This window comes from Onychomys torridus, chromosome 10, assembly GCF_903995425.1.
Source record: "Onychomys torridus chromosome 10, mOncTor1.1, whole genome shotgun sequence".
In the NCBI taxonomy this organism is placed as follows: domain Eukaryota; kingdom Metazoa; phylum Chordata; class Mammalia; order Rodentia; family Cricetidae; genus Onychomys; species Onychomys torridus.
Window position 1 is genome coordinate 90,020,188 of NC_050452.1, and position 100,970 is coordinate 90,121,157.

Consider the following 100,970-nt stretch of genomic DNA (forward strand, 5'->3'; position numbering starts at 1 on the left):
GAAGTTACCAGGGTCCTCACCTCTTGACTGGCCCTAAAAATTAGGTCTTTTTTTTTTTTTTTTCCTTAACCAAGGTCCAGCTAAACTAAAACTCAGAATATAAAGATTATTACAAGGGCTACATGTTTGGAAAATACTGGTGATTTAAAAAAAAAAAAAAAAAAATACTAATGAGCCAGGATCATTGAGCTGTAGCACTTTAACCCTAGCCCACATTTGCCTCAACTCTTGCTGTTATTTCAGTGGGTCCCTAAAGAGCAGGCTTGTTTGGAACATAGTCTTGCTATTGTTATTTTTAGGTGAGACTTTGAAAGGTGATTAGGTCAGAGTTGATCAGCCATAGCACCAGTGGTTTCAAAGGTGGAAGTGAACTTGACTTAAAATGATTTTTCTGGCCAGGTTGAGACCCAGGAAGGGGTCCTGCACAATTTTCAGTGCTGTGCATTTGGGCCCCCAATATCCATACCCATGAACAAAATAAATTCTCACTCCTTACATTAAAAAATAAGATTTTTTTTTAAATCCTTAAATGCATTAGAGACTCACTTTGTGGCCCAGGATATGATTGTTTTTATCAACTTGGAACTGATACATTCTGTAGTCATTAGGGGCTATGTGTTGTACGTCAATGATGTCAAGTCTTTTAATACTCTTAAATTTTCTATATCATGTGTTTTTAATAAACTGTAATGTGAATTACCAAAAGAGTTATATTAAAAGTCACCTATTTACTTGCTTTTTTCCTCCCAGAGTGTGTTTCTGTTTCCTATATCTTGAAGCAATGTTAGTAAATTCATGTGTGTTGGTTTGAGTAGGAATGGCCCCATAGGCTCGTACACTTGAATAGCTTACTCACCAGGGAGGGGAACCGTTTGAAAGGATTAGAAGGATTGGCCTTGGAGGAAGTGTGACACTAGGGATGGGCGTTTAAGTTTCCCTGTGTGCGTGTGTGCATGTGTGTGTGTGTGTGTGTGTGTGTGTACATGTGTGTGTGTGCGTGTGTGTACATGCGTGTGTGTGTACATGTGTGTGTGCGCGCGCGCGTGTGTGTGTGTGCGTGCGTGCGTGTGTGTGTGTGTGTACTGTGTGTGTACATGTGTGTGTACATGTGTGTGTGTGTGCGCGTGTGTGTGTACGTGTGTGAGTGTGCGTGTGTGTGAGTGTGTGTGTGTGTGTGTGTGTGTGTGTGTGCCTTCAGATCAGGATGTAGCTCTTAACTACTTACCCAGTGCTGTGCCTGCCCCCGTTCTCCCCACCTGATGATAACAGACTAGACTTCGGAAACTAAGCAAGCCCCGATAAATGCTTCCTTTCGTAAAAGTTGCCTTGGTCAAGGTGTCTCTTCCCAGCAATAGAACAGTGACTGAGGCTGTAAATCCAGCTTTTATATTTTCCTGCTAACTTGTATTTTATCAACGTGAATGATCTCTTTGTGCCTTAAAGTCTTTTATCTTTAGCCACCTCCAGTTTCTTTTTGGTCAGTAATCTCATGGAATAATTTCTTGCGTCCACCCACTTTGAACCTTTATGTGTTCTAAATTTTAGATGTTTGTCTAGTATATACCACAGTTGCTTGGATGTGGTGGTCAGGAGGCATTGACTGATCTTGCCCTGACAGTTGCTCCTCCAGCAGCTCTGATTGTTTGGCAGGCTGTAGTTTTTCTCCGCCCTCCCCAGAACACCTCTCCCCAGCTTCTAGAATGCTCTCACCTTCCCTCTTATAGTAGTGCTTTATGTGGACATTTCCATTTCTCCCAAAATGTGTTACTGATTTTTACGTTCAATTCTTTATTAAAGTCAATCATGGTTTCTGTCTCTTAAAGGTATGCCTTGTTTTGTCTTGACTAGTGTTTTTTACTATATTAAATTCTGTATATTTGCACAAAATGAAACTAACCTTAATCATTACCTTTTGGCAGGCTATATATTCCCCAAACGGCAGTATTTCCAGAACCAGATACTCATGTAGAAGGTTGCCTCTCCCAGCCCTATTTAAGACTACCATGGTTGGGTGAAAGCACCCTTACTGGGTTGCTTTCATTCCATTGCGAAACACACTCTCAGAATCCAGTTTGTAAAAGAAACCAGAGTAGCCCACGTGAACAATGAGGCTATTAACAGCCTCGGGTATCTGACATGTGAGTAAACAAGCTTTTAAAATGATTCTAGGCCTAGAGTTCATGGACCCGGGACTAGTCATTCTTTCCTGTGTTTATCTGCTGAATCCATGAGCATACAGTGGTGAGTTTTAGAGTACTTTATCACACAGGTATCAACTTTGTTTCTCCAACTTATATTTTATCACACATTTCTTTTACATATTTTAGTTCTGTTGTATTTAGTTCTGTTTAGTGTCTGAATTCTATAATAGTCAATGCTTGTGTTTTTATATACCTATATAACTTTCTTTGATCTTTTTCATATCAGCACATTGAAAGTATTGTTCTGGGCTGGAGAGATGGCTCAGCACTTAAGAGCATGGGCTTCTCTTCCAGAGAACCCAAGTTCAAGTCCAAGCACCTATATGGCAGCTCACAATTGTCCGTGACTCTAGTTCTAGGGGACCTAGCACCCTCTCACAGACATACATGCAGACAAAACACCAATGTACATTAAAATAAAGTCTTTTTTTTTTAAGTATAGTTTTTCAATTTTAAACACTGTATTTTCTTAGAGGAATAGTTGACTTAACAGTTTCAGATGTTAAATTAAAGCTCATCAGTCTCTTAGCCTCATTTGGTACATGAGCTAACAATGCTTTGTGTTCATTATCAGATTTCTATAAATATTACTCACTTTATGTCCCAGATGTAAGAATTCCCATTAATACTAACTCTTCATTTAAAAGATAGCCTTCCTTGATTTTGCATATATTCCTACACAGAAATTTAAAATAATCTCAAACTTTATTGTATGTAGTAATTACCTGTGGCATATACTAAAAAGGCAAACCTCAGAAATTCTAAAAGGGAGACTTAGAAGATAGCTCATTAAATTAGTTTACTGGAGCTCCATAACAAATACATGGTTTAAAGCACAAAAAAATATTTTCTCATAGTGTTGATGCTGGAAGACTTTAAATGTCTGGTTGTTCTGTTTTCCCCCATGAGATACTTTTGCCAACATAAATGTCCATTTTCACCTTAGGTCTCATATGGTCTTTGCTCTGTGTCCTAAATTCTCCTTAACATCTTTATAAGATGTTGGAAATAAGAGAATCTTAATCTATTCTAGCCTGCTTGCATTTTTGTTTTTAAGGTGAGAAAAACAAGCTGAATACCCAAATAATTTGAACCACAAATAGGATATAAACCATACCATTTCATTATGAATTACATGATTCTTGAATTTTGTGACCATAAAGTCTCTGAGTTTGAGGCTAGCCTGGTCTACAGAGCAAGTTCCAGGACAACCAAGGCTACACAGAGAAACTGTCTCCAAAAAAAAAGTTTGTTTTCAATGAAAATAAAGAAAGTATGACTGAGATTGTATTTATGATACCTAGTCTGGATGAAGGGTCTGTATTTTTAAAGAAATGAATCACCATAATCAGCATGCATAACATTAAATTTGCAACAGTGGTGTTTATTTTGTCATCCTGTAATGAGCTATGGGGTAGTTTTGAACTAGTAGAAAGATAGTGGCAAGGAAGAACATAAAATCGAGTTGCATTAATTCCATGAACATAATAGCAACATAAGTATTTCTACCAGATGGACATTTCCTAGCTCATTTCATGTCTGTGACCGCCAACTAGATCAATTAAATAACTTACATTTGATTAATTGGTCCAATCAGATTTTACCAAAAACCTAGTTAAGGTTTAGAAAATAAGTAGATTTAGGGGAACTAGATAATCTGCAATGCAAATTGTATATGTGAAATGTATTTCATTGAAGCCAAGGAGGAGCAAAAACCTGGCTTTAGAAAGCAATTTTTTTTCACTTAATATAGAGAATGCATGTATCAAGTTACTCTACAAACAGCTGGTGGTAACCAGTAAATTGGTTTCCTACTGATAAAACAATGAAATTATATGGTACATCGTTTTATTCTTGTGCCCAAACAAGTGACTACGGTCAAGAAAATAGAGATAATGGTCTTTAGAAGAGAAAAATCTTCATTTTGAAAACAATAAATAGCAAGGAGGCAGTTTCCACATTATTTCATGCCTTATGTTGATTTTTCTTAAGCTTCTCATTTCTTTCTTCTATGTTGGGCTCTTGACCTGGAAATTATGGGTGGAAAGTATTGATTAGTTAGTGAAGTGATACTATTAAGACCAAGTTCTTCTCTACTCCCAGCAGGAGTTGATTTCTTGCTTGTTCCCAAAACACTGGTGGTATGTTAGTAGTCTTTATATAATTAGATGTGGCATATCCAGATTTCTTTTAATATTTTTATATCCTCGACCTAAAATGGCATGTATTTTCTTATGCTTTAGCTTAATGTTCTGTATACCTTCCATGCTATATTTTGAAATGACTTTTAAACTGTTAATTTCTGACATTTGGAAAAATAAATTGAGAGAATATCACTTGACTATTATATTTCTATTGCTGCTCTTGCCTCTTGGTATCAAAGAGAAAGCTGGACACTAACATAGGTTAACAAGAGTCAAAGAAAATTCTGGGTTCTTTTCATTATTAAACACATTGACCACATTCCCAGATCTCTGAACCATTAAGTACTCTACAACTCCAATTTCTAGCTCAAGGCAAATTAAACTAAGTGTCCTAGCATCCACAGTGTACCCCAACAAGCAAGTAGATGTCCCAGAAACAATCACCAGGTTCCACAAAGTTTTCTTAAAATTCAGCATTTAGGTATTTGACCATGGATTTTCTCAGGAAGTCCTGTTTTCCTTCTCTTTCTGCTTTTGAAAGTCAAAATATCCTGCTCTGCAGAAGCTTTTCTGGTTGGAAAAGGCTCCCTGGGCCTGTGTAATTCACTTGTTCTCCCTGCCAGTCAAGAACCCCGAAAACAAAGGAGTGCGACCAAGGCTGTTGGGTAGTACTCTTGGTCACAAAGCAAAACAAACCAGTTCAGTCACATAGCGATAATAATCTGCTTGTCTGTCTAAGTCAGCAGCCCATTTTCAGTTATTTTTTTTCTATTGTCTGTTTTTCTTCATTCTTGCTGTCCATAGAAACCAAGAAAATTGTCTCAGAGAACTGAGAGAGTAGGAATTGTTTTTGCATGCTTTTTTCTTTAACTTGTTTGAAGAGACACAGCCCCTAGCTTCCAGGACAGCACTGCTTAAGCTCTCAAGCCACTTGTTTTACCTAGAAGGAAGTGTGGTCCTTAGGATAGCCAGAGCCATCCTAGAGATAAGAACAGGGAAAGACCACCAACTAGTGGTGTATTGGCCATGGCATGGATTCCAGGCTAACCAAAGAGCTCCTCTTGCCAAAGATCCCAGAAGCGGCTCTGTTGTTCCAGATAGAAATCTTCATTTGATATCAAAGTTTTATAAAGATTTCGGTAACATTGAAATAAAAGATGCAGCTAAATGTAAGTAGCAAAGGCAGAAGCATACTTTTGAGTCTGCATTGTATCGGTTGAAGTAGGAGGCCAGGCTCTGGATATATTTTTCTACATGGGAGAAAAATTATTTATATTTTAGGTTTGTTTGTTTTAGAAAGTCTCTCCAACTCTTGTGTGCCTCTCCCTAATTCATGATTTTTGTCTTTAATATTGTTACATGTATATGTGTGTATTTACTGACATATAACTTACTGAGTTCATTTACCTTTGCTAGAATGTACATGTGTCCAAGGCTGAACACTTGGGATTGGACAACATATGTGAAAGCTTCTCCCTGGAGGACACCAATTTTCCCTCTCTCAGTAGTCATTGACCTCCTGTAGCTCTTCATGTCAGGCTCTTACAGAGCTACATGATAAAGACATGGTAATGGTACAAAAATGTGTAGACTGATGGGACAAAGTAGAAGATGCAAACATGAGTGCATAGCTAGAGCCACCTGGTTGTTACTTGACAACAACGCCAAAAACTCAGGTGAGAAGACGGCATCTTCAGTAGATGGCGCTGGGGAAACAGCATCTCCACGTGTCCAAGAATGAAATTAGACATGTATCTATTACCCTGAACAAAAGTCCACTCACATGGACTGCAGACCTCAAAGTAAAACCTGAAACACTGAAACTGCTACAAGGATACAGACATAGTACCCCACACGATACAGGTGCAGGAAAGGACTTGGTGAATAGTATTCCATACTCAGGGAATAAGGCCAACAACTGACAAATGGAGCCTCATAAAACTAAACGGTTTCTATATGGCAAAAGGGCAGCCATGAAAAGGAAGCCCACAGAGTGGGAGAGAACCTTTGCCAGCTAGATATACATAAGAGAGAGGAATAATATGCAGAATATATAAAGAACTTTCCATTGCAAAATGGCCCATGGGTCTGAACAGAAAGTCCTCCAAAGGAAAATAAAAATGGTTAAGAACTATCTCAAAGGGTTTTCAATATTGTTAGCAATTAAGAGTTGCAAATTAGAACTACTTTGAAATTTTGTCTTCTCCAGGTCAGATGGCTAAGATCAACAATTGATAGTAATTGCTGGGGAGGATTGCAAGGGAAGGGGATCCTTCATTCACTATTGGTGAGATTACAAATTAGTTCTGCCACTCTGGAAATCAGTGTATTTGGATTACTCAAAAAGCTAAAACTAAATCTACCACATGACCCAGCTATCCCATTCCACAGATAATTGCTTAGCCATGCCATTGTTGCTCTGATCACTTTAGCTAGGAAACAAACTACATGTTCTTTAGCCGATGAATGGTAGCTGACAATGTGATGCATCAAAGGCTCTAAGAAATAAGCTGCAGTATGGACTGTTGACCTAGCACAAGGTCTTGAGTTGTATAAACCCAAAGCAGCCAAACAAAGGTAACTGACTTGGAGTTTATTCCCACAGCAGTTGGGAGAGCTGCTTCACCCTAGCCAGAATGATTGCCTGCTTGAAACAAGTGCTGCAGAGGCTGGAGAAGGACCCAAAGATTCATGGCAATAACACTCAAAATGCCCAAATGGAACCCCAAACTACTTGGTAAAAAGTTGGAAAATTGACCCGGGTATGGTGGTGCATGCCTTTAATTCCAACACTCAGGAGGCAGGGGCAGGTAGATATTAAGTTCAAGGCCAGCTGGGTCTACAAAGTGAGTTCAAGGACAGTCAGGGCTGTTACACAGAGAAGCCCTGTCTTGAAAGCCCACGAGAAAGAAAAAGCGAGAGAAAGAAAGAAAGTTGGTAATTTTTTGATACACAAAAAGCTAGAGAAATGTAGCTAGCCCTCTTATTCTCCAGGAAAAAAAAAAAAACTAAACTAAACATGCCAATAAGAAAGCAACCAAACAGAATTATCATATGGATTTTAAGGAGCTACATTTGTTTTTAACTTGGGGGAGAGCACTAGAGTTCACATGCAGGGTCTTCCTCTGAGCTATGTTCTCCAGCCTAAGCATAAAGCACCTGCATCGAAGATGGAATAAAAACCATACTGAAACTTAGATGGTAAAGTATTAGAAGTGAAGTCACTTAACAAAAACATAGTATTTCTCATAAGCAAGCACATTTTGGCATATTAGGCAAATCTGACACTTAAAACAATATATTATAATCAAGTAGGTTTAATGTAACATTTAAAACTCTATGTAATTCACCAAATGAACCAACCAAGGAAAAACTATATATAACAGAAAAAGAAGTCACAAATTTTAGCGTCTATCCAAAATATCTGAATAAAATGCTATTCCAACAAGTAGTAATTGCAGCTTCCTTCATTCTGAGATTAGACAAAAAAATGAAGAAATGTACTCTCTTAATTTAGTAAGGAAAGATGGAACTTTTTCCTAAAAAGCTGGGAGCAAAGAAAGGAGGTTTTGGATACTCCAGATAATACAGTAAGGAAAAAATACAGTGTATGCACATTGGGAAACATGAATTAAAGTTAACACTGTCTGTCATATTACTTATCCTATAGAAAAGTCCCAAGAAGCTAGGTGTGGTGGTACATGTCTGTAACACAAGCACCTAGGAGGGGACAACAAGGTCAGCCTCAGTTTCCTATCTCGCTGGAGCCTATGTGATTGACAAAGTGATACTAGAAAAACTGCCCAACTGAATCCAATCCAATTTTCTGCCTCACAGAACAATGAACCGATAAAATGGTTGTTGATTTAACCACTGTGGAGGTGGTTTATTATAGAGTTGAATAGCTAACTGATAGAATTATATCCAGGAATGAGGAGAGTTACAATGGATTTCTACACACTTCAGATTATATTTTAAGAAATCCTAAGAGTTTGGAGAGATGTTATTTTAAGAACTCTTTCTCTCATGGAACCCTAGTAGGTATGTTTTCCTGCATACACACCAGGCAATGCAGTGTGTTGACTATGTGTGTAGTTACATGCCTATGCTTGGGGTCCTGGGTTATGAGAAGTTTTCAGAAGCTAGACAATACACAGAGATAAGAGGAAAGGGGGCTGCAGGAACCAGCAAGTCAAAGAGCAGGTAGAAACACTAAGAGGAAAGGAAATGGTAATTTTTAACAGTATTTCAAAGCCTGAAATCAGATTCATATGGCAGCATATGAAACAGTGTTTCAGACTCAGGGAAGAAGTTTTTAGAACAAGAACCCAGTGGACTGTGCTACTTCAAGAGTCAGTGAACGCCATAAGAGAACTTGCCAAGCAATCTGTGTGACCACATCTTAGAGACACTTTCTCTGCTGAGTGCACAGAGGACCCTACAGAGACTAAGATTGCACTTGATCACTTCCTACAGCTCCTGCAGACTCTGAGCTCTTGTATTGTGTGTGTGTGTGTGTGTGTGTGTGTGTGTGTGTGTGTGTGTGTGTGTGTGTTTGTGTTGTATGTAACATCCAAAGACAAACAGGTATATTTTAAGAACTTAGACTTTTAAACCTGCTGTTGTTTCAATTAGTGAGACCTTGCAGATACACCCCTGGTGCAGGTAGACAAAGTAGTTTTCCTTTATAACATATAGGAAAAGAAACTGTTCTGAATGAAACCCAGACTAGCTGGAGACCCTTAACCTTTTATGTTTAGACTTTTCCCAGTGACCACATGTAGAATGTTGGATAGAACAGGGCAAGATGATCGAGGCTAGCCTGCAGAAACTAGAATGCAAATGGAGTCAATTTAATGAACGTGTGAACTATACTGTTGACATAGGTCTCATTGCTCAGTTTAATGGACTACTACCTACCACTGTCTTAAAGTTCTTCATTTATGGAAAAGGAGGCCACCAATTTTGAAGCTGCCCCAACTACAGTTTTTGTCAGTAATTCCTCATCACCTCCTCACTCCTATGACCTTGCCATCTGACTTCTTTACCTTCAGAGCAGAATAGCATTATATCAAGGTCATTTACTGCTGTGGATATCACTCTGTATAAATAAAATGCTGATTGGCCAGTAGCCAGGCAGGAAGTATAGGCAGGACAAGCAGAGAAGAGAATTCTGGGAACATGTAAAGATACCGGTAAGCCATGAGCCATGTGGCAACTTATAGATGAATAGAAATGGGTTGGTTTAAGATATAAGAACAGTTAGCAAGAAGCCTGCCATGGCCATACAGTTTGTAAATAATATAAGTCTCTGTGTGTTTACTTGGCTGGGTGTGAGCATCTGCAGGACTGGCAGGTGACAGAGATTTGTCCTTACCATGAGCCATGCCGGACCAGGAAAACTCTAGCTACATACCAAGGGGCCAATCCCTACAGCCTTTGCTTACTCTCATGCATTCTACCCAGCCTCAAGCATCTAATACTTTTGTGGGCTCATCCTGTTACATTTCCTATTTGCTACCCACGAGTCTATATCGTTTTGCTTTTCTATTGTCCCTGAACTTGTTTGAGAAAGGCAAATAGAATGGTGGAATGATGTTAATAATCACAATGAATACCTCATAGACTATCTGGAAGGAGATGCTTCTCTCCCCTCCCTGCCTCCAGACTCTGACAAAGATGATTGCCAAATGGGGAGCTTTAAATTTTGAAAGTTTAGTTTGTACCTTGGCATGTGTGGGGTTTTGTTTTGTTTTGTTTGATGTAGCAGTAAAGTGAAGGACATACCAAGATTGTCATCAGTTGAATGTATAAATGGTCTCAAATTCCCTCGAGTCTCCTTCACAAAATAATCAATGACGCTGAAAAGGTTTGGCAGTGCTACCTGTGTAAAGGAAAGTAAGAAATGGTTCAGTGCCTGGCTAAAAACAAATAAGAGATGATCCCCTGCAGTTTAGCAGGGATTGTTGTGTATTTCCTGACCTCCAGACACTCAGGTCAGGTAGGCATCATATTTCAATAACTTGCTGGACAGCCAGGATTTTCTTAGCCATGCCTGTTTTTTTTTCCTCCTTTTTAAGGACTATGTGGCCATTCTTTGGTGAGGAAATGCTCCTTTAGCATTGGGTACAGTCTGATGAACAATATTTAGGTACTTTACCTTCCCACAATTAAAACAGAAAGATGATTCAATTTAAGCTAATTTCTCCCTTCCTGAAATTGGAACTGCAATAGACAAACAAGAAAAAGTGGCAGCTCCATAACTAAATGTTTCCTCCTTCCTAAGATTTGTTAGCCTTCAAAATGTTTATAATAAGAACCTTCTATAATGTAGAAACCCACAGAAATTTCCTAGTAAGAACTTACTCAGGGTCCAATAGTCTGAGCTTGCTTCACCCAGCAGGGCTGCGTAAGGGGATGATTTGACCATGGGTGTAGTTACCTGGTGTTTGGAAGAGTCTACACCTGACTGTGTGTTGTGCTTTGATCTTGCAGGGGAAGGCCTTTTGCCCCTCCCTTTGGCATTGTTAGAAAAAGCACTTTTGAAGAGACAGAAGGGGCTGGTGGATTTTGATCCAGGTCCTCCTGAAGCTCTCCTGTCTCCTCTCTGCTATCTTTCTATCTAAAATGTTTTGTATTCCTCTCTCCTCCTCATAGGAACCCTTCAAAAGAAGAGAGCTGGCCTCCCACAGATGGTGCCAGAACTAAGGACTTAGATGCAGAGGAAGTGAGTGGGGGAGGGAGCACCACAGAAGCAGCTGGACATGTCTGGTTATGGATTATGAAAAGGTTAGGTGGTGGTATTTTATTCCTCAGGAGCAAAAGCTGTATATAGAAAAATTAGGCTTCAGTAAGTATCTCTCTCTGTCTAGGTTTCTTTCTTTCTCTCTCAATTTCTATCTATTAAATTAGGAAAAAATACAAGGCTTAGTTATAGGAGCATTGTGTAAGAAGAAACTTAGAGTAGGAAATAGCAAGCAGATGTTTGAATATTCACTTGTAGAAAAGCAGAACAACAACAAGTACAGAGGGTCTTGGAGTTTGTAGAGGAGCTGTGTCCTTGTTTCTCTGACAATGGCACTCTAGGTGTAGACTTTCCAGGGGAGAATTGGAATTGAAATGCAAAAATATTATAGGGAACATTGGCTGGAAAAAATTTCAGTGAATGCTTTTGGCCTATGGGCATTAATTGGAGACAACTTAGAGCTGAGCCCTGAGTGGCAGGGGGCAGTATTCCCTGAGGTGGACATGGTGGGAACAAAACACTCCACCCCACTGGAACTGCCACTTGATGAGAACACTTGTACAACATCATTCAATCAGGGTTAGTTCTCTCTTGGCCATGAAGGCAAGTTTAAAGAACATAAGTCTTGAGATGAGACAAGGGGGGAAACTAAAGGGCTTGAAAAACTTAGTCATTTCTCTTTCTCAACAACTGGAAGCTCTTCAGGTCTCTCCTTCCCAAGTCTCTCTTCCTTCTATGGGGGCAGAATTAGACACACCTCAGTGGGGGGGGGTCATCTATCAGAATGAAAAAGCTGTCCATAATTGCCCTGGCACAAAAACCTCCCTGAACATGGCAAACCCTTGATGCCAGTGCTGAATCTCCTCTCCAAGCCAGCATTCAGGAGGCAGCTAGCAGAGGGAAAGAGATGCAAGGCTTTCAAATGCTCCCCATAATTGACAGCCAGATGCCGATGGTAACATAATGAAACCACAGTTGTTTCACTCTCATAGTGGCTGGGTTTCCTCCCAGAGCCAGGGCTGCTTGAGAGCCCCCCCTCCACGACTCATAGCAGTGGGAGAAACCTTTAGCCCCTGGGGTGAGAGGCAGTTGAGAGCACTAAGGACTGAGATTGTAGAAGCCTGAACAGAGCTATCAGGTAAAGCCGTGCAGTTTCTGTTTGCTGGCTGTAAGAAAGTCTCTTTTGAAAGGACTTTTCCCCAGCCAGCTAGCAGATTTTGCCTGCCCTACAGCAGGTTTTTGTCTAGGGAAAGCTAACTGAAAATGCCTCTGTGGCTGAGAGTGAAACTTCAGAGCTACTTGTTTGAACTTAGTTGAATTGTTGCATTCAGGGGAACTGCAATGAATTTGGGAAAAGGGACTGCCCCCTGGCTGTTGACTGCTGCTGGGCACACTCACACTGGTTCTGGACTGGCTAGGAGGGGCTGGTGGGGAAGGTGGCTGGGTGTGGGGAAGCATTGTCATCCTGAGTATTCTAGTCCCCTAGCAGCAGCACTCACCAAAACCCCAGCGTCAGAGCGCTGGATACAAAGAATCTAGAGCCACTGACCACTGATGAATTAGGCTCTGATTTCAAACTTTCAGGAGATTTTTTAAGACCATAATTAGAACTGACTTTTCTGAGCTTTTGAAAACTGTTAATTCACTTTAGTTAGTTCTCTCTTGACTAGATCTCATTTAGCTGTTTGCTAAAGTTTGCAAAGTAATCCTATAGAGAGGTTGCTTTTGAATGTAAGTTTGAAAGAATTGTAAATATGTATAGTAATATTCATGCTAGAATTATGTTAATCTGTTGATATTAATGAAACATGGCTTGGTGAAGCTAAGGGAGTCTGTGTTTGATGCAGTTGCATCAGGAATTCATTGATTTATTTGATGTATTTGCAACAAGAGTTTATTGACTTTTAAAAAGGGTTTGGCATAGCTAAAGCTTTTATAGACATCTTAGACCCATTCAAATTGATGTGATGCCTTACTCAGCCTTCATGCAGGGGGGAGAGGCTAGGTCTGGCCCCACCTTGGGATGCCAGCCTGTGTTGACTATCCAAGGTAGGCCTTACCTTCTATGAGGAGGGGATGGGGATGGAATCGGGGTAGGTGGGGGGATCAGGAGACAGGGAGGGAGGAGAAACGGGTTGGTATGTAAAAGGAAAGACAAATTTTTAAATAAAAAATTATTTAAAAAAAGACATTCCATCTTTATCACCCTTTACTACTTTATTGGGGGTTGTAGCAGTCCTATGGACTGCTGTGGTTGTTTGAATTATTTGCAAGCTCTTAGTAGGGATCTGAGTCAGAGCTGAGTTAAGCTCTGTATTTCCCCCTGCCAGAGGCTGGTAGTCAGGGATGGGCAATGTTCTTCTTGCTAGCTTCCAACCTAAGAGAGAGTATACTTGATGGAAAGTATATCTCAAGGATGGATAAGGTTGACTAGGAAAGAAGAATGACCTAAGGCAGGCACAGTCTATCTGAGGTGTCTGAGAGACCCTTTATTATATCAAGAAGGGGGAGCTGTAGAGACTCACAGAAGTTTCTTAGTGAGAACTTACTCAGGGTCCAAGAATCTGAGTTTGTTTTACTCAGCAAGGCTGCATAAGGAAATATGACCACCAGGTGTTTGGAAGAGTCTACACTTGGCTGTGCAGTATGCTTTGATCTAGCAAGGGGGAGATCTTTTGTCCTGCCCCTTGGCATTGTTATAAAAAGCCCTTTTGAAGAGACAGAAGGGGTTGGTGGATCTTAATCCAGGTCCTCCTGAAGCTATCCTGTGTTCTGTCTGTCTCCTCTCTGCTATCTTTCTATCTAAAAGTTTCTTATTCCTCTTTCCTCCTCATAGGAACCCTTGAAAAGTTGGGAGCTGGCCTCCACAGATGGTGCCAGAATTAGGGATTTGGGTACAGAGGAAGTAAATGAGAATAGGAAAATCCTGCAGAAGCAGTTGGACATATCTGGTTATATATTATGCAACCTGGTTGAAGGCTGGGTAACAGAGGAGTCTGAAAGTTGGCAGAACTATCCAGGTTGTCCATTTTCCTTATACTGTGGACTGGAGAGGCTACGCACAAGGAATCCAGGTCTCCATTACAAAGGTGCACTAGGTACATTGTTCCTCACTGAAACCACTTCTGGCCACTTAGTTTTATGGATACTTGTAGTGGATAGCCATCCCAGCTTTGGCCAGGAAGTTCCAACTCCCATTGAGGCTTTGGTAATGGTCACGCCCACAAGGCAGGATGGAGAAGGAAACGGAAGACGGAGGAGGATCGAGAGGAGAGCACATGCTTGGTTCCGGGACCCTGGACGTTGGAGGTAGACCGAGCAGAGTTCTCCAGAGAACACCGCCAGACTGCACTATACCTTTGCCAGACCCTGCAACCTACCCCTTCATTGTAAGTTACCCCACAAAATAACCTCCCTTTTAACTATGTGGAGTGGCCTAAATAATTTCACCATTAGATACTCCTTCAGCAACCTGGTCCTCTGCTTCCTTCAGTAGAACTTTGCTTACAAAACTCAGTTGGAGCCAGGCCTGGTTAGTGCATACCTATTGCCCCAGCACTTGGGGGACAGAGGCAAGAAGATCTGGAGTTTACAATGGGCCAATATACATAGCTGGATCCATAGATGTGCATCTGAGAAGTTCTGGAGACATTCTTGACTGAAGTGAGCTATGTGAATCAGTGTCTCTCTGAGACTTATAGTCAAAACATGAGAAATTCTACCTATACACTGCTATACAATGTGCCTGGAGAGACAAAAGAAGGTAATTTTAAAGAAATACAGGCCACATCACCACATTTTCAAGGGTTGAGACTAGTATAATGCCACTTTACTCCCCTGGATGATAGGCATAACAATATCTACCTCATGGAAATAGAAAAGATTAAATTGCTTATGTAAATTACCTAGTGGTGTGCCAGACACTGTGCTGGAGGATGAGATTACCCATCATTGGCTCCATGATATAATACCTAAGCTTGAAGAGGGGTTGAAGACAAGAAACCAGGCCTTCTGGTACACTGCTGTTAAGAGGGCATTGTTGGACTTCTGCGTGGTAGGTATTAGAGGACAAGACACTCAGATTGCTTCTCTTTAGATAAAGGCTCATTTGAATATTTGTAAATAGAGGACATTATACAGACAACTTCATAAAAACATTTTTCTTTCTCTGAAACAATTATATTGAGTAATCATTTGCAGAGAAAGTAAACAAAACCACTTTTAGATGAAGGTTATCTTCCAGTCAATCTCACTCGACTGTTTTTTAAGGCTCTCACCCTTCCTGTCTTACCTAGAGTTCCTTATCTCCCTTTTACAATCACTGTGTCTGTTCCTGAAGAAGACTTCTGTTTTCCCACTTTTCTCTGGAGTCTATAAAGGTAGGTTTGGAAGGCAACAGGAAAAAGTTTATCAACAACAAAGAGATGGCTACGTACAGGCTTTTCCAGTTCGATGGTGTAGTTCTTTCCAGTGCTCATCACTTTGTAGTGCTTGATTCTTGGCATTCTAAAATGAAATACAGGGTTGACCTCACTTTAATTATACAGTTGAGTCAATGCAAACTTAATGAGTATAGAATGAGCTCTGTGTAGTAAACCTGTACATCTACAACTATAATTTAGGGTGGAGAATCCTGTTTTCTTCATTGGGATTACTATATCTCTTTGAGGCAAGTGGAAAAAATAAGAGGCATATGAAATCTGAGTCACTACACGGGTAAATGAGAAAAGAATAGATAAAAATAAAAACTAAAACTCTCTCAGTCAGTAACCTATAAAGTAGACCTACAAAACATTATGAAAAGGTAGGGATGTAGCCCAGTGGTTCAGCACTTGTCTAACATGTATAAAACTGAAATAAAATAAAATCAACCCAAACCAAAAGAAATGAAAGAAATCTTCTGTGGGGATTTATAAGTTAAATAATGTACCCTCTCTACTAAAAGAAAAGTAAAAAGAACTACTGAAAGCAAATAGCTTTATACTCCACCTCATCACTAATACCACCAAATAGTCCCCTGCAGCTGCCACTGTGCTAGTTCAGATGCTATCCGACATTTCTACTAGCATTGTGGATGTCTTAAAGACAAGAAAGGTGTTGGGTTCTCTGTATCAGGTGAGTGAGAATGCAAATACAGCAAGGGCATCTTCAGGTCTTCCTGTTTAGATGTATAACACACTAAATTGTTACCACCCCAGATGGCAAGATTTTGTTATGAACTGCTTCAGAACAAGAAATCACATTGTGTTCTATCACTGTATTCCACCATTATAAACACAGCACTTATTTATAAAGCCAGATTTAACAAAATTCGGAGTTCTTCTCCTAATGTTATCTGCTGTGATCTAAGAACCCGTGATGAAGACAGAAGTCAATGTCCATGGCAGTTACTTTTGGATAGTAGCATGATTGTCTTGAACTTATTTGGTTCACATGGCAATGGTGTTTAACTCAAACTTTTCCTAATGGTGACAAGTTAACAGCATGTATTATGGTGTCATTTATCAGAATGGCAAACTAATTCAATATTTGCCTCATATTCAAAAGCTAAGGAAAATTATTCATCAGGTTTAACTTGTCTACAGGGCCTTTTCACCTTCCTTTTAGAACCACAACTTTCCCACTTCCACTTTCATATTCCATGAGGGCTAAACCGTATGACAGTTGTCCTCTTCAGTGACTCTCTCATCCATCATTACATCCAAATCTCTGCTCCACTGGATACCACATTGGAAAGCAAATCTGTAATGGCAATGTCCTACTTCAAAATAGTGGATAAACTTTAGCCAAGCTTCTCCCTTCATAAGAAATATTCCCTAACAATTAAAGGTCATGAATTAGTTACAGACTGGCAGGGAAAGAATCTCTGGACAGAGAGTGTCTTACTTGTGCCTGATCAAGATGGTTGGCTCTGACCTTATTGTTACCCTATCAGGAAAAGATCTTTGTAACCAGAAAGTTACTGTTGAAAATGCTCTTCAATTTCAATTAGAATTCTTGTATCCTGACAATAAGTGACTGCTACCCTTTGGGAGATTGATAGGACTGTTGGCTTAAATTCTGTTTCTGTCATATGTGCTCTCTAAATATTCCCCCCACCATGTGTGAGAGTGTGTGTGTATGTGTGAGAGAGAAAAAGAATGTGTGTGTATTTGTGAGTGTATGTTGTGATAGATAGTGTGTGTGTGTGTGTGTGTGTGTGTGTGTGTGTGTGTGAGAGAGAGAGAGCATGTATGTGTTTTCAGTCTACATAATGGAGATGGTAAAGGTTTACCTCTTAGGGCTATTGTGGGCTAATACTCTCAAAGCCCTTAGTACAGTCCTTGACATATTTAAGCACTCACTGATTTATGCTTATTTTATCTGCATTTACAATGTAGATAATATTTATTGTTTTCTGCCAATCTAGTTTATGAAGCATGGAAAATACTATTTGTCTCAATTATTCTTTGTGCCTGTAGGAAATATTTGTAGCACTTAACACAAGGTACAAAAGGGTATCATATAATGGGACAACATTTGTTGGTAGTAGCCATCACAGCATATAATCAATTCATGGGCAAGGTGTGAGATGAAGGCAGACAGAGGTCAGTAGAAGCCCTTGGGACTTTCGAGTAATGGGACTAAGTTTTGAAGTCAAAGGTGATGCAGAAAAACAGTGGCCCTGAAGTCTCATAGGCTTTGTCTCTCTTTGTAGACTGTACTTTTCTTCCAATTTTTGTTTTGTTTTGCTTTGCAAAGTAAAAGACAAAATGGATAAAATTAACTGTGTAAAGCATTCTGGTTGTGATATCAAAAATAGAGTAAGAGATGTGGTGGCTCACACCTGTGATACCAGCACTTAAGGAGCCGCGCCAGAACTACAAGTCAACCTAAGTGAAGACAGGAAAAGGGGAGCTAGTCTTTAAAGGAAAAGAAATGCATTAAGTGAGGTTCTAAATATGTTTTCTTAGTTTCTGATCTCAAGTTTTGCAAAAGAATGAATTTGGGGTAAAAATTTTCTACTTCCTCTTTACTAATAATGACTTACTTGACTATAATGCCAGCATGGCACCTAGGCAGGATAACTTCAAGGGAAAAAAAAAGTGAGGTTTGTTGCAAAAATAACTTTCTGTCTTATGAGTTCACCTGCCACTGAGCTGGTTAAAGACAGATGATGCTCTGCTCTGAGAGGAATCACCTGATGATTTGGCACAGGCAAGCTCTGTTTACTCCCAAGGGCAGCCTTCCTTCCTACAGCTGATCTGTAAGCACATGGGGGGAAATCACTTTCAAGTTCTGCTTTGTAAACCACTTTGTCCTTCCCAGCTTGTGTTTACCAGACTCACTCATCAACTCGCATGGCTGAGCATTTCTCCCGAAACCACCCTGAAAGAAAATGAGCTTGTTTTGTGGGAAACACAGGTGTTTAACAGTCCAGATTCCTGCCAAAAACTTTACATTAAGCTCTACTCTATTAGCAAGGCACAATTCAAATCCTCTCTCAGATAGCTCTCTTTAAAAGTCAAGTGACATATTCAGTAGAAGATATCAACCCCTGAGAGCAGGCTTGAATTTTCTGCTTTGTGTCTCCTATTCAAGGAGCGAGTGCTTTTCCAGGGTTCAGGACTGCCCAAACTTGAGCTGAAAAAAGGCCAACACCATTGTACATTCCAAAGTGTATCAGGGGATAAACCCAGTAGGCCTCAACCACAGAGAGTTATAGGCAACTGAGGAAATCTTTGAGTGGGAGAAGTGGTCTTCCCAAGGGAAGAGCACACCATTTGGTTGTCTTGTGCCAAATGATCAGCCTTGAAAACATACATGAAAGTAACATTATACAGATTGAGCAGATTATATTTAGGAATATATATGTGTATATGCATGCAATAACAATTAGGAACATTTATGGTATATTTATATGTTATATTTAAGAACATATATATTTATATGCATGCAATAACAATTAGTGAAATAAGAGGCTTTGAATATGAAGGAGAATGGAGAAGATTGTATGGGAGGATTTGGAGGGATAAAAGGGAAGGGAGAATGTTGTGATTATTTATATTTCAAAAAAAAAGACCTGTGTTGGCCAAAAATATTCATTGGCAGCTATAACCTGTACTTCTTTTGAGATCCCTGATTAAATTATTAATCAAATAAATTGTAAATTAAAAAATATATAATATTTCATGAATGTGTTGCTAATGTTCAGCTCGTAAAAGCATATGTCGTTATAGTATATTCTATAAGCTAAAAAAAATTCTAGTATATAACAAGTTGGAAACATAAGGAATCCACAAGAAGGTTGACAATTATTCACAGGGGAAAAATACAAAAATACATAGAGATACACATGCATATTTGGGAGCACTAGGATCTAACTTCTCACCTAACATTCTTGTCACCTGGTTATGCCACTCTAGGAAGACAAGGATTTATTTATATTAACTGGCAAGCAAATAAAGCTTTGGGACCATGGCTCCCAATAGTAATTGATTCATACTACCATGATTTTAATTTTTTCTCTAAAATATATTTACTTTTTACTCTGTTTACCTACTGTCAATGTCTTTATATTCAATCTATTTAGAATGACAGCTATTTATGAAATAAATTGGTAGATTTATTGGTAGATGCATTATAGTAAATAAATAGAATATGATCCTAACAAAGAATAGTAAATTCAGAAAAATCAATGTTCCACTTATGTTTTTGATAAGACATAGTCACTTATTAAGTATTTAAATGTAGGACAGAAGTTTCTGTATTTTACATTATATTGTCAGTTGTGGCAGTTATCTAAACCAGAATCTCTGTTAAAAATGCAGAGATTTTTATAGACTTTGAAAGTTGGAATGGCCTTAGAAGGTCCAGCAACTCTAATTATGTATAAAATTATTTTGTGTGTATATATGTGTGTAACTACACATGTTCATGTGTGCACTTACTTGTGGACTCCTGAGATCAACCTTAGATGTACCCTCAACCTTCTTTTTCAGACAAGGTGTCTACCTGGCCTGCAGCTTGCCAAGTAGGTTAGTGAGCCCCAAGGATCTGCCTGTCTCCACCTCCCCACTGCTGGAATTACAAGCATATATCATCATCTTCCTTCCTTCCTTCCTTCTTTCTTTCCTTCCTTCCTTCCTTCCTTCCTTCCTTCCTTCCTTCCTTCCTTCCTTTCTTCCTTTCTTCCTTCCTCCCTCCCTCCACCCTCTCTCCCTCCCTCTGCCACCTCCTCATATATTCTGGAGATTGAACTCTGGTTCTCACACTTGCAAAGTAAGCACTTCCCTGAGTAGCTAGCTCTTCCGCCCTGACTCTTACATCTAAGTAATACTGGCTTTATCAAACATAAACCATTTTACAAATATGTATAAACTTTAGCAGGAGGCTCCTCAGTAGGCCTTTTTATAGGTAAAGTATGCAGGCACTTTCTGTTTCCCAAACAAGAGAAGTGTTCTGCTTCTGGGCATGTCAGTTAACTGAGTTGCTTTTGTGAACACTGTATATTAAACAATAGCAATCTCAGACCTGTTCTCTTTATTATCACTAAGGAGAGAGATTTGCTTATGTCACACTGCTTCTCATGAGTGTGTTTATATTTGAAGCCCTAACAGAGAACATAACAGGTGCTGACTGGAATACCGTACTCTTAACGGTATGATAGCCAGATTAACTGAACATACTCGATCTCCTGCCGGATAGTGATGGAGTAGTTTTTACTGTCACTACCAGGTCTCAGGATCATATTTCCCAAAGAAGGATTCTTCTCCAGCATCTCAGTTGCTTCTTTGCGGGTAACTGCATAAAAACATCTACAAATGTGAGATAAAGAAAGAAGTTCTTTTTTAAGCTGATGAATATCATTACTTGAAAATAATGCTACCTAAACACCTTGAGAGATACAGAGTTATCTTTTAAACAAAGAGATCATGAAAAGCAATCTACTAATCCAGGCATAACCATGATCACCATTGAAAACGTATGACGACTCTTAGCATATCCCCCAGTCTTAATTCACAACAGGGGCTGAGATTAAATTGTTGGTGCTTTGTGGTGGTATGTTGTGTACCCCAATAAAGCTTGCCTGGGGATCAGAGGACAATACCAGCCACTATATTAAACATAGAGGTCAGGCAATGGTAGCACACCCCTTTAATCCTAGTACTAGGAAGGAAGGAAGGAAGGAAGGAAGGAAGGAAGGAAGGAAGGAAGGAAGGAAGGTGGCAGGGCACAAAAAGGTATATAAGGCATAAATAAACAGGAAGTCTCTCTCTGGCTGAAGATTTTGTAGAGTTAAGAATGAGGCTGGCTTGTTCTGTTTCTCTGATCTTTCAGCTTTCACCCCAATATCTGGCTCCAAGTTTTTTCTTTTTTCTTTCTTCCTTCCTTCCTTCCTTCCTTCCTTCCTTCCTTCCTTCCTTCCTTCCCTCCCTCCCTCCCTCCCTCCCTTCCCTCCCTCCCTCCTTCCTTCCTTCCTTCCTTCCTTTCTTTCTTTAATTAATAAGACCATTTAGCAATTCATGTTACAATGCTTTCCTTTCAGGACTCCAAAATGTCCCAAGACTCTCTTTGGGGGTCTATTTTTGTTATTAATCTATTCATTTGTTTTGAGATAGGGCCTTGATTTGTAGCCCTGGATGGCCTGAAACTCACCATATAAACAAACTATTCTATCCTTAACCTCAGAGATCCACCTGCCTTTTTCTCCCAGTGCTGGGATTAAAAGTGTTTGCCACCACAGCCTAGTTAGTGGGGTTCTACTTTAAGACTATATCTGAACTGACTGCATCTGGTATACTTTGTTGTTTGTGGGGTTTTGTTTGTTTGTTCATTTGGCATTTTGAGACAGAGTTTCTCTGTATAGCCTTACAGACCCAGCTGTCCTAGAACTCAGAGACCTGCCTCCACTTGCCTCTTGAGTGCTGTAATTAAAGGCTTCCTACCACTCTTGGTTATAATTTGTGTTACAATGGCACCAGTAGTATTTTTAGACACAAAATTAAGAAAGTAAGCACTTCCTGTTTTTATAATACATTTAGTGAAATATAATAGCCATGTACAAACTTCATAGAGTATCTGATACATCCGAAATGTTAGTGTAAATATCTTAAAGTGTGACAAAACTTAGTTTTAATTGTCTCTTTATTTTTCTGTAATAAACATATTGCTTCTTGTATTGGGGAAAAAGAAAAAGAAGCAGTTTATGTCATTTTTATTCTATGAGTTGCTCACTTGTCTAGTTTGAGCTAGCAGCATTGATTAGCAGGTTCCAGTGGCTTTAGTACAGGTAGATTTAGTACAGCAGCACATCAGAACCTAATGTCAGAGATGGAGTCAGAACACGCTTTAATGACAAGAGCACCAAGATTTCCAGAGGAAAATGCCCGTCACATTTTCAACAATGAAGAAGACACATGTGGGATGCTTCAGAATCCAGATGCTGGACCATTACTATTTTGAGCACTTTACACAAGGCTTTCCTCAGAGGTCAAGTTCAGGGCTCACTGATCAAACAACTGAGTACAATATTCTAAGATTTTAAAAAGATTTGGTATTAATGATGATAAATAATTCAATTATGGGGACACACACACACACACACACACACACACACACACACACACACCTTTTCCTTCCTTCTTCAATTCAGGTTTGAGCTTCGGAAAGATATATATTTAGTCTAGATGTGTGGGTAGAAGGGGATTTCCTCTGTGGTAAGGGTTAGTTCAAATGTGTGTGATGCTGATCTTGACATGGAAAAGGAAATGTGTTAGGTGCTCAGAGACATACGATTTATCCCCAAGATATTTGGTGTCCCTTGTGTAACAAGGTCAAGTGGGTAATGCTACCTGCTAATAAGAAATTTGTCTTAACTAAATGAATAAATGAGGCAATTGTGCACTTACGCTGGCATAGGGTTCGGTGTATCGACGTCATCTTGTACTGGCTCCTTCTCTTTCTCTGTGGGCATAATTGGCAGTGGTTCTGCCTCAAGCCTTCTTTTCTTTTCTCTCTCTAAGACTTCATGTAGTCTAATCACTTGCCCAGGTAGAAGCGACACACGTTGAGGAACCGACAGCTGAAATCAGAACAGCAGACGAACTAAACCCCAGCTAAGGAGTGTACTGGCTTCAGTAAAGATGAGCTTGGTGGCCTTAAGGAGTTTTAGTTACTTGTCAGAAATGAATGGAGAAAAGAGTAAATAAATAGAAGATTTCAATCTAACGTTGACATCCTAGAACTGCCCCTACATCGACTAGAACCAGCAGGCAGTGTAGAGCCTTCTTCTAAGAAGTCTTCTGTTTTGTTTCTTGTTTGTTGTGGTGAGGTCTCTCTGTATAGCCCTGACTGTCCTCGAACTCACTCTGTGCACCAGTTGCACCAGTTTGGTCTCAAACTTACAGAGATCTAGCTACCTCTGTTTCCCAGGTGCTAGGATTAAAGGTGTGCACCACCATCATGACTGGCTGAGGTCTTCTGTTTTGATTTGGTCTCAGGGCAAAGTACACATGCTTTTTACTGCTAGCTAAGTAGCAACCAATCTTTCATTTCTTATTCTGAACTCACTAGCTTAGCAATGCCCAAGATGCTTAGAAGCTCCAAGGAGATACATTATTATCAAACATGGGTTGGAAATAAGCATAAGATCAGCAGGTTTACATTGTTGTTGTTTTTTCTATTAAGAAATTTTCTATTCACTTTACATACCAACCACAGATCTGCCCCTCTTCCCTCTTCCTACCCTCCAGATTCTCCCTCAACCCACCCCCCATCCCCACATTTCCCAAGTCAAGGTCTCCCATGGGGAGTCAGCAGAGCCTGCCTTAGAGTCAGCTGAGGCAGGTCCAAGCCCCTCCCCCCTACTCCAAGGCTGTGCAAGGTGTCACAGCCCAGGGACTAGGCTCCAATCAGCCTGCCCATGAACTAGAGATGGATCTCAATCCCCCTGCCTGTGGCCCCCCTATTTTAGCATTTTGATACTTCTCTACATATTAGTTTTGTTGTTTATCTTTTCTAGAAATGTGTTTTGAATTTAATTATCCATATATAGTCACATTCACATCTCAAATTTAGTTGGGAACAACCTGTGCTTTCTGGGGAAGTATAATGCAGTATTTTTCTAAATGTGACATTAGCTAGACTTTATTTGGGGCAGCCATGTTGGGTTTTAATTTGACCACCAGAGGAGAGTGTATACTTATCAGGAGATAAACAAGACAATCCATGAAAGTGTGAGGAGAAAACAAGAAAAACTTAGCTCTCTCTCTCTCTCCCTCTCCCTCTCCCCCTCTCCCTCCCTCCCCCCTCCCTCTCCCCCCCTCTCCCCCTGTGTGTGTATTTTGTATGCATGAGTAGGGAAGTGGGCTTTCTCATAAATGCATATGAGAAGGCCTAGGTCAGCATTAGATGTCTTTCTGTATTGTACTCCACATAGTAGTAGTAGTATTTGTATAGTTTGACTAGATTAACTGTCCAGCAACCCCAGGGATCCACCTATGTTTTCCTGCTCAGCACTGGAGTTGCAGATGCTGGCTTCTATGCGAGCGCTTAGGTTCTTATGGTTGCAAGCAAGTAGTTTACCCAGTAAGGCTTCACCCCAGTCTCATGCGTAGCTAATATTTCATTAATTCATACTGTTGTTTGTATTTGTGTGTATCTGTACACGTAAAATTTAGATGATTCACTGTTAGGGGTGCACAACCAAAAAGGTTCATATCCCATTATTCTAACAAATAACCAAAGTAAAATAAATAAAACAGTGAGGAGGGACTAGTAAAATAATTACCCCTTATTTTATTTTAATGTTTCTCTTTTAGCTACTTCTCATGAATTTTCAATTGTATGTATCTCAATCACTATACAGATGTTATCAAAAGCACAACAATCCTACAAGGCAGATATTGTTATTTGTGCTTTATAACAACAAAAACAACAACAAAGCTGAAAATATGCTCAGAATGATGGAAGTCCAGAGCACCATTACCAGTCAGGCTATTGTGATTCAGGAATGAGGTCACCTCTCCGTCTCCTGAAGTTCCTGATACTTGTGCACTTCTACTAAAAATATTACATGTTAGTTAGTTTTGTTGGGACTACCTTTTCTAGAAGTGTGTTTTTGATTGAGTCACCCAAATATATCCTACTGAATTGTTTTCATACTCCAGTCTAGTGCCTCATTATGTTCTTGGAGGAATAGTCAGTACAGTGGAATATTTTTACAAATGATTTTTTCACCTACAGTGATTTGATACTATATCCCAAATATTATAGAATATAAAATAAAAGACAAAGTGTCTTAATTTGAAAATTCGTATGAAATGCATTTTATATCATATGTCAATGTTTGAATTAAAAATAATTGCTTTCTATCTTTAATCAAGGAAAAATATAAACGGAATGGCCAAAACTTCAAGTAGCATTAGTGGATCAAGAAGGGGGTGCCAAGACCTATCCAGTGGATTCAGTGTTTATGCCTAGTCACATACCCTTGGAGTACTTACAGACACTCAGAGGCAGCCTGTGGAACCTTTCTGTAACAGAGGTAGAAAGCAGCACAATTCTAACAGTCTCCTTTCCAACCCCATGAGTATGTCCTTCACCTGTTTAACAGTCTCCTTTCAGGCCTCAAAGGGACACCCTGTCTGGCAGTTGACCCTCCACCCATTTTACCTGTAAAAGGGTGATAAGAAGAACAAGCACCCAGTGTCTTGGTAAAGAATCCAGCTTATTTTATGACTGCAAAGACTTTATTCAGAAACTCACTTGGGTAGAACAGGCATTTGAGCCAAACCTGGAAACTTTTCATTTTCTCTAAAAGTTTTAAAGAACATGGTGCTGGTTATCAAAGTATCTCATGTTTTGAAGACAGTTGCTATTGTGGCTTTATTCAAATTAATGGTACTTTATCTTGCCCCAGTAGTTGACTCTAAGCAATGGGTCTGACTCTTCGCCTCTGATAAGATGCGGCCATTGAGCAGATATGCATCCTTTTCTTTTAAGACGAATGCAGTAAGTATTTAAAGGTGAATTTTCATTTGGATGAGTTCTCTCTTCCATGTTGTCTATTTCATTCACAAAAACCAGCGCAGCACAGCATTTTATAAATTTAAGAGAAAGATGTTGGAGATTATTTTTATAATAAAACTATGAAAACAACAAATGTCAGTATATATAAAGCACCTCCATGTTAAAAAGGTAAGACGGTAGGGCTTAGCCATGAAGCCTAAGGCTTATAGCCAAAAAGATAAAATGACAGAAGTAGATCTCCCTCATTCCCGCTCACCTGCATCACTTCAGAACCGTTATGTCAAGATGAAATGGGCTTGTGTGTTTACTCGGTGTCTTTAGCTTCTCAACCCACCTGATAAAAATGTAATGTTCAGAAACAAAAGCATGGATTTCTATCTGCCTTTTGTAGTTTCTATATCCTCAGCCACTTTAATGTCCATAATGGTAGTGATGATCTTGACTATTTGGCAAATAAATGAATCAACAGGGAGGTTGAGACAGGAGCATCATAAGTTTGAGGCCACCTTGGGCTATTGAGACCTTGTTCAAAAAAAGACAGGGATGGCCTTCTTACCTCTGTTACTGTAAGAATGAAGCCCCTCCATTCTTCCCCACTTTCTGTGTTTTCTGTCTAAAGAAGGAAACAAGGCAAAGCAGAAAGTACATAATTAGTGAATGATCTGTACTAACTTTAAGTAACAAGAACTTCACATGATGATAGGACAAGGTAGGTGCACCATGCAAAGCTCACAAGGTTGCAGGCGAAGGAGATGGCTCTTTGGGAGAAGCATCTGTCACCCAAGTGCAAAGACCAGAGTTTGGACCTCTGGAACCCAAGTAAACTGACAAGTAGGCATGGCAGCCCAACTGTAATCTCTATGCTGGGGAAGTAAAGACAGAGGATCTCTAGAGCAAGCTGGCTAGCTGGACTAGGCAAATTGGAAAGCTATGGGTCCATGTGAGAGGTGTTGCCTCAATGCCTAAGATGGAAGTGAATGAGAAAAATACATGCTGTTAAATTCTGGTCACCCCATACATAAATACACACATGCATTTGCACACACACACACACACACACACATACACACACACACATGTATACCCATACACATCCAAATAAACATGCACATATGCCACACACATATAGATGCAAAAAAAAAAAAAAAAGAGCAAAAAACTAGCAAGACTGGTTAAAAAATGCATATTCTTCTGTTCAGGCACTTTGTTAAAAAAGAACATTTAAAAAGTTTAAACTACATAAAATCAGCTGCAAGGAGAAATAATAATTCATTTTCCTTTTGCTTAGAACAATTAACATGTTTATCATAAAATATTTCAGTTCCTTTTTTTTAATTAAACAGAAACAGAAATGATTGGGGGTGGAATGGCTCAATGAATAAAGCACTTGCTACACAAGTGTTAAGACCTGAGTTCAAATCCCCAGAAGTCACATAAAGTCGGCACTGTGAGACACATAAAGTGTGCCTACAGCAAGATAGGAGGTAGAAAGAGGAGAATCTCTAGAAGCTCTCTCCAGCTAACCTGGCATTGCCCAGAACTGGACAACAAAGAGACCCAGTCACAAATACAGCAGAAGATGAAGACCCAAGATTGTCCTTAAACCTCCACATACTCACTGTGCATCACATGCACTATGGCACACATGTACACGCATTTACACACAAAAACCATATGCACACGTGGACAACTTTTTAAACAAAACTGAAATATATACCTTTAAATTATTTGCTTGCTAAACAAGTACAATTGTACAAATTTATGCTTAACTGAAAAAAATTAAATGTTAGTGAAGTCATTTCTTCAAAATGTGACTTAATGCCTACTCTCTCCATGGGCTTGCTTGACATTTGGGGAAACCAATGTAAAAAAAATCCAATTCTTAGCTTCAAAGGCTACTACTTTGATTGCTAATGATAATAATACCAGCCAATTTCTTTTGAGCACTTACAATGCTAGCTACTGTGCTAAATGCTTCACAGGTATTACCTGTTCAATTGAGTCTAAGAAATATCATAGGTGGCCGCCATTGTTTCTAGGTTTCTGCACTGAGGTCCACACTAGAAATAAAAATGGAGCAACCTGTGCTAATTAATGTTCCACACCACTAAAGCAAAACTAAATTGTTATCTGGCCTTCTTGAGAAATCAGGAAAGAAACATAACAACCACATTCCCCATAGAGACCAATTTCAATTTGTTCCCTCTGTTTCTAAAAAAAAGTAACCTGAAGTAATCTAATGACAATCAATTAGTTATTTTTCTATCATTTTATTATATCTATTTCTGCCTACCATGTAAACATTTGAAATGAGCAATTACCTTTATAACTGGTTTTAAATTTATTTTAGCTCTCCCTGTCTGTGAAATTAATTTCTTCTTTTCAGCTGATTGGAATATTGTGTTCTATAGAATAAAACACACACAGTTCTTGAGTAGACTATAAACCTAATTTAAGACCTTTATATGAAGTGGTTTTGTCCTTTGACAGTCTTCAAGGTAATTCAGCAAAATGTATTTTTAATGTCATTTTATGTGTCAGTTCAATGAAAAGATATATGTTGTATATTGTTAAGTGTAGGTATTGGGAACAAGCCAAAGATCCTTGTTCTCATGGAGTATGAAATATAGCAAGGGCTGGGTAATGGTGGTGCATGCCTTTAATTCCGGTACTCGGGAGACAGAGACAGGAAGATCTGTGAGTTTGAGGCCAGCCTGGTCTACATAGTGAGTTCCAGAACAGCCAGGGCTGTTACACAGAGAAAGCCTATCTCAGAAAAAGAAAGAAAGAAAGAAAGAAAGAAAGAAAGAAAGAAAGAAAGAAAGAAAGAAAGAAAGAAAGAAAGAAAGGAAGAAAAAAGAAAGGAAGAAAGAAAGATATAAACATAAAAGAATAAATTTGGATAGCAAGTGTGGAAGAGTAAGACAAACTGATAATGTGCTGAAAGGGCAGCTGTCTTAGTTACTGCTCTATTACTGTAGAGACACCATGACCAGCTCCTATAAAAGAGAAAGCATTTAACCAGGGACTCGCTTACAGGTTAACAGGGTTATGATCATCACGGCAGGAAGAAGACAGATAGAGAATGGGGGAGGGGAGAGGGAGAGAGATTGGGCCTGGCCCTGGTGTGGGCTTTTGAAACTTCAAGGCCCACCCTCAGTGACACACCTCCTCCAACAAGGCTACATCTCCTAACAGTTCTAATCCTTTTTAAGCAGTTCACCAACTGGGGAACCGGCATTCCAACAGGAGCCCATGGAGTGATCCTAAGTCAGACCACAACAGACTGGTAGATGTAGCTGGAGTTTTTCTGGTCCTGCCTGGCTCACAGTCAGGACAAATCTCTCTTACCCACCAGTCCCACAGCCGCTCTGATGTGGATATTGCTCTGTATAAATAAAATGCTGTTTGGCCAGTGGCCAGGCAGGAAGTATAGGCGGGACAAGAGAGAAGAGAATTCTGGGAAGTGGAAGGCTGGGGGAGAGACACTGCCAGCCGCTGCCATGAGAAGCAACATGTAAAGACACCGGTAAGCCATAAGCCATGTGGCAAAGTATAGACTAACAGAAATGGGTTAATTTAAGATAGAAGATGTAGATAACAAGAAGCCTGCCACGGCCATACAGTTTGTAAGCAATATAAGTTTCTATGTGTTTACTTGGTTGGTTCTGAGCGTGTATGGGCCTGGCAGGTGAGAGAGATTTGTCCTGACTGTGGGGCAAGCAGGAAAACTCAAACTACACTGCTCAGACCCAACCAAGTAAACACACAGAGACTTATATTGCTTACAAATTGTATGGCTGTGGCAGGCTTCTTGTTATCTGCTTCTTCTATCTTAAATTAACCCACTTCTGTTAATCTATACTTTGCCACATGGCTCATGGCTTACCAGTACCTTACATCTACCTTGTCATGGTGGCGGCTGTCAGTGTCTCTCTGCCTCAGCCTTCCAATTCCCAGAATTCTCTTCTCTGCTTGTCCCGCCTATACTTCCTGCCTGGCTACTGGCCAATCAGTGTTTTATTTATTAACCAACCAGAGCAACTCATTTGACATACAGAACATCCCACAGCAGGTAGACAAGGTTACAATTTTGATGATGTATTCTAGGTGGGCCACAGTGAAAGCAAAGACTTACTTATTATAATTATTATAATTCAAGAAACAAAAGAGGTTAAGTGACTGGCCTATGACACACAGCTAGTGCATAAAGCAGCAAATGTCTGCCTCAGCAGATGCCTGACTCCTCACTCTGCCCTACTCTCCACCTCTGTGTCCAAGAGCTCTACAGAGAGTTTGCTTAAATGCAGATTCATTCTAAACACTGCAATGCTCAAAGTCAGCCAGCAACTTCTTAGGAACCTCTCCAATATTATCTTTACCAATTCCAAGTTGTTCTCTGTGTTATGAGTGTCATTGTTGGGCAGTTTTTCTTAGCGCACTATGTTGATTCAGGAACGACCTTGACAAACACCAGGTGGGATGCTTGACTTTGTCAGAGGACAGATGTCTAAGGTTTCATTGTGCTTAGATACTAAACAAGTGAATGTGCTCTTCTAAAGTAACTCAGAACACAGTAGTCCTTGGCAAAAGGTAGGCAATATTAGCGAAGTATTAAGACTCGGACCCTCTTGTAATTCCTCTTCATTCCACCCACCGGATGTTAGAAGATAAAGGCTATTAGAAGCTTTACTCTCTACAGATTGCCACTTCTCACTCACCTTCAGTTGCACTTCCTCCTTAGGCAAAACAAGAGTGAATTTTGCACAACTCTTTTCAGGTGAATTTTGGTCAGTAAGGCATACAAGGTCTATTATGTCTAACTTGCCAACATACTGCAAAGATAAAGGAAAACGTTGTCAAATTACTTCCTGGGTAAGATACATTTGTTCTAGCACAAAGGGAAATAATAGTCTTTAAACATATTTGCAAGTTGCATGATAACCTGGTTTCCCCAAAACGTATGTGAAAATGCATTTTGTGGTGGTGTGCTGGACTTGACCCATGCAACATTATTTACATCTTTATTCTGTATGGCATAAATACCATGCAACAATGCTGCTCTGCATTTCTTCATACTCCAGACTATCATTCAACCATGATAGGCTGAATCAGTCATGATAGGAGTGTTTACACTATGGAAATTAGTAAAACATTTAAATATGAATGTATATGTTATTTGTTTGTTGTTTTTCCCAAAGGCAGCCCCTCTAATAATAAATACCCTGGGTATGTATAATTCTCCATTACATATTTTTCTGCTCTTGCTTTTTCTTTATAGATTTTTGAAAATGTAAAAAAAAAAAAAAAAAAAAAGATAAAGTGATTTGTTCAGGGACCATATAAAATCAAGTCATAGGTCAAATTTGCCTCAAGGTCTACTGAGTTTCTGGCCCTCTGTCTAAACTACAGAAAATAAGAGAAAAAAATGTTAATAACCCAGATGAAAAGTCACTAGTTCATTATATCTCAAGTTGTTTCCTTGTACATGGGTGATGGTTGTTGCAAAATACTTTTTTAAAAAAAATGTCTAGTTCATCAAAGGAACTGTTTAACAAAAATCAAGTAAAGCATTGTACTCATACATATAGAATCAAATGTCTATACAGAAAGGAATTGTTATGATAAAAAAGTTATAGTAAACAATATTAAATATTTTTCCAAATGAGTGCTGTACATCTTTGTGCAAGTTATGTTTGCGAGTTTATATATCTATTTTCATATGTAAACTTTATTTTAGAAAGCCAACCTTCATCACATTCATCAAACACCACTGGCCATAAGTACCTATTAAGGAATTTCTGATTTTCAGGTGCAACAAAAACATTATTTTGAGCAGTTGCTCTATATACAACAGGCCAATATTGCCCTCTACTATTAGAAAGACCTCATATAATAGGGGTTTTATGGTTTGTTAGTTGTTTCTTTGACAGATTATCCCATTCTTCACTTCTTTTTCTCTCTTTTTAGTTTTTCTTGGCTGTGCCTAGTATAATACCTTATGTGTATCTTTTAACTTTTCTGGATAATGTAGGGCATAAAAACAGACAAATAGTTTTCCAGAGCGATTTCCTTATTGATGAGGATGAGGCTAAGCTTCGTTTGTTCTACTTATTTTCAAGTAACAAAGAAAAATTAAAAATAGAAGGATAAACACGAGGGTACAAAACAAGAACTTAAACACATCTCTGTATGGTGGACTGTCTAGATCAGACTCAGTGAGTTCTGTTTTAACAGACATTGCCGATACACCAATTGCAGAAAGGGAAGCCATATCTTCTAGTTTTGATTGTAGGCTGTAAAGAGCCTTAAAGGTCATCTGTCTAGCCCAGATGTTTGGGTCTGCTCCCCGTAATGTCCTCAAGCCCACAGTTGAGCATCTGTAAAAACAGTGAACTCACACTTCTGACACAGCCTTGCTAAGTGTTCCTTGTATTGAGCCCCATCTTTTTTCCTAGATACTTCCTGTCCACTGGTCCTGAACTCGTTTCTCCAGAATAACACAATGTTATTCTGACCTATTCACGTGGCTTCCTTTTAGCCTTTTTTTAGATATGTATAAGCAGCTTTAAAGTCATTGCATGCTATGGGCCATACAAACGCCCGAAGTTCTCAGCTTGTCTTCCCACTGTTTCTACTGAGAGTATCCCCCAGAAAACTTCCCCAAGGGTTTTCATCCTTTTTTTAACAAAATTGGTAGATGGACAACCCCACAGTCTTTTGTTATGACCTCTTTGTGACACAGTGCCCTAAAAAGACCACCGGCTCCCGAGCCACACCTGAGTTACCCCCCTTTATTAGCTGTATAATCTTGTGCCATTTCATAAGTGTGCATGTGTGTGTGTGTGTGTGTGTGTGTGTGTGTGTGTGTGTGTGTAAACAATCTGAGTGATTACTGTGTGCAGTCTACTGACTGAAGTCCTTTTATGTCCTGTCTTATTTGATTATTTTTATAGCCTCATTAGATAGATGACTATGAATTTCATCCTAAATACAGAGATTTGAAAAATGGGAGTGTTGGGGAGTTCCTGTGTGCTTCTTTGGTATTTGTTCCCACAGATTCAGTTGTATCCTTTGGTCTCCCAACACTGCACCAGGAGGACATCAGAGTTTGCCATACCTTTTGACTTCATGTTGAGTTGGACCATTGGGCGCCTTCAGCAGGGGGTCAGAGTGAGGATGATGTTTATCACCCTGTCTAGCTGCTCCCTCAATCAGATGTCATGTTTCCCTTAAGTACGAGCTCTCCCCCTCTTTCCTGTCACACCTCATGGGGTGATATAGCTCTATTTTTAGCTTCAGAGCACTGTTTGTGACTTCTTTTTATTCTGCCCACTGCTTTGAATATTTATAAGAACTTCATTAAACGTTCTTTAAACTGCCCAATTTGAGATGTCATCTGTTTTTCTACCATATCTCTTTGTATGCAAGGAGTCACAGAGAGGTTAGGTAATTATCTCGAGATCCCAGTTAACAATGGCAGGGCCAGCATTAAAAAACTAGGCAATCTTTCTGGGCATACCAGGTTCTCAATCACCAAGTTGCACTGCCTCTTGAAGTAATAAATGAACTTGGTTACTATAAATCACACAAGTTTAGGCCAGGGTTTTTTCTTTCCTGGTGCCACTAGAAAGTTGGAATATACACTAAAAAACTTAGTCTCAAAGAATTAATTGAAGAATCACTTCATCATTATTATCATACTATAGCTCTTAGAAGTCTGCTATTAGAGTGAATGTTTTTGTCTAGGAAAATTAAATTGTGACATCATATGTTCTGATGCTATGGGAATCGTCTTGTTCCTTCCAGACAATGATTGCATTCTCTAGTGTGCTCAGATTTGCAAGAAATGGTAGCTATCACTTGCATTAAGCAGTTTATACCCAAGAATCTAAAATTTCTACTTTTAAGGTGAGTTTTTATTATCTAGGTCAGGAAAATAAGAACAAAAAGTAAAAATATGAATTAATACCATCTGAGTTGTTTAGGGAATTGTTAACCTGATCCCATCGTAATTGATAGGCCCCTCAGATTTACTTTTTTTTTTTTTTTTTTTTTTTGGAGCTGAAGATCAAACCCAGGGCCTTGTGCTTGCTAGACAAGTGCTCTACCACTGAGCTAAATCCCCAAGCCCAGATTTACATTTTTAACACCTTTATTTGGGGGTGATAGGAAAAAATGGGTAATAGATTGCATGCCAATGGTCTATTGAAAAGCTGAATCAGGTAAACATGTCAAGCTACTTACTATTGTACTTTTTTTGTCGGTATAAAAGAAGAGTGTGGTTCCTCTCAGCTCTGTCCAATAGTGTTTATACTCCTGTGGGAAAGAAATCATAAACACTACTTCATAAGTGCATATTCAACTTTTTAATTTTCTGTTTTATCTTTTGTAATTGTATAATATATAGTTACTCTTTATCCTTCACATTTTGCCTAATATTAAAAATTATTTATTTTGTGTGTGTGTGTGTGTGTGTGTGTGTGTGTGTGTGTGTGCTCCTGAGAGCACGTGTGTGCAGTGACAAAGGAGGCCAGAAGAGGATGATGAGTCCATGGGAACTAGAGTTATAGGAGGATGTAAACTCTCTGATGTGGGTGCTTGGTACTGAACCTAGGTCCTTTAGAAGGGCAGGAAGTGGTCCTAACCACGGAGCCATTTACACTTACACACACACACACACACACACACACACACACACTTTCTTCCTTTCTTTTCTTTTCTTTCATTTGAGGCAAGATCTACTAAAAAGCTCTGGCTGGACTGGAACTTGCTATATAGACCATGTTGGCCTCGAACTCACAGAGATCTGCCCACCTCTGCCTCCTGAGTGCTGAGATTAAAGGTGTGTGCCACCACACCTGGCTATTCGCTGAATCTTTTGTCCCTACATTCTTTTACATTACCATGCATGTAGTTATGATATGGCATTCTTAAACAAAGTTCATCCACATTTTAATGCTTTATTTTGCAGTTGATTCTTTTTTTTTTTTTTAAATAGATATATACCTTTAATCCCAGCACTCAGGAGGCAGAGGCAGGTGGATCTCTGTGAGTTTGAGGCCAGCCTGGTCTACAGAGTGAGTTCCAGGAAGGCCGCAAAGCTACACAAAGAAACTCTGTCTCAAAAAAACAACCAAAAAAATTAGATACATTTATTTTTATTTTATATGTATGAGCATTTTCACCCCAGCATGTATTTTATTAGCATCATATGTGTGCCTGGCATCCTTGAAGGCCAGAAGAGGGCACTGTACCCCCTGGAAGTTGTCTTACAGACAGTTGTGAACCACACCATATGGGTGCTGGGAATAGAACCAAGTCCTCTGGAAAAGCAGCTAGTGCTCTTAACCACTGAGATATTTCTTCAGCCCTGAAGCTAATTCTTGATTAAATCCTTTTCAAGTTTATTTTAGTATAATGTTTGACTTGTGCTTAAGAAGATGATTTCTGAAATTCTTATCATTAATTTAAGGCTTTTTATTCAATACTAGTGGAAGTTCAAATGAGTGACAGAGTCACTTAAGAGGTCACCTTAGGCTATGGACACACCTGCCATCTAGAGCAGATGAAAGGACTGCATGAGTGAGTAAAAACAGTTAAAGCACTTAGCAGAGAGAGTGACTTTCAGTGTGGGCTTGTGAAGCAGTATTTATTTTTGACATAGATCAAGCAATATAAAAAAGTGATGATAAAAAGGATTTAATGCATTATAGTTGAAGTTTGAAGACAGAATTTCATCCATGAAGTGAATATTTAATTATTAACACATTCAAATTACCATGAGTTCTATATACATAACTTTCTAAATGTAAAAAATTTAAATAACCTAGTCAGAGTCCCATTTCGGCTGGCTGAGGCTTCATTCACTTTTTATTTTTTATTTTTGAGATAACTATGTAGATATGGCTGTCCTGGACCTCACTACACAGACCATGCTGCAGGTTGGCCTTGCACTCACAGAGGTCTACCTGCCTGTCTCCCAGCTATACCCTGCCCAAACTTCATTCATATATTTTCATAAACATTAAGGAAATGGGCTTGAGAGAAGTTCAGTAGTTAAGAATGCTTACTGGCTGGATGGTGGTGCACGCCTTGAATCCTGGCACTCCAGAGACAGAGGCAGGCAGATCTCTGAGTCTGAGGCTAGTCTGGTCTACAGAGTGAGTTCCAGGACAGCCAGGGCCATAACCGAGAAACCCTATCTAGAAACAACAACAAAATGCTTACTGTTCTTCCAGAAGACATGACTCAGTTTCCAGAATTCATGTTGGACATACTCACACATACACATAATTAAAATTAAATCTTAAAAACAAAAACATTCAAAGCATTTTCTATAAGAGAGAGTAAGGCCCAATGTGCAAGCATACTTGTTCATTTTTAAATTGTGTGTGTGTGTGCGCGCGCACGTGCGTGCTTTTACTTCATGTGTTCAGGAGCCCACAGAGGCCAGAAGAGGGTGTGATCTCCTGGATCTGGAGTGAAAAGTGGGTGCTAGGAACCGATCTCAGTTCCTCTGAAAGAGTAGTAAATCCTCTTAACCACTGACTCATCTCTCTATCCTTAGCAAGCATATTATTAATATAAATTTTTGCCTTTGTTATATTTACTTAGGAACATTACATGACACTGGTTAAAATTCAAAGGGTGGAAAATAGATTAACCTTATTTATGGGAAAAAAGATAAAAGTATATCTCAGTGGTATGTTCATATGTTCCAGTTTAAATAAAATGGTAGTATTACTGCAGCAATCTACCCCAAACATAGAGTTGGAACTTGAGATGAGGCACTTTGCCTATGGTAGGTGGTCTTTCCACTCCAGTGAACCCACAACTGAGAGCTGACTGCAACCTGTAATCAGCCTATGGATGCAACTAAGGGGTCAGTCAAAAGATCCTTCCAAAACAGAGGAAGAGGTTCCTAAAGTTTAAATGTCCCATGTGCGCCAATGGTGGACACATCTTAGAGTCAGGTAGATTAGTAAGAAAACAAACCTTAATTCTGATCCCAATCAAAAATGTCTCTCCTCCTGTCCATAGAGGACACCATGGTTCCTGTCATAATAATAGCCCCTTTTTGGCCTTGCCACTTTTTTATGCTCCTCCATTTAGTCATTCACTAATGAATGCTTTCAGAATGACTGATCTCTGATTTGAGTAGGACTGAATATCAAACAGGTGAGGTTGGGAAGCAGGATGCTTAGCTCACCCCTTCTGGTCCTTTCTCAGCCTTAGCACCTTGGAGAGAGTGGGTGTTCTGCTCTGTTTCCTGCCTGGTAGCAAAGGCCCTTTAAGAAGTATAGGCTTGGGCCTTTCAAGCTGAGTCAGTGACTCAAGGTAGCTCACTCTAGGATGGATTGTTAGCTGCTTAAGCCTACTACCAAACCTGCACATTGGTAGACTTCATCAGTAATAAAAGTAAGTAAGATCCTTAGTTATATAATTCCTAGGCCTGTCTGGTTTTAAACTTAGGAGAAGAAAAATCACAGAGGAAGATCATAAACATTTAAAGTTGGGGGAAGAGAGTGGGATGGCTGCTCATGGAACTTCATATAGGGATGATGCAAACCAGCAGAAAGCAGGGTCCTGAATGGCAAGGTGTCAAGAGGGAAGACTGGGCATAAGAAAGGGAATAGATAAGAAGTAAAGAAGACAAAAACAATAGCTGGAACCAGGAGGTTGTGCATAAGCTGATGACTTATGCCAAACAAGCTCATTAAAAAGTATGGCATCTTATATACTATTTGTACAGGGAAAATGGCCAAGGCCAGCAGAGAGCTAAGTCAGACAATGTTGGCAAAGAGAATATGGGATACCTTAGACACAGATGCCTAAAGACTGATAACCACAGCCAACAGGGAAGAGTCATGTCCCTAGAAGCTACAGCATTGAGTCCTCTAAGGCACTGACTCCAGCCCTAGACCAGTCTTGCCAAGTCCATTCCTAGACAAGGACAAAGAATTAAAGTTCACTTTTTTCTTGAATCAGGGCCTCGAAGAAAGTCTTGGGTTGGTCTGGCTCCACATATAGTGATTTGTTTATTTTGGAAATAGATAGCAGTGATGACTTATTGGTTTGTGATTTTTTTTTTTTCTTTTCAAGACAGGGTTTCTCTGTGTAGTCCTTGTTGGCCTGGAACTCACACTGTAGGTCAGGCTGGCTTTGAACTCATAGAGAGCTACCTGCCTCTGCCTCCTGAGTGCTGGGATTAAAGGCATGCTCCACTATCACCCAGTGGTTGTGAATATTTTTAGAACCATCAACTAACGGTTATCATTGCATATGCTGTGTGACAGTTTACTGTTGGGAGATAGAGCATAGAAGTAGATAGTTACTCTTACTTCATAGAACTGTTGAAGATTTGGTGTGATAATAATGCATAGAAGGACATAGGAGCTAGAACGTAGCAAATGTTACCAAGTCTTCACCACTTGAACAACAACAAAACAGAACATTGCTTTGATATTCACAGTGTTGACAGATACTTTGCATTTTTCATTACCAATGTAAAGCTTTCTAAAAATTATATATATGTTGCCACATGGTGGTGTTGCATGCCTTTAATCGCGGCACTCTGGAGGCAGAGGCAGGTGGATCTCTGAATTTCAGGCCTGCATGGTATACTGAGTGAGTTCCAGGGCAACCAGGGTTATGTAGAGAGATCTTGTCTCAAAAACAAATTAACAATCAAATGAAAACTAAAATAAACAAATAGTATATGTATGGGTGTTTTGCCCACATGTGTGACTGTGTATTTCCTGTGTGTCTGGTGCTTCAATGCCAGAACATCAGATCTCCAGAACTAGAGTTACAGATGGTTATGAGCCACCATGTGGGTGCAGTCAGTGGCGCTCTTAGCCACCAAGCCATCTCTCCAGCCAGTATTTTTTTTTTAATTTAGTGATTTATATTGTCATCTGAGAGAATGGTGATATGGTTTAAAGACATGCCTAAGTACATATATTCCAATGAGACTGAACAAGAAGGACAGGTTATCTTAAAGAACAGAATAATCAAATAAATTGTCATTCCTGTACAAAATCACCCCTGAACGTTCCCTTTTTAATTATTTTAAAACATTCTTTCTTCCTTTCTTTAGTGTGTGTGTGTGTGTGTGTGTGTGTGTGTGTACGTGTGTGTGTGTGTGTGTGTGTGTGTGTACGTGTGTGTGTGTGTGTGTGTGTGTGTGTGTGTGTGTGTGTGTGTGTGTGTGTGTGTGTGTGTAACCATTGTGCTCATGTTGGGGGTCAGAGGACAACTTGCTGGATGGAGTCCATTCTCTCCTCCCATGTGGGTTTTTGTGCTCAAACTGGGTTCAGCAGTCTTGATGGCAAGTGCCCTTTGCCACTGAGCCATCTCTTGGGTCCATAAGTTATTTTCCTACATTGGGAGATGTTTTAGAAACTTCAGGGAGAAATTTCATTTCAGAAGTTGCTAATATGGACTGGCCCCTTGATCAGTTGGGAGTGATGTAAAACTGTTGGTACTGAATAGTCTTTGACACTGTTGAAAAAGACTGAACTACCACAGATTTGATCTGCAATGAATTATAAAAAAAACATTTATGTCTGAGGAGCTGGCTTATTTGGTTTACCATACTCTTTTTTTTGGTGGTGGTGCGGGGGAATGGGAGGAGCTCTCAGTAAGCCTCTGTAATGAAGGGAATAGGTTAAAGCTATTTTGTATTTTAGATCTAGGACAATGATGAGGGAGAGTGCTGTAGAAGCAGTTGAAATGTAGGTGTGTCGTTTAGGGAACATAACCATTAGTGATGCTTAATTGATAAGGAACCTCTAAGATCAAGTCTAACCCAAGATAGTCTTGGAGAAAACACTAGAAGTCCATTCATTTTCCTAACTGGCCTTCAGAAGAAAAAACAAAAAGCTAGCATCATTTTAAAAAGGCAAAGATTATCAAGATTCCTCAGTATGCATTTATGAATATCTATTTGTACTCCTGAGGAAAATTACAGAGATGGCCTGACACAAAAGAATGGTATTAATTGGGTAGAATTCACCAGGGCATAAACAGGATTTAAAGGGTGAACAATCCTATAAATTGATAGACACAATTAAGGAGAAGTTATTGGATAGAATACGAACCAAATATAAAGGTACTGACTTGAGTACAAATATTGTTGGAGGAAAAATAAGGTTAGAAATAGAGTATGACCCATGAGCTTCAGCCAAAGTCACAAACCCAAAGATAGAAATATCTTCTGTTTAGTATGTAGAGAGAAAATCAGAAACCTAAATTAGTTTCTGATAAGACCACATGGATCCCAGTATAACTTGACTAATACTAAACAATTGGTATCTTTCTAGATATGTATTTTTTATTTGTACAGATGTTTAAATATTTTCAAAATTAATTTTTATGGCCATATCTCTGTATGGAGTGCATTTAGCACATAGTTTCTTGCATTTTAATCTGTATTAAATCTCTGGACTAAAGGTGCTGAAGTGAGATTTCTAATTTATCCCTTGCTTCATAACCATTGATGACTGTAGTTAGAATTTAAGGTCATTGTCCACTATATTCAAAAGATTGTGGAAGTCTGCTAAGCTTCTTGTTGAGTTCACGATGAAATGTTTACCTCAAATGGCATCTGTAACATCTGGAAGCTACTGTCAAATGGAATTAGAACTCGAGTTGGAGAGGCAATGTTTTGTCACATGCCTCACAATAAAATCCTTACTTTCCAATTGATGAGGAATTTTCAACAAAACTTCCATGAGCCACAGATATCTATCTGTGAGATGAACAAACTTTCTATCCAAAAGAGTTGTTTTTAACAGCCTGAGTGACAAGATATTAAAACCCTTGCATAATATCCCCCACAGTCAAACCTCAATAAAATATATCTACTGTCATATCCTCTATTTGTTCCACAAATTCATTTACTTATACAAAAGAGTAATTATCCATCTTACAAAGGAGGAAACAGATTACACTTAAAGGAATTGTACACTTTATAAACTTTGACCATCCTCTTACCTCCATAGTACGTTTTCTCGGTAATGTAACTAGATAAGATAGGTTATAAGACAATCCATTGTAACTCCAGAACACTGTAGTTTCTCTCTATCCTTCTCCCCCAACAAAATGCTCCTCTTTTTCATAACAACAAGGGCATTTGGGTAGCTGAGAATGTTCTCCAAAATGAGGTGCACATACCCAACACGTAAGAGGATCCATTGGGAAACTTAGAGAATATCTGATTATTTTAATTTATTTCTTCTTAATTCCTTTTGCATATATTCAATAATTTACATAGACTATTTGTAAAGGAGGTACATATTATCATAGAGAATATCTATGTTCCAAATGTTTTCCTGGAAGAGGCATGCTATTATAAAATTTTGGAGTTTTCTGGTATAGAGAATTGTGTTTCAGGACACAACTGAGGTAATACTGAAAGCATCATAAATGTGAGGGATGTGGGGATGCGGGGTGGCTTGGGAAAGAGGGCTGGGGGTGGGAGGAGGGAGGAGGGAGGAGGGGCTCTGTGGATAACATTAGAGTGAGTAGAAATTTTCCTAATAAAGAAAAATGAAAAAAATGTGAGGGCCATCAGAGAAGCAACACTTTGATACATTATGATGATCACATCATCATGTTCAGGCTAAGGGACACATTCCATTGTTTAAAGCTGTGTACATCACAGATGGAAAGAACAATGGGCTGAACTTTCTTGTATTTAGAGTTCCAGTTCTGAGTTATACAAACTGTAATGCATTTTTGTATTTGATTGTGCTTTAATTATTGAATTCTTCTTAGTCAATCCCAAATCCTAATGCTACAGTTCAAGTAAATCTTCCCATACCTTTCCCTTGGACGATACTGAAATTCCAGGCCCTTCTAGAATTGTATTAAAATAAGCATAGGTGCATTTCTTCCCCTGGGGGTGAGGCACTATAATTTCTTTTTAAAGTGATCTGTTAAAAAACTTGCAGCAACTGCATGTGGTACTCTTTTCCTACTTGATGTGATGGTATGTGCCTGGTCTTGCTGAGGCTTGTTATGCTGTGTTCCTTGAGGTCACTGGGAGACCTGCTCTCTACTGAGGGGAACAGAGGGGCATGGATCTGGTGGAACGGGGAGGTGGGGAGGAGAGACAAGAGGAAGGGAGGGAGGGGAAACTGCGGGCTGAATGTAATGTATGAAAGAATAATAAAAATAAAATAAAATAAAAACCTTGTAATAAGAACCTCTTGCCCTGTAATTTCTTTATTGAACATCTTACTCTTAAACCCAGTTTTCCCTAGTTTAGTCTTCTGGATTTGTTCTCAGCAGGGACTCAGCGTTCTGCATAGCCTGGCCGTGTCATTTCCGCCATGGACTCCACTGACTTGTCAGTAACGTTTTCAGCTCACCTTGCTTCTCAATGCTCCCTGGCACTTGCTGCCAGTTGTGGGGAAATCCCACTTATTTCCTTTAGTGTTCCTCTGATCGCTTCTGTATTTACATTTGTGAGCACTACTGTGTTCCTTTGAGCAATTTCGTTTATAGACCTCAAATTGCCTTCAGTATGTCAGCAAACAAATAAGTAAATCAGAAGAAAATGAATCTAATCTTAAGTGTGAAGTTGGTGTTCTATACAGTTATCATTTTCATCTTTCAAACCACCATGTACGTTAACATTGTTGCCATTCTCTAGTTCCTCTTCTACTTACTACACAAGGGAAGGGAACTTGGCTATAAATTCAAATGGGTAAACAAATTAGTTTTCTCATGTATACTCTTCACAATTATTTACATTTCCAAACTCGAATTGAACTCAGGGCATGATACATCTTAGATAAGTGCCCTACCATTCAGCTAGATCCCCAGCTCTTACGAGAAATACTTGATTATAGTTCATTCTGTTTTAAAGCATGCTTTCTAAGAAAAACCAGAGTAAGAGTTAGATAAGAAATCATAACTACTACTACTAAGCAAAGCCTCTTCTCACATTTGTTGTGTAAAAGGTGTACAATAAATGCTGCTTGAAAACCAAATAGATTCAGTACCACACTTAGTTATACCAGAAATAATAAAGAATACAATGCAAATAATAATATATTATGCTAGACAAGTAGTATCCTTTTTTTTTGCAGTTCAATAAACTGAGTCTAGGGGACATGATGGAGTAGTTTTCACAAGGTCACAAGCTGTATGTGGAAAAAACATCAAGTGAAGACATGATTTATTGATAGTCTAAAATTGTGGATTTTTTTCTGCTAACCACACCCACACATGCCTTGTTTAAACATCTGAAAGATCTTGGTATCAGATGCAATTATTAGAGACTCTCTGGAAAGACAGTCAGTGAATGACCTAATTTAAATTACCAACTAGAAATTGACTTCCCCCTTGTTGGTGAAGTAAAACCATGTAGCTGAACTGTGTATGATTAATAACAACAATAACAAAAATTCCAAAATAGCTTGCCAATTTACTGACAAATGTTTACCACCTACAACAAGAGTTGCAATCTGATTTTCAAATTGCAATTATGAATTTTCACATTCATAATTTTTCCATGAATGTTAATAAATTCTCTAAGGCCTTGACTTATCAGGAATTGAACACATCAATTTCTGTTACCATTTAAAACTTTGCTAGCTCTAGCCAATGTTAACATTTCATAATATTTTACCTACACCAGTGGCTTCTTTGCTTTCAGTAACATAATTTCCTGGTCATTTCTCTAATTAACCTTACGTTGTCCACACTTACAACTTTAAAAGCAATGCTTTTTGATAACTATAACTTAAAATTTTATATTTAAAAATATGTGGAATACTTTGTGAGTTTTCTTAGAGTAAAGGTACATGTTTAAAAACAAAATTAGTGTATTTACTATTTATAATACCACCCTAAATGCTCTCCTTTAAAGCCAGTATCATGGACAGTATTTTTAAAATGTGAAATGAAATGATATTAAATAAATATCGAATTTTCACAATTTTATCAAAGTTTACCATTTATGACAATTTGACTGTATTACATTGAAGTATGACTGAGAGTAGGAGCACTCTATTATTCATCCTAAAGTCATCTTATCTTTGTGTAATTTATCACCACTGAAGCGCAGTAGTTAATTGTTGGGAAATCATAAAAAGTTATCTTCAAAACCCAAATCATATGTGATGCTTGGAAGAATCCTTTGGAAATTTCATTGAGTTTTTCTATTATGGCTAAAAATTAAAATAAACTTATTATTTATTCATATATATATGAATATATATGCTGTGCATTGTATTTAAGCTATTCAAAATTAGAGACATTTTTCTCACTGATGGAAGAGGATATAACCCAAACAGAGACAGGGAGGCCTCAGCATCACATTGTTATGAAGTAAGTTTTATGTTAAGTGAAAACTTTCAGGTTTAAAATTCTCCTCTACAGACTTACCTGGTAATCAGACCGTTTGACTAATAAAAACCCTTCAAAGTACAGAGGTAGAGCAGTGATCTTTAACCTCTCCTGGAAGATCCTGCGGGGCGCTGGTTTGGGGGGCTTCTTAGCCATCATGCCCGTGGCTTTGGTGTTTGGTTCGCTTTCAGTTCTATCCAGCCTCAGACAAAATGAAATCTCCGTTTTGTGAGAGGAAAGGCAACTGTTCAAAGAGGAAGTCCCAACTTGCTTTTAACCACCAACCCTTCCACCAACAGGACACACACACACACACACACACACACACACACACACACACACTTTCCCCCTTTTACTTTCAGTGAAGTAAGAAAGATCAGGCACAGACCAACTTTTAAAAGGCAACCTCATTTCAAGCTTCATGTGCTTAGATTCGTGGTAGCAAAATAAACAGCAGATTATCATCTCCTAAGGATGAAAGGAACAGGTGCAGGCATTGTGGGCTTTAGAGACACCAAGGACACATTCGACTTTCTCAGCTTTTATTATGGTTTATTGCTGTCTTTATTTCTAAAATACACGACTTAAATAAACTGTATTCACTGAAAAATACTTCATTGAATATTCTTGTATTGATTCTAGTGGATATATATATATATATATATATATATATATATATATATATGAGATCTATAGAGAGTTTTTGTTTTTGTTTTGTTTTAAAACAGAATCTCATTTTGTAGCCATGGCTGGCCTGAAATTTTACTCTGTAGACCAGGCTGGTCTCAAATTCACGGAGATCCACTTGCTTCTGCTCCCAAAGTGCTGGAATGAAGGTTTGTGCCACCAGGCCTAGTTGTGGCTGTAGAGTCTTATAGGAGAGAGGAAGAAGGCCTCCAGAAAAATAAAGAAATATTTTATAACATTTGCTTAGTGTGTGCGCATGTGTGTGAGCTCACACTCAGGCTCAAGTGTGCACACGCCACGATGCTTGTGTGGAGAGCAGAGGGCACTTTGTGACAATTGGTTCTCTCCTTTTACAATGAGGAGCTCAAGCAGTGAATGAGCTCAAGGCCTTAGCCTTGGCAGCATGTTCTTTAATCCCTTGGGTCATCTCAGCTGGCATAGACAGGAATATTTCTCTTAAGTAAACATTTTCTTACCTATGTCTTTTTTACCTTTTAAAAAGGTAAACACACAATGAAAGTTAGTTCATCAAACAATGAGGTTCTTTTGGTCTATTGGTTTGTGACTAAAATTAATCCTTAATGTACCAAGGACCAATGATGTCTCCTACAACCATCGCCCCCAAGTGTTACAAAACTCAAAAGTTCAACATTATCTGACTGATTAATCTGTCTTAAACATTAATCAGCCAGCTAGACCCGTCAGCATTCCCGACACCACTGTGCCCTGGCACTACTGAAGTAGAAATCCTATATTACAGATTGGTCAAATGTACTGACCAGTCCCCATTATTTTTCTCTACTCACTCACATGAAATACAAACGGATGAAGTCACTTCCACCTTTAACATTTGTCTAATAGATCCTCACTGCTTTTGAGATTTCTTCTTTCAACTTTATTGAACCCTAAATGTGGCACTAGCAACATATCCAACTAAAGTCTTTTTACAAACAAGTCCCTTCTGCGGTAGTCATTACTCTTGTTCCTAGATGTCTCAAAGCCCTTTGGTCTTTCTTCTCACAGCTCCCTGTACTATGTGCTCACATGTCCTTTCTGTTATCTATTTGGTAATGTCTTACTCATCTGTCAACAGCCTGGTGAAATCTTTCTGTTACTGTGAATACATACTTTATTATCTACTTATTAGTACTGCTTAAGCCAGCAAATCCAATGTCCAGTCCTCATCCAGCACTTCTTAGTTTCTGGCCCTTATTATTTATTGATTTATTAGCATGTGCATCACAATTCATTCTGATATATTTAAAAGATACTGACATTGAATATAATTCTGTTGCCAGGCATGGAGATGCATGCCTTGAAACCCAGCACTCAGGAGGCAGAAGCACAGTTCAGATCAGCTTGCTCAGCAAATGAATTCCAGGACAGCCAGAGTTACACAGAGAAACCTTGCACACACACAGACACACACACAGACACACACACACACACACACACACACACACACACACGTATGTACATACATACCATGTTTACAAAACATAACGGGAATAAACAGCTTTAAATTTGATAACAAGGTGGAATACATGAAGGAGTTATTAGTCACTGTCTTATTTCCAGTCAGTTTTTATTGATGCTAGTAGGATAAACGTGTTTTCAGTAGAGAAAATGAAAATTCTGGTAGTATAATCTCCAAGATCCATAGGCACTCATATGGGATTTCTTCCCTCTCCCTTTACCCAAGAATTATTGACATAATGAGCCTTTCAGAACATGATTTCCAGAAGTATTTGGGTCAGAAAAGAATGGTGTAAAACCACTGCCACTGAAGTTATACTAGAAGCAGCATTTAATAATTTAATTTGCTAGACTTAGCATTTTCAGTATTGTTTAAAGAATTACTTTTAGCTGGTAAGAGCTTTTCCTAGTTATATGTTCACACTGGTTTTATAATGTAACTGTATACACACAACACACACACACACACACACACACACATACATACACATATATGGAAATAGTTTGGGAGCGTGTCAATCTCCCCTCTCCCCTTTTAAGACAGGGTCTCATTACATAGCTTAATTGACCTGGAACTCACAGAGATGTGCCTGCCTCTGCATCTGAGGTTGTGAATCTTGATTGACACTAATTGCCAAGCACCTAAATTAGCAAAGGACAACTCTGGGTGGGTCTGAGAACACTTACAGAAAAGATTAACGAGAGGGAAAGATTCCCTCTGAAAGTAGGTGGCACTATCCTATACACCGGAGGCCCAGATGGAATAAGAGGGGGAAAGGGGAGGGCTAGAGCTAGGCATGCTTGCTCTCTGCTCTCTGGCTTCCATGGTATGTGTGTTCTGCTGCACCCCATGTCATAGTGGACTGAGACTTCTGAAACCGGGAGCAAAGTCAACCCTTCCTCCATTAAGTTGTTTTCTCGCACTGGTGAAAAGTCTAACAGAGGCCAATATATAGAGACCACCAGTTCCCAAATTAAGCCAATCACAAGCTACTGCTACCTGTAACAGAAATTAGGAATTTAGAATAATAGATACTTCGGGGATAGAGTAATGATAATATTGTAGTCCAGTTTGTTTAAAATTCATTCTACCATTGCAAACTCAATATACATAAAATTTGAGTCTATATTTTTCTTTTAAGATCATTTAGTTGGCATTGCTGGAGAAAGCAAAGCAGATTGATATTTCACATCCATTTCAACCCTTCCTAAAGGGCCATTCTTTACTGAAGAAGTTGAAAAGGTTCGGAAAAAACCTTCTGCATTTTTCAGAAAGTTTTCCAAGTAGGATTGGGAAAAATCAATATGATTGGCAAGGCAGAAGAGAAGCAGAATTAGTTCTTATGCTGTCTTTGGTTTTTCTCACCAAAGAAAAGGCAAGGATGGCACATAAGCATCTGACTTTTCCCTGGTAATATGATGGGATGATCCAGTGTGTGATCACTAGTTTCGTGGATGTTGACAATTTAGCCAGGTGACATCAGTTGTGCTGCTGTTTATCATGTCAGGTGTGATGTGGCATGAACTTAGAAGCAATAAGCAGTCTTGCTGTTCACTAGTGTGCTACTTGTGGAGGCTTCCGTGAGGTGCCAGTTTTGTAATTGTGGTGACTTCCTGATTGCATTGCGTATATGTTCTTAGAGACTGACATTGTTATCAGGTTCCTAATTTTTCAATTTGCTTCATGATTGTAGAAACAGTGGCTTAATTCCACATTGTATCTGTGAGCATGGTTCTCCACTCTCCTCATCCCCCAATACATGGTTCTATCATTCCTTCCAAGTTTCTGTAAGCTGTTAAATGCCTGCTGGTGGATGAGTTTTGATCTGAACTAGTGATTACAAATTGTTGTTCTTTATACCCAATCCTAGATTAATACAGTCGTTCATTGACCATAGAATTGGTGAAATTTTATTCTAACATCGGACGTATTCCATAATCAAATTCCGTTTTGCTAACGTTAACATATTTTTCAATATAAGAAAAATATAACATATTTCAGCAATGTTTCATTTCTGCCGCATATCTTTGCTGGCAGTTTTCTTTGTATTTCCTCCTTTACACAATCTCTAAATTTTATGTACTACCTATAAGATAAAGTTTGGCATTTCCCTCCTTTATGGTTTTCTGTAGTCACTTTGAATTAACAGATATTTAAAGATGATCCAAACAGGACATTGCGTGGCATTTCCCCTGTGACACCATCAGGAAAATCTTGAAGTTATTTATGTGCAAGTCCAGCATGATCATATACACAGTGATTGTTGCCTTCAGAGGGTTTCAATATTTAACTCTGTGAACTGCCATTCCTATAAGGCAGGCAGGTAAAGTGCTCCAGTTGGTTGGTTTTGATGACATAGAGGATTCCAAGTCCCACCACATTTCCCTCCTTTATGGCTTTCTGAGCTGTAAACTTGATGAGAAAACAGATGCATTCATCCTGCAGGTGGTCTCTACTCTCCTCATCTCTTGGAGTTCTTCAGCATTTCGATGACAAAAGACCAATAGCTGTCCTGTTTGGTCATCTTCAATATGTGGCCTTTCTGAAAGTTTCACATGGATTTCCAAGAGCTTCATATTCTGCAGGGGACAGAATATTTTCATCTGAGTACAAGTCTTCAGGTTTGGCTGCATCAGCATTGCATGGAGGGCGGGGGAGTCATCGTGGATGGCATCACTAACCAAAGCGATTGAACCTTCTGTATTAGTGATGTTCTCTTTGTCTTTAGTAGCTGGAAGACTCAAAGATTCACGGTCAACTTTGCTTATTCTCCTGGAGTACAGAGATTGGTTACCAAGGTTTCAAAGAAAAATCCGTTTTTATCCTGAACATTTCATCTGATTCTCTAGAGTAGATTCATTCCCAACTGCTTCTTCAGCAAACAGTGTCTGCACATTTGAACAATTCAGCATCATATACTTCCATTTGGTCACAGGTCTTTCTTCTACAAAATACCCACAAAGCACAGTGCTGTGTTTGAGGACAACAGTTCCAAAATTGTTTCCAACATAGGAGAAAGACTCTATTTCAGTAGCCAGGATCAGCTGACTTCTCTCTGAGGTTTATCTAGTCGTTGCTGTTGTGCAAGGTACAAGTTGCCTGGATTCCGCCCGCAGCTTTCCATTGGAGAACAGGATTAATCAACACAGCCCCTGCCCGTTAGGTTTGCAGCAGTTCTGCTGCCCTCTGGCGGATCTGGCCGGCAAGCCTGGCAGACATCGGCGCAGTCACCAGCACAGCTCTTAGAGAACACCATCATTCTAAATCTCCAGTTAAAAAAATATTTACTTTATAGGTATGAGTGTTTTGTCTGCATGTACCCAAGTGCATCACGTGCATGCTTGGTGACAGCTGAGATCGGAAGAGGGCGTCGGATCCCTTGAAACTGGAGCTACAGATAGTTGTGAGCTGGTGTTTGGGTCCTGGGAACCGAATTTTGATCCCCTGAGAGTGCGTCCAACGCTTTTGACCACAGTGACATCTCTTTAGCCCTCATTCATTCAGTCATTATTTGTTTGTTTTTAAGGGGCATTTTTTTTTTTCCTCTCAGGATATAGTTCAGCTACAGGCTGCAACTATGTGACTCTTAAGTGACCCAGAAGTGGTACAGGATAGTTTTCAGAACATCGGTTTATTTTGTTTTCCGATCTGGGCCATTAATTTTGCATAAGACTGAAGCAGCCGCTTTCCCTTAATAAGTCGCTCTGCTAATACATACACAATACGTACCTATTCATGCTAATTACTTTGTCTGCAATGATACTTCATAATTTCTACATACATGAAAAAAAGATAGACGACATTATTATCATTATTTTCAGAGATAAAGTATAGATGAGCTGGTTTGGATGCAGCTGACGAATCTGTGTAATCTGTTCAAGATGTCTGCAATTTCCACCTCTAATCCCTTTTCTTGGTTTTTTTCGAGACAGACAGGGTATCTCTGCGTATCCCTGGCTGTCCCGGGACTCGCTTATGTAGACCAGGCATCCCTGGCTGTCCCGGGACTCGCTTATGTAGACCAGGCTGGCTTTGAACTCAAGAGATCTGCCAGTCGCTGCCTCCCGAGTGCTGGGATTAAAGACCTGCGCCCAAACCTTCCGGCTCTCGCTCTCTAATTCCTCTTACTATTGCCTATTAAACCGTAATAGAACGTAATACACGATTTATACGTTTATCTCAAGGATCACATGTGCTCGACCTGCTTTCGAAACTAAAGCAGCCACGTCTGTGCGTAGCAAGCGGCGCTTGAAGAAAACAGAACCCAGGAGCAGGAGCGACCACCCTAGGGGAGGGCGGGGCGACGGGCGGGAGGCGGGGCGACGGGCGGGAGGCGGGGCGACGGGCGGGAGGCGGGGCGACGGGCGGGAGGCGGGGCGACGGGCGGAAGCCGGAAGGCGGGAGGCGGGACGACGGGCGAGAGGCGGGGCAGGAGACGGGCGGGAGGCAGAGAGACAGGCGGGCGGGAGAGACGATCTGCCGGTCGGCAAGGCGCTGGGTGGGAGGGCGGGGGAACCTGTGAAAGGCGGGTTGATAGGTGGAGTGACGGACGGGGGCGGGATGAAGGGCGGGACTCTAAATAACGCAATTAACGGCCAATGGGCTATTGGCTGCGCGGTGCGTTTTGCGCACGCGCAGCAGTTTTGAATCCTCCTTCGCCTCTGCTGTTTATTTAGGGCCGAGTCTCGGCGCAGGTCCGGCGGCTCCTGGGCCGCCCCCGGCCCCGGCTTGCCCTCGGCCTGCGAGGTTTATTTTTTTGGCCCTCCTGGAACCTTGGCCTGCGGGGTCTTCCCTCTCAGGCCTCTGTCGGGCATCGTGGGCCAGAAACATGGCCTCCTTCCATCTGGTAAGTGCCGGTCTGGGCCCGGGCTGCGAGCTGAAGCGGCTGACCCGGGGTCGAGCGGTCCGGGGGCGGGGCCGGCGCTGTGAGCGGCAGGTCAGGGGTGGGTCGGGACGGGCGCTGTGTGCATCTGGTCAGGGGTGGGTCGGGACGGGCGCTGTGTGCATCTGGTCAGGGGTGGGTCGGGACGGGTCGGGACGGGCGCTGTGGTGCATCTGGCAGGGGTGGGTCGGGACGGGCGCTGTGTGCATCTGGTCAGGGGTGGGTCGGGATGGGTGCAGTGAGCCGCTGTGTCAGGGGTGGGGTCGGGACGGGCGCTGGTGTGCATCTGGTCAGGGGTGGGGTCGGGACGGGCTGCTGTGGTGCCATCTGGTCAGGGGTGGGTCGGGACGGGGCGCTGTGTGCATCTGGTCAGGGGTGGGTCGGGGACGGGCGCCTGTGTGGCATCTGGTCCAGGGGTTGGGTCCGGGAGGGTGCAGTGAGCAGCTGGTCAGGGGCTGGGGTCCGGGACGGGCGCTGTGGTGCATCTTGGTCAGGGGTGGGTCGGGACGGGCGCTGTGTGCATCTGGTCAGGGGTGGGTCGGGATGGGTGCAGTGAGCAGCTGGTCAGGGGTGGGTCGGGACGGGCGCTGTGTGCATCTGGTCAGGGGTGGGTCGGGACGGGCGCTGTGTGCATCTGGTCAGGGGTGGGTCGGGACGGGCGCTGTGTGCATCTGGTCAGGGGTGGGTCGGGACGGGTCGGGACGGGCGCTGTGTGCGGCTGGTCAGGGGTGGGTCGGGACGGGCGCTGTGTGCATCTGGTCAGGGGTGGGTCGGGATGGGTGCAGTGAGCAGCTGGTCAGGGGTGGGTCGGGGTGGGTGCTGTGTGCATCTGGTCAGGGGTGGGTTGAAAGTAGCACAGGTAACAAACTAGATGTGATTGTGTACCAGCAGTCGGAGTAACTGGACTGTTAATCTCAAGGTTTCACACCATAGTTTCATCTATGCCTGCTTTTTTCTCTCAACAAACAAAAAACCCTGAAATTATACTTTTTGTCGAAATACTATTTTGTATGAAGTTTCTAATATTAATGCGACAATTGCTATTGATGGAACTTTTAAAAGGTGCCAGCTTTGAACGTCTGATGTGGACCAGGACTTGCCACTTTTATGTTTCTTAACACATTGATATTCATTAGTGTTTCAAATTTCGTGTGATTACTATGCTGTCACCTAGTAGTTCTGTTTATCTTTTTAAGAAAATCTTCATTGATGATCTCCTATTATGTAGTTGTGTTTGTATGTCTGAACATGTATGAAAAGACAGTATAGTGTGTATTCTGCAAAATCATACGTAATTTACATTGCATTTGATCAGAAGGAAAAATCATTAAAACCACAAAGAACAAAACTTAACAAATGCTTGCTGGGCATTATCAATACCTGTAATAACCCTACAACTGTTTTGGGCTTATTCTGATGTCTGTGTGTCGTCTATTTAGAAGATAAGGGCAGAGAAGAGTTGGGGATCAGTCTTGCATGTTCTTATAAACTCAAGTGTTTTCAAGGGAATTTCCTACTTTAGACATACTTGGTTATAACCAGAGAAACATTGGTTTTTCCCAAGATAGGCTTGAGGTTGGGATGGAGAGGATGAGGGCATGTCTAACAGGTAACTCTAACAAGGTACTTAGTGGGTAGAGGCCAAGGGTTCTGCTAAGCATCCTACAACAAAAAGTCACTCACTCCAATAGAGGTTGGCAAATCCAATTGTGTTGTACATTTTTTTTTTTGAGAGCTATAGTCTTGGTGGGAGAAACTCAAGTTGAGATCAACTGAAAGATAAATTAAAGTTGACAGGTTGTACTTTCAAATAAATATTTTCTAGATTTTAATTCAGAATTGAGGAACCTTATTTGTCTTGGTTACTACCTGCTTTTGAGTGTGCCTAAAACTCACTGACATTCTAGTAGATGCTTGGTATTCATCAACAGATGATCTAGCTTGTCCTAAAAGTCTTCCTAGCAGAGGAAGAGGTAGCATTGTACAGATGTTTATGTTTAAAAAAAATGTTTCAGTGTGCAGATTTGTGATCCTTCAATTTACTGAAATAAGAAGAAACTTCATAAATTCAGGTTCAAAAGCTTGTGTAATTTACATTCTCAGGATTGGCTTTTATTTCAGTGCCTCACAGTACAGAATACTGGAGAGAGGCCTACATGTCTGCTTTAAACATTTCCATCAAATGAGTAATAGTGGGGCTGTTTTAAAAATACTGCAGCTGTGGGTTTGAGGTTTTAACATAGTGGTATAGAGTATTTTTCCTGCATTGATGGGTCTTGTGTTTAATCTTGGCACTAAAAGAAAATTCGTAATAAAACCAAATTGTTAGACATTTTTTTCCTTTAGTTTGCTGCCTATAAAATAGATTCCATCTTTTTGCTTTTAAGATTATGGGTTCTCGCCTTTCTTTAAATATTTTTATTTAATCTTTTTGCTCTTATTTATTTGGCATATCTTTTGTTGTTGTTTGGTGTTGGGACAGTGTCTCATGTAACCAAGGGTAGCCTTGAACACGAACTCACTTTGAACTCCTGTCTATAATACCATCATGCCCATCTTTTGGCAAGCATTTTTGATTCTTGGAGACAGGGTCTCATGTTTCCTAGGCTGGCCTTGAACTCAGTTCCTTCCACTCTCCATAAATGCTGGGATTACAGGTTTACCACCTCCTCACTTTTAGGGGTTCTGGGGATTTGACCCAGAGATTCCTCAATGCTAAGAAAGCGTTCTACCAACTGCACTCCATTCCTGGCACAGATTTTTTTTTTTTTTTGTATGTTAATATGGCATACAGTTTAGTAGAAAAGTTCTGGAAAGAAGATAAATTATCTCAAGACAAAATCTACACCCCAAGTTTCTTTATGTTTTTGAAAAATATTTTATTATGTGTGTGGGAAGGAGTGGCAGCGTGGATCTGTGTTTGTGGTTTGAAAGTTCTCCACCTTTACTTTACGTGGATTCTGGGACTCCAACTCAGACCGACAGGCTTCACAACAGTGTTTTACTCATTGGCCCACCTCCATGGCCCTTCCATGTTTCTTAATATCTGTTTTGTTTCTGCATTTTGTTTCCTTCCTAAGCAACACAGTCTGAATAATATTAGGTGGAACTAAACAATGTGGCTATCCCTGTGAATAGGAAACTGTAGTGACTCAAGAGCTGGTGTGTAGGAGCATGCATGAATTGGGTTGACAGGATAGCCCAGTTTACAGTGCCCAGGGCATTAGATGTTGAGAAGGTAGTATCCATGTGCTTATGGACATGGGCATAGCTCCTGTAGTCAATGAAATCAAATATGGACATAGGAGTGATTCACTTAGGAGGATTTTTGGTGAGGGGCGAATACCAGCTAACGGAGCAGCAAGTGTTTCAGTGAGAAGTTATCTGGTGTGGTATTAGGAGGACATCTATTCTGGACTGTTTGCATAGTGAGTTGGAATCCTAGTGGTGTCATGGGGCATCTTCACAGACAGTGGCTTAGAATTACATGAGAAAGCCTGAGCAGAGGGAGATAACATGTGGAAGGTGTGGCTGAGACCCATATGGGAGAGGTTCCTTAGCAGATAGGCATCTGGGAGGTTTGATCAGACGGAGTGAAGTCAGTATAGTAATGGATTAATACAAGCCACGTTAATCAGCTTGAGGATGATCACATATATTCTTTCATACTTTGGAGAAGAAAGAATAACATAGAATGGGTCTTGTGATTTTAGATTGTAATTGTAGGGATCTGAACTCAGATACAGAGAAATAGAGGTGCACACATATTCTCTTTAGTCCTTACAGGCTGGAGAACAGATAGCAGCTTTCCCAAAACAATGAGTATGCGTGACATTCCATTCATTTCTGCTTTCTAAACCCAAACTAAAGGGAACTAACTATCTCTTTAAAAATTGTGGCTTTCAGAGCTGATGTAGCCAGTGTAAAAATTAGCCTCGAACAAGTAGAATATTTTGTTATTATTTATATACCATTGGGTGTAATAAGTTACAGTGGGGTTAAGTAAACAACTGGTGTTGATAGTGCTTTTATTTTTAAGGCTGTGCTGCTCATCATCTTACTACGGAATCCAACTAGAAGGTTTTCCTTTATAATTCTAGCATTAACAGATACGGTCCGAAGGGCACAGCACCATTTTACTCTACTCTGTCTTTCCTTTGTTTCCAATTCCTGCCTTTCGGAGTGGGGTACATTTTAAAAATTAGTTTCAATTTAAAATTATCTTAGTTTTAGGTAATTCTGCTTTTCATTGTTAAGAATTCTTGCTCTTTGCTTACTGTTGATAATATACAATTTTTATTTTTTGTTATTTATTTTAGAGAGGATTTTGCTATGTAGGCCCAGGCAACCTCAAACTTACAATCCTCTTGCACAGGCCACCACAGCAAGCTCCATTTTAGTTTTAAGAGTTCTGTATTTCAGATATCTTTTAAAAGTATTAGTTTTCTTATTTTTAGGTTTTCTCCATTTTTGTCTTTGGCATTTATAGATGTAACTGTCTTGTTAAATAAGAAACACAGAGCCAATTGCAGAGTTAAAAGTCAAGAGATCAGAGCAATAGCTGAGAGCTGAAAACATTACTCTTCACTGCTGCTGCTGTCTTTCCTTTCTGCAAGAGACCTACTTCCTGTGTTTTTCTCTTTTTTATAGACTTTCTGTACTGCCTTCTCATTGGTTGTAAACCCAGTCACATGACCTTCTCTTCACTGCCTGTCTGTACAGACCTCCAGGTCTTCTATGGTTGGTATTGAGATTAAAGGCGTGTGTCTCCATGCTGGCTGTATCCTTGAGCACACAGAGATCCGCCTAGCTCTGCCTCCCAAGTGCTGGGATTAAAGGCATGCACCACCACCAGCATAGCTTCTGCTATGGCTTGCTCTGACCCCATGGCAACTTTATTAACATACAAATAAAATCACATTTCAGTACAAATAAAATATCACCATAGGCATTAATTTTCTCTTGGAACATTTTACATTTTAAAAATTCATGTCTTGATTTTCCTTTTCAGTTTTAAAGACTTAAATGTCCAGTAATCTACAGGTGTTGGTCATATTTGAGACTTGCACAACAGAATACTTGTGAGATATGCAACTTTAGGTTGTCTGTTCCACAGTTATGCTTGTTAGGTCCAAAGGAAACTCCCAATTCCTCAAACTCCAAAACCAGTCCACATTTCCAGAAATGAGTTCAACCTGAACTATAGGAGGATTTCTGGCAGTTAGAGAAAAGCCAGCAGACCTCAGGAACTTGTGAAGCTGGTTCCCCTCTACCCAAAGGAATAATTTTTCTTATTGCAGAAGGGCAAATGGCTACCCATAGTACCTGTCAGCATATCCAAGCTCATGCTGGCCTCTAGGCTCCCTCAGTAACACAAGTGCCAGTTACACATGCCAAAGTCCATGCTAGCATCCCAGCCCTTGTCACCTCCTTTTCTATCCTAAACTCCCTCCATCTTAGAAGCTTCCCTCTCCACAGATACTCATTCTCTTTAGAACCCTGCTATTCCTGATGTTTTTCTTTATCTCTACTCTGCTCCTGCTTCTCTCACTATTTTCTCTATTGCCTATCCCTTGCTGGTCTCACTGTCTTCCATATAGCTTTGGACAGGTCTAGTCTGTTGACCATGTGTAGTCTACTTCTTTTTTCTCTGCTCTGTGCTCTTCCAGAGGCTTCTGGCTGTTCTAACTCATACCTATAATAGAAACTTTCCTCTTAACCATTCCATGTCATGCTGTCAGTTTATACAATGCTTTCTTTTAATCTCTCCTACCCACCTTGAGTAAGACAGTCTCACTGTTTAGCACAGTCCAGGTTGATATCAAAGTTGAAATCATCTGGCTTTAACTTCCTCAAGTTCTGGGATTACAGTGCCTGGGAACTGCTCTATTACTGTTTGCTTGTCTTATTCCTTCTGTTTTATCTCAAGTTCCTTTTCTGCGTCTCTGGCTTAGTCTCCTTGAAAGGATTAATATATACAATGGAGGATATTATATATTATATGTCATACATGTATAATAAGGATATATTTCCAATGAAGAATATGAATATATAATATTTGATCTTACTTTAGGTTGCTATTGTTTTTGCCATATTTCATTGTTTATCATGCTTCATCTAGTTTCCATCTTTCAGAAAATTGTTTTTTTGTATATGGCTTTCTATTCCATTTCCATTGTTATTTCATTTTTTGCTATTTCATCTAGTGTGTGTGTATACTCATGTGACATGTGGATATCTGGGGACAATTGCATGGAGTCAGTTCTTTTTTTCTAACTTAAATTGGATTCTTGGAACCAAACATGTCATCTAACTTGTATTGTGAGTGGAAAGCTCCTAATTAACCATCTTGCCTGTCCCTAGTTATAGTACTGTATTGGACAATTAATAGATACTTGTTAAATGAGTAAATGGAAAAATATGTTCTTTTGTTAATCCTGTATTGTACTAGAATTATTTTGAAGATGAGTTGTATTTGATTATAGTTTAAAAAAATTAATAGTTAACTTTTCTTTCAGGATCATCTAAAAAATTACCACAGAAGATTTTGCCGGCCTTCCAGGTGACATGTTTATACTTAAGCTTTTAAGATGACTTATTTTCATCTTCAGAAAGTGTTTTTTTTTTTTCAATTTATTTAAGATAGAAAAATCTATTACCTTTGGCTGATTGATTTCTATGCACACTGATTGGTCTTTTAATTATTTTATGTAAGAGAAATATTAACACAAGTCATCTAATGACTTAGTGGAAGTAAGAAAAAATACTTATATAGAATTGTGGACAAGAAGAATTGAACAGTGAATTATTTTCACTCAATGGTAATATTAGTGAAATATACTTATTTCAGTAAGTAGTGAAGTATACTTATTTTGATAAGTTTTTGGACCGTAAAGAGCTTGTTTGAAAGATTTTTTTTCTATACTATCAGTAAAATTACATAATGGACAAAAATATTACTTATAATAGGATAATAAAGTAGCAGTTTATGTCATAAAAGGTTTATATATAATTTAGCTATTAATTTGAAGTGTACCCAGCCATGTAAAAAATTATATGGATTCTGGGTGAATTTAATGAAACATTAAAGGTTTAGTGTAATTTTAAGCAAAAGTTTACTAACCCTCTTTAGACCTACATATCTAAATTATGCTGACCAAAATCCAGATGTCCTTCATTAGGTAAATGCTTAAACTCTATGATATCTTCATAGCATGGAACATTATTCAGCAATAATTGGAATGAATAGTTCATTCTTGCAATAACTTGGATTATTCCCTAGAGAATTATAGTGAGTAGAAAAAAGTCATTACAAAATATTGCATACTATACATTTCATTTTTATGGATGATTGTTTTTTTAAATGACAGAAATTTAGAAGTGAAGGACAGGTAGTTAGTGGACAGGGGTTAGGGTTGATAGGATGAGGTGAGGTCAGAAGGGAGTTAGAGGGAAATAGATCTATTACTGAAAGGGAGGCACAGGGGTTCTTATGGTGACCAAACCAGTATCTTGTCTGTGGTTGTGATATTGAACCTACAGAGGTAGTGTATTGGGTAGAGTAATACACACACACACACACACACACACACACACACACACACACACTCATACACACACTCTCAGAAATTGAAATGATCTATGCAAGATAGTTACTGATCACCACACAGATTAAACCGGTTAAAAGTTTTGAGTCCTTTTAATGGCCAGACAAAGAGCAGGCTCATGCCTCTGAAAAGTCTTTTGGTGACCAAGCTCAGGGGTACAGTGTTTTTAAAGACAAAACCACAGTTTACATCAGTGCTGGCTGTTGATGGGGACGGGGGGGGGGGGGGAGATGTGTCATTCACATTAGTGAGGGATTTAAAGCTTGCAGTATTTTTCCAGACACTATATGGCAATTATTTTTTATTTATATTTCTCTTATTTTAGTTTTATTTTTAAACTCACAAAGATCAGTTATTTCAGTTAATATATCTGGACCACAATCAGGGTCATGACAGTCCCCAAAGTGATGCCAAGATAGATGTGGCTATTGGAGGTTTGGGAGGCTGAGAAGAGTCTAGGCAGACAAAGTTGAGACAAAATTGTATTACATTAGTCATTTCAAAACATAAAAACATGAGTGGGTACATACTGAACCAGAAAAAATTGAATGAATATGTTATAACTATATGGTATTATAAAATCAACACAATATTTAATTTAAACTATTTCTATCTATCCATAATTGCTGATTAATTAATATTAATGCTATTGAATCCAAAGCACCCTTGAAAGCTTGCAGAGAAGACAATGTTACTTGGAGATGTTGAAACTGGTTTCTATAAAGTCTTCATTAAAGAAGCATTTAGTGCCAGAAATACAGTTCAGTAGTAGACAAGTTGACCTGGAATGCCAAGAAGCCCTGGGTTTAGTTCCCAAAACAAAAGCAAAACATTTCAGAACCTGTTTAGTTCTTGAAAAATTGAAATTGCTATTGAAATATAGCAGTTGTCTAAATCAGTTTTAGATACAGATGTTCAACTTTAAGTAGATATATGTAGATAATAAGATAACTTCTCTTAATATTACATACAAATAGAATGTTTGAGGGACCCAGACTACCAAGTGTTCAAATGGTAGAGATATTTTTCCTCTTTACAGTTAACATTGTATGTGGGATTTTCAAGCAGACAATAAGTAACAAAGTAACAAATATCTTACAGAAATTATATATTTACTTTTTCTTTTTATTAGAGCGCCCAGCATTCAAGCAAAGCAAGGCCAGAATGTGCTGGATATCTTACAAGACTGTTTTGAAGAACAAAGTAAGGCTTCATTTCTAGGTGGACTTTAAGAGTTGGCATAGATGAAAATAGAAATTTATCACTAATATCAAATGTAGCAGATGTGTTCTAGCATTTAAATATGTAAGGCAATTTCTTCATAACTTTGAGTATACATAACCAGTCCTCCTTGTGTCTTTTGGTATATTGAGGAGAATATAGAATATTCCTGGTACAGCCACAGTAATGTGCCATCTTTAACTCACACTAGATCCCTATAAACTGCAACTCAATAGATCACTACTTTCCACAAAAGAAAATATTTTCTTAATGTGAAAATCTAAAATCATATATGCTTGGAAATCCAGAAGCTTGGATATGAATATCATGCCACAAATGGAATATTCTATGAAACTTTATGTTATGCACAAAATTACACTCAGTCTTTGTGTATAAAGTACATGTGAAATATAAGTAAATTTTGTGTCTAGACTCAAGAAAAATCTTATGCATATGTAAATATTCCAAAATCTGTATAAAATAGATTAGGTACTTATAGATCCAAACATTTCTGTAAGAGAGAAAGCATAAAGGATCATTTGAATTTGAAGTAATTTTGGTAATTTACATTTGTTTATTACAAAGTGATGAATTATTAGCTCAAAAACCATTCTGAGGCTGAGTGTGAGTAGGTGAGTGGAGAGATGGATGGTAGATGCTGCTGTTGAATGTCAGCTCCCCAAGCCTGGGCTGGAACATTGACTTCCAGTGCAACTGTTGAGAGATGAGACTTGAGGTGTGATTAGATTATAAGGTTTCTGTCCTCATGAATGAATTTAAGCCACCCATAAAGGCCTTGGGAGCTTTGTTGGTTCTTTATCTTACTTGCTTGGGATAAAATAAAAACTCTTGCTAGATACAAAATCTCTGAAATCTCTGAACTTTTTAAATCATTCAGTTTCCTGTATTTATTTTGCAGATCTGGGTATGAAGCCCAGGGCGTTGTGGTTGTTAGGCAAGCACTCTATCACCGAGCTATATCCCTAATTCAGTCTCAGGTATTCTGTTACACAAAAGTAAGACAGCGGAAAAAGTATCTTCATTACAGACTGAAAGAACTGAATTTTTTTATTTTTTTAGGAATTTTGTTTGTTTTTGTTTTTGATGTTTGTAGGAACATTTGAATATTACATTGACATCTCTATTTCTTTAGGCTAATTGTATTTTGAAGAGTCAACTGACAGTTCTTCACAGGTCATATAGAGTAGTGGTTCTCATTCTTCCTAAGACTGTGACACTTTAATACAGTTCCTCATGTTATGACCCCAGTCATAAAATTGTTTTCATTGCTTGTGGTTGGAGAGCTTCTCTCCAGCCCCCGCCAAGCCCTGTTAGTCCAGCAACCCATTTATAAAATAAACATAGACATTTATATTATTTAAACTGTTTGGCCATTAGCTCAGGCCTATCATTGTCTAGCTCTTACTCTTAGATTTAGTCCATTTCTATTAATCTATACTTTGCCACGTGGCTCGTGGCTCACCAGTACCTTACATCTTGTCATGGCAGCTGCTGGCAGTGTCTCCCTGCCCCAGCCTTCACTTCCCAGTCTTCTCCTCCTCCTTGTCCAGCCTACCCTATCCTTCCTGTCTGGCTACTGGCCAATCAGGACTTTATTTATACAGAGTGATATCCACAGCACTTCTCCTTTTCTTTTTTTTTTTTCAAAACGGAAGGTTTTAACTTTTACATAGTAAAATTACATATAACAAAACAATTACCAAGCAGGAATTACAGTTACAGGGGCCTGAGGGTGGTAGCTGCCCAGGCCTTTGGAATTTGCCCCACATGAGCGCCAATTGCTACTTCATAACTAATTTTCCTACTGTTATGAATCATGATGTAAATATCTGTGTTTTCCAACGGTCTTAGGCAACCTCTATGAAAGGGTCATTTGACCCCCAAGGGGTCACGACCCACAGGTTGAGAGCCACTGATGTAGAGCTACTTTAATTGTTCAATTAGAATTTTTCTTTTGAGACAGGGTTTCAGTATATAGATCAGGCTAGTCTTGAATTCACAGAGATCTGCCTGCCTCTTCCGCCTGAGTGCTGAGATTTAAAAGTTGTATTTCACCTTTCCCAGCTTTTTTTTAAATTCTTTTTAAGTCTTGTCAATGGTTTTTATTACAGATTCTACAGAGTCTTTGCGTTGTTCCACGCCTAATGTGGAACATAATCATAACCAATCAGCGGGCAAAGAGGTAAGTCTAATAGAACTGATTTGGGCTTGGTACTTTAATGAATGATGTTTAAACAGTGTTCTTATGTACATTTTAGTGTCTTATTCTGTAAAGAGAATCCTATGCTTCCATTGCATTTCATAAAATTTGGAGATATTATAAAATTTTGTTTTGATATTTCTAGTATTTGAAATTGGGAAAAATACAAAATTATAGCAATCCTTTTGGTTCTAAACTAATACTTAAGAGTTTTAGGGAAGTGGGTAGCTTTAAAGTTTTTGATTAGACTGACAAGTGTGGTTGTTTTCTAAAGACTGATGGAACTGGTTGCTGTCCACAAAAACTGCTTTTGGTTGATTATGTGCCCTAAAAGAGTAGGTTGATTTATTATCCAAAAGTAGTGCAATTTTAGTTAGATTTTTTTTTTTTTCAAGTGACATATTTGAACCCAGGGCCTTGCACATGCCAAACACAAGGCTGGATCACTGAGCCACACTCCTAGAGGTAAAGTTTTTGAAGCTAATAACCAAAGAGATGTTATTTGGAAAGATCACAGAAGTAAAAACTGATAGTGTTCTACCACAAGCCGACCTGGAACTTAGCTGTACTACCTAGGCTGGCCTTGAGTTCATGATCCTGATTGCTGTGCCTGTATAGATTGCCTTTTAAGGAAAGTACACAACATATCTTCCAGAAATTGAGAGACCTTTTATAATATGAGAAATTACATTGATCTTTGAAAGCTAAAATCAACTTTAAATTTCTTGGCAACTTGACTTGATTATTAAATTCTTAAGAGGTAAGTCTGTACTTTGACAGTTTTATACATGTGTATAACAAATTGACTTTTTTTGCTAAATTTAGTTTAATATTTGAAATGTTTGCATCCATATTCATGAATATTGTTCTTCTATCTTTCCCCTTAAAATGTTTTTATAGGTCTTAACTTATGGGGTTCCTTTTCTAGGTAGAATAAAGTATGTTATAGCAGTCCAGGAACACCCTATTGTGATAGGTAGTTAAGTATAAAATGTAAACAAATTATAGTTTTAGAGCTCAGAGATAAGGTAGACAGGCTTAGCAGTATATAATCTGTAGCCAGTTTTCTTCATTTCTGAGAGAGAAAAAGGTTCTTATGTGTCTTTTGACTTAGGAAGGTTTTCCTTTCTAGCTGGTAGGTACAGGCATTAATCTAGCTTCTGTTTGGCTCAGTTGTTTTTTTTTTTTTTTTTTCTGGCCTTGGTATATGTGTATATATGTATTTATGTAATTATTAACTTACCCTGTCTCTTTTGAGATTGAAATCATGGGCCTCTTTCACAGTTTCCTGAGTACTGGGATCACAGATGTATACCATTGTGCTGGCTTTAAAAAAATTTCTGAGACAAGGTCTCATGTAACTTAGTCTGACTTTGAACTTGCTGTGTAGACAAGGATGGCCTTGAACTTCTGATCCTTCTCTATCTCCTAAGTATTGTGATTATAGTTGTATACTAGCTTGCCTGATTTAAATGCGTATTTGATGGATTTTTATAATCATGATCTAGATCACGGTATACAATATGAAGGACTAAGATTCTATTATAAGTAGACAATAGAGGTGTTCTTTTTTTTGTCATTTTCAAATTATTAACATAAAATTGGTAATAACTTTCTAAAACTTTTTTTGATGTTTTTAGAATCCATAATGATGTCCTTTTACATTCTTGACATTGGTATTTTTCTTTGGCATTTTCCTTCATTAGTGTGGCAGGACTACCAGTTTTGGTCTTTTGGCAAAAGGACATTTAGTTTTTTTGATTCTTTTTTACACTTGCTATTAGTCTCCTTATTTTTCTCCTTTTATAATTACTTCTGTGTTTTTTATTCATATATATGTATGTGTATTTTTTCTCCTGTAAAAGGGGTTTCAAAACAGTAGAGATTTTGTATGTGTTAAGTTTTTTACCCAGATTAGGACTTTATAAGCTGCAAAGTTAGTGTGGCCTTCTCATAGGAAATGCGATTTGGGGGATTTGACAATGGCTCAGTGGTTTAAGAGCACCTGCTGTCCCCAGGGATCTAAATTCAATCCCAGCACTGCTGTTGTTGCCTCACAGCTGCTTACCTCAAGCTCCAGGGAGTCTCTCTGACTTCCGTACTCTCAGCATGCATGTAGCATACACAGTCACACAGACATACATGTAAATAAGATAAAATCTTTAAAAAATTTGTTATTTTTAATTGTGTATATGTATGTATGTGAGTACAGATACCTGAAGAGGCCAGAGGTGCTGGTTCCTCTTGGAGCTAGAGTTACAGACGGTTGTGAGCCACTTGATGTAGATGCTGAGACTCCAAGTTGGGTCTCTGGAAAGTAGTACGTGCTTTTAACTGCTGAGCCATCTCTCCAGCCCAATAAAATAAACCTAAAAAAAAAAGAAAGAAATGTAATTTGTTCTTTTAAACTGAAAATTGAGTTTTATTACTGATATACAGGTAGGGCAGGTAGCCAGGTTGATAAAGGGAGAGGACATCAAGTCTAGACATCCATGTGCAGGCTCCTGTATTATCCTAGGAATCATGAATGTTAGATCTGAAGAGTAATAATGCATACACACTTAGATAGCCATCACTTAGTATACTATCAGTGAAAGGCAATCGTGCATATGTTATTTCTCTCTGGGAAAGCTTTTTGACATCAAATCCATTTTTATTGGGTTCTGGTCCCCTGGACATTCTTTGTCTATCAAATATAATCCCAGAAGGAAACAAAACAAGTGTTCATCATAATCATATTTTGTAAAATAGTTAAGGCACATACCACAAAAGGTTCAACCTTGCCACTTGTTAAAGAAGAAGCATTGTAAAACTCAATCTGTAGATTCCTGGCAATGGCTAGTAGCTGAAGTTTTTCTGTGGCCCACAGTCAGGACAAATCTCTCTCACCTGACAGTCCTGCAGCCGCTCAGACCCAAGTAAGCACACAGAGGCTTATATTATTTATAACTGTATGACCATTAAACTCAGGCTTATTACTGACTAGTTCTTACACATAAATTAACCCATAATTCTTATTTATGTTTAGCCACGTGGCTTGGTACCTTTTCTCAATTCTGCCTTCATATCTTGCTTCATCTGTGTCTGGCTGGGGACTCCTGATTCAGCCTTCCTCTTCCCAGAATTCTCCTTGTCTGCTTATCCTGCCTATACTTCCTGCCTGGCTACTGGCCCATCAGTGTTTTATTAAACCAGTGTACAAAAGCATTATCCCATGGCAATGGCTAGCCCATTAAGATTAATTAAGATTTACATGATTAAGTATGCTGTGTTAACACTTTATTACATAAAGTGAATTTCTAAATATTGTATTGTTTCATACTTCCTTTTATCTTTTTTGCACTTTAATCTTAATGATATCACTATGTATTTCATGAACTTTTTTGTTGTTGTTGTTGCTGTTGTTGTTAATATAATCATTTGTGGTTTGTTTTAACTCTGATGTTTGAACTGTTAGAGATATATAATGTTCCATAGTTTGCATATGCCCTCTCTGTTCAGTAGTTCTTTAGTATACAGGACCAGCTGCTTTGTTGTTTACCCCTCCCTCCATTTTAAGTGCATGCATCTAATCAGAATTGACAATATAATAAAAGTAGATCAATGTATTTCTTTGTGCTCAGAACCAGGCATCACGTTCAAAATCAGTTCCGGTTTCTTCAAGGAGCAGAGAAGCTGTTCTGCAAGTTGCTGCAGAACTGAGTGAAGCTGCTCATGGATCAGGTTGGTAGCATACTCATGACAATTAAAAAGCTGACATGACAAAGGTGGTGACACCTTGTGTCAGGTGACAAGATCAGGGTTGGACAAGGTCCAGTTGACTGTGGTCAGGTGACAAGATCAGGGTCGGACTAGGTGCAGTTGACTGTGCTCACATGACAAGATCAGGGTCGGACTAGGTCCAGTTGACTGTGCTCACGTGACAAGATCAGGGTCGGATAAGGTCCAGTTGACTGTGCTCACGTGACAAGATCAGGGTCGGACTAGGTCCAGTTGGTTGTGGTCAGGTGACAAGATCAGGGTTGGACTAGGTCCAGTTGACTGTGGTCAGGTGACAAGATCAGGGTCGGACTAGGTCCAGTTGACTGTGCTCACGTGACAAGATCAGGGTCGGACTAGGTGCAGTTGACTGTGCTCACGTGACAAGATCAGGGTCAGACTAGGTCCAATTGACTGTGGTCAGGTGACAAGATCACGGTCGGACTAGGTCCAGTTGACTGTGGTCAGGTGACAAGATCAGGGTCAGACTAGGTCCAGTTGACTGTGCTCACGTGACAAGATCAGGGTCGGACAAGGTCCAGTTGGTTGTGGTCAAGTTGATTTTCTTCACCCTTTTTCTTTTGCTTTTTCCTTTATTCTGTGATAGGTGCTGCTGGGTTTTTTGGTTTTTTATTTTTACATTTTCTTTATCTTTGTTCCAAATTAGAAGACTACTATTCTGTTTGAGCTCATAGACTCAAAGATTGAAAAGAAAAATCTAATCACTGTTTCCATCATTTTGTTTCAGGAACTCTTCCACACCTCCATTGGTGCACACAAATTTAAAAGAAATAAGCTTGGGTGTGACACGGTTGCCCTGTGTGTCATATATGCTTCTGACTGATCCCTAGACTGTGGGCTTAAAAATATAAATATATGTATATTTAACATTTTTTACTATTTGCATGTGCATGTATGTGCTCTGATTGGCATACCATGGCATATGTGCTCTCTGATTGGCATGCCATGGCATATGTGTACTCTGATTGGCATGCCATGGCATATGTGCACTCTGATTGGCATGCCATGGCATATGTTTACTCTGATTGGCATGCCATGGCATATGTTTACTCTGATTGGCATGCCATGGCATATATGCACTCTAATTCACATGCCATGGCATGCGTGTGGAGGGCAGAGGATTACTTTGGAGATAGTTCTCTCCTTTTACATTCACACAGGTTCCTGTGATTGAACTCAGTTGTCAGGCTTGTTTGGTAAGCAGCTCTATTCACTGAACCATCAGGCCAGACCTGAAATAATAAATAATAATAATAATAATTATTATTATTATTTTTGTTTGTTTTTTGAGACAGGATCTTACTATGTAGCTCGGAAACTCACTGTGGCTATCAGGCTGGCTTCTAACTCAGTGATCAGTCTGCCCTCTTCTTCCATTGTACCACAATGATAACTAAAATTATATTTTCTTTGTGTGTTTTGTTTGTTTGTTTGTTTTTTGAGACAGGTTCTCTGTGTAGCTTTGCACCTTTTTCCTGGAACTCATTTGGTAGCCCAGGATGGCCTCAAACTTACAGAGATCCCCCTGGCTCTGCCTCCCGATTGCTGGGATTAAAGGCGTGCGCCACCACCGCCCGGCTGAAATTATATTTTTAACTATGTAACTTAACACTCTTTATTTTAATTGTAGAATGTGTGACACATTAAACAACAGTCCTTTCCCCCCTAGTATTACATATCCATAATAAGATATTAATTTTATTATCTTTCGTGGGGCATCAGTCTGTCAGAGATGGATTTTATGTAAAGTGAACTAATATTTTGTTTGTTTTGACAGATACATTCATTAATTAATCTATGCTCTTCTGAATTTATTACTTTTTTGTATTGAATTTCAATTTAATTTAACACTCTTGAACTTGGACCTCATTTGTTTTTTACTATGTCAATATAGTGTTCCATTCCAGGTTTAGAGTATGTATGATTCAAAACCAACTGTTTTCATTTGTTCACCTACCATTCACAAAATGTTTCTCTGAACTTTCAGTTTTATTCGGTTCCTGATAACTTTGTTAAAATTCTAACTAGAATGGGCTTGATGTTATAATTTTTTGTTGTTGTTGTTGAGCTGAGGATCGAACCCAAGGCCTTGCACTTGCTAGGCAAGTGCTCTACCACTGAACTAAATCCCCAACCCCAATGTTATCATTTTTGACAATTTTTATTTCTGTCTTTTTCAACAATGCTAAAGCTTGAAGGGCACCATAAACTGTGTGAACAGATAACTAAGGTGTAGTAGAAAGTGTACATACGAATTATCTGATAAGGACTTTTCCTCCATAATACTTACCCTGCCCCATAGTACAACCTGGCGCTTTGCTGCTCTGCCACTACAGGCAGAAGAGAGCCCCCATGGCCCATGTTCTAGAGCAAGGGTTGGAGTTTCCCTCTAGTCTCTGTGCTCTTACCTTATTGAGAGAATGTGGGTTCTTACCTTTTCCTTTGCTTAGTGTCAGTTCTGGGTTGCAGACATCTCAGGTGCCTAGTCCAGGGACAAATGGGAAGTGACCAGGAAACCCAAAGACCACATTGTGAGTTGTTCCTTAGTCTCCAGTTTTCTACATCAATACCCTAGTTCCTCTCAGGGCTCAGAGCCCTGTTTTTATTGGTTGATGGGTGATTTCTAAGGAATTTAGTTTCACTAAGAGGTAGAAGTAGCCAGGCAGTGGTGGCGCACTCCTTTAATCCCAGGTGGGAGGCAGATGCAGGTGGATCATTGTGAGTTCGAGGCCAACATGGTCTCCAAAGCGAGTTCCAAGAAAGGCGCAAAGCTACACAGAGAAAACTTGTCTTGAAAAAACCAAAAAAAAAAAAAAAAAAAGGTAGCAGCAGAGAAATGACATCTTACCACTGAACCACAAGCCTTTTTTTTTGTTGTATTTAATTTTTTAAATCTGTGCATTTAAGAGCAATAAGTTAGTATGAATACTGTCTACTCATTTTTCTTTGACATTTGAAGACTGAAGGTGATTTTATGTAAGTATGTATATATATTCTCTGTATATGTATATAGATACATGTATGCACATGTTATATGTATGTCTATTACATTTGGATGTATGTTCATCTAGCCACATTAGCTTACTTGCTCTTAGCCTATGCATAGCAGAATTTCATTGCTCTGTTCTGCATATCTTAGCTGTGTACAAACTGTACATCTCAAGATTTTGAGCATACATTTTAGAGTTTCTGTGTTTGAGGATTTCTGTGTTTTTATAACATCAGATGGTGTAGACATGTATATGCTTCAGTTCATTAATTTGGTATCAGAACTCTTAAAATACTTAGGTATTTTAATTATAGGCCTTTGATTCTAAACTGAATGAAATATATGTATTCTGAAAGCTTTTTATTCTAATTATGGTTAATTTTTTAAAGTACATTTGATTTAAATATTGTTTTTAACTACTGAGAACTGTCATCATATGACTTTCTTTTAGTTCAAGCTAATGAAGTTCATCAGAAAATTCTGGCTACTGATGTTTCTAAAAGTACAGTGGACTCAAACAACCTGTCAAGTAAAAAAACAAATGTTCACCACAGTGCCACCAATGATGACTTTGTCTTATCTGGTGGCTCCCCTGTGGTTCTTTTGGGTGCAAAAACGTTTGAATTGCAGAATGTTATTTCATCTCTTGGCCAAAAGAGAATGGCTTCCGTCTTAAGAAATTCAGGAGATACACAGTCTTCAAATACAGACATTTCTCTTAAAACCAGGAAAAGGTAATTTTTGTTTGAGTACTAATTCTTAATTTTTATCCTTATTTTGCAAATGCTAACTTAGCCTCTTATGTAGGTTTGAAGAAAGGGGTTGAGGGGTAACATGAGAAGGAAAACGCTTTTTGCTTAGCTTTAGTTTTTAATTAGTCATAAGAAAGGCATTAAAGTATACTTCAGAGAAATTGGGAGGTTGATGTTTCTAGAGTCTGTGGAAAAATATTTTCTTTGTGGTGCTGCTGAGATGGCTTAGCAAATTAAGCCACCTGGTGTGCAAGTCTGGTAACTAGAGTTCAATCTCTGGAAACCAAATAAAGATGGAAAGAGAAATCTGATTCCACAAAGTTATTCTCAACATCCATGTGCGTGCTGTGGCATGTGCATCCTTATACATCATGCAAAGTCAACATCCATGTGCTTGTGTGGCATGTGCATCCTTATACATCATACATGCAAATACACAATAAATGAGACAAAGTTTTCTTTGTGACAGTAAGTTTTCTGTAATGTCTTGTTTACTTAACATTTTTTAGTTATCTTACAAAATAATAATTTTCACTGACATTTTTATATACCATTGTACAATGCTTACATTCTTTCCACCCAGTTATCTTTAACTTCTTGAAAGAAACAATTTATATTTCCTGCATATTATTTGTGATTGCAAGGTTGAGTATTAGGTTCTTTCTAGAACAACAGAGTATGGATGAGTTATAAACCCAGTTCCATTTCTTGGAGCTTTTCTTTTTGCTTTTAGGATACAAAGAATAGATTATTTAAGATACTTTGTTGTCTGGAGACCTTTGTAGTAAGTGTAATTTACCTTATGGAGAATTTGCTTACCTTTTCAACCTTTCAGGTTAAACTTTGAAGATAAAAGTATTTTGAACAAAGCAGAAATAGAAAACAGTGTATTAGAAGAAGATAGCACATCAGAAGTACAAGAAGGGACAGCATCAAAAACGTCTCAGAGAAGAGGACAAGATCTGAGCTATGAAATCCAACCACGATCTAAGAAGAGTTTTTCAGCATTGTATTTAGAAACTGTCAAGAGGAAAAGTGAATCTAGGTAAAGTTATTACAAAACTGTCCTTTTGGACATTGCTTCTGATTCATTCTCTGAACCATATCTGGGTGTTCTTTGTTATTTATTATAGAAATCTTATTTTCTTTTCTTATTGACTTATAAAATTTTCATTAGAATTTTGTACAATGTGTTTTGATCATTCATTCTCCTCCCCATTTATACAGCTCCCCAAACTCTTCCCAGATCTGGGCTCCTCCCTTTTCTACCTGCACAGCTTTGTGGCCTTTTCTTTTTTAACATGTTCCGTCCATTTTGTGCTGCACATATTTTCTGGAATGTGTGACCTTCCCACTGGAGCGTGGTTTACTTACTAGGGCTACATTCCTGAAGAAAGCCAAGTATCTCTGCCAATCTCAGTTGCCAGTATCCTTGGATAGGGTGGGACTTTGTGCCCACCTTGGCTGGCATGAGTTTGCACAGGTCTTCTGTGTACTGTCACAACCACTGTGAGTTCCTGTGTCCAGCTGCCCCATTGTGTCTGGAAGATGCTGTTCCTTTGTAGTCACCTGCGACCTTTGGCTCTTACATTCTTCTCACTTCTCTCCCCCAGATCGTCCTTGATCATTTGATCCCTTGAGAGAAGGGAGTGTGATATAGATGTCCCATTTAGGACAATCTACGCTCTCTAATTTTCTGTAGGTCTCTTTTTTTCTACTATAAATAGTGGCTCCTCTGTGAGGGTTGAGCGATGCATTTATGTATGGGCATAACAAAAAGCCAGTAGCACTTAGTTTAATACTGTGTCCATTTAGAGACTAATAGTAGCAGGTTGTCCCCTAGGGCCTATGACCCATGTAGCTACAGGTTCTTGACCACAACAGTGCTGCCTGGTATGGGTTTCATCTTGTATAGTGGGAGCTAAATCCAGTCAGAAAGTGGTTGCTTACTTCTGATATTCGTGCCATGATTGTACCAGTGAGTCTGTTAAGAGACCAGTAGTCACAGCTGGGTAAATAAGATTGGCCATGGAATAGTGCTGCTAACTAGCTTGCTGCCTGATGGCTCGCTTAGCCTGCTTCTTAGACCATCTAGAACCACCTGCCTAGGGGTGGTACTGCTCACAGGGGCTGGGCCCTCCCACATCAGTCACTTATTAAGGGAATGCTCCATTGGCTTGCCAATCTCATGGAGACATTTTTCTATTGTGTTTCCTATTAGAGAACAGTAGCTTGTTCAAGTTGACAAAAACCAAACCAAACAACAAAACCTGTAAAATAAACAAACAAACAAACAAACAAAAAACACAACCAGGGAAATTACTAAATGTGTGAATTGCCTAAGATGTACAAATGTGTTCTTTTATGAATATTTTAGTAAATTTATAATTCTTTTATAACTGAGTATATGCAAGTATGATAATGCTTCTTTAGTAAAATAAATTCAGGGTTCGTTATGTGGGGAAAGAGGGCTATAATAGGAGAACACTTATTTGTCCTCATGACAACACATTGTCTGGCATTGTCTGCTTTATAATAAGAGTCATTTTTCCCTGTTTTTGTAGCACTAGATTTCTTGTGCCTGTGGTACCCTAGTCAACTTCATTCTGAACCACTATTATTGTATAGAAATATCTGAGAGAATAAGCATGAATATTAGAACTTAAGCTGAAATTTTGTATTATAGTTCATTTATATGAATGATGATTACATTTCTTTCACTTACATCTGTCATATATAAAAAGGATAAGAAGGCATTCAAGATCAGTTATTATTTTTCCTTGAAAATATTAGATATGGCTTATTATATTTAATATTGTCAATGTTTTAGATATAAAGAAATGCAGATATCTGTACAAATATTTTAATCAAACATGGATAAGGTATGCGCTCTTTTTTTTGTAAGTAAATACATGTGGATTATAATTATACAGTTGTAAATTTCAAGGTTTTAGCATGTGTATTGATTAAGGGGCATCAAAGTGGATGCTCAACTTTAAATTTCTGTGATCTTAGTATTATAAAATGGAGAAGAAGATTAAGAGAAGATTGAGGAGACATGTGATTTTATTTCCTGTAAAGAATATTCAGTAATAAAGATGAAACTTGAGTTACTTTAACTGTTAAAATAATGTTTTGTTTCAGTTCCATTGTTAGGCATACAACAGCAGTTCGACCTCTTTCATGTCCTCCAAATGACATGAAATTATTAGAAGATGAATTTATTATTGATGAGTCAGATAGAAGTTTTACAAATCAACCTTGGGTGACAATACCAAGAAAAGGCAGACATCTGAGACACCACTCGCCATCTCCTAAAAACATTGTAACTCCTAAAGATAAGAACTCAAGAGAAAACCCTCATAGTGTGTCAGCTAAGTCTTTGATAAGTGGCTCACAGTCTCATAAAGCTCCCCCAATACAGAAATCTCAGCCTTCTGTTGAAAATCTCCTGGGGATTAGTTGTACAGATGAATTGGAAAATGACTGTCGATCTACAGAAAATAAAATGCCTTCTGAGAATGCCAAAAAACCATCTGGAAGCAGAAGGACTGTAAGACAGCAGCAGAGAAGAACATCAAAGCCTGCAGTGGTTGAAGAGCAGCTGGATGCTCAACAGGCTAAAAAGGGGAAGAGGAACGCACCAAACATTGGCCAAGGCAAGTTACAAGTAAATTCAAAAGAAAATATGGAAGACTGTGAAGAGGCAAGAGATGAGCCTGTTCCCAAGAAACAGATGCCGCCTGTTGGTAAGTGTTTATGTTAATTCAGAGTATGAGTATTTTATAGTTGTTATATTCCTCCTTAGCTTTGGGAGATAGGCAAAGAAAAGCTGTCTGCAGATTCACAAGTCTTTTGGGGGGGGGGTTCTTTTTGAGAATCTCTCTAGGTTTAGTGCAGTGCACAGTCAGTTTTGTTTTTTGTTTTTTTAAATTTATTTAAATAGATCCTAAGGCAGAAACACCCATGGAGAAATGAAAGACTATAAACAAGTTAATGAAATGTTTTCCCCTGCTAATTTTGTGTGTGTGTGTTGTGTGTGTATGTAGATTGACAGATACACATGTATATAGGATGAAAATAGAAGAACAGAAAATAAGTTCCTACCCAATATAATGTTCTGATGTGTTGCTATACTGATTGTGATTTTCCATTTTTGTTGCAAATTTAGTAGCTTAAACTTAACAACTAAATTTTTTTTTCTATCTTATATAATTCTTAGGTCTGAAGTTTCACAAGATGGAAACAGATCTTTGTTTAGCTCTATTTCTGGTGTGTCTGTAAGAGGTCTGCTCCTTATTTTTTCCATTGTGTTTAGGTAATCATCTAGATGGTCCTTTTCCATCATCAAAGCTAACAGTGCTTGGTTTCTTCTGTGGCTGATTTCTTACTTCTCCTGCTATCATCCCAAATTCTGTTTGACCACAAGTTTTAAGAATACATGATTGAGGTAGTGGGGCTAATCCAAAGTAATCTCATTTCAAGGTTTATAATTTAGTCATACTTAATTTCTTCTTCCAAAATTAGATTTCAAAAAAATTAAAATGAAAGACAGTAATTACCTGTTTTATTTTTATGAAGTGGTAAGTACAAAGAAACAGTGTTTTGTTTTTCAAAAGATACACTAGGGAGATAGCTCAGTGCTTGTCTTTTAAGCAAAATGACCTGATTTTGAACCCCAGAACCCAAGTTAGAAAAATATAGCTGTTGTGGTTTCCCACATTTGTAATACCAGTACAAAGGAGGCAAAGATAGGCAGATCCTTGGGGCTTGATAGCCAGTCAGCATAGCCTAACTGGTGACTTCTAGGCAGTAGCCCTCTCAATAAAACAAAATAAAACAAAATAAATAAATAAAGAGAAGAGATGACATTTAAGGTTGTCCTCTGGTTTCCATACATGTGTACCTGTATGCATGTACCTGCATGCACCTACACACCAATTTCTCTTTTAGTTTATGACAGGCAGTGTGAAGTGTTTACATTTAATTGACAGAAAGCCAGAGATTGAAAACACATGGCTTTTTAAAGAAACTGATGTGAAAGTAGTCCATGAGATAAACATGTTTCTGTAATTGAATTTTATTTATTTAAAATCTGTTGTGAACTTTTGAAAACTGATATTTTGAATAGTTTTTGTGGTTTTTCTTTACATTAGAAAACAAGGAGAAAAAGAATAGCACCCAAAAAGATAAGGAAAAATCCAGAGAGAAAAGTTTTTCTGGTGGGTCTAAGGACAAATTTGTGCCTGACGGAGTGTCACTGAGTGTCAGGAGAAGTTGTAGAATTTCTCACCATCCATCTGATTGGTGGCTGGTAAAACCAGAGAAAGGTAAGTATTTTAATTTAAACCATCTTAATTGAAAGTCCCCTCCAGTCATTCTCTACAGGGTTATTATGTGTGACTTATTCCCATTATAGAGAAAAAAATTTTTGTTTTTGTTTTTGTTTTTCAAGACAGGGTTTCTCTGTGTAGCTTTGTGCCTTTCCTGGAACTCACTTGGTAGTCCAGGCTAGCCTCGAACTCATAGAGATCCACCTGGCTCTGCCTCCCGAGTGCTAGGATTAAAGGCGTGCGCCACCACCGCCCGGCTGAAAAATTTTATAAAGACAAAGATAAACTGGTTCACCAGCAGAAATATTGTCAGTTATAAAGTATGAATTTATTCAGTGTTCTGTGTGGAGGCATGGTCTATGGATAAGCATAGTCAAAGTCAGAAGTCCTTGACCTTAAGAAGGTTACATTCTACGAGGGAAGACAGTATAGATAAAATAATTTATGTAATGATAGATGTTTAAAAATCAGAAGAAGGGTAAAGGTAAGAAAGAGATTGCAGAGAATGCTAGATAGAATTGAGTGCAATTTTAATGCAAGATGCTATGGCTGGCTAGGTAGCTACAAAGAAAGATGATAAACTGAGAAACTTGGAATTATAGGAAACACTCAGATCTTTTTTACTGATTTTTTTTTTTAATTATATTTGTGTTTTAAGTTTACATATCAGCCATGGGTTCCCCTATCCTCCCCGCTCCTACCCCCCCACCCACCTTCCCCCCAGTCCCTCCCCTTCATTCCCATCTCCTCCAGGGCCAAGACTCCCCTGGGGATTCATTTAAACCTGGTGGATTCAGTACAGCCAGGTCCAGTCCCCTCCTTCCAGGCTGAGCATGTGTCCCTGTGTAAGCCCAAGGTTCCAAACAGCCAGGTCATGCACTAAGGACAGGTCCGGGTCCCACTGCCTGGATGCCTCCCAAACAGTCCAAGCCATTCAACTGTCTCACTTATCCAGAGGGCCTGATCCAGCTGGGGGCTCCACAGCTTTTGGTTCATAATTCATGGGAAACACTCAGATCTTAAGGATGATGTCTTAGCCACTTTTCTGTTAGTGGGATAATACTCTGATAAAAGCAGCTTAAGGGAGGAAGGATTTATTTGGCTCACAGTTCCAGAGGGGTCAGATATGGTGGCATCAGGAGGCTAGCTGTTTGTATTGCATCCACATCCTGGAAGCACCTTTCTCCACCTGGATCATCTCGGATTCAAGATGGTAGGCAAGGAATGGTGCTACTCTCATGGGTGTGGGTGGGTTTTCTCACCTTAGTTAATACAATCCACATGGCCTCCTTATAGGCATACGCATAGGTCCATCTCCTAGGAGATTTAGATTCTGTTAGGTTGACAACATGTACCATTACAGATGGTCAGGGCAGAGCCAGAGAAAAAATTGTTAAGGAAGTTTGTGGTGGATTTAAAAAATCTAGTACATGTCCTGTAAATACAAGTAAAAAAAAAATGTAAGAATTTTTTATGTGAAAACAGGTTTAGCTTATGAAATTGGTATTTGTATTTAGATGTAAATATAATGATGTTGGTATTTCAGTGAGCCAGATGACTTGAACAAACATGCTAATTTCAGATTGTCATCGACTCTTTCAGGTTCTGGTAATAGAAGTCCTTCAAGAGAAAATGAGTTGTCAGGGGTGTGTCACAGTAGAAGAAAACGGGCTAAGAGAAATCAATTACCTGAGAATCCCGGGAAAAAACCTTTTCCATCAAAAAGACAGAAGACAGAGAGCAACTCGAGAGTACAGAAGTCTTTAAATGTTAAGCGTTCTAGAGGAAGTGTTAGTCATGATGAAATCTCTGGTTCCCAGAGTGAGCCATTGGAAAACAACGAGGTAGACCCAACTCAGACGAAAAGTCTGGATATTTCTGGGTAATTTCTGTTGCATTTACAATATAGCTGTTGTTTTGTTTCCTCCCCTGTTGAGAATTTATTAGTTTGTCTGTTACTCAGTCTTCAGAGTGAGAATAAGCACTTGGTCAAAGTTGTTATTAAATCCGGCTCTGCAATTCGCTAGATGACACCTAGGTACATTACCACTCTAAACTTGTTTCCTTGTTGTCAGATTGGGAATGATAGGTATCTGGTTGTGTAGTGTATGTGGTAGACTGTTAATGTCACTCAGTATCACTCTTAGTATTCTCAGGCCAGGTTTGTACCGTTTCTTTCTTTACTTTTTTTTTTTAAACTGGGAGTCTTGGTAGACTTCAGATACCTTTGTGGCCCTAGTTGTAAACCTTAAGGTCTGAACATGATGAACTGCTACTTGTTATAACTAAGTACACATTGCATGTATAAACATTTGTATATTGTTTCTAAAAGAAAGAACTTTTGAAAAATAATTTTAACCTTTTTTTTTCATAGACCTATACGACGCTCTAAGAGTCAAAACAGTATTATGACTTCACAAAATGTTCATTTAAAGTCTCATACTGAGAAATATACAAGTAAGATGCCAATAGAGTCTAATTCGGATTCAGGCGAGCCTAAAAATTTGATTTGGGAAGAAAGGTGTGTATATAGTGTAGTGAAAATAGAAGTTGCTCACTGTGCTGCTTATCCATTTCTATGTTACTCCCAAACATAATTTTATTTTTGCTATTGGCTTGCAAATGTGTGCTGCTTTATCCTTTCTGTGGGGTCAGAAATCTGGACAAGGCTTAGCCAGCTGTATGGGTTTGGAGGTGTCTCTCCCTTTGTATCTCTTTAATGACTTGACTACAGCTGGAAAGATCCATTCACGGCTCATGGCTGTTGGCTGAAGGTTGCAATTCTCTGCTGTCTTTGGCAGTCAACCTTCGCTTCTTGTCATGTGGCAGCAGGCTTCCTACAAAGCAAATAATCTGAGAGAAGACAAGGGAAATCAAATACCTTTTAATTACTTAATCTCGGAGTTCTTTCTCTCTTTCTCTCTCTTTTTTTTTATTATTATATTTGTGTTTTAATTTTACACTGTTTTAAGACATGATCATGAAATTTAGATACACAGGATTTTATATTATTAAAGCACAAATTTTATGGTTTATTTTGTTTTTAAGTGGACCTTCCAGGTTCAAGGATCATTTAATGTCTGGAAGCAATAATTCTGACATGGGTGAAGAAAAGGATCAGGAGAGTTTGGGTAAGTTATTTTCTACTGTCTTGGTTTCTATGGCACTATGAATACAAAGTAAGGTATTCTGTGTTTATTTAAATTTTCAGTAATAGTAAGTGTGGATCTACTCCTGAGATTACTGCTTTATAGTTGGAATTGTTGAGATGGTCCAGATGGGTAAAGGCACTTGCTAACAAGCCTGACAACCTGAGTTCAGTTCCCTAGAACCTACCACCTAGTAGATAGAGAGAATTGATTTCTATAATTGTTCTCTGCTCTTCACACATATCTGTGGCAGAATAAAGAAACAAATCCCTTAAACTGTAAGGAAATACTTAAAGAAACAGTAAGTACATGTTGATGGTTACTGAAGGTAGATGGTCGATTTTATTGGATTCATTATGATGTTTTCCTTTTTTAAAAATAATTTTGAAACTTTTCATGTCTCAGTAAAGTTTTACACATTTTTTGGTGCTAGAATATAAAGTTATACTACCTTTTTTGTTCCTAATTCACTAATTCTTTTTTCCTCTATCTTTAGATTTATTTTATATATTTCTTTTTAAATTTACATCTTTCTATATTCTTTTCTTTACTTTTTATTTGGTGAAGAAGCAGTGAATTTGCCTGAGTACAATTTTGATATGATTTAATAGGTTTCCCTAAATAGTACTTTAATAAATTCTTTTAGAAATATAGTTTTTTCAAGTATGAAGATTGTTTTAGCTTTATTTATTTTATGTTTATGAGTTTTGCTTGCATGTTTGTCTGTGCACCACATATGTGACTGTTGTCTTTTGAGATCAGAAGAGGGTATCGGATCCCCTGGAAGTGGAGCTATAGGTGGTTACATGATATATGTGCTGGGTACCAAGTCCTGATCCTCTGCAGGAGCAAGAGTGGTATTAATGCCTGAGTTATTGCTCCAGCTCCTTGTAAGATAGTCTTTTTTTTTTTTTTTTTTGGTTTTTCGAGACAGGGTTTCTCTGTGTAGCTTTGCGCCTGTCCTGGAATTCGCTTTGGAGACCAGGCTGGCCTCGAACTCAGAGATCCGCCTGCCTCTGCCTCCCAAGTGCTGGGATTAAAGGCGTGCACCACCACCGCCCGTCCTGTAATATAGACTTAATTATAATGATTTTTCTGTTACCCAGGAGTTACTGAAGGAGCTGTCTAGACCTAGGGGTAAATCTGCCTCTCCTCCTTACTAGCTCTTATCTTGAAATTCAGTGTTTGTAACTTCAGTTCACTTACATATAAAATTCTGATATTGATTCCAATTAGTACTAGCTGCTAGTCTAAGAAGTTACGGGGTTTTGTTTTGTTTTGTTTTGGTTTGGTTTGTTTGTTTCTTTTACTGATAGTAAATTTTGGAAGGCAGGGTCAATAGGAGTTCCTGACAACTGGGCTGCATATAAGAAATAAAAGGTGCTAGAAATAACTTTCAAGGTTGTTGGCCTACGCATCTGAGACAATAGCATTGTTATTACCCAAATCGGAGACAAAAAGAGGAGCAGATATTTGGGGGGACAGGGGAAACCGAATGGTAGATTTGAACATGATAAGCTTGATATTGTGACTGTTTGTATCCTTTCTGACTGCTTATCTGTTAATCACTAGTAGAGGAGGAGTGAGTGTTCACTGCAGCTAGATATATGTTGGCTTCCTCTTATATTCTGTATAATCCCTGTTTTATACCTGTCGGTGCTGTTACCCAGTATGTAAACCCTTGGATACACGGTAGCCTGCTTTGGCTAAAATTTTCTTGATATAATTAAATGCATTTTATTTACATATTTTAATCTAACAATGTTATTGATTTTGGTTTGACCCTCTCCTTCCCTCCCTTTCTTTTTTATTGGTACTAAGGAATGAACTCAAAGCCCTGTGCATGCTGGGAAAGCACTTTACCATGGAGCTATGTCTTTTACATTCCTCTTGTTTTGAAACAGGATCCTACTAAGTTGCTCCCTAATAGTCACCAGCCAAGTTGCCAGACTTGACATTATTGATGTTGCAGCCTGTCTCTTGCTCTGGAGTAGGTGAAATTGCAGGCCTGCATCACTAGAACTGGCAGGCAGTTGTTTCTGTTTTTTTTTATTTTTAATTTTTATTTATTTATGTGTTTTATTTATGTGAGTGTTTTGTGTGCATATACATCTGCACACCAGAAGAGGGAATCAGATTCTATGAGAATTACCTGAGACCACAGTTAGATTGGCCTGTCATCTGCCACATGGGTGCTAGGAATTGAATTCAGTATCTCAGGAAGAGCAATGCTTTTAAACACTGAGCATCTCTCCAGCCCCATTTCCTATATTATTAATGGTTTTGTTGTATTTTTATTTCCAAGGGAGTTCTGGGGACTGAATGTAGGATCATGCATCCTAGGCAAAACCTTGTCCTCTCAACCTCTTCCCCCACCTCCCCACCTCTCTTTTCCTCCTTCCCTTCCCCTTCTCTCATCCCCTCCATTCTCTTGTGTGTGTGTGTATGTATTTCTGTATGCGTGATCTATGCAGCTATGAATGCACATGTGCAGATCAGGTTGATGTTGGAGTATCTTCCTCTATTTCTCTCTACTTGTTTTTGAGACAGACTCTTTTTATTAAATTGGAAGCTTGCTGTTTTGGCTAGATTGGTTGACCAGCAAGGTTTGGGGATGCACCTGTGTACCATGCCCCACACACAATGCCTTTGGCCAGTGCATAGCTTTTAGGAGGGTAGTGAGAATCCAAACTCATGTCCTTACACTTATGTAGCTGGTACTTCATCCACAGAGCCATCTTCTTAGCCCCTTATTTAAACTTTGTTAGAGAAGTGAAAATGTCTTACAAACAGTAGACTGAATTGTTACTTTTTAAACTTAGTGTATCATCATTTAAAAAAATACTTAATTTTTGCTCTGTGGTGTTGCAGTATTTAACTACAATTTAGTCTTATACTTATATAGTGATAGACCTCATCATTTGCTGTTAATTTTAGCTGGTGCCTTCTTGTCATGAATCTATCATTTTTGGAATACTACCTTTTAGGGAGTAAGGGGACATAAAATGTACTTTTAACTTTGGAATCGATTATTTCTCTGAAAACACCTGATTCTTTTTTTTTTTTTTTTTTTTTTTTGGGTTTTAAAAGACAGGGTTTCTCTGTAGCTTTGGAGCCTGTCCTGGACTAGCTCTGTAGACCAGGCTGGCCTCGAACTCACAGAGATCCACCTGCCTCTGCCTCCCGAGTGCTGGGACTACAGGTGTGCACCACCACCGCCTGGCGCTCACTTTTTTTTTTTTTTTTTTGTGGAACTGAGGATCAAACCCAGGGCCTTGCACTTGCTAGGCAGGCACTCTACCACTGAGCTAAATCCCCAGCCCCTGATTCATTTTGGTAGACTATGGCATTTAGAATCCAAGATCAGTGCTCTTATTACTGACATACCTTTGACTCTAGCATTTTCTGGCTAGGATAGGAAAACACACACACACACACACACACACACACACACACACACACACGCCCACAGACAGACACACATGGTGGGAGGAAGAGAGACTGAGAGTCTGAGATTTACTGTGTTTAACAGTTGCCATCTGTCTCAAACACCATGACCAATAGTAACTTAGGGAGGAAAAAGTATATTTCCGTTTGTAGTTCCACATCATAGTTCATCCCAGAGGGAAGGTGGGACTGGAACTCAAACAGGACAGAAATCTGGAGGCAGGAGCTGTTGCAGAGGCCCTCCTACATTAGTCAAGAAAATGCTCTGCAGACTTGCCTACAAGCCAATCCTAGGAAGGCATTTTCTTGATTCAGATTCCTTCTTCCCAGATGACCCTAACCTGTGTCAAGTTGACAAAAACTATCCAGACAACAACTCTCTCTATATATTTATTTCTAGAAACCACAGATGTACATCCACACCTCCAATTCCAGCACAGTACAGACTTTTTCTTTTCTGTTTGTATAAGCCCTTTCTCAAATAGTAAGAACCTCATTCCCATTTTTCTCAATGCATCTATCTACTAGATAGTGGGAAATTTTTCAACAAAGACAAGGCATCTACTTATGTGCAGATTACATGGGAGATTGGGTTGGAGTGGAGGTGATAACAGGTTAATTTTTAAGATGAACTTCACATGTCATTAGCTGACAAGTCAATGGTATGCAGTCATTGCATTCTCTTTCTCTCGGGCCTGGGCAAACACTCATCTGCTTTTGATCTCTACAGATTTATTTAGTACAGGGCAGTTCAGTTTTATAGACACAATAGTTTCTTCCAAATCAACAATTCTATTTTTGATTTAGTAGTCTTGAAAAACAAAACAAAACAAAAAAATGTTTTCTGAAAGCTTGGGCCAAGTTTTCTGAAAAAATGCAAATATTACAGTCAACATACGTAGCTCATGAACAAGAAGTATTCCAAGCACTTACTGCTTCGTTGCTACCTCAAAACTCAGCAGCTTACTACAGCCATTGATGTACGTTATGTGATTCTGGTAGTAGACTTGATTTGTCTAGGCAGTTCTTAGGAGGGTACATTTATGATTTGATAGTTAGATATGAGCTATTTAACTGCAATTTCTGTAAGTTTAATTGAACTAGATATTTGAAATGAGTTCCTCATTTCTGTGTTTGGCACCCATCTTGGATAGACAGAACACTTTGAGCTATCTCAGATTCTTTCCATCTGTGTGGCCTTTTCGTATGGCTGTATTGTCTTTCCTGAAAGCATGGCAATCTTGAATAGTTGATAGCACCATTGTCTTCCCCCAAAGTTTAACTCCCTAATGGAATTTGCATATATTCTTAGGATTTTGGATGTAACCACATTAGTCCTAGAAAGTAATTTTTATGTGTTCAGTTAGTATACCAACTCACTCTAGCTGGCAGAAATTCAAGAAGGAAATGAAAATGTTGCTGAGGCTTTTCTTTTTGTTGCCATTTTAAAAATTTGAAATATAATTATATAATTTCCTCCCCCTTGTAATTTCAATAAATCTAGAAATTTGTCCATTTCTTTTAGATTTTCTAATTTAATGGAGTATTTTTTTTTAAGTATTCACTTACAATATTGATTTCTTTGGTGTCTGTTATAGTGTTTCCCTGTTCATTTATGATTCTGTTAATTTGGGTCCTTTTTCTTTTGGCTAGTTGAGTCAGGGGTCTGCTAATCTTGTTTATCTCCTCAGAGATCCACCTCCTAGATTTGTTAATTCTTTTTTTAAAATTTATTAAAAATTTTTAAATTCATTTTACATACCAACCACAGCTCCCCCCTCCAGCTTTTCCCCACCCCCGCCCATCTCCCATCCCCTCCTCCAAAAGGGTAAGGCCTCCCAAGGGGAGTCAGCAAAGCCTAGTTAGTACACTCAGTTAAGGCAAGTCCAAGCCCCTCCCACACTGCATCAAGGGTGAGGAAGGCTTCCATTCATAGGTAATGGGATCCAGAAAGCCAGCTCATGCACCAGGGATGGATCCTGATCACACTGCCAGGGCCCCCTCAAAAGACCAAGCTACACAACTGTCTCCTGTATGTAGAGGGCCTATTCTGGTCCCATGTAGGCTCCACAGCTGTCGGTCTAAAGTTCCTGAGTTTCTATGAGCTTGGTTCAGTTGTCTCTAGATTTCCCCTTCATGATTTTGATCTCCCTTGCTCATAGAATCCCATTTCCCTCTCTTTGGTTAGACTCCTGGAGCTCAGCTTGGTGCTTGGTTGTAGATCTCCGCATCTGCTTCCATCAGTTACTGGATGAAGGTTCTATGATAAAAGTCTCCCAACCAAAAAATAAAAAAATAACAAAAAGCCCAGGGTCAGATAGTTTCAGTGCAGAATTCTACCAGAATTTCAAAGAAGAGCTAATACCAATACTCACATTGTTCCACACAATAGAAACAGAAGGAGCATTGCCAAACTCTTTTTATGAGGCTGCAGTTGCCTTGATACCCAAACCACACAAAGATGAAACGGAGAAAGAGAATTACAGACCAATCTCCCTCATGAACATTGATGCAGAAATACTCAATAAAATACTGGTAAACCAAATCCAAGAACACATCCAAAAAATCATCCACTATGGTCAAGTAGGCTTCATCCCAGAGATGCAGGGATGGTTCATCATAGGAAAATCTATCAATGTAATCCATCATATAAACAAACTGAAAGTAAAAGACATGGTCATCTCATTAGATGCTAAAAGCCTTTGACAAAAATTCAACACCCCTTCATGATAAAGGTATTGGAGAGACCAGGAATACTAGGAACATATCTAAACATAATAAAGGCAATTTATAGCAAACCAACCTTCCTTCCTTCCTTCCTTCCTTCCTTCCTTCCTTCCTTCCTTCCTTCCTTCCTTCCTTCCTTCCTTCCTCGTGCTCCTAGTTGTACTTTGTATTTCAGTAATCATAGTTCCATTTGTTTTGTTTTCTCTTTTTTCCTACTGTCTCTTAATTATGCATATTTCTCTGTTTAGAAATAGAAGTATTGTTTCCAGTATTCTCTTTAGAGCTGGTTTGGTGAACATGAATTCTTTTAGCCTTTTTATATTATGGAACCTTTTATGACCATGACTGATAATTTTGTTGGGTACTATATATAGTCTTGGTTGTCACCCATAAGCTCTTAGAACTTCTAGTACATTGCTCTAGGATCTTCTGCTGTTCAGTTTCCATTGAGAAATCAGCAGTTACTCTGATGTGTTTTCTTTATGTCAAATGTGTTTTTTTTCCATGTAGCTTTAAATATTCTTTCTTTGTTCCGTATACTTAGTGTTTTAACTATGTATCTGTATGGGTATGTTTTTCCTTAGTTTGGGAACATTTTGTTTTATTATCTTGTTAAAGATCTGGTCTATCCTATTGAATTGGGGTTTTGTTCCTCATCTGTGCCTATAATTTATCTTTTCATGGTGTCCCACAGTTCCTGCATGTTCCTTTCCTATAGGTTGTTTTTTTGAAATTTCTCATATTCTTTGCTTTTCTCATACTTCTACTTCGTCTTTGAGTCCTCATATTCTGTCTTCTTTTTGATTCATTCTACTTGTAAAGATTTCTCCTAAGTTTTCTTGTTGGGTTGTTTTTTTTTAAATTCACCTTCATTTCATCTTGAGTTCTCTTCAATATACACCTCTTTATTGAATTTAGTGTGTGAATCCTGGGATGTCTTCATCATTTTCATCAGCTTCATGTTTGTGTAGTTTTTTTTTTTTGTTGTTGTTGTTGGTGGTGGTGGTGGTGTCACTTAGGCATTTATTTTCTTCAAGTTCATTCAGCTGTTTCTTCTTTAACTCCTTGAATTATTTGAAGTTTATGGTAGTTCTTTTGCACTACGTGTCCTAAAGTTCATCTAAATTATTTCTAGAACTCCTCTGTAGGGCTGGTGGATTTAGAGGGAACATACTGTTTTGATTTTTCATTTTTTTATTTTGTGATAAACTGTGGGCATGTAGACTTCTTTCATTGATTCTGTGTTTGATGTGGACCCAGTGGGCTGGGACAGAACATAGCCTGTGGAAGTTGGATATGGTGTGGGTGGGTTGAAGTATTAGGGACACAGAATGCTGAGGTAGTACATAGAATGTGTATCCTGGCCCAAGCCTGGAGGTTGAGGAGAGCATGGGGCTGGGGCTGTGGGCTCAGCAGATTAGGTCTGGGCACTCAATGTAGAATTATGGCTGGATCCTAGGATTGGGAGTGTGGGTACAGGGTAGACTAGGTGGACTCAACAGTTTGGGCACCTGTACAATATTGGGACTCTGCTTCTTAATAAAGATCACTTGTGTATATGACGGGGGAAAAAAAATCAATGACAAAATCTTTTGGTGTTTTAGTACATTGCTAAGTTGAGAACCTGGGAGTGATTTTATTATTAGAGCTTTAAGAAGAAAGATGTAGGTAGATTGTAGGTGACATTGCATATTATTCCTAACCATTATGCCATGCATTTTTATTTGCTGATGGATTATTTACTATTCATGAATAATAGAGTTTTTTTGTTAATTTTAATGGTTGTGCTCTTTAAATATGTTTATTGTATCAAAGTGTAAAGAGATGTTATACTGTTTTTTTTTTTCCTTAGTTTGTATTGTTTCTCAATGAAAAACGAAAGTATAAATTATATTTTCAGGTTTAAATTTTATTTATAATCCTTAGTGAAAGTTGACCAGATAGTAATTTAAGTCAATACGGAATTAGCAGGCATTGTTGTATTGTTTATAATACTGTCTTTTGTATTTTGCAGATTTAAGAATAAGAAGTTCTAATGTGCCACCAGATAGGAATATACATCACAAATTCGGTAAAATAATTTATTCTTTCAGTATTTCTATTGAAGAAAGTGGTATTATTGAATCTGTCTATAAATATAACTTAATTTTTTTAAGCAGGAAAAATATACCCCAATTAGTATTACATATTTAGTTCTCAGCATTTCATAGTGTATTATGAAATCTCAAAGTTTTTTTTTTAAGTAATTTATTTACTTTTATTTTATATGCATTGGTGTGAAGGTGTTAGATCTCCTGGAACTGTAGTTACAGACAGTTGTGAGCTGCCATGTGGTGCTGGGAATTGAACCTGGCTCTTCTGGAAGAGCAGCCAGTGCTCTTAACCACTGAGCCATCTCTCCAGCCCCCTCAAAGTAGTTTTAGTTTATATTTCCTTGATTGTTAAGGCTGCTCACCTTTTAAAAAGTTTCTCAGCTTTTGTGTTTCATCTTTTGAGAACTATGTTTAGTTCTGTTTAGTTGTATACCCCATTTTAAAAATTGGGTTAATTTCTTTTCTTTTTCAGTTTTTTATTTCTTAATATATTCTAAATATGAACCCTATATCAGATGCATAATTGGTAAAGATTTTTCCCCCTTTCCCCCATTGACTACTGTTGTGTTCAAATTATGTCCTGTACTGTACAGAAGCTTTTCACTTTCATGAGAACTCATTTATTATTGATCTTTGGCTTATTTATTGTTCTGTTGCTGTGATGAAATACCATGAACAAAGCAACTTATAAAAGGAAGTATTTATTTGAGGGCTTGCTTACAGTGTCAAAGCGATAGTCCATTTCCACTGTGGGGAGCTTGGCGGCAGGCAGTCCATTTCCATGGTGCTAGAGCAGTAGCTGAGAGCTTACATCCTGATCCATGCTCTGTAGGCGGAGAAAAGCAAGATGACCTGACATGGGCTTTTGAAACCTAAAGCTCACCCCTAGTGACACAATTCCTCCAACAAGGTCACATCTCCTAATCCTTTATAAACAGTTCACCGAGAACCAAGCATTCAAATGTATGAGCCTTTGAGGGCCATTCTCATTTCAACCACCATAGTCTTAGTCTCTAAGTGTCTTGTTCAGAAAGTCTTTTCCGCTGCAAATGAGTTCAAGCTTATTTCCCATGTTCTCTATTAGATTAGGGGTATCTAATTTTATATTGAGGTCTTTTTTACATTTGGAGACGAATTTTTGTGCAGGATGAGAGATATAGATCTATTTTTCATTGTACATGTAGCAATCCAATTTGACCAGCACCATTTGCTGAAGATGCTGTCTTTTCTCCATTGTGTTTTTGGCTTGTCAAAATCAGGTGTTCATAGGTGAGTGGCCTTATGGCTGGATCTTCAGTTTGATTCCATTGACCAATGTGTCTATTTTTATGCCAATACTATGCTGTATTTATTACTGTAGTTCTGTATAGTACAACTTGAAGTCTGGAATTGTGATAACGCCAGAGCTTCTTTTATTATTTAGGATTCTTTTAGCTATCCTGTGGTTTTTTTGTTGTGGTTGTTTTTGAGGATACTGTGAAAAGTACTGTTTTCCTGATTTCTTAGTCTTTTTGTCATTTGTCTATAGAAAAGTTACTGATTTTTATGTTACCTTTACATCCTGCTACTTTGCTGAAGATTGTCAACAGTAGGAATATCCTGGTGGAATCCTTAGGGTCTTTTATGTATTACATCTTAGCATCCACAAATAAAGATTACTTTGACTTCTTCCTGTCCTATTTGTATCCCCTTTATCGCCTTCAGTTATCTTACTGATATTTCTAAAATTTCAAGTTCTATACTGAATAGGTATAGGGAGAGTGGACATCCTTGTCGTCTTCCTGATTTTAGCAGAGATGCTTTGAACTTCTCTCCATTTAGATGATGTTAGCTGTGGGCTTCCTTTTAATTGGCTCTATTATGTTGAGTTATGTCCCTTGGATCTTTAGTGTCTCCCTGATTTTTATCACACACACACACACATATATATATATATATATATATATATATATACATACACACACACATATATATATACACACACACATATATATACTATGTACACATATACATTTATACACACATACAGACACACACTTATACACACATATATGTTAGATGTTTGTTAAAGGTCTTTTCATGTAATGAGATGATTTTGTGATTTTTGTTGTCCAGTCTGTTTGTGTAGTAGATTACATTTATTGATTTATGTTTATCGAACCATCCCAGCATCTCTGGGATGAATACCACTTGATCATGGTGGATAATCTTTTTGATGTGTTCTTGAATTTGATTTGCAAGTATTTTGAGAATTTTTGCAACTATGTTCATAAAAGAGATTGGTCTTTAATTTTCTTTGTTTGTTAAGTGTTTGTATAATTTTGGTATCAGGGTAATATATTGGCTGTGTATGATGAATTAGGAAGTATTCCTTCATTTTCTATTTTGTGGAATAATTTGAGGAATTTTGGTGTTCATTCTTACAATTTATGGTAGAATTCTGCATCTATTTGTTCATGGGTTTGTTGTTGATATTTGGATATGAGGCTCTTAATTATTCTTTCTGTTTTACTTGGTGATTTGTATCTGTTTAAATTATTTCATCTCAATTTTACTTTGATAAGTTGTATATATTAAGAACTTGTTATTTAGGTTTTCTGTTTTGAACTTTTTTCTGGTCCCACATATTTGGTATTCTATGTGCTTTGTATACCTTGATAGGTATTTCTCTCTAGATTGGGGACATTTTCTTCTATGGTTTCATTAAAAATATTTTCTATGCCTTTGACCTGGGTTTCATCTCTTTACTTTACACCCATTATTTGTATATTTGGTCTTTTTGTCCCATGTTTTCTGGGTGTTTTGTGCCTGGCTTTTTTAGATTTATCATTTTCTTTAACTGAGCTATTCTATTTTTTCTTCATCACCTGAGACTTTCTCTTCCATGTCTTTTTTTTTTTTTTTTTTTGGTGAGGCTTACTTCTGAGGATTCTGTTTGATATCCTAAGCTTTTTATTTATAGTTTTATTTTTGTTTGGGTTTTCTTTAGTGGTTCTTTTGTTAAATTCTACCTTCATATCTTGGATCGTTTTCATTATTTCATTCAATTGTTTAGGTTTTCAAGGTACACATTTATTCATATCCTCTTTAGCATCTTTGAACATATTTGTTAGTTACCATTTTGAAGTCCTTTTCTTGTGCTTCAGCTAAAATGCTTTTCTTGGGGCCTATTACATTAATAGTATTACTGGCTTCTGAAGGAGGCATATACTGTACTGTTTTGTCTTGGTTATATTATTTTGTTTTTTGGTCCTGGGATCTAGCTTCTGAAGTTGATTGACTTTTGAAGGATTCTTGGCATAGCTAACTCTTTTTGTCTTTGTTATGTGGTGGATGTTCTGTTTTGGTTGCTATTGTCTATTCTGGGTCCTAGCCAACCATGGTTTCTTTGGAGACCCTGATTCCCAGGTAAGTGTGGTGCCTGGGGTCCCTTGTACTTCTGTGGTTCAGTGAGAAGACATAATGCAATGGAGATGGGAAAGAAGGAAAGGCTGAGATATGGTAAGGAAGAACTCTGCACCAAGAGGCTGAGTCTGAAGGGCTTGGAAATGGGCTTGGGAGGTTTTACTGAGGTGGGCAAGCTGCAGCAGGTCTAAAAATTGGTCTAAAGAAACTGGAATGGAGAGCAGGAAGGAAGATAAAGTTCATCCACTTGGAACCTAGCCATATATTGTGACTTGGGCGGCGGCCGGGGGTGGGGTGGGGTGGTGGTCTATAGCTGAAGTTTTCCTGTGTCCCAGCCTGCCGGTGGTCAGGAAAAAAATCTCTCTCACCACCAATCCCATAGCCGCTCTGACCCAAGTAAACACACAGAGACTTATATTACTTATGAACTGTTTGGCCAGTAGCTCAGGCTTATTACTGACTAGCGCTTACACATAAATTAATACATAATTCTTATCTATGTTTAGCCATGTGGCTTGGTACCTTTCCCAATTCTGCCTTCACACCTTGCTTCCTCTGTGTCTGGCTGGTGACTGTCAGCGTCTCCTCACTTAGCCTTCCACTCCCAGCCTTCTTCTCTCTCTTTGTCCCACCTGTATTTCCTGCCTGGCTACTGGCCAATCAGCATTTTATGAGCAACACATTCAGAGCATACAGAACATCTCACAGCAGGGGTCCCTGGTAGAAGTGGTTCTGCAGGTTAGTGGGAATCATAAACTAATGGAATCTCAAATTATAAAAACAAATTCTGTTTAATATATGGAGTGTAGCATCATTCAGATAATACCATTAACATTCTCACACGTGGATATTATCAATCTTTTATTTCTTGGACAATCTAGAGGCTTGATTTTTCATGGATTTTTATTTATTTGCACAAACATCTAAAATTTTGTGGATTTTTGTCCCATCATAGAAACATGCTGTTCTAAGAGTTGGCATGCACTTTTACTGTTTACTCAGCCTCTGAATTTTTGTTACCTTTTGGCAGTCCTGCCCTCCAACTCACCAAATGTTCGTAGAACAAAGAGAATACGTTTGAAACCTCTGGAATATTGGCGAGGGGAACGGATAGATTATCAACAAAGGCCATCAGGTAAGACCTAATTTAGATGACAATGTCTTATAAATGAAGGAATTATTGCTCTGATTAATTTTATCATGTGACAGGCCCTATCCTACACATTACCATACATTACCTCATTTAATCATCACCTCCCACATACAAACATAAAAATTGGGTTTTCATTCAGATTTGTCTCATTATTTTAGAGGTGTTGACTTTTTTCCTTTTTTTGTTACTATCTATTTGACTCTGTGACTTTGTAGATATTGTCACTTAAATATCTGAGGTTTCTGATTGCATAAAGTGAATCATTTTTAACCTTTATATTTATGTGGGTGGGTGTGAGGATATACACAGAGGCAAAGAATCATTGGATCCCCCTGGAGCTGGATTGACGAGGTGATTGTGAGGCAACCATCATGGGTGCTTTATAAGAGCAGTATAAACAATCTCTTTACTGGTGAACTGTCTTTCCAGCCTAAAATGAAACACATTAGAATATATCTGATAAAAATGGTGTCTTTCTCATTCTTAGCATTTATTCTTTTTATAGAGGGTTAACAAGGAACTAAGTGATAAAGTTATTTCCCTATTTAGATGGATGTAGCTATGTTAAAGGACACTTGCATGTGGCTTACTCCTTCAATTTTATTACTAGTTTCTACAGTGTTCTTGTTTGTCTTTAGCCCTCCATTGACCACTGTTGATTTTGGGTGAGTAAACAGCTCATTGAGTCTTGTCTCATAGTGCTTCAGCGACACAAATGGACTTGGTTAATATTTGTGTCACTTTAACAGCATAGCATGTAGTAACAGCATTTCCCTTGGTACTTTGAAAAGAAATATATTTAATGTTTTGCTTTTAGCTTTTGAAGTCCCCAGAAATGTTACTTTTACCTTTTTTATTAAATTTTAGGAAGGATTGTCATTGGAATAGTATCCCCACCTCCAGTATCACCCAGAGGAAAGTCGAAAAGAAACCTGGCCAAAGTCAACAAAAAAGCTAGCGGGAAATGGATCCGTCGTGACAGCTATGAAAGTATGAACCTATTCTAATGTAATTTAGATTTCATACCTTTAAAAAACTTGAGACGTAGTATTCTCTTCAGTAAAAGTCACTTTATAATGTTGCCCCCCTCTTAATTTAGAATGTAGGACAATTTTATTCTTATAAAAATAGCTGTATAGTATAGTATAAAATATTTCCTTATGAGTGCATTACTGAAGGGTCATATGACCCTTTTTCCATGCTCAAAATATGGTTACAGTAGACATTTAATGAACTTTTTCAGAACGTTGCCATGATTGCAGCTCTGAGGGAATATACAAGTCATCATTTAGTCTTTTGTTGAAATGAAAGTTTACATAATGGCTCACAGAGGTATTGGTTTTACATTAAATATGTCCTGGAATTTGAAATTTTGTTTCTTAATGTGCTAACATATGATCAGGAAGAGGTTGCTAAATCTTTGTCAGCTTTCTTTACAACTTGTCTCATTATAGTTTGTAATGATTTTTTAATAATGGAGATGAATTAATTAAGTTTTATTTCAATGGTATTTGTTTTACAGAGGATAGGTTAGTACTGAATCTGGATATAACTCTAGGAGATCCCTTTCAGGCAACGTTGGCAAAGGACCCAGAAACAAGAGAGATTGTCCCTATGGGTAAGCTTGGGAATGATACTGAAAATAATTTAACAGAAACTATTGAATGGTTGGTTTGTGTGTGTGTACTCTCCCTCCCTCTCTCCTCTCTCCCTTTACCTCTCCCCTCCCTCTTTCCCCTCTTCCTCCCTCAGCCCTAAAGTCTATTCCGATAAACAGCCTCTGTGAGAATAATTAGGGATGAGCATTTATGTCAAGTACAATATTACGTGTTTGTGTTCTGAATTCTGGAGTTCATGTGCAACAATTACCTACCAGGTGTGTTATCTCCTCCAGTAGGCCTAGGCCTTCTATAACTGGGAAGAAATAGGAGGAACTTTCTATGGGAAATTATGGAAAGTTAACTGGTATGCCCCAGGATGTAGTCCATGTGACCCAAGCAGAATTGGGGCCAGGGCACACACTATCTTCTGAACCTTTGGACACCAATAATGGTATCTGGGACATAAAATCTTTGTGAAGATGACTGTACAATAGCATCAGTCAGCCATACAAACATTAGCATTAATGTTAAGAACCTAGAAGCCTCATGCTGTATTACATAGATGTTAAACTTTTAGTTTCTGGGAGGCCATACACAATTCTAAGGAATAAACTCTGGTGGTATAGGGGTTTAGGGAATATGTGGGTGTTTACCAACTGTCTTAGATAAGTTCTATTTCTGTGAAGAGATACTGTGACCATAGCAACTCTTATAAAGGAAAACATTTAATTGAAGTGGTGGGTCACTGTTCCAGAGGTTTAGTCCATTATCATCATGATGGAGAGCATGACAGCATGCAGACAGGCATGGAGCTGGAGAAGGAGGTGCTACATGTTGATATGTAGGCAACTGTCTCACTGGGTGTGGCTTGAGGAAATATGAGACCTCAAAGCCTGCTTCCACAGTGACACACTTCTTCCAACAAGACCACACCTACTCCAACAAGGCCACACCTACTCCCATAAGACCACAGCTCCTAATAGTGCCACTCCCTTTGGGGGCCATTTTCTTTCACACCACCATACCTACCAAGCAGTATTTACATACAGGAAGTACTTAAATATCTTAATAACTATAAGGACTGTGTCTTAGTTACTGTCCTATTACTATGAAGAGAAACCATTAACCGAGGCAACTCTTATAAAAGAAAGCACTTAGTTGGGGGCTTGCTCACACTTTCATTTATCATTATGGTTTAGTCCATTAACATGGCAGCAAGCATGGCAGGCATGGTGCTGGAGAGGTAGTTGAGCTACATCCTGATCTGCAGGCAGAGAGACTGGACTTGGCATTAGCTTTTGAAACCTCAAAGCCCACCACTAGTGACACACTTCCTCCAACAAGGCTGTACCTCCTAATCTTGTCACACGGTCCCACTCCCTGGTGAGTAAGCATTCAAATATATGAACCTATGGGGGTCATTCTTATTCAAACCTCCACAGACTGTATCAGAAGTAATAACAACTATTCCTCAAGTCAAACAGATTGGTCAAACTAGAAGTCACTATATTCCCCCTTAAATTTTGTCTACGAACTAGTTTCCATTTATCGTCTTTAGAGTCATTCTGTGTTTCAGAGGTTGAAATACAGAAGGCATTATTTAGTGTGAAAACATGAGCCCCTCCAGGCTAGAAAATTTTTTTTTTACTTTTATCTGTTTCAGTAGTCTATGCATTTTCTTTATTGCATTGTATATATTGACCCTTAACATTCTCAAATATCTAATGATACCGAGCCAGAAGCTATGATTAATGAATACATTAAGAGGCTTGGAAAGGTTCATAAGTGGAAAGGAAACCTGAAAGGAGAGAGTGATTATTGAGCTAAGGCTTATATTTTGTTTTCTTATAGTCTTTGCTTAATTAAATAAAAATATTTCTGATTAGTCATCAAATGAACAAAAATCAATTTATTGTAATTGTGATGACACTTTTTATTTTTGGACTTTCTCCAGCTTTGTAAAGACACGAAGCTCTTTATTGTGTCTCCCCTAATAGTATTGTCCTCCTTAGCCTCCATAGAAGTAAAAACAGTTCTAGTATTGTTAAGCTAAGATAAATAACATAGTGCTTAGTTTGAGCCAGTCATTTCTTTTTGTTCTATATTAACTCTTTGATGTTCACAGAAGCTGTTTAAACATAGGCTGTTGCTCATTTTTATGGAAAGGAAATTGAGGTTTAGAGAGAGAACTTAAGTAGTCTGAAGTCATACAGTTTATGAGCCAGGCAGAATGTGACCTTTGGCATTCCAGCTCCAGATTCAGCCATCTTCACCCTGTGTAATAGTACTTCTATGGATGCATCGTCTAAATGATGTGTCTATAAATGTTTAATATATCACTGAAGACTACTCTTACAATAGGGTTTCCCATGCTTAGCTCAGATGGACTTCCAATTTTAACCCTCCTTAGTTCCCTAAGTGCTAAGATGACAGTTACAGGCTGTTATAGCTTGTGATGGCTTTGTATTTGTATTATTTTCCTCCTAGATCTTATAAGACCACAAGATACCTACCAATTTTTTGTAGAGCAAAATGGTTTGAAAGTTTTTAAAACACTGGATACAGCGTTTTTTTCTACTGGAAAATTGGTTTTAGGACCCCATGAAGAAAAAGGAAAGCAACATGTTGGCCAAGATATATTGGTGAGTATATTTCTCCATTTATTTCTGTTTTTTTAGAAGTACAGCTGATTTTTTTCCTCTGATGATGCATTAAAATTCTATTTAGTTAGTAGTGAAATCCCATTGTTAAACTGCATAGAGAAATCTTTTCCTTTATTCAATCTATTGTGGTTAGCCAGTCAGTAATTACTTAAAATACCTGTACTGTGCATAGCACAGCCTTGAGCTTCAGTGATTTAAGGTGTGATTGTTTTTTAAGAGAATCTTTGGATACAGATTTGCAAATAAATAGAATTTTAGAGCTGGTGGGGATTATAGAGATTAAGTCTTGTGAATTTTTATAATCATCTGGTTGAGAATCAAGAACTTAAAAATGACTTAGCTGGTTAAGAGTTCCCTGGAGACAAAGGGCTAGCCGCATCACTCAGTACCAATAGGCTATTATACTTAACAGGGTCTGAAGTTAAAATGAGTTTTATGATGAGTTATTTTATCTTCCTTTCTTCCTCTCTCCCTTCTTCCTTCCTTCCTCTCCCTTTGGCTCAGTATCTGCTGTGCATATGTTCGTGAGTTCAGATTTCATTCTAAACATGATAAGTATAGAACCTATGAAGTATATTTTAAAGATATTTTATATTATGCCATCATTTTAGCAACATTATAAATAAGGGACATTGCAAGAATAATTCATTGTTGCATCATAATAACTAGAATCAATTAAAATAATTTGAATCTTAATATTCTATAGCTTTCCAGGTAGGGTTGTGTGTGCATATGTATGTGTGGTATATGCACACATCCAGCAGGTGCAGAGACCAGATAGTGGCCTGCTCAATTACTCTCTCCACTTTATTCCTGTGAGACAGGTCCTCACTGAACATGAAGTTAGGTTGACAAACTGCAAGCCCAGCAATTCTCCTACCTCTGTACCTCCATCTTTCTCCCTCCCCTGTACTGGTAGGGTTCCAGGTACATATGCCACAGCCAACTTTTGACATAGGTGCTGCTGTCTGTTCATGGTTGTGCAACAAGTGTCTTTCCCATTGAGGCATTTCTCGAACTCCTGTTCCATGATTCTTAATGACTTATTTAATGCAGTGGATAAAACAGTGACTCATGATGAAGACATTTTATGTCATCACGGACCTAATAGTAGTTACCTGTTCAGTTGTAATGCCTTTACATAAAAGGAAATTTAAATGACAAATATTTGAAATATTTAACCTGGTTAGTATTCAAAGGGATCCACATTTTAAAACAAGTGACACTATAATGAATTAATAGAATTTATTATATTAGAATACAAAATGATTATTTACACTTATTTGTAATATTGCTTATAATTGGAAAATTTGGAAAAGAAGAACATACTACAGAGAGAAAATGGCTATATTTTATTTTGGCTTAATAACATAAGCCACTATGTGGCAAAATAAAGTTATATAACTTCAAATGTAATCTAAGAGGTATCTGTACATTTAAAAACTATCTCAAACATATCTTTAATACTAGCCACATGAGAAATTCTTTGGGCTAAAGTTCTAAAGCAAATTTTTAAGACAAAATATACATACACACACACATATAACTTTCTTTCTGTTTGCTTTACTGTGTGTCAGGAATGGAACTTCAGGGTTTGGTATGTACTAGACAAGTTTCTTCCACTGGGCTGCATCTTTAGCCCCTGATTAGAATTTGAAAGTGTAAATGGCAAGAAAATAGGAAAAAATGTGTTACTATGTGATCGATTATTTGCTTTGAGTACTAATTTTTAACTGAAAATCAGCATTAAATATTTTCTTAATAATAGGAACATTTTTCTTAATTTTTTAGGTTAGCATATGAAGTATTTTTGCATATTTTTAAGACTTAAAGCACACTTGGTATGATTTTGAAAAAGAATCAGAGACAAGAGTAGAGTCCAGCCTTTGCCTTTAACTCCTTCCTGATACAGTATTGGAGACCCTGTCTGAAGAGGAGGAGGAGGAGGTCAAACCAAAAAAGATGAACAGTGTGCTATTAGAGTGGATTAGCGATATTCCCTAATAAACAGAAAAGCACTTAGAAATAGTAAGTAGGGAAGGTAAGGAGGGCCATCAAGTGATTCACTGAGTAAAGGCACCTGCCGCCAAGCTTGATAGCTTTGGAAAGGATAGAACTGGTGTCTACAATTCCTAGTTATGGCCTGTGGCTTGTGCCCTCCCTCCCCCAAATAAATAAAGTAAAATAAATGTTAAATAAAAAATGGTATGAATAACAGAACAAAACATGACAATGGACTCAAATAGTAGGAATGTTAAAGACAGAATTTCTTTTTTAAAAAAGAGGCTGAAAGTACAGTTTTAAAATTAAATATAAAGAATCCAGAACTAAAGCCAAAAAACTTCCTGACCTCCTCACATTAACCATTTCTCCATGTCTTGGTGCGGGGGAGTGTCTGATTTGGGGCCTTGGGCTCAGCTTTGAATGTTTTTATCATGCCATACATGATGGAAGACTACCAGAGCTGAGTAGGATTAGGTAATAACATCTCAGCAGCGAGCTTGAAGATGCTCTTCCACTGGCCAAAGATAAAATCTGAACTGCAGCATCAGTAAGAACACCTTAGTGGGCCGATGTACTTCAGTATGTCTGAGTCCATGACTGTTAGCCAGCCTCTGAAAGAAAAATTAATGTGTTAATTCTGAAGGCTTCTTGGAAGCTTCTTATCATGTTCCCAGCTGATAGTTAAGCTGAGGGGGGAAATCAGTCCTTTATTCTCCCTTTCCCATACAAAGTCTTCAGCTAGGTAGTCAGACAATAGGTGAGAATTTTCTTGTTAGGAATACTTAGGTACTGAATGAACATGAAATGTTACAGTTGAAATATCACCATTTTGCATCTCCTCAATAAACTGTTTAATATGGGCACTGAGCATCAGTGACTGCTGACATCTGTAAGGAGCATAGTTAGACATGTATTTCCTGATAGAAAAATAGAGTTCTAAGTAATCTTAGTGTCTCTACCTCTTTAAAATACATAGAAACTGGAAGAAGACAACATGGAAGGTCTCTAGATGGAGCTACTAGTTTATAGGGAATGAAAGAAAGCAGAAACTGAATATAATGAGCAAAGTCCTGCTGTGTGTATAGGAGAGCAGTAGGAACTGAAAAGAGAGAGAGGACCTGGTAAAACCTCTATCTGAGGGCTTACCAATAGCACTGTTGACATTTTGTCCTGGGTAGTAGTTTTTATGGAAGCCGGCAGCTGTCCTATATATATAGAAGGGTATTTAGGAACTTCCCTAGAGTCCATAACTGGTACCACACAAGGCAGTGGCAGTTATGTTTTCAGAAACTGTTGTATCCTGAGGAGAACAGGCTTTCAGCCTTTATTGGGACCACTGCTATTGGCTGAAAGGACTGATCAGTCAACTGTATGCACCTCTAATGTGTACCCTAGTCCAAAAAAATCCCTTGCAAATATGTAGTTGACACAATTAGAATTTTGAACATTAATTTTAGCGATGGCAATATTGTGGTTATGTTTTTATAAAGGACTTAATCTTTTAGTACATAATGAATGCTTATAAACTATGCTAGGCTTTTTTCTCAAATACTAATAAAGGAAATAGACTGTATATTGGACAGGTAGTTTGTTATAGGTGTTCATAGATGTTTGCCATTTTGTTCTGTTTTTGAATGTATCAAATTCTTTGTGTGTGTGTGTGTGTGTGTGTGTGTGTGTGTGTGTGTGTGTGTGTGTGTTTTGGTGGGGCTGCACGTGTATAGGTAGGGTATACATATGCACATGGAAATCGGGTTGATTGCAGTTGCTTATCTACCTTTTCTTTGAGATAAAGTCTTTCCTAAACTTGGAGCTTTCCAGTTGGCTAGACTGGCTGGGTGATGATACCCTACGATCTTCCTGTCTTCACCACCCACACACTGGTATTGTAGGCATGTGCTATATTACCTGTTTGTTTTTTTAAGTACAGTACTGGGATCTGAACTCAGGTCCTCATGCTTGCGTTTACTACCTGAACCATCTCCAGCCCCCCCCCCCCCCAAAAAAAACCCCATGTTTTATAATACATTTGAATCATACTTTGTTTAGTTAAATCTTATTATTTTTCAGCTGAGTTAAAAAGCAGTGCATAGAGAGTAATGTGATATTTTGATGCATGTGTGATAGACTGTATACTATTTAAATCAGGTTAAACATACCTATATTTCACAGTTTTATCATTTCTTCATGGTAAAATGGACAGGGGAAAGTCCACAAGGCCTCAACCCTGTACAAAGAACAGCATGCGACTAAGGAGTTCTGAGAGCAAGAGAAGGAGTCCTCTCCAGGGAAGAGCAGAGCAACTGGTGATCCAGTACCAAGGGGTCAGCCCTAAAGACGCACACACAGCGACATACAGACTGAGCAGGCTACATTTAGGAATATACATGTATGTAGATGTACATGCATACATGTAGTAACAAAGAAAAAGAGGCCATGAGTTTGAAGGAGAGCAAGGAGGGTACAGGGAGGGTTCAAGGAGAGGAAAGGGAGGGGAAATGTTGGAATTATAACCTCAAAAATCAGAGAAATTAAAAATGCTTCTTACTGCTTTAAAAATGGAGAGTATTTTTTCCTTTTTTAGCCTTTTTGTGGGTGAGGGCCTTTCTGCTTCTGTCTCTCTACCTGTAACTTAGTACCCTTCAGGATTAGCTTTCTTATATTCCAGGAGTGTCTTTTTTTGCTGGTGGCTTATTCAACTTAACGATCTCTAGTTTTATTTGTTGTTAGAAATAATAAGATTTTCTTTTTTATGATATAATGGTCCATGCTGTATGTGTATCACATTTTATATCCACCCATTGGGCAGTGAGCACTTAGGTTATTTCTAGTGCTTGGTTGCTGTGGACATGAGAGCCTCAGGCACTTCTTCAATATATTCATTTTATTTTCTTTGTATTTATATCCATTAGAGGAATTGCTGGGTCATATTATAGCTGTGGTTTTAATTTTTGAGGCATCTCTATGGTGTTTTCCATACGGCATACACTAAATTACATTTGACCAATAGAATAGAAACATTTGCTTCTCTCTGTATCCTTACCAGCATTTTTTATTGTTATTTTTTTTTTTAAATAATCATTCTTAGTGGGGTAAGGTGATAGCTTGTAACTTTTCTTTCCCTATTGATAAGTTTGTCATTCTGATATTCAAATATTAGCTATTTGTATGTTCTCATTTGATGTCTATGTAGAGCTATTTCTCATTTAAATAAAGATTATCTTAAATATTGGCAAAAATGAGAAGAGATCCAAGCTGACCCGATAAGGAAAATGATCTAGAAATATATGCATGCCTTTCTAAACTCACCTTTT

The 100,970-nt window shown here is 38.5% G+C and overlaps 2 protein-coding genes across 4 annotated transcripts; one reads left to right on the forward strand and one right to left on the reverse strand.

The window, feature by feature from the left end:
- Nucleotides 1-3,686: 3,686 nt before the first annotated feature.
- Stap1 (signal transducing adaptor family member 1) lies at nt 3,687-44,709 on the reverse strand. Of its 2 annotated transcripts, XM_036201120.1 has the most exons (9): nt 44,505-44,709; nt 34,350-34,421; nt 30,824-30,937; nt 26,659-26,715; nt 22,982-23,154; nt 20,759-20,887; nt 15,527-15,596; nt 10,133-10,229; nt 3,687-4,228 (listed from the first exon to the last, which is right to left on the reverse strand). In XM_036201120.1, exons 1-9 carry the CDS (start codon nt 44,622-44,624, stop codon nt 4,167-4,169), a joined length of 894 nt encoding a protein of 297 aa, XP_036057013.1. In that variant the 5' UTR covers nt 44,625-44,709; the 3' UTR covers nt 3,687-4,166. The 2 variants fall into 2 exon arrangements, with proteins under 2 accessions (XP_036057013.1, XP_036057014.1); XM_036201121.1 differs by lacking the exon at nt 10,133-10,229 and having other exon boundaries at nt 44,505-44,685.
- Nucleotides 44,710-51,221: 6,512 nt separating this feature from the next.
- On the forward strand, nt 51,222-97,380 carry Cenpc (centromere protein C). 2 transcript variants are annotated; one of them, XM_036200907.1, is made up of 17 exons: nt 51,222-51,475; nt 58,030-58,073; nt 60,251-60,321; nt 62,472-62,542; nt 66,184-66,283; nt 69,781-70,063; nt 70,917-71,126; nt 73,226-73,830; nt 75,238-75,411; nt 77,017-77,296; nt 77,789-77,935; nt 78,463-78,545; nt 86,752-86,808; nt 91,266-91,370; nt 92,256-92,378; nt 92,911-93,006; nt 95,477-97,378. In XM_036200907.1, exons 1-17 carry the CDS (start codon nt 51,458-51,460, stop codon nt 95,665-95,667), a joined length of 2,658 nt encoding a protein of 885 aa, XP_036056800.1. In that variant the 5' UTR covers nt 51,222-51,457; the 3' UTR covers nt 95,668-97,378. The 2 variants fall into 2 exon arrangements, with proteins under 2 accessions (XP_036056800.1, XP_036056801.1); XM_036200908.1 differs by lacking the exons at nt 51,222-51,475; nt 58,030-58,073; nt 60,251-60,321; ... (2 more) ...; nt 69,781-70,063; nt 70,917-71,126 and adding an exon at nt 71,698-71,779 and having other exon boundaries at nt 95,477-97,380.
- The last annotated feature ends 3,590 nt before the right edge of the window (nt 97,381-100,970 follow it).

Bases quoted from the DNA above. Each gene is read 5' to 3' on its own strand.
- Stap1 (XM_036201120.1), bottom strand. From the start codon at position 44,624: ATGATGGCTAAGAAGCCCCCCAAACCAGCGCCCCGCAGGATCTTCCAG. The intron at 15,597-20,758 runs GTATGTTCAGTT...ATTTCATTTTAG, and splicing joins ACTATCCGGCAGGAGATCGA to AATGCCAAGAATCAAGCACT. The intron at 4,229-10,132 runs GTATGTCCTTCA...CATAATTTCCAG, and splicing joins TTCAACTGATGACAATCTTG to GTCAAGAGCCCAACATAGAA.
- Cenpc (XM_036200907.1), top strand. The intron at 66,284-69,780 runs GTTGGTAGCATA...ACTTTCTTTTAG, and splicing joins TGAAGCTGCTCATGGATCAG to TTCAAGCTAATGAAGTTCAT. The intron at 91,371-92,255 runs GTAAGACCTAAT...ATTAAATTTTAG, and splicing joins TTATCAACAAAGGCCATCAG to GAAGGATTGTCATTGGAATA.